The sequence below is a fragment of the Camellia sinensis genome, chromosome 7 (assembly GCF_055761805.1).
Source record: "Camellia sinensis isolate YWXY chromosome 7, ASM5576180v1, whole genome shotgun sequence".
Lineage (NCBI taxonomy): Eukaryota > Viridiplantae > Streptophyta > Magnoliopsida > Ericales > Theaceae > Camellia > Camellia sinensis.
Window position 1 is genome coordinate 64761417 of NC_138967.1, and position 144179 is coordinate 64905595.

The following is a 144179-nucleotide window of genomic DNA, read 5'->3' on the forward strand; positions in this document are numbered from 1 at the left end:
TTTCATTAACTTTGAATAAATAATTCACATATGTGACATAACAAATTTGTAAAAATATAAAATTTTAAGGTGTCCATTGATGGAGCTCGAAGCTGTTTACATCTGCCATTTTAAAAACAATAGCAGGAAGCAGGAGAAACGCTTTGTTGTCCTCTCTCTCTCTCTCTCTCTCAGTTTCTTTTTGAGGGTATCTTACTTTTCTTGGTTATGTTTGCTTTGAAGGAATTGCCCTTATTATCTGGTTTTTGGTTCCCCGGCCTCGCTTGCATGACAGGTATGTTTATCACAATGTGTCTCATGGAACTTATTTTACTCTTCGTCTGGCAGAGAAGCATTCTACTAGCTGCAACATTTCTTCTCTTTTTTGGGTTTATTGAGGACGTCTACCTGTCATCTGCACTCATGAAAGTTCTTCAGGGTGGTTGGCTTTCTCTTGTTCTCTCTTTCATCTTTATGGTCATCGTGTATGTTTGGCACTATGGTACTCGCAAAAAGTATAACTTTGATCTTCACAACAAAGTTCCATTGCATTGGCTACTTGGCCTGGGCCCCAACCTTGGTATTGTCCGGGCGCCAGGAATAGGACTTGTGTACTCAGAATTGGTGACAGGAGTGCCTGAATCTTCTCTCACTTTGTGACAAATCTCCCAACATTTCACACTATGTTAGTTTTTGTTTGTGTAAAATTTGTTCTGGTACCCCATGTCTCCTCGGAGGAACGATTCCTTGTTGGCCGTATTTTCCCAAGACCCTACCGGATGTACCGGTGCATTATGAGGTATGGGTATAAAGACATTCAACGAGATGATGGAGACTTTGAGAACTAGCTCATCCAAAGTGTAGCAGAGTTCATCCAGATGGAGGTAGTAGAACCAACATTACCAAGCTCTGACAGAGACAGTGCATCATTTGATGGGAGGATGGCTGTCATAAGCACCAGAACCATTCAATCAAGTTTATGCTTGATAGTATCTGAGCAAGAGTATTGTGGTGCATTCAACTCCATCCAAAGTAGCAAGTCTTTAACACTTCATAGTTTGCGGTCTTCTTATGATGATGAAAATCCTTAGATGAAGAGGTGCCAAGTGAGGTTTCAATTGCCACTAAACCCTGTGATGGACCCTTTGGTTAGAGAAGAGCTCTTGGACTTGATCCAGGCAAAGGAAGCAGGGGTTGCGTACATAATAGGCCATTCTTATGTTAAGGCGAGGAGATCTTCGTCATTTTTGAACAAGCTTGTTATTGACTTTGGATATTCATTTCTCCGAAAGAACTGCAGTGGCCCTGGCGCTTAACATTCCTTACATTAGCCTTATAGAAGTTGGCATGACATATTATGTTTAGTGATATCCAATCTTCGATGGGAACTATTCTCCACCAATCTTTCTCTATATTTCTGAAGTACGGGATGTAAGAGGTTTTTTCGTTGCTTGGTCTGTGCATATTGATAATTTGATGTTATGACATAGTTTTTGAGAGTTACTTGGGCTTTCAAACTGAAAACAGCTGTGGAGGAATGGGGTGGATTTCAAGTTGCATTTTTACAGTGAAATTAAACTTCAGCTTGTTTATGATTATGCTGACACAATTTAAGAGGTCATTAGGTTCTTTAAAATGTCGTTCAATGTTGCTGCATTCATAGCTCCCCCTCTCAGATAGTGGTGCTACTTGACTATGCCAAACGGAAAATGGAGGATTATGGATGCCCATTGTTGAACCCTTTTTATTTTATTTTATTTTATTTTATTTTCTTTATTTTTTTTGGTAAAAAGAAGATACCCACAGTCAACTATTGTCTTGTATGCTGCTAATTAGATGAGAAGAAACCCATAAATTTGATGAGAGACTGCAAATTAAGCAGCTTTTGATTTGGTTCATTAGGGTGAAAAGTTCCTAAATTACTGGAAATTTTGCATGAGGCCATGAGCTTGCAAGATCTGAATATGAAAGGGGTTTGATCTTAGTAGGATGGGTCAAGACGTTTATCATCAGTGCCTTAAATTGTATATATGGAATTTCAAGGATATTATTTTTGTTTTTGTTGCAACACTTGGACTCATATTGCCCATTTGGTTTACAAAAAACCAAAAAAAAAAAGAAAAAGAAAGCTGCATCAGCCCAAAATTGCATCAATCCAAACCAACTCGTGTGGTTTGAGAAGGTGAGGGGTTGAGTTTGGTAGGTTAGATTATAAGAATTGGTTGCTTGGCCTGCAGTTTAAAATTTACCAATCCTATATGCAAAAGTATGTTGTACTTAATCATTTACAATCTCTTCCTTACCCTATAACAAACATTGATTTCCCTAACATAAAAGTTAAGGTAAAACAAATATACTCTTTGTGGTTTGTTTAGAATATGAATTACTTTATATAGTTTGAAAAATTATAAATATCTCTTTGTCATAATTTTTTATTTAACAAAATTAACTAAAAAAATAAAATTTCTAATTGTTTTCTTGTATAATAATAAAATTATCTTAATTATTAATTGAAATATATTTATGATATCATTAAAACTTGTGAATTGACTTGATAATTTATTAATAAAAGGGTTATTTGTTATGAAATTAGAAATTTCAAGAGGCAAAATATAATTTCTAAAACCATAGGGCCGATTCGTATTTTAAACAAATTTTAGAAAATGTATTTAAAATTTACCCTAAAAAGTATTTTTTTTTTAATTCAAAAATTTCTTAAGCAAAAAGGAGAAAGGAAATAAAAAAACCATGAGAAACCTATTTATCTTATTTTAGGAAATGACTTGTTGAAAATTGGCTCATGATTTATTGTCATGGGTACTTTATGATTTTGTGTTTGCAAGAGAGATGTGCTTCTAGAGGCTTTGGGAAAGTTGGAATTGAAGAGCAATCATCTTGGAGTGGGTTTACTATGCTTTCAGTAAATATGCTCTTTTCCCTTGGCTACCCAATGTTATGTAATGTAGTTGGACTCTCCTGTCGATTTCAATGAATATCCTTTTTACGAAAATAAAATTTTTCATGTTAGGCAAGAAGATAATAAGTTACAAATTTTTCTCAGTAGGACATATATTTTTAGAAAGAAAAAAAATGAGGTGATTTTTGAAAGGGATGTATGAGAAATCTCTATACTAAAGGCAAACTTCGAAATTTCCTTTTTTCTTTTTGATATCTGCAGAATGATTTTTAATTTGGAGTATATGTTAAAATTTAATCTAAGCTGTTAAAAGATATTGGAAAAAGCGTCGTTTCAGATACACCATAACACTGGAAAAAGCGTTGTTAAAAGATATTACAACGTTTTTCAAAACGTTGAAGGGCTGTTGTTGTCTTATCCTTTTAACACTTTTAAACGTTGTGAATGTTGAATGTGGCGTTTTAGAAATGTCACTAAATGTTTGATAGAGGGTAACAAAATGACAATTTTGACTATAAGGTGGTGAGAAGCGAAAGCTGGGGAGGGCTTTAAAGCGGCTTGAAACTTTCTTTGCTTGGAACAGCTGCTTCACAGATTAACACATTTTCTTCTTTCGCAATTGTACTAACACTACAAGAAAATTAACCTTTGATAGCGTTGTGTTAATAGCATGCATCAAATGCATGTCATAATTAGTGTATTTTATGACATATTTTTTGTAAGCTGTTAATGCTTTGTCAATAATGACATATATTATGTAAGCCGTTGATTCTATGTTTATCACATGCAAAAATATGCTGTGAAAAATGTACACTTTTACTATTTGCAAAGTCTGTCATAAAATATTTGTACTTAAGTTGATATACACTTCATATCGTAAAATATCATAACTTTACACGGCATGCATTAAAAATCAAAACTAATTATTTCCACTTCCAAAAAAGTCATAATTTCATAAATTAATAAGTGATTTTTATTATTTATTATTTTTTTCATCAAATTATATTTTAATTATAAATTTATATAAAAAAAACCATTTATGGAACTTTGTACTTAAATATTTATAAATTTATAGTAAATATTACAAAATTTTATTTTTTTCAATAAATTAGATATTCTACTTATAAATTATATTTAAACTTCTAATTAAATAATCTTTTTTACTTAAAATTTCACCAAATAAATAGACTCGAAAATAATTTATTTACCTATATTATTATTAAAAGCGAACATCTCATCTTTCACTTAATTTATTAAAGGGTTGTTTGGAATGTTCTAAATAAGTACGCTTTTTGACTTTTATGAAATATGAGTTGAGTTTGAAATGATGTGGTAAAAATATGATATGATTTAAATAAGATAAGATGACTTAAATAGGATAGTAACTTTTTGACTTTTTGACTTTTTTAATATATGTCAAACAAGACCTAAAAATACTTTTACCAAACATAAAAAATATATTATAAATTCAAAATAAAAATTTATATTTTAATCACAGCAATGTGGGCTCACAACCCTAGTTTATTATTATTCTTGCCGTCACATTCTTTTATTCTCTCCACTTTCTCTATGTAGTCTCTCCCAATTCTCTCTTGTTCATCGTGTCTCTCTGTATCGCCATTGGAGCATCACTGCCATCACCATCTCGCACAGGTATTGTTTATTTTCCCCGAACTGTTCATCCTCTCTCTCTATCTCTCCTTTGCCCCCAATTTATTCGGGTTTATTTTCGTACGTAACTTTTCAATTGTTCAGTGGAAGAATAATCGATTGGGCAAAGTCACCGTCTCTCTGTGTCTCGCCATTGAAGCAATATTGTCTTTCTCTGTGTCTGCATCGCCATCACCATCGCCATCACCATCACCATCACCATCACCATCACCATCTCTTTCAAGTATTTCCTCTCTCTCTCTCTGTTCCTCTCCCTCTTCCTTCAATTCGCCATTGGAATGATTGTAGTACCATTTGAATTATCTAATTTTGATTCTAGATTTGTAATTTGAACCAATTCGAAAATGGACTCTATGTTGAAGGTAGCAAGCATCGATTTGGATCATATAGATTGATTTTGTTTGTCTCATATGTTGGAATTCCTTTTTTGTTCGAAAGTTTTTATGTGTTTCTATTCATTTAACTTATCTAGTTTTCATCTGTTTGTGCATTTTAAAAATAGTTTTTAGCTCCTTGGATCCAATTTGTGTATTTTGCACACCAGATGTTTGTTATTATATCAATTTGAATTAGAGTTGGAACATGTCTATTGATGACTATTGATGATTGCTTGGGTGTTTTTTTCATTTGTTTCCTAATCTTGTATCGATGATTGGGGCTGTTAGGCTTTTGTGTCTATGAGTTTTAAGTAAAAAATTCTATATATAATTCTACAAAAATTGTAACATTTTGCATGAAATATATGTGAAAAATGTTTGGAACCCCCACAAAAGAGGACCCTCATGACCCCCACAACCCCCACTGATATATTGGCTATTGATGTGTTTGAATTTTTTTTGAGAGTTGTGTCTGATAGTGACATGAATGGTTTAGATTATTTTCTCTATCATTACTGAATATCTATATCTATATCTATATATATATATATATATATTCTCTCTCTCTCTCTCTATATATATATCTATCTCTCTTTTCGTTTGAAAATGGAAAAAATTAGGTGTTTGGAAGAGTATAATGGAATTAGAATGTAAGGAATTCAATGTCAAGGATATTGTAAGGATTAATACTCCATCTGTCCCAAAATAATGGTCCCTTTTGGGGAATACAACTTTTTTTGGTAGTACAATTATTGCACTTTAAAAAAGTTAATTTTCCAAAATTACCCTTTTGATAGTACATTTTTTGGGAATATCAATGTCATAATTGTATTTTTTATATTGTTTATAAATTTAAAAGAAGGGAAAAATAGAAAATTTATATTATTTTTATACTTAATTTTTGAAGAGGGACGAATATTTTGGGATAATAAAAAATGGAATAAGGGACTAATATTTTAGGACGGAGGGAGTAATCTGTTTTAATAGTGGGAAATGGGCATAGATTGAATTGGGAATTGGTCACTAAACTTAAAATATCCAAGGCTATATACGATCTCAAATGTGAAGGATGAGTTTAAGTTTTAAGATTTAGGGTTTAAGATTTTAAGGTTTAGGGTTGGGGGTTTAGAGGTTGGGATTTAGGGTAACGGTTTGGGATTTAGGGTTTATTAGGGTTTATGTGTTAGGGTTTTGGGTTTAGGGGGTTTAGGGTTTGGGATTTAGGGTTTGGGGTTTAGGGTTTAGGGTTTATAGTTTAGGATTTAGGTTTAGGGTTTGGGGTTTTGGTGTTTAGGGATTTGGGGTTTAGGGTTTATAGTTTAGGATTTAGGTTTAGGGTTTGAGGTTTTGGTGTTTAGGGGTTTAGGGGTTTAGGGGTTTTAGGGGCTTTGGGTTTTAGGAGTTTAGGGCTTAGGGTTTGGGGTTTTTGGGTTTAGGGTTTAGGGTTAGGTGTTTTAGGGTTCAGGGCTTAAGGGGTTTTGGATTTGGTGTTTGGGTTGAGGTTTGGGGGTTGGGGGTTTAGGATTTGGGGTTTTGGGGATTAGGATTTGGGATTAAGGTTTTGGGTTTGGGGTTGGGATTTAGGGTTTGGGGGTTTAGGGTTTAGAGTTTATGATTTAGGATTTTGGGGTTTGAGTTTTGGGTTTTGGAATTTTGGGTTTCGGGTTTAAGAGCATCTCCAAGGGAAGAGGTATATTAGTCCTGTCAGCTATTTTAGCTAATATTACAGTAAAAGACTCACTCCAATGGGCTGGCTAAATGGCTTCCTATTTTCCCTTGTGCCTTCTTCGCTGGCTTCAATTGGAGACTGATTGAAGGCTCTTCAAACTCATCTCTCCCGCGAAATTCGATCTGCTTCTTCTCCAAACAGGTCTGTCCCATGAAAGATTGATCTTCTTCTTCTCTATACACGTCTTTCCCGCGAAATCGATCTGCTTCTTCTCCAAACTTGTCTCCCCCCGTGAAATTGATCTGCTCCTTCAGTGCGAAATCGATCTTCTCCTTCAGCGTTGTCTGCAACTCCCTCCATCTGACCTCTTCGTCAAGGTATGGATCATTCTATCTCTCTGTCTTCCCCTTCTATGCAAGATAAATATTGGTTACTATTTTTGTATTGAAAATGGAAGACATTTGAAAAGGACTTGGAAGTTTGAATGTAGACTACGGAGTTCTGTTTTGAATAAAATTTGGCAGTTCCTATAACCAGGAAGCTATATGTCGGTCTGTATATGAATCCAGAGACTTCATATCAATCATTCAGACGGTTGCCAATTTATGAATTTTGAAAATTACAAAAAATAAAAATAAAATAGCAATCCTTTTTTTTTTTTTTTAAACATTTAAGAGATTGCAGCAAATACTGCATAAATCACACGAGGTATTACATACTTCAGAAAAAAATTAACTAAAATTGGACTTGTTTTCAATGTTGAAGAACACAAAAAATAAATGGAAACATTTAAAACCTTCCTTAATAAGTTGAAACAACAGTATTTTACTTACTGGGTAAGAAAAACAAAGAACAATTGAAACAGTAGAGATTTGAACAACTTAGTTTTGATAGAAAAACACAAATTTAATTATCATTTCAAGGGAAAAGGTATCCTAAATACCAGCTAGTAAAATACACAACAATTTATCACTTAAATTGGATACACCAATCAAAAGGCAATCCAACTGATAATAGCAATGCATAAACCAATATAACACTATATATGTAAATTTATGGAATAAACAAGAAGCAAACCTTCCCAACACATATGGAACAAATTTCCAAGAGAGAAATGAAGCAAAGGGCTCAAACGGAGAAGCGTAACAACTTTAAAACCATTTTCTCCAATTGCCTTGTCAATCGCAAGAAATTTATTGTTTCCTTCCACCAATTTAAGAATATGATCACGGGCAAAATATCTGGCAATTAGAAAGGAAGATACAAGTTCAAGTACACCCTATTTCCTTACAATTTGTTCTTTCATACTGGCAAAACTTCCAACTTACCGTTCCACTAATAGAGACAATGATAGTGCCAATAATAGAACCAAATAGCAGACCAGCTGACATGGTTAACGAGATAACTGGTATTGCAAGGATCTAGGACAACATATTAGTCAAAGTGTCAGTAAAGTTGCAATAAAAAAAAAAAAAAAAAAAATTCGTACATGAATTATAATGGAACTCTACACATGTTGGATATTGTTTATGATCAAAGGGACTATTTATAGAAATTTAAGATAATTCTCACCTTCATATGTAGATCTGCTGAGAATTTGTGACTTGAACTAAAATGATAAATGAAATTCATTCAAATGTTTTTAGCTTGTGATATGAGAAACAAAGACACATAGCATTTACTATTTTTAACATGAACCTCCTAAAGCATGACATGATGGATGTTAGTGACAGATTAATGAAGCCTTGTAAACATATTATGCTTTGGACAGAGGGCAAGTTCTTACTTCTAAGCCAGCAATTTGATGGGTTTTGGGAAAGATCAAATTGGGTTTGTTTTCCTTTTATCTGGTTCTTTGATTTGCAGGTTATGTTTATGTGTTTTATTTGGGTTTTGAGAAAAATTTCTGTGAAATTTTGATGTGGTGTTACCCTATTTCCTGAATATAGGTGATGTTTAGTTTATGAATTTTACTTTCAATGATCAACAATCAGGATATAAAATTAGTTTATGAATTTATCACCATCACATGTAAGCTTTTTGAAGCTTGCATGCATAATATACTCAAAGATCCCAATTATTTTCCTTTAAGACTCCTACCACCCTTTTTTTTCTCTCTTGAATTTCCTATTATTCTACTTTTTCCATATGTACTATATGAGAGCACCGCAGGCCAATATTCCTACTACTTTGGTTGTTATTGCCCTTTACAATGATTTGTAACCCAAACAATTTGAGCATAACAACTCAAACTGTTTCTATTCAACAACAAAGTATATTATCTTGCCTCCAATATTGGTATTTTCGAGGTCCTCGTACCTTTGCAGTAGCAAGTGTTTGAGGAAGATTTTAGTGGTCAATGGTGAATTTTTTATTGTGACTGCTACATTGTGGAATATTATTTAGTCGTAAGATGGCATTTTCTCAAACAGTTTCGAAATTTCTATTGAAATAGGTAATTTCGTTCAATCTAATCTGTACTTAAAATGTTTTCATGGTTGGGTTGGGCTAGAGGGCCAAGTAATTTGATTCTCCTTGTTTCAATGAAATCTGCTAGATCAGGTTGATAATTGAAATGAAACCTGGATTCTAGCAATTTAGTTTGTTATGGGAAAGAAAGTTATCTATATTTCAAAATTTTAAAATCTTTTTAATAATGCAATATGAGAGGTAAAAGAAAATGAAAAAAGATACTCAAAACAAAGTTAACATTGAAAATATGAACAGATGATACTCTCAAAACAAGGTAATCCTCTTTGGGTATTTATAGGTTAATACAATGCACTGATTGTTGAGTTTGCTTCAATGAAAAAAAAGAAGATAATCTTATGTTGTACTTCTGGTGGAATTCCTCCTAGTGGCTAGGATCTACACTGAGTTGGTCTCATAGAAAATATGGAATTTATATCTCTCATTCATTTGATAAGTTAGAAATATACTTCCAAATAGTAGACCAGCTGACATGTTGATAAGAGAGTGAAAAATATCCCTTCTTTGGGTCGTTTTCTTGTAAATCTTTGTTTGATAGAATCATTGAATGGGTACTGGTGTATAAAGCAGAGGAAATGGGTGGCTCTGTTGCTGATCTGTTCCTGTGTGTTACTGATCTGTTGTTAGTTTTTGGCTGCTCTGCCGCTGGTTTTTTGTCTGCTATGTTGCTGGTTTTTGTCTGCTCTGGTGGTGGGTTTTTTATTTGCTCTGTTGCTGATCTGTTTCTGATCTGTGTGTGTCTGCTGTCCCTGTATGTTACTGATGCTGTGTGTTGGTTGTTGTTCTTAGTTTTTGTTGGTGTGTTCCTATTTGGAGTCTAGTTGGTGAAGTGTTTAATTGAAATGGATCAAACACTTCAATCAAGCATACCAATTTCCTTCCCATTTCAATTAATTCAGTTATTAGAACAAAACGAACCCATTATTTTGTACCTGAGGATGAGGATAGGAGATAGGAGATAGGAATTGAAGACATGGTTGAGCTTTGTCAAATTGTGACAAGGTTTGTGTCTATATGCCTCCTTGTTCACTTCAAACTCCAGACAAGAACACACCAACAAAATTAGTTTATGAACAACCTGAAATCCCAGCTAACCTCTGCAATCTTGTCTGTGAAAGCTTAATAATCCCCACCAAATTACTTTTATTCATGTTCACTTGAAGCTCCAAAACTAGTTTTAATTGTACCAGAATTCTTAGTTTTATAATATATAGGTTTGATAGAATGTTAGCAGAATTAGAGCTCCTGTTATATATCATTACAGAGTTGGTTGCAGACTTGGGATTCTAGCTTTAATTGTAGCAGAATTCTTCATTGGAAGCAGAATGTTAGCTCGTTATATATCATTAGAGAGTTTGTTGCAACTATCATTGAATCATTTTTTATTGAATTTATATGATCTCCATTTATTTATCCAAAATTATCATTGAATCATTTTCAACAAAATGAGGAGTGTTTTAATTTACGTGATCTCCATTTATTAATTAATTTTTCTTCCAACTAGGAATCTTAGTCATTTCTCCAACCCAATATATCTTGCCATAATTTTCTTTACCTTGTCTATAAATATTACTTAACATTATTTTTTATAATATTTTTAAAACTAATATTAAAAAATATTATTTTTAAAAATATTATCGCAAATGTCACATTGGCAACCATAGTAGCATTTGGTGCATATGTGGCATTTTATGAAAAATACAGTAATTTATATATAGCATTTTTTGTTTTAAAAATTGGTTAAGTTAGTTTGAATGACTAGTTAAAATAAAGAGTATGATCGGAATACACAATAGCTAAACTAATTAGATAAAATAAAGAGTGTCTTTTTTTTGTACTTTAGCTAGTGAAAAATAAAGTGTGTGGTCGGAGATGCTCTAAGGGTTTTGAAACCCCAAACCCCAAATCCTAAACCTTATCCCTAAACCCTAAATCTTAAAATCTAAACCTCTAACCCCAACCCCCAACTCCTAACCCTGAACCCTAAATCCTAAATCTTAAATCCCTGATCCAAAACCCTTGAGCCCTGACCCTAGACGCTAGACCCCCGACTCTAGACCTTAGACCTTAGACCCTAAACCGTAATAGACCCTAAATTCTAAACCTTATATCCTAATAGACCCTAAACTCTAGACCTTAAACCCTAGACCCCAAACCCTAAAACGCCAAACCCCAAAACCCAAATCCCAAATCCCAAACCCCAACCCCGAGCCCCAAACCCTAATAGACCCTAGACCCTAAACCTTAATAGTCCCTAGACCCTAAATTCTAATAGACCCTAGACCACAGGCCCCAATGCCCAAACCCTAATCCTAACCCTAAACCCTAAAAAGTAAACCCCCTGAAAACCCCAAACTCTAAACCCAAAACCTAAAACACAAATCCCAAAATCTAAATACCCCAAAATCCTAAATCCTTAAAACCCCTAAAACCTAAACATCAAAACCCAAACCCAAAACCAAAACCCAAACCCCTAAAACCCTAACCCCTAAATCCTGAACCCCAAATCCTAAATCCTAACTCCTAAACTCTAATCTCTAAACCTTAAACCCTAAACCCTAACCCTTAAAACCCTAAACCCTAACCTCCAACCTCCAACCCCTAACTCTAAACCCTAAACCCTAACCCTAAAAAATCCTTAACCCAAAATCCCAAACCCTAAATTCTAAACCCTAAACCCCCAAACCCTAAAAGCTAAACCCCGAACCCCCGAAACCCCAAAACCTCAAACCCTAAACCCCAAAACCCTAACCCTAAACCCTAAATTCCAAACCCAAACCCCAACACCTAACCCCAAATCCCAAACCCCAAACCCTAAACCCTACTGTACCCTAACCCCTAACCACTAAACCCCTAACCACCTACCCCCAAACCCTAACCCCTAACCCCAAATCCTAGAACCTAAATCCTAAATCCTAAACTCTAAACCCTAAACCCAAAACCCAAAAGCCCCAAAACCCCAAATTTCAAACCCTAAACCCCAAACCCTAAACTTCCAAACCCTGAACCCCGAAACCCCAAAACCCCAAATCCTAACCCCTAAACCCTAAACCGTAAACCCTAAATCCTAAACTCCAAAACCTAATCCCAGACCCCAAACCTTAAACCATAAACCCTATTCTAATCCCCTATACCCTACCTTAAATCCTAAACCATAAACGTTAACCCCCTAACCCAAAACCTTCAAACCCCAACCCCAACCCTAACCCCAACCCCCAAACCCTAACCCCCGATCCTAGACCCTTAACCCTAGACCCTAGATCCTAGACCCTAAACCCTAAACCCCCAACCCCCAACACCCCAACCTCTAACCCCCAACCCTAAACGCCAAACCCCAACACCCAAACCCCTAAACCCCTAACCCTCAAACCCCAAACCCTAAACTCCTAAAACCCTAAACTAACGCCTAAACCCCTAACACCCTAAACCCCAAACTGCTAACCCCAACCCTTAACCTATAAACCCCTAACCCCCTAACCCCAAATCGCTAAATCCTAAACCCTAAAACCTTAGGGTTTAGGGTTTGATGATGATGATGATGTGCGGACGCTCCTAAACAGGATGCCAAGTATGATAATCGCATCCAGAGCAAACACGATATTCATATCATTGGGTTGTGGAACTAGGAAGAAATTATTGGGATCAGCACCGGCTCGCAGCAATGCGGCAAAGAGGTCTCCCCAGCCATGCACTAGAACCAGAATCCAATCAAGGGGTGGTGAAGAACTGTTGCTGCTGAATGTGGCACCAAGAAGGCCGGAGATAGGAGTGAATCTAATTGATTCGCATATCATTTGAATCACGATGATTAGTGACCTCATGCAACCTGCGTAGGAGATCGTGGAGATATCCAGATCATTTACGACATTTGTGAGTGCGGTCGGGCCAAGGGCTATGTTATTCATACCTTGTCTGGAAACAGGTTTTAGGACATTGTAGCCGCTATCGTAACCCAAGAAAGTGGATCCGGGAATTAGATGTGGAGAAGTAGGAGAAGTACGCTCGAACTCCAACCATTCCTCAAGAACTTCATTTGGCAGGTGTACAAGTAGAGGTCGTCCCGTCGAATCCACAGCCTGATCCAATGATTGTTGGTTCGCAGTATGATGTTGAACCATCGAGTGGGTGGATTCTGCTGAGCGGGAAGTACGGGAAGATTATGTGAAAAAGGTCTTTCCCAATTCAACACGCAAGTCCTCAATGAAGTCTCTGTACGCTCCACTACCCCTTTCAACGTTGAACTCCCTTGTGAATTCCGTCATTAACTGAATTCAATTCTGCCATAGACATTAATAATCAATCAATAGAAAAACATAAAAATAATAACTTAATAGAGTGTTTGTAATTATCCTTTTCAACGTTGAATTCCACCATTAACTCAATTGAATTCTGCCATTGACAATAATAATAAATCAATAGCTAAAATAATAATAATTAAATAATATTAATAAATAATTTTCATTTTTCTCATTTCAGGCATTATTGTCAAATCTTGAATTGAATCGTGAATAGTTCTGTTAAAATAATGAATCGTGAATCGTATGATTCACTTTATTTAAAACTAGCGGTCGGGCACAAATAAAGTGAATTATACGATTCACGATTATTTTAGCAACACGATTCACGATTCGATTCAGGATTTGACAATAATGCCTGAGATGAAAAAATAAAAATTATTTATTAATATTATTTAATTATTATTATTTTAGCTTTTATTTATTATTATTTTAACTATTGATCTATTATTATTGTCAATGACAGAATTCAATTGAGTTAACGGTGAAATTCAACGTTGAAAATGATAATTACAAGCACTCCATTGAGTTATTATTTTTATGTTTTTCTATTGATTGATTATTAATGTCAATGGCAGAATTGAATTCAGTTAATGGCAGAATTCACAAAGGAGGTCAACGTTGAAAGGGGTAGTGGAGCGTACAGGGACTTCATTAAGGACTTGCGCGTTGAATTGGGGAGACCTTTTCACATAATATTCCCGTACTTCCCGCTCAGCAGAATCCACCTACTCGATAGTTCAACATCATACTGCAAATCAACAATCATTGGATCAGGTTGTGGATTCGACGGGACGACCTCTACTTGTAGGCCTGCAAAATGAAGTTCTTGAGGAATGGTTGGAGTTCGAGCGTACTTTTCCTACTTCTCCAAATCTAATTCCTGGATCCACTTTCTTGGGTTACGATAGCGGTTACAATGCCCTAGAACCTGTTTCCGAACAATGCATGAATAACATAGCCTTTGGCCCGACCGCACTGACAAATGTCGTAAATGATCTGGCTATCTCCACGATCTCCTACGCAGATTGCATGAGATCACTAATCATCGTGATTCAAATGATCTACGAATCGATTAGATTCACTCCTATCTCCGACCTTCTCGCTGCCACATTCAGCAGCAGCAGTTCTTCGCCACCCCTTGGTTGGATGCTAGCTCTAGTGCGTGGCTGGGGAGACCTCTTTGCCGCATTGCTGTGTGCCGGTGCTGATCGCAATAATTTCTTCCTAGTTCCGCAACCCATTGATATAAATATCGTGTTCGCTCTAGATGCGCTTGCCGTACTTGGCATCTTGCTTAGGAGCGTCCGCACTTTATAATCGTCAAACCCTAAATCCAAAACCCTAAACCCTATTGGTTTAGAGTTTAGGGGTTGGGGGGTTAGGGTTTGGGGTTTAGGGGTTTAGTTTACGGTTGTAGGGATTTAGGGTTTGAGTGTTGGGGTTTGGGTTCAGGGTTGGGAGGTTCGGGGGTTTGGGTTGGGGTTTAGGGTTGGGGCCTAGGATCTAGGGTCGGGGGTTGGGGTTTGGGGTTAAGGGTTTAGGGTTTAAGTTTTAGGGTAGGGTTTAAAGGGGTAGGGTAAGGTTTGTGGTTGGGATTTGGGGGTTTAGGGTTTATGGTGTAGGTTTTAGGAGTATAGGATTTGGGGTTTTCGGGTTTAGAGCTTAGGGTTTGGGTTTCGGGGTTTGGGTTACGGGGTTTGGGGTTAGGGTTTAGGTTGGGGGTTGGGGTTGGTGTTGAGGTAGGGCGTTTCGGGTTCAGGTTTCCGGGTCGGGGTCAGGGCTTGGGGTTTAGGGTTTGGGGTTTGGGTTTAGGGGTTAGGGGTTATGGTTAGGGGTTGAGGGTTTTGGGTTTTTAGATGGTTCAGTGTTCTTAGGGGGTTAGGGTTTAGCGTTTAGGGTTTTTACGGGGTTTAGGGTTTTTAAGGGGTTTGGGGTTTAGGGTTTATGTTTTGGGGTTTGGGATCGGGGTTTAGGGTTTATGGTTTAGGGGGTTTGGGATTGGGGTTTGGGATTTAGGGTTTGAGGCTTAGGGTTTATAGTTTAGGATTTAGGTTTAGGGTTTGGGGTTTTGCTATTTTGGTGTTTACGGGTTTGGGATTTTAGGGGTTTAGGGTTGACATGTTTATGGTTTTAAGAGTTTAGGGTTTGGGGTTTGGGGTTTAGGGTTTAGTGTTAGGTTTTTTAGCGTTCGGGGTTTGGGGTTTGGGTTGAGGTTTGGGGTTTTGGCGATTAGGGGTTTGTGATTTGGGATTAAGGTTTAGGGTTTGGGGTTTAGGGTTTATGGTTTATGGTTTATGGTTTAGGATTCGAGGTTCTGCAGTTTGGGATTTGGATTTTGGTGTTTTGGGTTTTGGGTTTAAGGGTTTTGAAACCCTAAACCCCAAACCATAACCCCTGAATTCTAACTCCAAAACCCTTAAAACCCAAAACTCTAAACCATAAACCCTAAAACCCTAACCCCTAACTCCTAACCCCTAGCCCCCCACCCCTAAACCCAAACCCTAAAACCCCGAGACAAAACCCCTGAACCCCGACCCTAGACCTTAGACCCTCAATCCTAATATAACTTAAATCCTAATAGACCCTAGACCCTAAACGCTAATAGACCCTAGACCCTAGATCCCAAGCCCCAAAACCCCAAACCCCAACCTCAAGCCCCAAACCCTAATAGACGATAGACCCTAAGCCCTAATAGTTCCTAGACCCTAAACTCTAATAGACCCTGGACACCAGACCTAAACCCTAATCACCAAACCCTGACCCCTGACCCCAACCCTAAACCCTAAATAGTGAACCCCCTAAAAACCCTATAAACCCCAAACCCTCAACCCCAACCCAAAACCGAAAACCCAAAACCCAAAACCCCAAAATCGCAAATCGTAAACCCCTAAATCCCTAAAACCCTTAAAAACCCAAATCTCAAACCCAAACCCAAATCCCTAAAACCGTAAACCCTAACCCCTAAACCCCTAACACTAATCCCTAAACTCTAAACCCTAAGCCCTAAACCTTAACCTGTAACTCCTAACGCCTAAAACCCTAACCCCTAAACCCCCAACCCCTAACCACTAACCCTAAACCCTAAAAAACTCAAAACCCTTAACCCAAAATCCAAAAACCATGAAACCCCAAATCCCCAATCCTAAACCCTAAACCCCCAAACCCTAAACCCTGAAACCCCTATACCCCAAACCCTGAACCACAAACCCCAAAATCCTAACCCTAAACTCAACACCTAACCCCAAACCCCAAATGCCAAACCCTAAATAATAAACCCTACCCTAACACCTAACCACTAAACCCCTAACCCTAAACCCTGAACCCTAACCCTTAACCCCAAATCATAAACCTTAAATTTTAAATCCTAAACTCTAAGAAACCCAAAACCCAAAAATCCAAAAACCTCGAAACCCCAAACCTGAAATCCAAAGACCCGAACCCCTAAAACCCCCAACCCCTAACCCTAAACCCTAAAAAACTCAAAACCCTCAACCCAAAACCCAAAAATCCTAAAACCCCCAAATCCCAAAACCCCAAACCCCCAATCTTAATCCCTAAACCCTAAACCCCGAAACTCTTATACCCCAAACCCCAAAACCCTAACTCCAAACCCAACACCAAACCCCAAACCCTACACAATAAACCCTACCCTAACCTCGAACCATTAAACCCCTAACTCCCAACCCCTAACTCCTAACCCTAAACCTTACACCCTAGCCTCTAACCCCAAACCATAAACCCTAAACCTCAAACCCAAAACTCAAAAATCCAAAATCCCCAAAACCCCAAACTCCAAATCCCAAGCCCTAAACCCTATACCCTAAACCCCCAAACCCTAAAAGCTAAACCCCTGAACGCTGAAACCCCAAAACGGAAAAACCTCAAACCATAACCCTCAAACCCTAAATCCAAAACCCAAAACCTCAAATTCCAAAACCTAACCCCAAACCCTAAACCACGAACCCTACCCTAACCTCCTAAATCATATCGTAAACCCTAAACCCTAACCCCCAAACCCCAAACCCCAAACCTTCAAACCTCCAAACCCCCAAACCCTAACCCAACCCCCGACCTTAGACCCTAGACTCTTAACCCTAACCTTAAACCGAACACCTAAACCCTAACACCCAAACCCTTAAACCCTTAACCCTCAAACCCCAAACTCCAAACCCTGAACTCCTAAAACCCTAAACTAAACCCCAAACCCCTAACCCCAACCCCTAACTCCTTAAGCCCCAAACCCTAAACCTTAAACCCTTAGGGTTTGGGGTTTAGGATTTGATAATAAGGATGTGCGGAAGCTTCTCAGCAAGATGCCAAGTACGGTAACTGTGTCCAGAGCGGACACGATATTCATATCATTGGGTTGCAGAAGTCAGAAGAAATTATTGAGATCAGCATCGGCTTGCAGCAATGCATCAAAGAGGTCTTCCTAGCCACGCACTAGTGCTAGCATCCAATCAGGAGGTGGCGAACAACTGCTGCTGCTGAATGTGGCAGTGAGAAGGTCGGAGATACGAGTGAATGTAATCGATTCGCAGATCATTTGAATCACGATGATCAGTGACCTCGTGCGACCGGTGTAGGAGATCGTGGAGGTAGGTAGATCATTTAGGACATTAGTGAGTGTGGTCGGGCCAAGGGCTATGCTATTCATACCTTGTCCGGAAATATATTCCAAGGCATTGTAGTTGCCATCGTAACGCAAGAATGTGGATCCAGGAATTAGATATGGAGAAGTAGGAGAAGTACGCTTGAATTCCAACCACTTCTCAGAATTCTCCAATTGATAGGCGTCCAAGTAGAGGTTGTCCCGTCGAATCCTCAGCCTGATCCAATGATTGTTGGTTTGTAGTATGATGTTGAATCATCGAGTGGTTGGATTTTGCTGAGCGAGAAGTACAGGACTATTGTGTGAAAATGTCTCTCCTAATTCAGTGTGCAAGTCCTCAAAGAAGTCCCTATACACTCCACTACTGTTTCAATGTTGAACTCCTCTGTGAATTTTGCCATTAACTGAATTCAATTATGCCATTGATATTAATAATCAATCTATAGAAAAACATAAAAATAATAACTCAATGGAGTGTTTGTAATTATCATTTTCAAGATTGAATTCCACCATTAACTCAATTGAATCCTGCCATTGACAATAATAATAAATCAATAGTTAAAATAATAATAATTAAAAGCTAAAATAATAATAATTAAATAATATTAATAATTAATTTTTATTTTTCTCATTTTAGGCATTATTGTCAAATCTTGAATCGAATTGTGAATTGTTTTGCTAAAATAATGAATCATAAATCGTATGATTCATTTTATTTGCACTTGACTGCTAGTGTTAAATAAAGTGAAACATATGATTCACTATTCATTATTTTAGCAAAATGATTCACGATTCAATTCAATATTGGAAAATAATGTCTGAGATGAGAAAAATGAAAATTATTTATTAATAGTATTTAATTATTATTATTTTAGCTTTTAATTATTATTATTATTATTTTAGCTATTGATTTATTATTATTGTCAATTACAGAATTCAATTGAGTTAATGGCAGAATTTAACATTGAAAAAGATAATTACAAACACTCGATTGAGTTATTATTTTTATGTTTTTTTTTTTTTCTATTGATTGATTATTAATGTCAATGGCGGAATTGAGTTCAGTTAATGGCGGAATTCACAAAGGAGTTCAACGTTGCAAGGGGTAGTGGAGCGTACAGGAACTTCATTGAGGACTTGTGCGTTGAATTGCGAGAGACCTTTTCACATAGTATTTTCATACTTCCCACTCAGCAGAATCCACACACTCGATGGTTTAACATCATACTGAGAACCAACAATCATTGGATCTGGTTGAGGATTCGACGGGACATCCTCTACTTGGACACCTACCAAATGGAGTTCTAGTGGAGTGGTTGGAGTTCGGACGTACTTCTCTTGCTTCTCCACATCTAATTTTCGGATCCATTTTCTTGGGTTACGAAGGCGGCTACAATGCCTTGGAACGTGTTTTCGGAAAAGGTATGAATAGCATAGCCCTTGGCCCAACCGTACTCACTAATGCCATAATGATCTGGCTACTTTCATGATCTCCTTTGCAGATCGCGCGGGGTCACTGTTCATCGTGATTCAAATGATCTACAAATCGATTAGTTTCACTCGTATCTCCGATTTTCTTACTACCACGTTTAGCAAAAGCAGTTTTTCGCCACCCCTTGATTGGATACTGACACTATTGCATAGTTGGGGAGACCTCTTTTGCGTATTCCTACGTGCTGATGCTGATCCTAATAATTTTTTACGACTTCCACAACCCAATGATATGAATATTGTGTCTGATCTGGACGTGGTTGCCGTACTTGGCATCTTGCTTAGGAGCGTCCGTGCATCATAATTATTAAACCCCAAACTCTAAACCCGAAACGCTAAACACTGTTAGGGTTTAGGGTTTAGGGGTTTAGTAGTTGGGTTTGGTGTTGGTGTTAGGGGTTTGGGATTTAGGGGTTTAGTTTAGGGTTTTAGGGGTTTGGGGTTTGGGGGTTTGAGGTTTGTGTATTGGGGTTTGGGGTTTGGGTTAACGGTTGGGGGGTTTGTGGTTGGGGTTTAAGGTTGAGGGTCAGGGGTGGGGGTTGGGGTTTAGGGGGTTGGGGGTTTAGGGGTTAGCGTTTAGGGTTTAGGGTTTAGGGTGGGGTTCAGATGGTTAGGGTAGGGTTTATGGTTTGGGGTTTCAGGGTTTGGGGGTTTAGGGTTTCATGGTTTAGGGTTTATGGTTTAGGGTTGGGGTTTTAGGAGTTTTTGGTTTGGGGATTTTGGGTTTATGGTTTAGGGTTGGGGGTTAGAAGTTAGGGTTTCAGGGTTAGGGGTTAGAGTTTGTGATTTAGGGTTTAGGGCTTAGGTTGGGGTTGGGGTTGGGGTTGGGGTTGGGGTTTCGGGATCGAGTTCCGGTTCCGGTTCAGGTTCAGGGTCGGGGTTTGGGGATTTTGGGTTTATGGTTTAGGGGTTGGGGTTAGAGGTTAGGGTTTCGGGGTTAGAGTTTATGAGTTAGGGTAAGGGTTTAGGGCTTAGGGGTTTAGGTTGGGGGGTTCGGGTTTGGGTTTGGGGTTCGAGGTCTGGGTCGGGGTTTGGGTTTTGGGTTTAGGGGTTTAGGGGTTAAGGTTAGGTGTTAAGGTTAGGGTTTGTGTGTTAGGGTTTAAGGTTCAGAACCCTCAACCCTAAACCTTAACACTCTAGGGGGTTTAAGGTTCTTAGGGTTTTTAGGGGGTTTGGCGTTTTTAGGGGGTTTGGGGTTTTGAATTTAGGGTTTAGGGTTTGGGTTTTGGTGTTCAGGGGTTTTGCGGTTTTAGGGGTTTAGGAGTTTAGCGGTTAGGGTTTTCAGGTTTAGGGTTTGGGTTTGTTTATGGTTTAGGGTAAGGTGTTTTAGGGTTTAGAGATTTTGCGTTTGGTTTTTGGGTTAAGGTTTGGGGGTTTTGGGGTTCGGGATTTGAGATTAAGGTTTTGGGTTTTGGGTTTGGGGTTTGTCGTTTGGGGTTTAGGGTTTATGGTCGATGGTTTAAGGTTTGGGTTTTGGTGTTTTGGGGGTTTAGGGTTTATGGTCGATGGCTTAGGGTTTGGGTTTTGGTGTTTTGGTGTTTTGGATTACGGGTTTTAGGGTTTTGAAACACTAAACGCCAAACCCCAAACCTCCCAAATCCTAACTCCTAAACTCTAACTCCCAAACCGTAATCCCTAACCCTTAAAACCAAAAACACTAATCTCTAACCCCAAAACCCCTAATCTCCAACCCTTATCTCCTACCCCTGAACTCTAAACCCTAAACCCAAAACCTCTGACCCAAAAGCCTTGAACCCCGACCGTAGACCCTATACCTTAGACCCTAAACCCTAATAGAGCTTAAATCTAAAACCTTAAATCCTAATAGACCCTAGACCCTAAACGTTAATAGACCCTAGACCCTAGACCCTAAATGCTAATAGAACCTAGACTAGGGCTGTCAATGGATCAGATTTAATCTGAATCCGACCCGAATACGAGTCGATAATCCGATCCGTTTACAAGAAAATTTGATCCGATAGTCCGAATCCATTTAATCCGTTTATTAAACGGATTGAATATGCAAAAATCCGACCCGATAATCCGATCCGATTATTCTCAATTTGAATGAAAAAAACGCAAGATAAAAAAAAATCAAATTATATAAAATTATAGCTCAATAAATAAATAAATGGATCGGATCGGATTATTGGATTGGATAACCGAAATCATCAGATTCAGATTCGAATATCTGTAATCGGATATGGACTAAACGGATTCGGATCGGATTCCGGTTTGTCTTAATCGGATCGGATTCGGATTTTGACAGATTCGATCCGAATTCGATCCACTTACAGGCCTAACCTAGACCATAAACCCCAGACCTCAGACACTAAACCTCAAAATCCCAAACCCCAAACCCCAAACCCCAACCTTGAGCCACAAACCCTAATAGACACTAGACCCTAAACCCTAATAGTCCCTAAACCCTAAACTCTAATAGACCCAAATAGACCCCCGACCCTAACCCCAACCCCTAGACCCCAACCCCAACCCCAACCCCAAAACCAAACCCTAAACAGTGAACCCCATGAAACCCTCTAAACCCCTTAAAACCCTCTAAATCCCAAACCCTAAACCCCAAACCCCAGACTCAAAGCCCAAAACCCCAAAACCAAAAAATCCTAAATCTTAAATCCTAAACCCCTAATACCCTAAAACCCCTAAAATCCAAAAACCTAAACCACAAACCCCAAACCCAAACCTGAAACTCGAAACCCAAACACCTAAAACCGTAGAACCCTAACCCCTAAACGCCAAACCCCAAACCCTAACTCCTAAACCCCCAACCCCCAACCCCTAATTCTAAACCCTAACACCTAACCTTAAATCCTAAACATTAAATTCTAAAAAACCCTAAATCCTCAACCCAAAACCTAAAAACCAAAAAACCCCAAACCCCAAACTTTAAATCCCCATGCCCTAAAAGCTAAACCTCGAATCCCGAAACCCTGAATCCCGAAACCCCAAAACCACTAAACCCTAAACCACAAATCCCAAACCCCAAAACCCTAACCGTTAACCTCTAAACCCTAAACCCTAAACCTCAAACCCCAACACCTAACCCCAAACCCTAAACCATAAACCCTACCCTAACCCCTAACTCTTAAACCCCTAACCCCCAACCCCTAAACCCTAACCCTAAACCCTACACCCTAACCCCAAATCCTAAACCTTAAATCCTAAATCCTAAAAAATCCTAAACACTAAACCCCAAACAAAAACCCCCAAACCCCCAAACCCTAAAATCTAAACCCCCCCTAAAATCTAAACCCCGAACCCCGAAACCCAAAATTCCAAACCCTATTCCCTAACCCCTAAACCCCAAACCCCAACACTTAAACCATAAACCCTACCTTAACCCCTAACCCTCAATCTTACACCCTAACCCTTAAACCCTAACCCCAAATTCTGAACCCTAAATCCTAAATACTAAACCCTAAAAAATCCTAAATCCAAAAACCTAAAAGCCCCAAACCCCAAACCCTAAATCTTAAACCCTCAAACCCTAAAAGTTAAACACCGAACCCCGAAACCAAAATATCCCAAACCCTAACCCCTAAATCCTAAACCCTAAACGCCAAATTCTAAAACCTAACCCCAAACTCGAAACCCCAAACCCTAAACCATAAACCCTACACCATGAACCCTACCCTAACCCCCTAGACCATACCCTAAACCCTAACCCCCTAACCCTAAACCTTCAAACCCCCAACTCCAACCCCTACCCTCGACCCTTGACCCCCGACCCTAGACCCTCAACCCTAGACAATACACCCTCAACCCTAAAGCCTAAACCCCAAACCCCAACCCCCAGTACCCAACCCCCTAACACTAAACCAAACACCTAAACCCAAACCCCAACCCTCAACACCCAACCCCCTAACCCTAAACCAAACACCCAAGGCCCAAGCCCCAACCCGCCAAGCCTAAACCAAACACCTATACGCCAAACCCCAACACCTAAACCCCTAACCCTCAAACTCCAACACCCAAACCCCAAACCTTACCCTCAAACCCCAAACCTTACACCCCAAACCCCTAAAGACCTAAACTAAACCCCTAAACCCCTAAACCCAAACCCTAAACCCCAAACCCCAAACCGCCTAGCCCCCAATTCCAAAATCTCAAATCCTAAACCAAAAGCCCCGAGGGTTTGGGGTTTAGGGTTTGATGATCATGATGCGCAGACGCTTGTAAGCAAGATGCCAAGTACGACAATCACGTCCAGAGCGAACACGATATTCATATCATTATGTTGCGAAAATCGGAAGAAATTATTGAGATCAACATCGAATCGTAGCAATGCGGCAAAGAGGTCTCCTCAGCCACGCAATAGTGCCCGGATTCAATTAGTGGGTGGCGAAGATTAGAGATACGAATAAATCTAGTTGATTCTTAGATCATTTGAATCACGATGATCAGTGGCCTTGAGTGATCTGCGAAGGAGATCGTGGAGGTAGCAATATCATTTACGGCATTAGTAAGTGTGGTCGGGCCAGTAGCTATGTTTTTCATACCTTGTTCAGAAACAGGTTCCAAGGCATTGTAGCCGCCATCGTAACCCAAGAAAGTAGATCCGGGAATTAGATGTGGAGAAATACGCCCGAACTCCAACCACTCCTCAGAATTCTCCAATTGGTAGGCATCCAAGTAGAGGTTGTCCCATCAAATCCTCAGCTTGATCCAATGAATGTTGGTTCGCAATATGATGTTAAACCGTTGAGTGGGTGGATTCTGCTGAGCGGAAAGTACGAGAATATTGTCTAAAAAGGTCTCTCCCAATTCAACGCACAAGTCCTCAATGAAGTCCCTATGTGCTCAACTACCTCTTTCAACGTTGAATTCCTCTGTGAATTCCGCCATTAACTGAATTCAATCCTGCCATTGATATTAATAATCAATCAATAGAAAAAAATAAAAATAATAACTCAATGGAGTGCTTGTAATTATCCTTTTCAAGATTGAATTCCACCATTAACTCAATTGAATTCTGTCATTGACAATAATAATAAATCAATAGTTAAAATCATAATAATTAAAAGCTAAAATAATAATAATTAAATAATATTAATAAATAATTTTTATTTTTCTTATTTTAGGCATTATTGTTAAATCTTGAATCGAATCGTGAAATAATGAATCGTGAATCGTATGATTCACGTTATTTGCGCCTGACTGCTAGTGTTAAATAAAGTGAATCATACGATTCACGATTCATTATTTTAGCAAAACAATTCATGATTTGATTGAAGATTTGACTATGATGCCTGAGATGAGAAAAATAAAAATTATTTATGAATAGTATTTATTTGTTATTATTTTAGGTTTTAATTGTTATTATTTTAGTTATTGATTTATTATCATCGTCAATGGCATAATTCAATTGAGTTAATGGCGGAATTCAACGTTGAAAAGGATAATTACGAGCACTCCATTGAGTTATTAGTTTAATGTTTTTCTATTGATTGATTATTAATGTCAATGGCAGAATTGAATTTAGTTAATTGCGGAATTCACAGAGTAGTTCAACGTTGAAAGGGGTTGTTGAGCGTATAGGGACTTCATTGAGGACTTGCGCGTTGAATAGGGAGAGTCCTTTTCACACAATATTCCCATACTTCTCGCTTAGCAGAATCCACCCACTTGATGGTTCAACATCATATTGTAAACTAACAATCCTTGGATCACGCTGAAGATTCGACGGGACAACCTCTATTTAGATGCCTACCAAATGGAGTTCTTGAGGAGTGGTTGGAGTTTGGGTGTACTTCTCCTACTTCTCCACATCTAATTCTCAGATCCATTTTCTTGGGTTATGATGGCGGCTACAATGCCCTGAAATGTGTTTCCGGACAAGGTATGAATAGCATAGCCCTTGGCCTGATCGCACTCACTAATGCCGTAAATGATCTGGCTACCTCCACGATCTCCTTCGCAGATCGCGCGAGGTCACTGTTCATCGTGATTCAAATGATTTGGGAATCGATTAGATTCACTCGTATTTCTGATCTTCTCGCTGCCACATTCAGCAACAGCAGTTTTTCGCCACACCCTGATTGGATGCTGGCACTAGTGCGTGCCTGGGGAGACCTCTTCGCTGCATTCTTGCGAGCCGATGTTGATCCTAATAATTTCTTCCGACTTTCGTAACCTAATGATATGAATATTGTGTCCGTTCTGGACGTGGCTGTCGTACTCGGCATCTTTCTCAAAACCGTTTGTGCATCATAATCATCAAACCCTATACCCCAAACCCTAAACCCTGTGGGTTTACTGTTTATGGTTGGCGGTTAGGGGGTTAGGGGTTTAGGGTTTGGGAGTTGGCGGTTAGGGGTGTAGGGGTTGGGGTTAGGTTTAGGGGGTTGAGTTTAGGGTTTTAGGGGTTTAAGGTTTAGGGGATTGGGGAGTTTGGGGTTAGGGTGTAGGGTTGAGGGTCTAGGATTTTGGGTTGAGGGTTGGGGGTTAGGTTTAGGGTTTGGAGTTTCGGGGGTTTGGGGTTAGGGTGTAAGGGTGTTAGGGGTTAGGGTTTAGAGGGGTAGGGTAGGGTAGGGTTAGGTTTGGGGTTTCGGGGTTTTGGGTTTATGGTTTAGGGTTAGGGTTTTAGGAGTTTAGGGTTTGGGGTTTTCGAGTTTAAGGTTTTGGGTTTCAAAGTTTAGGGTTGGGTTTTGGGGTTAGGGTTTCGGGGTTAGGGATTAGGAGTTAGGGTTTAGGGGTTTCGGTTTTCGGGTTCGGGGGTTTAAGGTTTAGGATTTATGGTTTAGGGTTTCGCAGTTTAGGGTTTATGGTTTAGGGTTGGGGTTTTAGGAGTTTAGGGTTTTGTGTTTTCGGGTTTAGGGTTTGGGGTTAGGGTTAGGGTTAGGGTTAGGGTTAGGGTTTTGGGGTTAAGGATTAGGGGTTAGGGTTTAAGGGTTTGGGGCTAGGGCTTGGGGTTTTGAGGTTTAGGGTTTATGGTTTAGGGTCGGGGTTTTAGGAGTTTAGGGATTAGGGGTTTCGGAGTTTGGGGTTTGGGGTTTGGAGTTAGGATTTTTAGGTTACGAATTAGGGTTTAGGGTCTAGGGTTTGGATTTTGGGTTTATGGTTTAGCGGTTTAGGTTGAGGGTTGGGGTTGGGGTTGGAGGTTTCTGGTTCGGGTTCGAGTTCTGGTTTTGGGGTTGGGGTTAGGGTTTGGGTTTTATGTTTAGTGTTTAGGGGTTAGGGGATTTAGGGTTTATGGTTAAGAGTTTTGGGTTTTGGGTGTTTGGGGGGTTTAGGTTTCTTAAAGGGTTAGGTTTAGGGTTTTTAGGGTGTTTAGGGTTTGGAATTTAGGGTTTTGAGTTTGGAGTTTGGGTTTAGGATTGGGGTTTAGGATTTATGGTTTGGGGTTTGAGGTTTTGGATTTAGGGTTTATAGTATACGGTTTACGGTTTGGGTTTTAAGGTTTTGGGTTTTGGATTTCAGGTTTAATAATTTTGAAGCCCTGAACCCCAAACTCCAAATCCCAAATCCTAATTCCCAAACACTAAACCCTAAACCCTAAACCCCTAACCCCTACCTAACTCCCAAACCCTAAATCCTAAAACCCTAACCCCTAACTCCTAACCCCCAACGCCTAACTCCTAACCCCTAAGCCTGAACCCTAATCTCTAAATCCTAAACCCTAAAGCCCCGACCCAAAATCTCTGACCCTTAACCCTAAACCCTAGGCCTTAGACCCCCAACCATAGACCCTAGACCTTAGATCCTAAACCCTAATAGACCTCAAATACTAAACCTTAAATCCTAACAGACCCTACACCCTCGACCCTAGACCCTAAACCCTAATAGACCCTAGATCCTAAACCTTAAGCCCCAAACTCCAAACCCCAAACCCTAATAGACCCTAGACCCTAAACCCTAACAGTTCCTAGACCCTAAGCTCTACTAGACCCTAGACCCTAATAGACCCTAGACCCCAGACCTCGGACCCCAACCCCCAAACCCCAACACCAACACCAACACCAACCCCAACCCCTATCCCAAACCCCAAACCCTAAACAGTGAACCCCCTAAAAACCCTCTAAACCCCAAATTCTAAACCTCAAACCCAAAACCCAAAGCCTAATACCCCAAAACCCTAATCCCTAAAGCCCCTAAAACCCCAAAACCTAAACCTCAAACTCCAAACCCCACCGACCCTAGACTTTAGACCCTCAACACTAAACCCTAAACCCCAAACCCTTATCCCCAACCCTAACTCCTAACCCTAACCCTTAACCCCTAACCCCCAAACCCTAAACCCCTATGAATTTGATGACGATGATGCGCGGATGCTCCTGAGCAAGATGCCAAGTACGACAATCGCGTCCAGAGCGGACACGATATTCATATCATTGGGTTGCAGAAGTCAGAAGAAATTATTGGGATCAGCATCGGCTCGCAGCAATGCGGCAAAAAGGTCTCCCCACCCACGCACTAGTGCCAGCATCCAATCACGGGGTGGTGAAGAACTGTTTTTGCTGAATGTGGCAGCGAGAAGGTCGGAGATACGAGTGAATGTAATTGATTTGCTGATCATCTGAATCATGATGATCAGTGATCTCATGCGATCTGCGCAGGAGATCGTAGAGGTAGCCATATCATTTATGGCATTAGTGAGTGCAATAAGGCCAAGGGCTTTGTTATTCATACTTTGTTCGGAAACACGTTCTAGGGCATTGTAGCCGCCATCGTCACCCAAGAAAGTGGATCTAGGAATTAGATGTGGAGAAGTAGGAGAAGTACGCCCGAACTCCAACCACTCCTCAGAATTCTCCAATTGGTAGGTGTCCAAGTAGAGGTTGTCCCGTCAAATCTTCAGCCTGATCCAATAATTGTTAGTTCACAGTATGATATAGAACCATCGAGTGGGTGGATTCTGCTGAGCGGGAAGTACGAGAATATTGTGTGAAAAGGTCTCTCCAAATTCAACACGCAAGTCGTCAATGAAGTCCCTGTACGCTTCACTACCCCTTTCAATGTTGAACTCTTTTGTGAATTCTGCCATTTACTAAATTCAATTATGCCATTGACAATAATGATCAATCAATAGAAAAACATTAAAATAATAACTCAATGAAGTGGTTGTAATTATCCTTTTCAACGTTGAATTCCGCCATTAACTCAATTGAATTCTGCCATTGACAACAATAATAAATCAATAGCTAAAATAATAATAATAATAATTAAATACTATTAACAAATAATTTTTATTTTTCTCATCTCAGGCATTATTGTCAAATCTTGAATCGAATCGTGAATCGTTTTGCTAAAATAATGAATCGTGAATTGTACGATTCACTTTATTTGCGCCCGACCGCTAGTGTTAAATAAAGTGAATCATACGATTCACGATTCATTATTTTAGCAAAATGATTCGCGATTCACAATTCGATTCAAGAGTTGACAATAATGCCTAAGATGAGAAAAATAAAAATTATTTATAATAGTATTTAATTATTATTATTATTTTAGCTATTGATTTATTATTATTGTCGATGACAGAATTTAATTGAGTTAATGGTAGAATTCAACGTTGAAAAGTATAATTACAAGCACTCCATTGAGTTATAATTTTTATGTTTTTTTGTTAATGGCCAAATTCACAAAGGAGTTCAACGTTGAAAGGGATAGTGGAGCGTACATGGACTTCATTGAGAACTTGTGTGTTGAATTGGGAGAGACTTTTCACGCAATATTCCCGTACTTTCCGCTCAGCAGAATCTACCTACTCGATGGTTCAAGATTATACTGCGAACCAACAATCATTGGATCAGGGGATTCGAGGAGACAACCTCTACTTGGACGGTTACCAACTGGTGTTTTAAAAGAGTAGTTGGAGTTCAGACATACTTTTCCACATCAAATTCTTGGATCTGGAACGTGTTTTCGGACAAGGTATGAATAACACAGCCCTTGGCTCGACCGCACTCAGTAATGCCGTAAATGATCTAGCAATGTCCATGATCTCCTTCGCAGATCGCGCGAGGTCACTCATCATCGTGATTCAACTGATCTGTGAATCGATTAGATTCACTTGTATCTCCGATCTTCTTGTTGCCACATTCAGCAGCAGCAGTTCTTTGCCACTTCTTGATTGGATGCTGGCACTAGTGCGTGGCTAGGGAGACCTCTCTGCCGCATTCATGCGAGCCGATGCTGATCCCATTAATTTTTTTTCGACTTCCGCAACCCAATGATATGAATATTGTGTCCGCTCTAGAATTTGTTGTCGTACTTCACATCTTGTTTAGGAGCGTTCGCGCATCGTAATTATCAAACCCTAAACCCCAAGCCCTAATGGTTTAAAGTTTAGGGTCTAGGGGTTGGTGTTGGGGTTAGGGGTTTGGGGTTTAGGGATTTAGTTTAGGGTTTTAGGGGTTTAGGGTTTAGGTGTTGAGGTTGTCTTGGGTTGGGGTTTGGGGGTTTGGGGTTGGGGTTAGGGTGTAGGATAGGGTTTGGGGTTAGGGCTCGCGGTTCGGGATTTGGGGGTTTAGGGTTTAGGGTTTTTAGGTTTTGGGTTTAAGGGTTGGGGTTTTAGGAGTTTGGGGTTTGGGGTTTAGGGTTTAGGGTTTACGGTTTGGGATTTGGGGTTAGGGGCTAGGGGTTAGGGTTAGGGTTAGGGTTAGGGTTAGGGTTTTAGGTTTAGTGATTAGGGGTTAGGTTTTGGGTTTTAGGGTTTATGGGTTGGGGGTTTAGGTTGGGGTTGGGGTTGGGGTTGGGGATTTCGGGTTCGGGTTCGGGTTCGGGTTTCGGGGACGAGGTTTGGGGTTTGGGTTTTGAGTTTAGGGGTTTAGGGTTAGGGTTAGGGGTTGAGGGTTTTGGGGTTTATGTTTTTAGGGGGTTTAGGGTTCTTAGGGGGTTAGGGTTTAATGTTTAGGGTTTTTGGTGGTTTGGGGTTTAAAATTTAGGGTTTAGGGTTTGGGGTTTGGGTTCCTAAACCATAACTGCTAAAATGCTGACCTCTATACTCTAAACCCTAAAACCCTAACCCCTAACCCCTAAAGCCCTAACCCCAACTCCCAACTCGTAATTGTTAACCCTTAAGCCTAAATCCTAAACCGTAAACACTAAACCCCCGACCCAAAACCCTAGACCCTAGACCCTGGACCTTTGACACTAAACCCTAACAACCCTTAAATCCTCAACCATAAATCCTAATAGACCCTAGACCCGAGACCCTAAACCCTAAGAGTCCCTAGACCCTAAACTCTTGACCCCAGACCCCAAACCCAAAAACTGCAAACCCCAAACCCCGAATCCCAAACCGTAATAGACCGTAGACCCTAAACCCTAATCGTTCCTAGATCCTATACTCTAAGAGACTCTAGACCCTAATAGACCCTAGACCCCAGACCCCAAACCCTAACCCTAACGTCAAACCCTAAACATTGAACCCCCTAAAAATCCTCTAAAGCCCATACCCCAGACCCCAACCCCCAACCCTGACCCCAAACCCCAAACCCTAAACAGTGAACCGCTTAAATGCCCTTTAAACCTCCTAAAAACCCCGAACCTAAAACCCAAAGCCCAATGTCCAAAACTCTAAAACCCTAACCCTTAAAACCCTAAAACCTCAAAACCTAAACCTCAAAACCCAAACCAAAACCTGAAACTCGAAACCCAAACTCCTAAAATCCTATACCCCTAACCCCTAACCCCTAAGCACCAAACCCCATACCTTAAATCCTAAACCCTAAATCTTAAAAAATCCTAAACCCTAAACCCAAAAACCCAAATCTCAAATCCTAAACCCCTAAACCCTAAAAGCTAAGCCTTGAACCCCAAAATCTCGAAACGCCAAACCTCAACACCTAAAGCCCTAAACCCTAAACCCTACCCTAACCCCAAACCCCTAACCCCTAAAATCGAACCCTAAACCCTAATCCCAAATCCTAAACCCTAAATCCTAAAAAATCCTAAACCCTAAACCTTAAACCTAAAACCCGAAACCGAAAAACCCCAAAACCCCAAAACACAAACCCTAAATCCCAAACACCATATCATAAACCCTAAACGGCCAAACCCAAAAAGCTAAACCCTGAACTCCGAAACCTCGAAACCCAAAAACCCCAAACCCTAAACCCTAAACCTCAAATTCCAAAACCTAACCCCAAGCTCCAAACCCCAAACCCTAAACCATAAACCCTATCCTAACCACCTAAACCCTAAACCGTAAACCCTAAGCCCCTAACCCCCTAACCCTAAACATTCAAACATCCAATCCCAACCCCCAAACCCCAAAACCCTAAACCCCAACCCCCGATCTGAGACCCTAAACCCTAGACCCTAGACCCTTAACCTTAAACTCTAAACCCCCAACCCCAACCCCAACCCCCACCCCTAACGCCAAACCCTAAATCAAACACCGAAATCCCAAACCCAACACCCAAACCCCTAAACCCCTAACCGTCAAACCTATAATCCTAAACCCCTAAACTAAACCCCTAAACCCCTAAAACCATAAACTAAACCCTTAAACCCCTAACCCTAACCCCTAAACCCCTAACCCCCAAACCCTAAACCCTACATCCTTAGGGTTTAGGGTTTGAAGATGATGATGATGCGTGGACGCTCTTGAGCAAGATGCCAAGTACCACAACCGCGTGCAGAGCGAACATGATATTCATAACATTGGGTTGCGGAAGTTCGAAGAAATTATTAGGATCAACATCGGCTCGCAATAATGCGGCAAAAAGGTCTCCCCAGCCATGCACTAGTGCCAGCATCCAATCAGGGGGTGACGAAGAATTGCTGCTGCTGAATGTGGCTGCGAGAAGGTTGGAGATACGGGTGAATGTAATCGATCCGCGGATCATTGGAATCACGATGATCAGTGACTTCATGTGATCTAAGTAGGAGATCGTGGAGGTAGTCAGATCATTTACGGCATTAGTGAGTGCGGTCGGGCCAGGCGCTATGTTATTCATACCTTGTCCGGAAACATGTTCCAAGGCATTGTAGTCGCTATCGTAACCTAAGAAAGTGGATCCGGGAATTAGATGTGGACAAGTAGGAGAAGTATGCTCGAACTCTAACCACTCCTCAGAATTCTCCAATTGGTAGGCGTCCAAGTGGAGGTTATCCCGTCAAATCCTTAGCTTGATCCAATGATTGTTGGTTCGCAGTATGATGTTGAACCATCGAGTCGGTGGATTCTGCTGAGCGGGAAGTATAGGAATATTGTATGGAAAGGTCTCCCAACTCAATGTGCAGGTCTTCAATGAAGTCCCTGTAAGCTTCACTACTCCTTTAAATGTTGAACTCCTTTGTGAATTTTGCCATTAACTAAATTCAATTATGCCATTGACATTAATAATCAATCAATAGAAAAATATAAAAATAATAACTCAATTTAGTGCCTGTAATTATCCTTTTTAACTTTGAATTCCACCATTAACTCAATTGAATTCTGCCATTGACAACAACAACAATAATAATAATAATAATAATAATAATAATAATAATAATAATAATAATAATAAAATGCTGGTAATAAATAATTTTTATTTTTCTCATCTCATGCATTATTGTCAAATAATAAATAAAGTGAATCATACGATTTACAATTCAATATTTTAGTAGTGAATCATACGATTCACTATTCAATATTTTAGCAAAACAATTCACGATTCGATCCAGATTTGACAATAATTCCTGTGATAAGAAAAATGAATATTATTTATTACTAGTATTTAATTATTATTATTTTAGCTTTTAATTATTATTATTTTAGCCATTGATTTATTATTATTGTCAATAACAGAATTCAACTGAGTTAATGGTGGAATTCAACGTTGAAAAGGATAATTACAAGCACTCCATTGAGTTATTATTTTTATGTTTTTTTATTGATTGATTATTAATATCAATGACAGAATTGAATTCAATTAATGGCGAAATTCACAAAGGAGTTCAACATTTAAAGGAGTAGTGAAGCTTACAGGGACTTCATTGAGGACTTGCGCGTTGAAATGGGAGAGGCCTTTTCAGACGATATTCCCATACTTCCCGCTCAGTAGAATCCACCCAGTCGATGATTCAACGTCATACTACGAACCAACAATCATTGGATCATGCTGAGGATTCGATGGGACAACCTCTACTTGGATGCCTATCAAATGGAGTTTTTGAGGAGTGGTTGGAGTTCGGGCATACTTCTCCTACTTCTCCCCATCTAATTCTTGAATTCACTTTTGTTGGGTTACGATGGCGGCTACAATGCCCTGGAACGTATTTCCAGACAAGGTATGAATAACATAGCCCTGTGCTCGACCGCACTCACTAATGCCGTAAATGATCTGGCTACCTCCACGATCTCCTTCACAGATCACGTGAGGTCATTGATCATCGTGATTGAAATGATATGCGAATTGATTAGATTCACTCGTATCTCCGACCTTCTTACTGCCATATTCAGCAACAGCAGTTCTTCGCCACTCCCTGATTGGATGCTGGCACTAGTGCGTGGCTGGGGAGACCTCTTTGCTGGATTCCTGCGAGCCGATGTTGATCCGAATAATTTTTTCCGACTTCTACAACCCAGTGATATGAATATTGTGTCCGCTCTGGACGTGGCTGCCATACTTGGCATCTTGCTTAGGAGCGTCCGTGCATCATAATCATCAGTCCCCAAGCCCTAAATCCTAAGGGTTTAGAGTTTACGATTTGGGGGTTTTGGGTTTGGGGGTTTAGGGTTGAGGGGTTGGGGTTTGGGGTTTTGGATTTAGGGTTTTAGGGGTTTAGGGTTTGGGTGATAGGGTTTGGTGTTTGGGTTTAGGGCTGGGGGGTTGGGCGGTTTGGGTTGGGGTTGGGGTTGGTGTTTAGGGTTAAGGGTCGGAGGTCGGGGGTTTAGGGTTTGGGTTTAGGGTTTAGTATAGGGTTGAGAGTGTTAGGGTAGGGTTTGTGGTTTTGGCGTTCAGGGTTCGGGGGTTTAGGGTTTGGGGGTTTAGGGTTTAGGGTTGCGGTTTTAAGAGTTTAGGGTTGAGGGTTTTGGGGTTTAGGGTTTGCGGTTTTGGAGTTTAGGGTTTGGGGTTAGGGGTTAGGGGTTGGGTTTTTAGGAGTTTAGGGTTTGGGGTTTGGGGTTTTTGGGTTTGGGGTTTACGGTTTTGGAATTTAGAGTTTAGGGTTTGGGGTTTTGGGTTAAGGTTTCGGGGTTTAGGGTTTTGGGTTTGGGTTGGGGTTGGGGGTTTTGGGTTCAGTTTTCGAGGTTGGGGTTAGGGTCGGGGTTTTGGGTTTCGAGTTTGGGTTTTGGGTTTCGAGTTTAGGTATTAGGGGTAAGGGTTAGAGGTTGAGTGTTAGGGTTAGGGGTTGAGGATTTTGATCTTTTTGGGGGTTTTGGGTTCTTAGGAGGTTAGGGTTTAGGGTTTATGATTTTTAGGGTGTTTAGGGTTTTTAGGGGGTTTAGGGTTTGGGGTTAGTGGTAGGGGTTTGGGGTGTTTAGGGTTTCGATTTTTAGGGGGTTGGGAGTTTAGGGCTTTAGGTGTTTTATGGGGCTTAGGGGGTTTAGGGTTTAGTGTTTTTTTAGGATTTTTTAGGGTTTAGGGTTGTGGGTGGTTTAGGGTTTAGGGTTTTTTATGGTTTGGGTTTTGGAGGTTGGGGTTTGGGTTGGGGTTGAGGTTTGGGGTTAGGGTTTTGCTTTTAGGGTTTGGGGTTAGGGGTTAGGTGTTTAAGATTTGGGGTTTAGGGTTTAGGGTTTGGAATTTTTTGTTTCGGGTTTGGAGTTTAGGGTTTTGGGTTCGGGGTTTGGTGTTTGGGGTTATTGGTTTGGGGTTTGGGTTTTAGGGTTTCGGGTTTGGGGTTTGGGTTTTGGATTTTTGATTTTTGGATTTTTGGTTTTTAGAGTTTTTACGGAATTAGGGTTTAGGGTTTAAGGTTTTGAGTTTTTACGGGGTTTAGTGTTTTTATGAGTTTTTGGGTTTAGGATTTAGGGTTTGGAGTTTAATGGTTAAGGGCTGGGGGTTTGGGGTTTGGGGGGTTTAGAGTTTAGGGTTTTAGGAGGTTTGTGGTTTAGGATTTTAGGATTTTTAGGGGGTTTAGTGTTTAAGGTTTAGGGTTTTTTAGGGTTTATGGTGGTTTAAGGTTTAGGGTTTGTTTAGAGTTTAGGGTTGAGGGTTTGGCTTATGGCGGTTTTGGGTTTTGCGGTTTGCGGTTTGGGGTTTTGGTGCTGTGGTTAGGATTGGGGTTACGGTTTTGGGTTAGGGTTTAGGGTTAGGGGTTAGAGGTTTAGGGTTTGAGGTTTGGGGTTGGGGTTCGGGGTTTCAGGTTTTGGGTTTTGAGTTTAGGGTTTAGGTTTTCGGGTTTTGGGTTTAGGGATTCTGGTTTGGGGTTTGGGGTTTGGGGTTTAGGGTTTAAGGTTTAGGGGTTAGGGTTTGGGGTTTAGGGGCTATGATTTATGGTTTGGGGGGATAGGGTTTAGGATTTTGGGTTTAGGGTTTTGGGTTTCGAGTTAAGGCTTTAGGGGTTTGGTGTTTGGGGGTTTGGGGTTAGGGAAAAGGGCTGTGGGTTTAGGGTTTAGCCTTTTTCTTAGGGTTTTGGGTTTACGATTTTGGGTTTGGTGTTTAGGATTTAGGGTTTAGGATTTGTGGTTTGGGTTTAGGTATTAGGGTTTAGGGTTTAGAGTTTTTCTTAGGTTTTAGGGTTTATGGTGATTAGGGTTTAGGATTTAAGGTTTTGAATTTTTAGGATTTAGAGTTTTAGGTTTTAGGATTTGGGGTTTTTGGGTTTAGGGTTTTAGGGTTTAGTTTAGGGTGGATGACCGGAGTATGGGTCATGGTAACGAAATCAAATGATTGTCATTGTTGTAATTTGGAGGTTTTGGGGGTTTAAGGTTTATTTGTGCCCGACCGCTTGTGTTAAATAAAGTGAATCATAAGATTCATTATTCATTATTTTAGCAAAACCGTTCTCGATTTGATTCAAGATTTGACAATAATCTCTGAGATCAGAAAAAATGAAAATTGTTTATTAATGGTATTTAATTATTATTATTATTATTATTATAGCTTTTAATTATTATTATTTTTGCAATTGATTTATTATTATTGTCAATGGAAGAATTCAATTAAGTTAATGGTGGAATTCAATGTTGAAAAGGATAATTACAAGCACTCCATTGAGTTATTATTTTTATGTTTTTCTATTGATTGATTATTAATGTCAATGGCAGAATTAAATTCAGTTAATGGCGGAATTCTCAACGGAATTCAACGTTGAAAATGGTAATGGAGCGTCTACGGACTTCATTGAGGACTTGCGCGTTGAATTGGGAGAGACATTTTTACACAATATTCTCGTACTTCCCGCTCAACAGAATCCATCCACTTGATGGTTCAATATCATACTGCGAACCAACAATCGTTGGATCATGCTGAAGATTTGACGGGACAACCTCTACTTGGATGCCTGCCAAATGGAGTTTTTGAGTGGTTGGAGCTTGGCGTATTTCTCCTATTTCTCCACATCTAATTCCTAGATCCACTTTCTTAGGTTATGATTACGGCTACAATACCCTGGAACATGTTTCTGGACAAGGTATGAATAATAAGGCCCTTGGCCCGACCGCACTCACAAATGTCGTAAATGATCTGGCTACCTCCATAATCTCCTTTGCAAATTGCGCGAGGTCACTAATCATCGTGATTCAAATGATCTGCGAATCGATTAGATTCCGTCATATCTCCGGCGTTCTCGCTGCCGCATTCAGCATCTGTAGTTCTTCACAACCCCTGATTGGATGCTGGCACTCGTGCGTGACTGGGGAAACCACTTTGCCGCATTCTTGTGAGCCGATGCTGAATAGGGTTTAAGATTTTTTTAGGGTTTGAGATTTGGGTGTTTGGGGTTTGGGTTTTGGGCTTCGGGTTAGGGTTTAGGATTTAGGGTTAGCGTTTAGGGTTTAGGGGTTAGAGGTTTAGGTTTTTGCGATTTGGGGTTTGGGCTTTAGGATTTGGGGTTTGGGGTTTTGGTTTTTGGGTTTTCGGTTCGGGGTGGCGGTGTTTTGGTTTTCGGGTTTGGGGTTTGGAATTTTGGGTTTGGGGTTTGGGGTTTGGGGTTTGGGGTTTGGTGTTGAGGGTTTTGGCTATAAGGTTTAGGAGTTAGGAGTTTAGGGCTTAGGGGTTACGATTTACAGTTTAGAGGATAGAGTTTATGGTTAGGGTTTAGGGTCTGGGGTTTGCGATTTCGGGTTTCGAGGTTTGGGGTTTGGGATTAGGGCTCAGGGTTTAGGATTTAGGGTTTAGGGTTCTGTTTAGGGTTTTGAGTTTAGGGTTCTTCTTAGGGTTTAGAGTTCTTTTTAGGATTTAGAGTTTAGAGTTTATGCTTTATGGTGTTTAGGGTTTAGGGTTTTTAGGGTTTAAAATTTGGGGTTTAGAGTTTTAGGTTTTAGGGTTTTGGATGGTTGACCGGAGTATGGGTCATGGTAATAAAATCAAATGAGTGTCATTATTGTAATTGGTTTAACTTAGTTTTAAAACTTGATTTGTAATTTCGGGGGCGAAATTCTTTAATGGTGGAGGTTATAGCGTTTATGGTTTAGACCCCACCCTTTTGTATCATGGACTCGGGTTTCATAGTTTCTGAATGCTGTTCATGTCTTACCCATTTGCTACTTCCTTGAGTTTGGTTTGTGGTTTGTCGTGTTGTGTTTGAAACCGGTTGATTGCTTGGTTTTCAAACTTTAGTTGTCAAGATTTTTGGTCTTTTGCTCGAGCGGCGCTTCTTGCACTTGAGTAGGATTTGCAAACCCTCAGTACTTTTGCTGGCCTGCAAAACTACTGGGAGGATGTATTCTACGCTCGAGCCGCATTTCCTACACTCGAGTGGGTTTGCTCTCGGGCGATGTTCTTCTGTCTACAAAACTACTAGATGTGTATATTCTGCGCTTGAGCGGTGATGCCCTTTTTCTTTGTGTCTTGATGCTCGAGCGTCACTTTTGCTCTCGGGTGGAACAACTTATTGTGTCTGACGCTCGAGTATCACTTCTTATGCGCAAGCGAATTGTGCGTATATCAGTTCGTAAAGTGGTCATTTTGCATCACTTTTTCACTTTTCTCTTTCTCTATTTTTCAAGAACCTTAGATTTAGAGTCTCTCTCTCTAAAACTCACTTTCTCTTTACATTTTCACCTAGATCTAGCGATCTCTCTGCCCGTGTGCCTTTGTTAAAGAGGTAGTGCGTCTCAATATCTTTATTTTGGTTCGAATAGAGTTGGGTTTGAGCATCTTCGAAGTTTCACCCTTGCTTGGCTCGTCTTCTTTTTTTGATGTAGGGATTTTCTACACTTTTATATGATTTTTTTAACTTAATTAGGGGTTGGTGTGTGAAAATGGTGGAATTTGGGGGTATTATGAACAAACTTAGGGTTAAGGTATTAAATCAAAGGATGGTTTCCTAAGTGAATGAGTTATAAATGGTCATGGGATTGAATATGAGGTTATAATGCAACAAAATAGTTGATTTTGACATTTGGGTTGATATTTGGGAAAGATGAGAGTTTGCCTTAAAATGTCTCAAATATTAATTTTGAATAAATAAATGAAATTGGTATTGTAAATGTAAAATTGGATGGACCTTGATATAAATGATGAAGTTGGACATGTGTTACCTCACACCTTTGGGATTTTGAATAAATTAGCCGTCTTGAGATTGAATACCTGTTTAAAAATATCGGTATTGGGCTATCGATGGAGGATAGCTATGATTGTTGTAAAAATTGCATGAGAATTAGGTGAACTGAAACTAATCTCTTGTTGGTTGTCATTGAATATGACTATGCTTTAAATACATTGTATATGTATGATTGCTTGGGAGGAGAAAGAGGATATATTCTATGTTTGGGAGGAGATAGGGGATGGACTCCAGTGAAATTAAGTTGGCATGTGTGTCTAGGGTGAAAGTCCTGAAATCGCGCGTATAGTTGGGTGCCGATCCCGCGGATGAAATTTTCGTAGAATGGCAAATTGAAGTGTTTGTGTGATAATTTTGTTGAATTGGAAACCACTGAGTTGTAGCCTCAAATGGGTTGTCTGGAAGATAATGAAATTGGCTCATGAATTGAGACGAAATGAATTAACTTGAAATGACGAGAAGGAAAAAGGAATGAGATGTGGAATTTGGTACTTTATGATTATATAGAATATGAATGTTTCATCACAGGCATTGTAAATGTATATTGTACTTGTATCTTTGGTAAAATTCATGTATTGTGTTAGATTGTTTATAGTGGGCTTTGGCTTATCTTGTTTGGGGAAAACTTTTTTTAGGTGCCGGCGATTTGCCTCTGCGAAGGCAGTAGCTCAGAGGGAGTTTGGAGCAAGGGCTTCACTTTTGTTGTATTTATTTTATATAGCCACGAGCTCTAAGTGTTTAGAGTTAGGCCTTTTTTTTTTTTTGTAGCCAAGCAATGACTTGGAAAGATATAATGTTTTAGGGCATTTGAATAACTGTTCAACTCTCATCTTTTATTTACTTGAAACACATGTTGTAGATTCAGGATAGAATATTTATGAATGTATATCGAATGTGTCATCGTTTGTATAACAAACTGTGATGAATGATAGTATGTAATTCAACTATATTTCTGCTTATGAGATGGGTTTGCGTATTTATTTTTAGGCCGTTACAATTTGGTATCAGAGCGTATCGGGTTTAAATATCTTGGGTACGTGGGAAGTGGTTAGTCCTACAATGGGTTTATCTCGCTTGACAGAGATGTTTGTATGCTTGTAATGTTATGTGATAACATATTTATGTGATTATATGAGTATGAGATTTAATTTCTAGGTTGTTAATCGTGTCCACAGTTTTTCAGGAGTCTTATTGGAAAGACACTTGATCACTATCGTTTCTAATTTAAACTATGGCAACGCCGCGGGACGGTCATTATCTGAGAATGAAATTTATATGTATTTGTGTGACTATGTGCTTATGTGGAGTGAATTATTGTTGTCCACCGCATTAGGACGCGAGTGAATTAGCTTCGGCATATTTGTAAATGTATTAATATCTTTTGTTACCTTCATTAGGATGCCAGGACGTTGTAGTGGTGGTAGGCGTGGTAGGTCTAAATAGCAGGAGATGCCGATACCGGATGATATTCTGGTGCAGGAGGAAGGAGTTGGTCAGGCCAATATGGCTGAACTAGTGGGTCAACAGGCCATGGACGTCTTAGCCCGCGAAATGGCAGGAGCATTGCGGGAATCAATGGACATTCTCAGGGCTAAGAATCAAGTTCAGGACCAAGTAGCTGATGTAGAGCCATCTTTTTGAAACCAAAGTTTTTCCGGTTAAATCCGGATGAGTTTGTGGGAGATTCCAAGGAGCCACTGAAGGCAGATGAGTGGCTACGTTTGAGATGCTCAGCATCAAAGACGGATGTTTGAGAGTGACCTGAGGATCCTTCCAGCTAAAGGGAGACGCGGGTTGATGGTGGAAGCATGCGCGAGGACACATTGGAGGGACTTGGGAGGCTTTTGTCGATACCTTCCAAGAAAAGTTTTTGCCTTCCATTGTTAGGAAGAAGTTGAGGGATCAGTTTTCCAAGCTGGAGCAGCTGAATACATCGGTGGCTGAGTTTAAGGCAACCTTCACTAGCCTCTCTAGGTTTGCACAAGAGTTAGTGGTGACTGAGGATCGCCATTGTTTGGAGTTTGAGAAGTGATTGAGGATTGGGCTCATGTTCAAGGTGGCTACGTCTATGATTATAGATTATTGCTGCCTTGTGGAGGCGACGACTCATCTAGTGACTGTGACGTAGGAAGAGGAGGAGAGGATGAGGGGCTCTAGGAGGAATCAAAAGGCTTAGGAGGACGGAAAAAGGCAGAGGGGTTCTAACCCATAGCAGTCCTAGGGAGTTCAGTTTAGATCAACCTTTCCAATACCAGGTTCGGGTTTTGAGAGGGGTAGTTAGGAAAACTTTACTTGTTTTAAATGTGGTCAGTTGGGCCACAAGTCTCTAGCTTGCCTGCAGAGAGGAGGAGGGCAACGAGCTGCATCGTCCTCGGCTCATTCTCAGAGCCATAGCCAGGGGAGGGGTCAGCCACTCACTTGTTATCAGTGTAGGCAGGTGGGGCACATGAAGAGGTTTTGCCCATAGTTGGGTGGCACACTTGATGCGTTGGGTTCGAGACAGATTGGGAGTGGTTTGAGACAAACACAGAGCCACCAGCAGTACAATCAGCACAGGCCTCGAGGGCCAATCAGGGAGCCTCTTCGGCTCAATCAGTGCATCAGGCCTATGCTTTGAGAGGTGAATAGGTGGACTAGACGCCTATAGGGCGTGTGTATGCAGTTATCGAGCCGGATCTTATACCAGCGCCTTCGGTAGTGAGAGGTACCTTCTTATTTTGTATATTGGTTGCAAGTGTATTGATTGATACAGGTGCATCCCATTTATTTATCTCATCTGTATTTGCATCGATTTTGGAGTTAGAGTTTTCTCGGTTAGCATCTCCTATCTGTGTATAGTGATCTATTAGTGGTGAGATGATTTTGAAACAAAGGTGTCGGGGTTGTGACATAGACGTTGCAGGTCATCGACTTTCATTTGCATTTGTTTTAATTGACATGTCTAGCTTTGATGTTATTTTGGGTATGGACTGGTTGTCTTCATATCGGGCTATCATTGATTGCTACTGTCAGTGGGTTACTGTATGTGCCTTGAGCGGGGATCGTTTTTATTTCTTGGGGGACCGGGTGGATAGAGTCTTATCATCGGTATGTGATCCGCGTGGATGGAGTGAACTTAGTTGTTTTCTTTCCAACTTTTTGGGCAGTGAGTGTGATGAAGTCTGGGTTGAGTTACCCAGTGTAGTTTGTGAATACTTGGATGCTTTTCCAGAGGATCTTACCAGTTTACCACCTCACCGAGAGATCGAGTTTTCTATTGATTTAGTGCCTGGTACGGCACCGATTTCTTTGGCACCGTATAGATTTGCACTTGTCGAGTTGAGTGAGTTGAAGATTCAGCGCCAAAAATTGTTAGATAAGGGCTTCATATGCCCTAGTACCCACCGTGGGGAGCACTGACTCTTTTTGCAAAAAAAAAAAAAGATGGTACGTTGCGACTTTGTATAGATTACCGGAAGTTGAACTGGGTAACTGTTAAGAACAATTACCCGATGCCTCGTATAGATGATCTGTTTGATCAATTGAAGGGGTCTTCTTGTTTTTCTAAGATAGACTTGAGATTAGGTTATCACCAGTTGAAAGTAATGGAGGAGGACATCCTGAAAATGGCATTTTGTATGCGTTATGGCCATTACGAGTTCCTAGTAATGCCCTTTGGGTTGACTAATGCACCAGCTGTGTTTATAGATTTGATGAACTAGATCTTCCGTGAGTTCCTAGACCGTTTTGTAGTCGTCTTTGTGGACGACATTTTGATTTACTCACCCTTCAAGGAGGAGCATGAGAACACTTACGAGTAGTACTTGAGTTGCTTCGAGCCCACAAGTTGTATGCTAAATTTGGGAAGTGTGAATTCTGGCTGAGAGATGTTAAGTTCTTAGGCCATGTAGTATCTGGGGATGGGGTGACTATAGATTCATCCAAGATAGATGCAGTGCAAGATTGGGAACAACTTAAGAATGCTTTCGAGATCCGTAGTTTTTTGGAGTTGACCGGGTATTATCGTTGATTTGTGAAAGATATCTTTACGCCAGCCTCACCATTGACCAGATTGATGAGGAAAAGGGTCAAGTTCGTGTGGAACAAGACTTGTGAGAAGTCGTTCCAAGAGCTTAAGGTTAGACTCACTACTACTCTAGTTTTGATTTATCTAGAGAGTAGTTTGGGTTATTCGGTGTATTGCGATGCCTCACGGGAAGGCTTGGGTTGTGTTTTGATGTAAGAGGGGAAGGCACTAGTCTATGAATCGTGGCAGTTGAAAACACATGAGATAAACTACCCTACTCATGACCTAGAGTTAGCGGCGGTGACCTTTGCTTTAAAGATTTGGAAGCATTATCTATGTGGAGAGAAGTTTGAGGTGTTTTCTGATCACAAAAGTCTGAAATATCTCTTTACACAGAAAGACTTAAATCCAAGGCAACAAAGGTGGATGGAGTTCATAGAAGATTATGATTTCGAGTTACATTATCATCTGAGGAGGCCAATGTTGTGACTGATGCCTTGAGTTGGCAATCCATTAGCAGTGTAGCTTGTATTGCTATCCAAGAATGAGAGATGTTGGGTGCTATTAGGGAGTTTCACTTGTAGCTTGACGAGTCTGTGGACTCTGTAGCCTTGTATTTGGTAGTTGCTCAACCTACACTTGTGAATCGAGTGATAAAAACACAGAGGGGTGACTTTGAGGTAGAATCCCTCTGGGAGAAGATCTCTAGTGGGAAGGTGGAAAAGGGTTTGAATGTGTATCATGATCTGAGTGTGAGATACATGGACCGTTTGTTCGTACCAGAGTCTTGTTGAGAGGAAGTACTTCGAGAGTTTCACTATTCACGCCTTGCGGTGCATCTTGGAGGCACAAAGATGTATCACGATTTTAGTTGCCAGTTTTGGTGGAGAGGTATGAAGAAGGATGTAGTCGTGGTTGTATCGTGGTGCCTTACTTGTCAATAAGTGAAGGCCGCGCTTTAGAGGCCAGCGGGTTTGTTGCAACCCTTGCCTATAGCTTATTGGAAGTGGGAGCATGTCACGATGGATTTCGTTATGGGCCTTCCGTGAACTCAATGGGGTAGTGATGTCATCTGGGTGGTAGTTATTCCTATGCATGTGCGTGACTCGGTAGATCATCTTGTCGACCTTTATATTAGGGACATAGTGAGGTTGCACGGGGTCCCTGTAACGATTGTCTCGGATAGAGATCCACGTTTCACGGCTTGGTTGTGGCAGAGCCTATAGAGTGTCTTGGGCATGAGACTGGTTTTTAGCACTGCGTATCATCCTCAGATTGACGGGCAGTCAGAGCGCACCATTTCGATTTTAGAGGATATGCTCGGGGGTTGTGTCATTGATTTTAAGGTTTTGTGGGAGAGACATTTGCCCTTAGTGGAGTTTGCCTATAACAATAGCTTCTAGTCGAGTATTGGCATGACACCGTTCGAGGCCTTGTATGGCCGACCGTATAAATCTCTTGTGTGTTGGCCTGAGGTGGGTGATGCACCAATGTTGGGCTCAGAGTTAGTTCGAGAAACGACGGAAAAGGTTGCCCTTATCCATAAGAGGTTGGCTACAGTGTAGAGTTGCCAGAAAAGTTACGCCAATCGTAGAAAGTGACCCTTGTCTTTTGAGGTGGGAGATCATGTCTTTTTGAAGATATCACCAGAGAGGGGTTTGATGAGGTTTCAAAAGAGCAGAAAGTTATCCCCTCGATTCATTGGGCCTTTTGAGATCCTTGAACGGATTGGAGTGGTAGCTTATCGTTTGGCCTTGCCACCACAACTTTTCGGGGCTTGTAGAAATCCCATTTTTGACTGCCTTTACGACTTTGGCACCATCACTTGCACACCTAATGATGAATGTATATTCTTTTCAAGTGCTTGAAAGTCTTCAGCAGAATGCTACAACTTTGAGCCTCAAAACCCTGCAAACCTTGTGTCTTGTTTTTGCACCAAAACCCCATCCATTCAAACCTGAAAAACTTGGGACCTTCAGGCCCATTTTTGTGGGCTGCCGGCCACTCTTGTGCCTTGCTGGTGAAGTGTGTGGCCTGCCGGGCAGAATTGGTGGCCTGCCAGCCACAAGTGTGTTTTGTAGATATTTTATGATAGCTGTGCCAATTGTTTGCATAGATACTTGCATCTGCTCCCACATGTATGGATGGATGTTTCTGAGGGAGTGACCTATTTTTCTATAAATAGAGGACCTTCTCTTCCATTTTTGAGGGTTAGAAAAATTAGAGCAAAATTAATTCTCTCTTTCTTTTGAAATTTCTTGAGATTTTGCTTATACATTCTTAACCAAACCTTGCCATCTTTGAGTTAAGGTACTTTTGAGCCTACTTTGAGCTCTTGAGAGTGTGTATGTGTTGAATTATTGCTTAAAAGTGTTCTTCTCTTCAAGAGGTATTAGGCTTAGCTTGTTTTATTGCTTTATTTGCTTTGTTTCTTACTGTTTTTCTACTGTCTTTTGGCTGTATAAACACTTTTTTTTTTTTGAGCTAAAACTTATGGTGAAAGGCCTTAAAAGGGTGGAGGGGTGATTCACCTTTCTTCCACCTTGCTGCTCTAGCCTTCACCCTTGTGTTTCCCATCTTTACACTATCTTTTTTTGAGTTTTTAAACACTGATTTTCAGTGTTATTTCAGTGGCTAAAAACATGTTTTGAAGTCCAAAATTGGAGGGGTTAGCCTCCCCTCCTTGTGTCTTGCTTGTTAGTTTAACATGCCCCATGTTTTAGCTTATTGTTCTAGCTATTGTTAGCTTAATTTCAACATGTTTTAGGATTATTTTTAGACTGTTTCAGGACTATTTTTAGGGGTTCATTGCATTTGAGCCTTGTATTGCGTGCTTGTAGTGTAAGTGTCCTCATAGGTTTGGTGGTTTAAGCCTTAGCTACCAACCTATTTGAGTTGATAGCATTTGTTTATAGCTTTCCATACTTGTTTTCACCCCTAATCATTTCTGCGACCTTCCTGCTTTCTTGGGTTTTGCTTGCTTTGAAAATTGGTTCAAACTAGTTGCTTGTTTAAAGCATGAGATTGAGGTCTTATGCTTAATGGTTTAATCCTTTTGGGAGTTCATTACCAACGGTATGACACTTCTCTCATACCTAAAAAAGCACGTGGTTTGATGCTTCTTTCCATTAGAGGACTTAAAGCTTACATTTGGACTTAAGGAATTAAAGAATGGAAAGGTAATTAAAATGAAGTAATAAAACTTGGACTAAAATGATGCAAGATAATAACTTAGTTTGGGTTCAATCGGACGTTAATTGAACTCTTGAGTCTTACATCGTTTCATACTTGTTGGTGATGTAAACGATTCAAGAGTCATTGTCAACCACTTCCCTTGATCAATTCATGATAGGGAGGGGGTTTGAGAGTTTTATTTGTTGCATTTATTGAACTTGCACCATTTGGTTCATGGGCCATCATGCAATGAAATTGCATCAATTGATGGTTTGTGTATCAAGTTTACTACTCCTTTAAGCTGTTTGATGATAAGAAGGGGTAAGTTTTGTAAACAACCCTTGAGAATATCCTATGCTTACTCTATTTGCTCTCTGTTGCAGCAGGGAAAACTAGCCATCAGGCCACTTTTTCTAGCTTGCCGGCCACCTTTACAAAACCAAGCAGTGTACTTTTTTAGCAAAACAGAGTTAGTTTTGAGGTGAAAAATAGTGCAAATGTTCTACTGTGTAACAGAGGGTATCTGACAGCAGAACAATGACTTTTTCGGGTGGGAATTCGTGTATGCATGAGCACTCCTCGTTTCCCGAGGTGGAGTAAGTAGAATAGCTAGCTTAGTACTTCTTTAATGTTTATTAGTTAATTTGTAATAATTAGCTTGTTTTAATTTGTAATTCATTAGTTAGTTCAATTAGTTAGTTTTAAATTGTTGTAATAATTAATTAGCTAGTTTAGTTGATTATTTCATTCAGTTTGTAATTAGTAGTAATTAGCTTAGCTACTTAGTTTATTCGGCCCCTCCTGCTTGAGGGCGCAAATGTTGTAATAACGTGTATGTCTTCCAACCCTACGTCTTTCTCTCTTTTATTTACCTGCTTATGATAGTTAGTTTAGAAGCATCATGTTTCGTTTAGCATTTCTCATGTTTGTATCCATTTGTATTGCATACATCGAGCCTCGGTTCATCATTCTAACTTGTATTGTTAGTTCAATACTTATTTGAATACGTGCTTAGACTGCATGATATCAAATTGATTTATATGCCATGTTAGCAACTGAGCCTAGTAATTGCATATCGCATGCGTTGCATTAGCCATATTGCATTCATTAGGATCATACATTTTTGCTAAATTCTTTTGTTTATTTTGGCTTGGAATATTAGGTGAGCTTTTACTCGTTTTAGTATATCGCATGAGTATGATTATTGCCATATCTAGTATGTTCACCATGAGGCTAATTGTTTAAATGATATAACTATTTGAATGGTTGTGGATAAAGGCTTGCTGCTTGAATTGGGATAGTTTGATTAGTGTCTATTTTAGCCTACTTTTTCGAGTGGCAAATTCACAAAACAATTTCAAATAAAACATGAAATCAAATGTTCCAAATCTTGCAAAATTAGTCTATACTTGTATGAGTCACATAGTAATATAGCTAATAAATCGGAATAAGAACATATAATGTAAATAAAAATCACATTATGAATAGTAGAGGCCGATCTTTGATCGGGCGAGGGGGGTGCTCAATTTATGGCCTTCCCCTCTCGTACCTATGTTCCCGAGCCAAGACAACTTTGGTGATGACAGATTAATGGCCTTTGGCATGAGTCTTGGGTTTTCTAAATTTTCCAAAAATATTTAGGTGGTGACTCTAAAATCTGGCAAAACAGTCCATTTTTGGCATTTTCCTAAAAGAATTGTTGGATTTGGACTTTTTTGTGTTTTTATTATTTCACATTGCATTTGTAAAATTAGATTTAGAACCACAGGTAGAGTCCGAAATATAGAGCTAGTTGTCCTCCGAAAGGAGAGCGAAAAGTCAAGCTATAGGGTTCATGACGTGTTTCATATTAGATTAGTATGCTTCGGAAATATGAGCCGGATCTATCCCATGTGTTGGATTGAATTGACTTAGAGGTAGATGAGGATGCCTCATATGAGGAGAGACTGGTGAGAGTCTTAGATAGATGAGACCAAATCTTGCGAGGCAAGACTCCCTCGGTTAAGGTTTTCTGGAAACATCATGGGGTTGAGGAAGCGACTTGGGAACGTGAGTTGGAAGTCTGCGAGAAGTATCCGGACTTATTTGCTGATGTTTGAACATGTATTGTATTGTGGTTATGATTAATAAAATATGAGAACATTGTATATGTTTTGGAAAGGTGGAAACATTCTATATGTTGTTTACATTTTGGAAATATGAGTTAATTACAAACATTGCATATGTCTCAAGAAAGTATGAATTGTATATTCAATGTTAAGAATTAGTTTATCTTGCTGATGAGACTGGATGACCGGAGAATGGGTCATGGTAATGAAATTCAATGATTGTCATTGTTGTAATTGGTTTGACTTAGTTTTAAAACTTGATTTGTAATTTCGGGGACAAAATTTTTTAAGGAGAGAAGGTTATAGCGTTTCTGGTTTAGACCCGACCCTTTTGTAACTTGGACTTAGGTTTCATAGTTTTTGAATGTTGTTCATGTCTTACCTCCCTTATACTTCCTTTAGTTTGGTTTGTGGTTTGTCATGCTGCGTTTGAAACAGGTTGATTGTTTGGTTTTCAAACTTTAGTTGCCCAGATTTTTGGGCCTCCACTCGAGCGGTACTTCTTGCCCTCAAGCGGGATTTGCAAACTCTTAGTACTTTTGCAAGCCTGCAAAAATATTGGGAGGATGTATTTTACGCTCGAGCGGGTATGCGCTTAAGTGGCCAATCTTGCAGTCAAATGATGGTCTTCTGTTTGCAAAACTACTAGATGTGCGTATTTTACGCTCGAGTGGAACTTCTTGCACTCGAGCGATACTGCCTTTTTGTTTTTATGTCTTGACACTCGAGCGGAACAACTTATTATGTCTAATGCTCGAGCGTCACTTCTTGCACTCGAGCGGACTGTGCATATATTAGTTTGTAAAGAGGTTATTTTACATCACTTTTTCACTTTTCTCTCTCTGTCTCTCCTCTTTTCAAGAACCTTAGATCTAGAGTCTCTCTCTCTAAAACTCACATTCTCACTACATTTTCACCTAGATCGAGCGATCTCTCTACCCGTGTGCCTTTGTTAAAAAGGTAGTGCATGTCAAGATCTTTCTTTTGATCCGAATAGAGTTAGGTTTTAGCATCTTTGGGGTTTCACCCTTGCTTGGCTCGTCTTTTCTTTTTGAGGTATGGATTTTCTAAACTTTCATATGATTTTTTTAACTTAATTATGGGTTGGTGTGTGAAAATGGTGGAATTTGGGGGTATTATGAATAAAGTTAGGGTTTGGGTGTTAAATTAAAAGAGGGATTCCCAAGTGAATGAGTTGTAAATGATCATGGGGTTAAATATCAGGTTATAATGCGACAAAATAGTTGATTTTGACATTTGGGTTGATATTTGGGAAAGATGGGAGTTTGCCTTAAAATGTATCAAATATTAATTTTGAATAAATAAATGAAATTGGTATTGTAAACGTAAAATTGGATGCGCGTTGATATGAATGGTGGAGTTGGATATGTGTTACCTCACACCTTTCGGAATTTGAATAAATTATCTGTCTTGAGATTGAATATCTATTTAGAAATATCTGTATTGGGCTATCGGTGGAGGATAGCTATGATTCTTGTAGAAATTGCATGAGAATTAGGTGAACTAAAACTAATCTCTTGTTGGTTGTTATTGAATATGACTATGCTTTAAATGCATTGTATATGTATGATTGTTTGGGAGAAATAGGATGTATTCAATGTTTGGAAGGAGATAGGGGATGGACTTCATTGAAATTAAGTTGGCTTGTGTGTCTAGGGTGATAGTTCCAAAATCGCACGTATACATGGGTGTCGATCCCGCGGATGAAACTTCTTTAAAATGGCAAATTGAAGTGTTTGTGTGATAATTGCGTTGAATTGGGAACCACTGCATTGTAGCCTTAGATGGGTTGTCTAAAAGATAATGAAATTGGCTTATGAATTGAGACGAAATGAATTAACTTGAAATGACGAGAAGGAAAAAGGATTGAGATGTGGAATTTGATACTTTATGATTATATAGAATATGAATGTTTCATCATTGTAAATGTATATTTTACTTATATCTTCGTTAAAATTCATGTATTGTGTTAGATTGTTTATACTGGGTTTTGGCTCACGCTATTTGGGGAAAACCATTTTTAGGTGCCGACAATATGCGTTTGCGAAAGCAGTAGCTCGGAGGGAGTTTGGAGCAAGGCCTTCACTTTTGTTGTATTTATTTTGTATAGCCTCGGGCTTTAAGTGTTTAGAGCTAGGCTCTGTCTTTTGTTGTAACCAAGCAATGACTTGGAAAAATGTAAGCCTTTAGGGCATTTAAATATCAGTTCAACTCTCATATTTTATTTACTTGAAACATATGCTGTAGATTCATTATAGAATATTTATGAATGTATATAGCATGTATCATCTTTTGTATAACAAACTCTGATCAATGAAAGTATGTAATTCAACTATATTTCCGCTTATGAGATGAGCTTGTGTATTTATTTTCGGGGCATTAGATGATTGTTATTGCAATTTATCGAAGCATGTAATGGACATTTTGTTTATTTATTTTGGATGACGTGAAATGAACGTCACTTGCCCAAACAATCATGCATATAGTTTTGAAAAACAATAAAATTTATCCATCATTTTTATATTATCTTATAATATGTGATTGTTATTGTTGAGATTTATCAAATGGTGAAACAAACCTTTGTTAGTTTTGTTTTTTTGATGGGGTGAAATGGACGTTATTTACATAAACAATCATGTATACAACTCTGAAAAGTAATAAAAACATAGTAATCATTTATACATCATCTTGTGAAGTCATTTAGTATTATTTCATGTAAAAAAAGTCAATTGAGTATTAAAAAGAATAGCAATTTAATAATTCCCTTGGTTGTAATAAAAAAATAAACAAAAATTTTCTAACTTTCTTCAAAGAAACTCAAGGAATATTAATTATGATTTAACAATGCTTTATACACATAATTTATACATAGAAAAGTACTTAAAAAATATGTTATTTAGATTCTTTTATGATGTAATGTAATAATGTGAATTTCAGCATATAAAACATATCTAGAAATCTTAAAAATGGCTAAGAAAATCGCAAGTAATATCATGATTTGTTTGTTACCTCTAACATCTTAGTAACATTGCTTGCTCCGAAGATTTTATGGACACAGGCAAATCTCTCTGGATTACTAGCGGGGAAATACGGTGCCAAAATGCAATCTTGAGAACATCTTCTCCTTAAAGATTTGCGAACTGCATAGCTAGTCAAATTAGACATTGTTCGGATTTGCTAGAATCTATGAAAGATTTTCTCCGAATTCTCTAGAATCAAATTTATATGCTAAATAATTTTGTTAGGATTGTTATGATTTTGAATAAGAGAGTGACCTTTATGTGAGATTTGCATAGAATTGAAAGAGTGCTAATTTTGGAAGGTGATAACAGCTAGGTTTTTCAAAAAATTGGTTGAGCAAAAGGAATGAATTTAGAAGAATGGAAGCATAAGAATATTTCTTGGTTTAAATAATTTAGGTTGAAACTCTTCTTTTTCTTTTATTTTTTATTTTTGGAAAAGTCTTCTCAATTTTTTTTTTATTATAAAAAAACTGCAAAACCTATGGTGTTATCATTTATAAAATGTCCAACTCCAAGAGTCCACCTAGGCTCCCAACATTTTAGGGCCGATCCTAAGACCTATATGAAATTAAACCAATTGTGTAACACCCTGCCAATTAACGTAAGAAATATCCCACAACCATAACAATATGATGCCAAAAAGAGCCATCTTTCCCACTGAACTAACATTCCCCAATTTACAATGTTCAAGATTACATTTCCCCAAAGTTAATCCTAGTTCAAGAAGCTAGATGGCATTACAACAACAATTGCCTCACAGGCATACATAGTGTATCAAGAACAAAATAGGTCACTAACACAAAACAATTTAAGTGCCAATATAAAGTATGTCTTTGTCTTTCATTCTCAAAATCAACTATTTGTCCCATGTTTTACTGAGGCGGAACTTCATCATTCCCTGAAAAATAAAATAGGGTTGAGCAAATTGCCCAGTGGGAATACATTTCACCAAGTATTAATCATTCGAATGAATTTATGGCATCCTTGAGACAACATAATCAGAAGTTATGAACACGTGTAATCTTCACTATTTATGTGATTACATAACGATAAAACATGGACAATTATATTTCACACCTTCACAACACAACATTTAAACAATCACATTAATAGAAAACAAACCATGAGTCCCATGTAATCAACACAATTTGCTTTAGTTTCATAAACCATCTCCACATTTGCCGACTATTATATGGCGGGAAGTGGGCTCCTCAAGAAAACCATCTGTTTTTTCACTTTTGCCAACTTCAATACAGCAGGATTGTGTGGACACCCAAAAACATCTTTCCCACATTTGTCCACCGATAAGCCTAGACAGGGCATTTGGGCACCTTTTAACCTCCCCACACGGGTACCAACACAACACCACATTTTTCAAAACCGACTCTTACCTGAACTCATGCACAATTGACAATTCTATCACATTTTAATTCCATCAATAAGCATCCATCATCACAATAGATGAAACAACACATAATATTCAAAGAAAAATAACATTCAAGCCACAATTCCTTTACCATATCAACATCCACATCTTTTATCTCTTTATTATTCATAATATTCCATGAATTAAAGAAAATCCCATTCAAATTAGTGTTTTCTACTCAATTTGAGAAGTTTGGGTTTTACCAACTTTGGGGGTTTTTCACCTTCATCATAAATATGAGTTTTAATAACATTTATGTACCTATTTTGTAAAACGGATTTAAGAAATTTCAAGCAATATCAAGTGAAATGGTTATTCATGTAAATATGATTTTAATCCAACAAGATCTTCAAATTAACTCATAAGTCACAACAACACCATGAAATTCTTCCAAAATAAAGAAATACTAGGGTAAAAGTATCCCTATCTCGAAAATAAAGGAAAGAAGTCAAGCTCCTACGAGAATCTTACACAAACCCACAATCCAATCAGTAGTAGATGATCTTCTTCAAGTGCTCTCTCCTCCTAACAAGAGATTTTAATTGGGTTTCAAGTGTATGAGAGGTGTTTTATGGTAGAAACTTAGGGTGTTGTAAAGAGAGAGAGAGAAGAAGGAAGATAAAAAAGAAGAGGTGAGAGAATGATCTAGAATTGTCATATTTAAAAAGTTGATATTGCGAAGCTCACTCGAGCGTGACTTCTTATGCTCGAGCGACCAGACACAACTTAAAGGGCTCGCTCGAGCGACAACTCCCTTGCTTGAGCAGAAAAAGAAAGGCCCTAGAAGTTATGCAGTGCTACAGTAAAATTACTGGAAGTTAGCATTCTGCGCTTGAGTGAAACTTTCCTCGCTTGAGCGAGCACACCAGCAAATCCGTGCGATACTGGGAGCAACAATTCCACGCTCGAGCGACACTTCCCTCGCTCGAGCGACCGTCAAAACAAAATGTCACAAATAGCCTCATGGAAGGCAGACAAGGCAGCCTTTTTGGGCCCAAATTTTGTCTAAAACTGTGGTTCCAAATAATTTTAGATTTTATGTTCAGTTTGGTTCACTAAAATAAAATAAAAAAATGATAATATTTCATAGTATTCATTATCACATTTGGCTCATTCAAAAAATGATAAAATATATAGAATTGTGTGGCATGTTACTTATTATTCTTGGTACCCATAAAATTATTAGTGTTCATGTTGTAATTTGTTTTAAGTGAAAAATGTCATTTATCACGATCTTGATAGACATAAGTATTTTAACTGTTGAACTATGGAATCTTCTTTTTGAAACAGATTATCTTTACAAAAAGTGTATGCCAATCTAGTTTCTGTGATATATATATATATATATATATATATATATATCTTATTTTGGAGTTGAACCCTGTTTTCAAACTGTATTTACTATCCTTGTTGCTACTCACTGAGCTATCAGCAGACTTAGTTGTTTATCATTTCCATGTGTTAGATGGACTTAGAGTGGACACATGGCGTAGTAAGGACTCAATTGCATGGACCTTTAGGACATTCTTTTTTTTTTTTTTTTTTTTTATTTTAGATTGTTATGTCAAGTTTGTGCATATTTCTTTTTATTTTTATTGAGGTTTATTTAGGATTATTTTGATATGTGGGCTGTTTATATTCCGTAAGTTTGGATGGTATTGATTACGGTTGGTTTTGCTGTTTATACTTGTGGCATGTCACTGGATTGAGTTTGGTTATTTATGATCGGACTATTGTATAGTTGTTCAATGTGATTATGGATTTGTGTTTAGGCTTATGTGTGCCTTGGGCTAAGGCCCTGTAGGCCACGTTTGGTCATACTTGGGTTTAGGGTGTGACAAAGTTATTCAATGTGTTTATGGATTCTTGTCTAGGCTTACGTGTGCCTTGAGCTAAGGCCCTGTGGGCCACTACCGGTCATACTCGAGTTTAGGGTGTGGCAATTATGGTATCAGAGGTATAGTTTATTGAGTTACATATCTTGCATTTCATCATTTAGACGAGGTCTGAGTCCCCAAATTCCTTAGTAGTGTGTGGTTTGGTTAGTTTTGTTTAAACTTATGTTGAATCTTTTTTGATTTCATTTTGAAGGTTAAGAGTTAGCATCTAGATATCTACACAGATTGTCTTTTCCTTGTGAGACTTTAGATGTTTGTATTACCGTGTCTACTCCATTAGGAGAAACAATAGTATTGGGAGATGTTTGTTGATCTTGTGAGGTAAATTTGGATGGTCGGATTTTTCTAGTGGATTTAATTTCCTTATAGATAAAGGATTTTGACGTGATTTTGGATATGGATTTGTTGACGAAGCATCACGCCTTTGTTGATTGATTTAGAAATAGGGTAGCTTTTGCTAGGTCAGGACAACATGAGTTTTTCTTTCAAGAAGATAGGAAGGGGTCTTCTATCTATTTTATTTCTTCTCTTTAGGCTAACCGAATGTTGAGAAAAAGGTGTCATGGTTATTTAGCTTGTGTGGTGAGTATCGAACAGCTAGAGCAAAAGTTAGAGGAGTTTCCTGTAATGAGGAAATTTGTTGATATTTTTCTAGAGGATCTAGCTGGTCTTTTTCCGTATTGTGAGGTAGATTTTTCCATTGACTTGGTCTCCAATACAACACATATCTCTAAAGCTCCCTATAGAATGTAACCATTGGAGTTGAAGGAGTTACAAACTCAGTTACAGGAGTTGTTAGACAAAGGTTTCATTAGGCGTAGTGTCTTACCTTGTGAAGCACCTGTGTTGTTTGTGAAGAAGAAGGATTGGTCGATGAGGTTGTGTATTGACTATAAGGAACTGAACAAAGTTATAGTGAAGAATTGGTACCCTTTACAACACATTGGTGACCTATTTGGCCAGTTGTAGGGAGCTCAAGTATTCTCTAAGATTGACTTGAGGTCAGACTATCACTAGTTGAAGGTAAGGGATGAGGATGTTCCTACGATTGCATTTAGAACCCATTATGGGCATTACGAGTTCTTGGTGATGCCTTTTGGTCTCACAAATGCACCTGCCGCATTCATGGATTTGATGAACATAGTATTTAAACCCTAGTTGGATAAATTTGTGGTAGTATTTATTATTGACATCCTAATTTATTTGAAGAGTAAGGAGGAGCATGAGCAGCATGTGACGGTAGTACTGCTGGCGCTTAGGAAGAAGAGACTGTATGCAAATTTTAAGAAGTGTGAATTTTGGTTGAGCAGTGTATCCTTTTTGGGTCATGTAGTGGGTAAAGATAGGGTATCTGTAGATAGCACGAAAGTGGCAGCAATTGTTGATTGGCCACGAACTACTTCTGTGATAGAGGTACGCAGCTTTCTAGGGCTTACTGGTTATTATAGACGGTTTGTAGAAGGATTCTCCCATATTGCTCTGCCACTTACCAATCTCACCAAGAAAGGGGTAAAGTTTGAGTGGAATGATGATTGTGAGTGTAGCTTCCAAGAGTTTAAACAGAGATTGACATCAGTTCTAATCCTTGCTTTACCGGCAGATGAGGGTGGTTTTGTGATTTATAGTGATGCTTCACGACAGGGTTTAGGATGTGTGCTCATGCAGGATGGGAAGGTGGTTCCTTATGCATCACAACAGTTGAAAGTACATGAGAGAAATTATCCTATGCATGACTTGGAGTTAGCAGCAGTGATTTTCGCTCTTAAGATCTGGCAACATTATTTGTATGGAGAGTCATGTGAGATTTACACTGATCATAAGAGTTTGAAGTATATTTTCATACAGAAGGAACTAAATTTGAGGCAAAGAAGATGGCTTGAGTCACTAAAAGATTACGACGTGAATATTTGTATCATCTGGGGAAAGCAAATATAGTGGCAGATGCCTTAAGTATGAAGGTCGCAGTTGGAGATGTAGCTGTGTTGTCTATTGAGAGTTGTTTGGTGGAAGACATGAGACGTTTGAGGCTTAAGGTTGTTATGCCTGGTGAGAGGACTTATTGTAGTCAATTGACAGTTTAGCCAACCTTGGGAAAACGAATTCATTTAGCTCAGGAGATTGACCCCCAATGTAAGTGTATTAAAGAAGAGACGGCAGAGGGTAGGCATGTAGACTTTGTGGGTAGTGATGATGGGTTGCTTAGATTTCGTAGCCGAATTTGTGTTCTTACTGGTGGTGATTTGATAAAGGAGATTATGACGGAGGTGCATAGTTCTAGTTACAGCATTCATCCTGGAAGCACTAAGATGTATCGAGATCTTCGTGAACATTTTTGGTGGAATGGTATGAAGGATGATATTCCAAAATTTGTGGCTCAGTGTTTTTTTGTCAACAGGTTAAAGTAGAACATTAGAAACCCATGGGAAAACTACAACCCTTACCTATACCAGAGTAGAAGTGGGATCATATTACCATGGACTTCGTGTGCGGATTACCTTATACTAGTAGTAATCACGATGTAGTTTGGGTAGTTGTTGATAGATTAACCAAGTCAGCACATTTTATTGTAGTATGGCTGAACTATTCTCTAGCTCAATTTGCACAGTTGTATGTGAAGGAAATTATTAGATTGCATGGTGCACCTGTGTCAATAGTGTCAGATCGGGACCCTCGTTTTGTGTCTAAGTTTTCAAGTGCATTACAGTCAGCTATGGGTACTCGGTTAAATTTTAGTTCAGATTATCACCCTTAGATAGATGGCCAATCAGAGAGGACTATTCAAACCCTTGAAAAATATGTTGCGGGTTTGTTTGCCGTTCATGGAGTTTGCGTATAATAATAGTTATCATTCTAGTTTGGGAGTAGCTCCTTATGAGGCTTTGTATGGAAGGAAATGTAGGTCTCCTTTGTATTGGTATGAGGTTGGTGAGAGACAAATGTTCGGACTTGATTTGGTGGAGGATGCTACACATAAAATTATTACCATCGGAGAGAGATTATTGACTGCTCAAAGTAGACAAAAAAGTAGTGCTGATCATCATAGGAGAGATTTAGAGTTTCATGTGGGGGATATGGCATTCTTGAAAGTATCACCATGGAAAAGAGTCGTCAAGTTTGGAAGGAAAGGAAAGTTGAGTCCTAGATACATTGGACCATTTGAGGTATTGGAGAAGATTGGTGAGGTTGCATACCGTGTTACTCTACCCCCTATGTTGGCAAGAGTGTATAATGTGTTTCACGTGTCTATGTTGAGAAAATATGTGCACTGTCCGTCACATGTGATAGATTATGAGCCGCTTCGAATTAGAGAGGATTTTTTGAATGAGGAGATGGCTGTTCAGATTTTGGATTCGAAAGAGAAAATGTTGCATACAAAGGCCATTAAATTGGTTAAGGTACTGTGGCGTAATCATTTAGCTGAAGAGGCAACTTGGGAGTGCGAGGACGAGATGCGCGAGAAGTACCCACATCTATTTTCATGATTTATTCAGGTTAGTTTCGTGGATGAAACTTTTCTTTTAGGGGGAGGGGGGTGGGGAGAATGTGAGAACCTGAACATACAAATCAAGTAAATAATTAAATAATAATAATTTCACAATCTCAAATATTTTGATAGTGAATCTTAAAGTGCAAATTAAATATTTAGAGGGTCTTTTAATTAGTTTTAAAACCTGAAATAAATTTATGGTGGAAGTCTTTAATTTAGAGTTAAGATTTATTGTTAAGAAATAGTAATAATAATAATAGGCAACAAATTATTAAGTATATTTTGATCTAATAGTTATATTTAATTTAATTGGTGAAAAGATTAAAAAAAAAGAATAAAATATAATAAAGAAACGTGGGAGTAGATGTTTGTGAGGAAGCTTAGGGTTTTATGTCCACTCTATCAGATCATAGGTCTCCATAACTGAGAGAGATTGAAAGAGAAGGAAAAAAAAAAAAAGTTGCAATCAAAGAAGAACTTTTGGGTATGTAGTAGGGTTCTAGCTTTTTTCTTTATTTTATTTTTGTTCTTTATCCTTATTCTATTCTATGATTTAGTTCATTGATGGAGAGGTTGTAGGTGTACGTATTTTATTTATATATATATACTGTTAAGAAATCTGAGGAGTTAAATTCACGTATAAAGAATGGGTGTAATTCTTAGTCCAAAAATTCTGCACAGAATCACAAACTTTAAAAATCAAGAAACCATATCAAATGAATGAATTTTGAATTGAAATTTTTACAGTAGATTAATTACATATTTAATTGTATACCAGAATTTTCTTATACGTTTTGGGAGTCAAAATCTATATTAACTGGTGCGTTCAAATCTGTCTAGAAAATGGGTTTAAAACAGTTACTTCGGAAGTATTGTTCTCTTTGGGTATAAATCCAAAAATTATCAAATCAGCATCATTAAAACCGGTTACGAGTCTAGTTTCTTAAATTTTTGGCCTTGCGTTGATTGTTTGTGTATACTAAGAGAACCATTAATTTCTTTAAAGTGCTGTCGAAAACAATCTGTTTGGGCATAATTAATTGTAAATAATTATTTTGTTAAGAAAATCAAGTGAAACCAATTGGGTTTGAAACTTAGGATATATAAGTTGATATCTGGAGGGTTTTGGAATTTTTTGAACAGCGTGGAGTGGGTTTTTAATTTTCAAAGTTAGCGAATAGATTGTGAAAACTTGTTTAAAACTCTGTGTTATCTTAAAGTTACTTTAATTAAGTTTCGGTCTGAACCCATGTCTTGTGTAATTTTAGACCTTGAAGAACATTAGCTTAGGTAATATTTAAGAGTAACAGTGAGTTGGGTTGAGCCGTGTTAGTGCGTTTTAGTTTGGGATTACCTAGTTCTTATTCTTTAGTATTTTTAAATTAGTACTGACGTGTAGTTTTCATACTTGATTCAGGGCACTAGTTCAACTTTTATACTCTATTCGAGGATTACATTGTTCCGTTTTCAGGTGAGTAGTTGCATGCTACGTATTTTTATAAATGTTCCCCTACCCTGAATTGTTGGAAAACTGAATTGTTGTTTCAGGACTAAACTGTTTTGATAAATTATTATAGTATCAATGGAATTAAATTATTTCAGAAACATGTGTAAACCTGGCATACTGTAGGCTATTTGTTATGGTCTCATGTTTATAAGCCATTCTTATGTTAAGGCGAGGAGATCTTCGTCATTTTTGAACAAGCTTGTTATTGACTTTGGATATTCATTTCTCTAAAAGAACTGCAGTGGCCCTGGCGCTTAACATTCCTCACATTAGCCTTATAGAAGTTGGCATGACATATTATGTTTAGTGATATCCAATCTTCAATGGGAACTATTCTCCACCAATGTTCCTCTATATTTCTGAAGTAGGAGATGTAAGAGGTTTTTTCGTTGCTTGGTCTGTGCATATTGATAATCTGATGTTATGACATAGTTTTTGAGAGTTACTTGGGCTTTCAAACTAAAAATAGCTGCGGAGGAATGGGGTGGATTTCAAGTTGCAGTTTTGCAGTGAAATTGAACTTCAACTTGTCTATAATTATGCTGATACAATTTAAGAGGTCATTAGGTTCTTTTAAATATCGTTCAATGTTGCTGCATTCATAGCTCTCCCTCTCAGATAGTGGTGCTACTTGACCATGCCAAATGGAAATGGAGGATTATGGATACCCATTGTTGAAACCTTTTTTATTTTATTTTATTTTCTTTAGTTTTTTTGGTAAAAAGAAGATATCCATAGTCAACTATTGTCTTGTATGCTGCTAATTAGATGAGAAGAAACCCATAAATTTGATGAGAGACTACGAATTAAGTAGCTTTTGATTTGGTCCGTTAGGGTGAAAAGTTCCCAAATTATTGGAAATTTTGCAAGTGGCCATGAGCTTGCAAGATCTGAATATGAAAGGGGTTTGATCTTAGTAGGATGGGTCAAGACGTTTATCATCAGTGCCTTAAATTGTATATATGAAATTTCAAGGATATTATTTTTGTTTTTGTTGCAACGCTTCGACTCATATTGCCCATTTGGTTTACAAAAAACCAAAAAAAAAAAAAAAAAAAACTACATCAGCCGAAAATTGCACCAATTCACACCAACTCGTGTGGTTTGAGAAGGTGAGGGGTTGAGTTTGGTAGGTTAGATTATAAGAATTGGTTGCTTGGCCCGCAGTTTAAAATTTGTCAATCCTATATGCAAAAGTATGTTCTACTTAATCACTTATAATCTCTTCCTAACCCTATAACAAACATTGATTTCCCTAACATAAAAGTTATGGTAAAACAAATATACTCTTTGTGGTTTGTTTAAAATATGAATTACTTTATATAGTTTGAAAAATTACAAATATCTCTTCGTCATAATTTTTTATTTAACAAAATTAACTGAAAAAATAAAATTTCTAATTGTTTTCTTGTATAATAATAAAATTATCTTAATTATTAATCGAAATATATTTATGATATCATTAAAAATTGTTAACTGACTTGATAATTTATTAATAAAAGGGTTATTTGTTATGAAATTAGAAATTTCAAGGGGAAAATATAATTTTTAAAGCCATAGGGCCGATTCGTATTTTAAACAAATTTTAGAAAATGCATTTAAAATTTACTCTAAAAAGTATTGTTTTTTAATTCCAAAATTTCTTAAGCAAAAAGGAGAAGGAAACGGCATCATCTCCGTCGTCGCTTACCCTTCTTCCATACCAGTATAGCCTCTGTGTGTGTGTGTGTGTGTATGTGCGCGCGTGCATATCTGTACACTTATGTGTGTATGTGTGTATAGTCTATGCATATCCTATGTGGGTTTGGTACTAAACTGATTGAATAGATTCATTGCTGGGTTTAGTACTAATTTCACATTTAAATTTTTAGATGGGTTTGATTATTGCGGGGCGGTTTGATGAACGAGAAAAACCATAATTAAGCAATTTGGGAAATGAATGAGAAAAACTGTTCTGAGGGACATTCATTAAAAAAAAAGAAAAAAACACATGATATGAGTCACATTGTGCATGCTTTATATAATAGCATTGATAAATTTGCATAGTGTGTGCTTGATCAAATTGCATACTATATGTTTATTAGAGATGTTTGATAATCAGTAATATCAAAGATCCCATTTTTCCCTCTTACATTCCATTTGTGTTCCAATTTTCTACCAATTTTGGGATTCAAACCTTTTCCTTTTTGCAGCGCTTTTCTAATTAATTTCGAGTTCTCTTGGACACCAACACTTTCTCAACTCAAACCTAGGATGTGGTTTCTATCTTATAAGCATGATTCGCTGGTTAATATTTTGTTGTAATTTGTGCAGAGTGAAGTTCATTGGCCAGAAACACAGAATTTGTGCAGAGTGAGGTTCAAATCCCAGTTTTGGCTAGGAGGATACATTTTGAATTCTTACTTCTCATGTGGAGACACACACACGTGCATGCAATACACTTGATGTGAAATTGCATAATTGAATGTGAAATGATTATTTATTTCACTGCTATGCTTCAGTTTCAGTTTCACAAATAATTTATGATACCTATGTTATGTTGCAGTTTAACTCATAAATATTTATGCTTTGGTTTCTTTGTTTTTCCACAAGATATGGTTGTTCTTCCTTACAAGGATAGCCTATTATTATTTAGTAGGTATTTACAACAGTTGGTCATGGAGTCACTTGGGAAGAAGTCTGACTTGGATGGTAATCGGGTATGTCCAACCATCTTTGCCAACTCGTCTTGTTTGAACATGGAACAAATTTGATGTCCAAAAATATCATTATCTATTTAATTGGCATTAGTATTGTTTACCATTGAAGCATTTTGAATTTGTGACACCTCTGGCAACTACAAAAAAAGATGTGATGTGAGACTAAGGCTACTTATTTTAGATGGCCATATATTTTTGTCACACTATAGAGTGTCAACTTGGTAGTGGTTCAGGAGGAAACAGCTAAATGGAGTAGGAATTTTCTAAGGAAATATTCCTTTTATCTTTCTTGCTAGAGAGTACAATGATGGAGCCGTACCCCATAATTGTTTTGTCTCTTAATTGTTCTAAACTTTTAATCTCTTCATTAGAGCTAAAAATTCTAACTAAAAATGGATGCTATTTTCATTGCAGGTGCAAGGAAAAGATCGCGTACTTGTAAAGTGTGTGGCCGAGTAGTTGGAATTGGAAGGATCATACGTTCCTCGTACTTATATAGAACAAATACAGTTGGAGAAACTTGTAGATGAGGTTATGGTATGGAAACTTTCCAGAGCTTCTAATGTCTTTTTCCAAGCACCCTTTTCCTGATCTAATCATTTTGCAGGCATTACCAGATGACTTGTAGACAAAACTCAGCATGGATGATGATCTGATGGTAGCAAGTCCCAAAGAAGCACTTTCTCGAGCTGCAGAGAGGTTTGCCATGAGAAATAAGAATCTCAGGAGGTGTAATTTTCTAACCCATATTTATCATTGTAGTTTTGGCTCACATTTGACAATTATGTTTGTCATACATTCTTGGTGTGGTTTTAGAGACATTTCTTCATTCGTTTGAGATTTAGTCATTGATGTGGTTGAACTATTGTTGTTTGTGGCACCAACTTATTTCAGCTGCTTGGAGATGATAGTATGTTGTCTATTCCCGCTCCCCTCCTTTCGGAGCTATCTATGGAATTGAATTATATGTTGAAATCTTTCTTCTTGCCAGTTGTTTTCCTTTTGATTCTCATTGTTATTATATTCAGACAAAGATTAAATAAGTAAAATTGTATTTTCATTTCTATATTTTGTTGCTTTTGAAAGTTTTTTTTTTTAATTTTTTTTGTAAGAACTTTGACTGATAAATGGGAGATTAAGCAGAAATTTACATTCTGATCCCAGAGTGTGCAGAAATTCCCTGTTACATTCTTATTGATAATTGTCAAGATAATGTTTGGCATTCTCTCTCATGAGAACATTATTGAGGAGGGTACAGCTTCCCAAGAGTTTTTGAACATAAATGAGTGTGGTCATTCATGTGTAGATTAGTTTTTAAGCTAGTAATATTTATTAATTTTTATTATCAACTCAAATGCAAAGGATGTGATGTGAGTCTGGGATCAGAATGCAAAGGATATGCTCTCTATTGTAGCTAAGAAATTAAGCAGAAATTAATGGCATACTCTATGTTCTTGGTGGATATGATGGAAGAAATTGCTTGAGGTTTTTCAGTTTAATGGGCTTCTTCACATTTAAATTGACATGCAAGGTTTTGCTCTTTGTTTCTACATTTGTGCCACTGTGTTGCAGGTATCAAGCATACAATTACGAGATGACCTTTTGTCAATGTTAGTTTCTGGGCATGAGACCACTGGTTCAGTGTTGACTTGGACAGCATATCTTCCGAGCAGGGAATAACATATAGTACCTTTTATCTTAATGAGTGGTTTTATTTATTTGAACCATTATACTGAAAATCTTGTAGATTTTTCAATACACGGCCAAGCAAAGCTACCCAACAGAAAATCTTGTAGATTTTTCATTTTTTCTGCACTTCATTAATAGGAAAATTAGTTAATGACTGTAGATTTCACTTTCGTTTTTTAAAGATGTGCAGCATCTTTAAATTTTTCACCATATATATATATATTTATGTGTGTGAATATGTGATAATAGAAGTTCTCTAAATAGTTGATTCCATTTCTACTTTTGAGTATATAAGTAGATTTGAGTTTAAAGGCCATACATCTTTATCATGCATATTTAAGTCCACATTAAATTTTGCAGAGTTGCAAGGTTGAACTATAAGCAAGCCCTGTTTCTACCTTCTATGAATTTCTTCCCTTTTTTGTCTTCCCTATTCAATTCTATGGCACAACATATTTTATCATCTTGTCCAACAATTTACTATTGGCTCCACAGTTGGATTTGACTAAAATATAGAAAGTGAAAGATAAGCTATACAACATAAAGTAACTTCAAAGTGAAAGAATGCTCCTAGCAGAGTTCATCACAAACCTTAAAGCATATTAGCTACAATAAATTCTCCAGAAAATTCTACTGTCTCATACACATTTTGTTATTAATTTTTTAAAGTCCTTGATGATTTGGAACCAATGACTACTATAGTTTGTTGGCATTGGAACAAATTGAGTCACATCTTCACTTTATACTTGTTTGTTTCAATGAGCATGTGTTCTTCTATTATTATGGTTGCTATTATGTGTTCTGATATCTCAATAGGACTTCCACAAGACGACTCAATTGGCGGCATAGATGTCAGTGCATCTCCTCCAAGAATTCTACTTATGAAGAGGAAAAGGAAGAGGACATTGCTAGAGCAATCTTGATATGGAGAGCAATCAAGTTACCAATTTACTCTGTTGCCTTGGTTCCTCTCACTGTGAGTTGTTTTTTTACTCTTTGATCTTTTGAGAATTCTTCGAAGTCATCAATTAAAATTTTGATTGACTAGTTTTGTTTTTCTTTTTTAAATTCAGTATTTTCTGTTATTGGGTTATTAACTAGACGTTATTGTGTTATTGGCTTCCTCGATTCTTATAATCACTTGTCTAAATTTAAGGTGTGATACTAAGACGCCTTGATGGTTTATGGAATTCAGTTTAATATGACTCGAAAATGCGCAAGACAATTGTAAACATCTTCATAGTAGAACTATCTTTTACTCCTTTGTTTTCTGTGTAAAATGGGCAGCAACAACGTTTATGATTTTGATACTGGAGCAGATAAGACTAAGAAAGAGTTAGTTGTAAATATAGTTGGCAAGTAAGGCTCCCAGCAAGTTTTCATTCTTCTATGTTTGGCGTAGCATAGGGTTTAGTTTTATGGCATTACTGTCCCTCACTGAAAAGTGTAGTAGCCCAGTAAAAGGGCATGCCATCTAAATGGTAGCAAAATAAAGAGGTGGGACTTGAATTGCCTAATCTGAGTCCAAAGTGTCATGCGGACAAGAGGACTGCCAAAATAATAAAAATAACTAAATATGGGTTGTTGTACAAGAGACAACATGTTGTTTAATAATCCCTTCTTTTTTTGATATTTTATTGATACCATCATTATTATTATTATTAAAGTCAGCCCTTCTAAGTTTTAAATTGGTGTTGGTTGCTTCAGCCATTGTTCTCTTTCAATTAGCCAGCATATTTGTGATTTTTTAGGTCTTGTTTGTTCCTATGTTTACTTCGATTTGTAGTAGCACTTTCATTTCAAAATGCATCTGCCACTTCCAATATAAAAGTAGAATAGTGTTTTGCTGACTTATTTTTCATTTCTACTCATATTGTGTCCTCTATCGAAATAAATTAGTATGAAATCTAAGTTGACTTCGATCATAGGAATACAGAGCATGGATTCTGTGAGTGATGATGTTGCAACTTAAAATTAGACCAAAATTTTTGTGTTATATATGATTAATGATTAGATTTCTGAATGCAGCTTGTGAGGCACTTTCTGGAGGAGACATGTGTAAACCCTACTTTCATTATTAACCATCCAGAGATTATGAGTCCATTGGCAAAGTGGCATAGGTCAAAACCAGGCTTGACTGAACGTTTTGAATTATTTGTTAATAAGCGTGAAGTATGTCATACCAGCTAAGGATTTCTATTTAGTTCTTTATTATTGTTATTTTTTTAAAATAGTGATTTTCTAAGGATTATGTATATATATATATTTACTTATATTTATATTTTTTCCTTGCATGCCATCTATGTTCTGTACGTAGGTTTGCAATGCATACACGGAGTTGAATGATCGTGTGGTACAACGCCAACGGTTTGCTGACCAACTCAAGGTATTATGATCATTAGGAATTGAATCATTATGGCATGTAAAGTCATGTTGTGTGGGGTGCCTTGACTGAAGATTTTTGTATGATTAAATTTCAGGACCGACAATCAGGTGATGATGAAGCAATGGCTTTGGATGAAACATTTTGCACGGCTCTCGAGTATGGTTTTCCCCCAACTAGTGGTTGGGGACTGGGTATTGACCGACTAACAATGATGATGACAGATTCGCAGAACATCAAGGTTTGTGTTTTACCTTTGTGTGGTTTGTGTGAAATGTTCATGTGTTATCAGTTTGTAGTTTTGGATTTCCTTGCTGGTGATTTTTCATTTGTTTAATTTATTGGTAGTGTTGGTTTGGTGGGGTTGGGGTTGGGTGTGTTTGGCTGGACGTGGGAAGTTTCACATTCTACAATAGAAAGTTTTTTCAACTGAGCTGTTTTACTTAAGTGTCAATTTTTGGTTTGGGGATAGGAAGTTCTACTCTTTCCGGCCATGAAACCTCAGGATGAACCTTCTGCTAAAGAACACATCCAAACAGCTTCTGGCTTGGGTCCAGTATAGGTTTTCAATCTGCCAATATACATGCAAATCTGCCTATAGAAGGTTTACTTCTATTTTGGTTATGCATTTAAATATGCCTACAGAAGGTTTATTTCTGTTTTGGTTAAATTGTTTCTAATTTCATTTTTTTTCATTTCATTTACTTTTGTTTTGGCGGTGAGAAACAAACATAGGATTGAAAACATTAAAATTGTGCATGTTTTTGTCAAATCTGGATTGAGGGCTGCTGTTGGCTTTTTGTCAGAATACTATGGAAGTCATTTCCAAATTTTGGTTATAAACCTACATATTGACAACCATTGTTCAGGGGGCTCTCATTGTGGTCTGTTTCTGGCCAGACCATCTCATTTGTCTCTCCCTAAGAAAGTACTGCTGTTATTGTGTAAGGGTTGTCCTCGTACTATGTTTACTATACAATCCAATTATTTTGAGTACACTTCTAATTCTTCGCAAATCAGTTATTTGTGCATAGATTTGAGATGATGTGTTGTTTCACTGATGATGGTGGTTAGTAAATTTCTTTATAAAGTGGTCACTGAATTGAGTTATGCTAGGTTTTAGTGTGAAATGCTAATCACAACACTTTGCTACTGTTACCGGCTTTTCCTGTAGCCATGGAAAGATGAAAATCTATTAATACATGTATAAAAAATGATCAGAAACAAGGAGGATTCAAAATGTTAAAGAGGTTTGTAAATTGAAAAAAGAAAAAAAATTAGCATAATTTTTTTTTATATTAGTACTATATGAATGGGAGTTATTATTTTATATTAATACTATTTTAGTTTTATTATAGGTATTTTAAAAAAAATTAGCACAATTTTTTTTAAAAAAAGGGCTATCATGGCGTTTCTAAAAACGTCGCTAAATAGTTGGTAAAAAGAGATGCGGCGGTGTTTTAAAAACGTCGCTAAATAGCATGGTGACGTTATGTTACAATTAGTAGAACTTTTAGCGGCATTTTTATAAAACGCAACCTATAGTAATATAGCGACGTTTCTAAAGCGCCATAGAGTTATAGCGACGGCCGCATCTTCGACGTTTGGTGCTAAACGTCACAAAAAGATTTGACGGCATTTTTAAGACTTATAGCGGCGTTTTTTAAACACCTCTAAAACCCTAATTTCCAGCAGTGTTCCTTGGCTAACTTGAGCGATTCCTCGCTCGCATTTGCCCTCTCCTTGGCATTGGATCTAAGCTGGTCAGCAGTCCGAGCCCTCTCTTTCTCAGCTTCGGCTCGAGCGCTTTCCATTGTGACTCTCATCTTCTCGAACTCAGCCCTGCTCCTCTCACCTTCAGCTTCTGACTTCAAACGGCCAATTCTTTCAATGGCATCATGCTGGCGGTGACCTAGTTCGGTTATCCTTCCAACCGTTTACAAAACAAGGAGTTGGGATCATCACATACCAAGAAATATCGTATGCAAACCAAACCAAACAAGGAGTAAAAAAGATCAAGTCACATCCCAGAAGGGCCGACTGGGCAACTAACGCTATAGCTACTAAATCCGGCTCTGCTCGAAAGATAGCCTTATCAGCCAGCAATGAGACTGAGGCGGCCAAGCTCAACGCTATAGCTGGATCCTTCAAGGCAGATGCGTTAGAGGAGATCGGCGTGTTTTTTATCTTTGGTTGAACAACGAAAGGAACAACCACATCTGACTCCTCTAAGCAAGGCTGTTTTCAGTGGGGCTCTCCTCTAAGCCAGTCTCTCCCTCAGTAGTACGTTTTTTGCCCCGCTCTTCTGGAATCAGTCGTTCTTCTAGAATCTGTTGTTCGGCTTCCTTATCCGTCTCGGCCACAACAACTTGAGCCGTTTCTTCTACAATAACGGGTTGTGAAGATTCAATTGGGGTAGGTCCAGAACGGGTGGCCTCGGCTTTCCATCGGGTGGCCATGCGTTCGGCATTTCTCTTTCACGCCATCTGCGTGAGATTTTCCCCAGCCATATCCTCAGAAAAAACGCTGGGTAGGTCTCCCAAATTTGTAAAAATATCTCCGAAGGAAAACTCCGCCCGACCCGAAGTGGACTGTGATTCAGGCTGGTTAAGACTGGCTACCTCAAACGTTGAGTTTAGAGCCTCGTCGACCTCTTTGGCCTCCGCAGCGAACTCTCTCGTTGGTTCGGCAATTACCTCAACCACCGGCTCTACGTCTTGCTCCGAATCAGAAGCTTTGAAACCAATTTGCCTAAGGGTCTTAAAGCTGGGGAAGATAAGAGCCGTAAGGTGTTGTTCATCGGATGGGATCGGTATGTCATCCGCGGGCGAGAACGTAGTATAAGTAGGCTCGTACCGTAGGAGTATATGGGCAACTCTCCTTTGCTTTTGTACGTTTGGACGGCCAAAATACTTGAGTGCAGTCTTAATTTCCGCAAGGACTGTGTCGTCAGCCAAGGTCAGAATCTTCTTCAACTTATTGCCTGCAAAAACAAAGGATTAGACTTGGAGAAAATGCCAAATAAAAGAAAGATCAATAAACACAAGGAGTTACACGGCAACCTGGTTCATCCTTCCGCCTGGGAATAAGGTCTAGGCGATCTTCGCCTTCGTCGAATTCCCAATTGCCTCGGACATTGACCATTACATCGTCAACTCGTTTGCCAGAGCTGGAAAGCATGGTTACCAAGTGATGGTCGGTGTCCTTGGCCCTGAGAAAGTAGCGTCCGAGCCGACCGGAGGATTTGGCTAAAGCATAGTAGTGCCAAATCGTCAAAATGCCAAGGTTGATCCTAAGGCGCCGGTTCAACTCTACGATTCCCATTATGATTCGAAAAAAATTCAAATTAGGTTGGGAAGGAATCAGACCCCAATGGCGGAGGACGGCCCTAAGAAATGGGTGTAGGGGAAAGCGAACTCCGCCCTCCGCAATGGATAGGAGAGGAAATACGATTATATTTTGGTCATCCCTCTCCATATCAAGAGTATTGTCCGTCACTAGAGATAGATGGACATCATCAGGGATAGAAAAATATCGTCGGAACCCGGAAATGAGGTCTTTCAAATGCTTAGCCATTCTAGTAAGGACTCAAGGGTATTCTAAATCAAAAATAAATGCGAAAAATTGGATTACAAAGAGAAGAGAAGAAAACTTATGAAAGGCAAAGGAGACAATGAGAGATGGAAGAAGTTGCAGAAGACGCGAGATAGAGGAGAGATACCGGCTGGCAATCCAGGAGGCTCAAATATTCAAAAAAGCATGCATTCAAAGAGACTGGAGTTTCAAATCATAATAAATGCAAAAGATGTACGAATGAGGCGGGAACATATAACGATGATCGAGAGGCGTGTGCGTTCTGACATTCACATTGGGATAGGTGAAGCCGCCTAACTTATGTTTCTCTTAACTTTTCAAATTCGAAACCAAACACACCAATTAACTGTCGTCAATAGGGAGTTTGGAGGGCAATTGTGGGAGCAGAATAAATAGCAGAATCAGAAGCATACGCTCTAGAAGATAGACATTACTCGGCTCTAACCTGCATGAGCAGGAGGCCGAATACAATAAATAGGCCGAGTAACTATTGAACTATGGGGCCGAATAAATAAGCGGATAGTGAGCGAAAAGGGGACCAGGCCCTGAGGCCCTGGAAACGAGTATAAATAAAGGAACAACAGTCGAAGAAAGGTATGTGAGAACTAGTATGCTTAACTTAAAATACAAGTAACCCAGAGAGAGTAGAGACTGACTTGTCCATCGGAGTACTAATTTCGGCACCCCCGACCGGAGTGTTCATTTCTTTTCAGGTGTCTATTTGAGGATCACGAGCGTCTCCCAGGATCAGGAGAGTATTTCCAAACCACTTGTCCATCGGAGTTCTGATGTTTGAACATGTATTGTATTGTGGTTATGATTAATAAAATATGAGAACATTGTATATGTTTTGGAAAGGTGGAAACATTGTATATGTTGTTTACATTTTGGAAATATGAGTTTATTACAAACATTGCATATGTCTCGAGAAAGTATGAATTGTATATTCAATGTTAAGAATTAGTTTATCTGGATGATGAGACTGGATGACCGGAGAATGGGTCTGGATGACCGGAGAATGGGTCATGGTAATGAAATTCAATGATTGTCATTGTTGTAATTGGTTTGACTTAGTTTTAAAACTTGATTTGTAATTTCAGGGACGAAATTTTTTAAGGGGAGGAGATTATAACGTTTCTGGTTTAGACCCGACCCTTTTGTATCCTGGACTCGGGTTTCATAGTTTTTGAATGTTGTTCATGTCTTACCTCCCTTATACTTCCTTTAGTTTGGTTTGTGGTTTGTCATGTTGCGTTTGAAACAGGTTGAATGTTTGGTTTTCAAACTTTAGTTGCCCAGATTTTTGGGCCTCCACTCGAGCGGTACTTCTTGCGCTCAAGTGGGATTTGCAAACTCTCAATACTTTTACAGGCCTACAAAAATATTGGGAGGATGTATTCTACGCTCCAGCGGGTATGCGCTTAAGTGGCCAATCTTGCACTCGAACGATGGTCTTCTGTTTGCAAAACTACTGGATGTGTGTATTCTACGCTCGAGTGGCACTTCTTGCGCTCGAGTGATACTGCCTTTTTGTTTTTGTGTCTTAACACTCGAGCAGAAAAACTTATTATGTCTGATGCTCGAGTGTCACTCCTTGCGTTGGAGCAGACTATGCGTATATTAGTTCGTAAAGAGGTTATTTTACATCACTTTTTCACTTTTCTCCCTCTGCCTCTCCTCTTTTCAAGAACTTTAGATCTAGAGTCTCTCTCTCTAAAACTCACATTCTCACTACATTTTCACCTAGATCTAGCGATCTCTCTACCCATGTGCCTTTGTTAAAAAGTTAGTACGTCTCAAGATCTCCATTTTTATCCGAATAGAGTTAGGTTTTAGCATCTTTGAGGTTTCACCCTTACTTGGCTCATCTTTTGTTTTTGAGGTATGGATTTTTTATACTTTCATATGATTTTTTTAACTTAGTTATGGGTTGGTGTGTGAAAATGGTGGAATTTGGGGGTATTATGAAGAAACTTAGGGTTTGGGTATTAAATTAAAAGAGGGATTCCTAAGTGAATGAGTTATAAATGATCATGGGGTTGAATATGAGGTTATAATGCGACAAAATAGTTGATTTTGACCTTTGGGTTGATATTTGGGAAAGATGGAAGTTTGCCTTAAAATGTCTCAAATATTAATTTTGAATAAATAAATGAAATTGGTATTGTAAACGTAAAATTGGATGGGCGTTGATATAAATGGTGGAGTTGGATATGTGTTACCTCACACCTTTTGGAATTTGAATAAATTATTTGCCTTGAGATTGAATAACTGTTTAGAAATATCTGTATTGGGCTATCGGTGGAGGATAGCTATGATTGTTGTAGAAATTGCATGAGAATTAGGTGAACTGAAACTAATCTCTTGCTGGTTGTCATTGAATATGACTATGCTTTAAATACATTGTATATGTATGATTGTTTGGGAGGAGAAAGGGGATGTACTCAATAGTTGGGAGAAGATAGGGGATGGACTTCATTGAAATTAAGTTGGCCTATGTGTCTAGGGTGATAGTTCCGAAATCGCACGTATACATGGGTGTTGATCCCGCCGACAAAACTTCTGTAAAATGGAAAATTGAAGTGTTTTTGTAATAATTGTGATGAATTGGGAACCACTGAGTTGTTGCCTTAGATGGGTTGTCTAAAAGATAATGAAATTGGCTTATGAATTGAGACGAAATGAATTAACTTGAAATGACGAGAAGGAAAAAGGATTGAGATGTGGAATTTGATACTTTATGATTATATAGAATATGAATGTTTCATCACAGGCATTGTAAATGTATATTGTACTTATATCTTCGTTAAAATTCATGTATTATGTTAGATTGTTTATACTGGGCTTTGGCTCACGCTATTTGGGGAAAACCATTTTTAGGTGCCGGCAATATGCCTCTGCGAAAGCAGTAGCTCGGAGGGAGTTTGGAGCAAGGGCTTCACTTTTGTTGTATTTATTTTGTATAGCCTCGAGCTTTAAGTGTTTAGAGCTAGGCTCTGTCTTTTGTTGTAACCAAGCAATGACTTTGAAAGATTTAAGCCTTTAGGGCATTTAAATATCTGTTCAACTCTCATATTTTATTTACTTAAAACATATGCTGTAGATGCAGGATAGAATATTTATGAATGTATATAGCATGTGTCATCTTTTGTATAACAAACTCTGATGAATGAAAGTATGTAATTCAACTATATTTCTGCTTATGAGATGGGTTTGTGTATTTATTTTCCGGGCGTTACATGATTGTTATTGGAATTTATCAAAAGATGTAATGGACATATTGTTTATTTATTTTGGATGACGTGAAATGAACATCACTTACCCAAACAATCATGCATATAGTTCTGAAAAATAGTAAAATTTATCCATCATTTTTATATTATCTTATAATATGTGATTGTTATTGTTGAGAATTATCAAATGGTGAAATAGACCTTTGTTATTTTTGTTTTGTTTTGTTTTGTTTTTTTTTTTGGATGGGGTGAAATGGACGTTATTTACACATACAATCATGTATACAACTCTAAAAAATAATTAAAACATAGTAATCATTTATACATTATCTTGTGAAGTCATTTAGTATTATTTCATGTAAAAAAAGTCAATTAAGTATTAAAAAGAATAGCAATTTAATAATTCCCTTGGTTGTAATAAAAAAATAAAAAATAAAAAAAAATTCTAACTTCAAAGAAACTCAAGGAATATTAATTATGATTTAACAATGCTTTATACACATAATTTATACATAGAAAAGTATTTTAAAAATATATTATTTAGATTCTTTTATGATGTAATGTAATAATATGAATTTCAACATATAAAACATATCTAGAAATCTTAAAAATGGCTAAGAAAATCGCAAGTAATATCGTGATTTGTTTGTTACCTCTAACATCTTAGTAACATTGCTTGCTCCGAAGATCTTATGGACATAGGCAAATCTCTATGGATTACTAGCGGGGAAATACGGTGCCAAAATGCAATCTTGAGAACATCTTCTCCTTAGAGATTTGCAAGTTGCACAGCTAGTCAAATTAGACATTGCTCGGATTCGCTAGAATCTATGAAAGATTTTCTCCGAATTCTCTAGAATCAAATTTATATGCTAAATAATTTTGTTAGGATTGTTATTATTTTGAATAAGAGAGTGATCTTTATATGAGATTTGCATAGAATTGAAAGAGTGCTAATTTTGGAAGGTGATAACAAATAGATTTTTCAAAAAATTGGTTGAGCAAAAGGAATGAATTTAGAAGAATGGAAGCATAAGAATGTTTCCATGTTTAAATAATTTAGGCCGATACTCTTCTTTTTCTTTTATTTTTTATTTTTAGAAAAGTCTTTTCAATTTTTTTTTATTATATAAAAAGTGCAAAACCTATGGTGTTATCATTTATAAAAAGTCCAATTCCAAGAGTCCACCTAGGCTCCCAACATTTTAGGGCCGATCCTAAGACCTATATGAAATTAAACCAATAGTGTAACACCCTGCCAATTAACGTAAGAAATATCCCACAACCATAACAATATGATGCCAAAAAGAGCAATATTTCCCACTGAACTAACATTCCCCAATTTACAATGTTGAAGATTACATTTCCCCAAAGTTAATCCTAGTTCAGGAAGCTAGATGGCATTACAACAACAACTGCCTCACAGGCATACATAGTGTATCAAGAACAAAATAGGTAACTAACACAAAACAATTTAAGTCCCAATATAAAGTATGTCTTTGTCTTCCATTCTCAAAATCCACTATGTGTCCCATGTTTTACTAAGGCGAAACTTCATCATTCCCTGAAAAATAAAATAGGGTTAAGCAAATTGCCCAGTGGGAATACATTTCACCAAGTATTTAATGATTCGAATGAATTTATGGCATCCTTGAGACAAAACATAATCAAAAGTTATGAACACGTGTAATCTTCACTATTTATGTGATTACATAACAATTAAACATGGACAATTATATTTCACACCTTCATAACACAGCATTTAAACAATCACATTAATAGAAAACAAACCACGAGTCCCATGTAATCAACACAATTTGCTTTAGTTTCATAAACCATCCCCACATTTGCCGACTATTATATGGCGGGAAGTGGGCTACTCAAGAAAACTATCCGTTTTTTTACTTTTGCCGACTTCAATACGGCAGGACTGTGTGGACACTCAAAAATATTTTTTTTCACATTTGTCCATCGATAAGCCTAGACAGGGCATTTGGGCACCTTTTAACCTCCCCACGCGGGTACCAACACAACACCACATTTTCCAAAACCGACTCTTACCCGAACTCATGCACAATTGACAATTCTATCCCATTTTAATTCCATCAACAAGCATCCATCATCACAATAGATGAAACACCACATAATATTCAAAGAAAAATAACATTCAAGCCACAATTCCTTTACCATATCAACATCCACATCTTTTATCTCTTTATTATTCATAATATTCCATGAATTAAAGAAAATCCCATTCAAATTAGTGTTTTCTACTCAATTTGAGAAGTTAGGGTTTTACCAACTTTGGGGGTTTTTCACATTCATCGCAGATATGAGTTTTAATAACATTTATGTACCTATTTTGTAAAAAGGATTTAAGAAATTTCAAGCAACATCAAGTGAAATGGTGATTCATGTAAATATGTTTTTAATCCGACAAGATCTTCAAATTAACTCATATGTCACAACAACACCATGAAATTCTTCCAAAATAAAGAAATACTAAGGTAAAAGTATCCTTATCTCGAAAATAAAGGAAAGAAGTCAAGCTCCTACAAGAATCTTACGCAACCCACAATCCAATCGGTAGTAGATGATCTTCTTCAAGTGCTCTCTCCTCCTAGCAAGAGATTTTAATTGGGTTTCAAGTGTATGAAAGGTGTTTTACGGTAGAAACTTAGGGTCTTGTAAAGAGAGGAAGAGAAGAAGGAAGATAGAAAAGAAGAGGTGAGAGAATGATCTAGAATCGTCATATTTAAAAAAATGATATTGCAAAGCTCGCTCGAGCGTGACTTCTTATGCTCGAGCGACCAGACATAACTTGAAGGGCTCGCTCGAGCGACAACTCCCTTGCTCGAGCAGAAAAAGAAAGGCCTTAGAAGTTATGCAGTGCTACAGTAAAATTACTGGAAGTTAGCATTCTACACTCGAGTGAAACTTTCCTCGCTTGACCGAGCACGCCTGCAAATCCGTGAGCTATTGGGAGCAACAATTCCACGTTCGAGCGACACTTCCCTCGCTCGAGTGACCCTCAAAACAAAATGTCACAAATAGCTTGAAGGAAGGCAGACAAGGCAGCCCTTTTGGGCCCAAATTTTGTCTAAAACTGTGGTTCCAAATAATTCTAGATTTTATGTTCGGTTTGGTTCATTAAAATAAAATAAAAAAATGATAACATTTCACAGTATTCATTATCACATTTGGCTCATTCAAAAAATGATAAAATATATATATATATATATATATATATATATATATATATTACATATGAAGTCATCATTTATTATTGTGAATGAATAATCATTTTATAAAAAATTTAAGCCCAATATTATTCAATTTTATTCTAATGAATCAAATATTAAATTATAGTATTAGTTGTTTAAGAAAAAATTATCAAAAAATTTGAAAAAACAATTGAAGTGGAAGTAATGAATAGTTGTTTGGTAATGTATGAATTATTTGTAGAAATATTATTGACTATACCAATTACAATTGTTGTTGGTGAACTAATTTTTTTCAAGCTGAAGTTGATAATATTTTTAAATTCAATTAGCTACGTTAGAAGAAAAAAAGAATAGTTTGTGTACGGGGAATAAATAATTCTCCTCGTATAATCCTGTTGACTGAGTCCACGCTCCTCCGTACGACGTCGCTTTGTCACCTGAAAATACAAACGTGAGCTAGCCGGCGGGTGTGTGCCGGAAACCTCTCCGATGCCTAAGTCAGAAAACTTGACAAATAGACAAAGCTCAATGTATTCAGGAAGTAAAATTGTATGTTGTGTTATGTTACCTCCTCCAAGGTGATGCTTGTGAGCTTTTATAGGTTTCGAGTGGCACAATCCTAGTAGGACTTTTATTTCTCCATGCAGAGTCCCCCTAGGATTCATACTCCTAAAGGATAATGCTTATCCTTTTACACCCCCCTCCCCCACTGCTTAAACCAAGTGGGATGGTTTTCACCATGGCTGAACTACCATTTGACCGAAGTAAACTGGCTAAGCCGAGCCACAAGGTAGGCCGAACTATCCTTAGTTCGGCCCTTCCTTTTACTCCTCATCTCGGTTCTCCCATGCATGAACCATGATATGTTGGGACCGAGCTACCGAGTAGCAAGGTCTTGACCGATCTATCCAGAATACGCCATGACCGGACTAATTCGGAGACCGGACTAACTCCAAGTTGTCCAAACCGAAGTAGCTTTACCTTTCCTGAGCCGAAGTAACTTCATCTCTTTTGACCGAAGTAATTTATCTCTCTCGGGCCGGAGTAACTTCTCGGCCCTTTTTTACCCAGTCCGTCATACTTTGGGCCATAAAGTCCATGTCATAGCTCGGCCCAATTTTTACCAAAAATTACCCTCTCAATTGCCCCTTAATTCCATCTGCACAGCATGATTGGGATTACCAGTCTACCAGCCGAGCTGAAGTTTTTTAAGCCTTTCCAGCCGAGCTAAAAACCCTTTAGCCTATCCAGCCGAGCTAATTTTACTCCGGGCTTTGTTTTGTCCGGTCAAAACGTCCCTTCAATCACGGCTGTAACGCTTCCCTTTCCAATGACACGTAACGGGCTCTGATAGGCTGGGGGCAGCTGTCACGCCGCCCTCGTACTACGAAATTTTTGAACAGTCCCGCCCTTTTTGCCTTTCGTCTTTTACACAAAACAACCCTTCCATTTTTTAATCACTTACTCTACTATTCTTCATCTTCTCTCTCTGTGTCTCTATTTCTTCAATCCTGAGTTCGTGCTCTTCATTGCTGCAACTACTCCATCTCCGGTTCCCTCTTCTTTAATCTGGTAAGTAAACCCCCTTTTCTTCCTCTGTTTTGATTTCGTATCTCACTTTCTATGTTTTTGCGAAACATATTTGTACATTTTTGTTTTTGCTTCTGTACTTTCATGAGAAAATCAGTAGAACTCATGCATGTATGAATTATTCTGTAGAAAACTAGACTTGATCCAAAATTATGTAACAACCGAACTAGGATACTGTTTGTCCTATATAGGTAGATCACTTTAGACAACAACCGAATTAGAACTTGTAGAGATAACAGCAGCTTCAAAGAAATAACCAAATTTCGATCCAACTTAGCCGAAACAAGATCACCGAACGAAGTTTGAACACATTAAACTAGGAACCTCGGTCTTCAACCGAGCTAAGCCTTTGGGGCTAAGCCAGCTTTCTTAGTTTCTAAACCAAACTCAGAAAGCTGCCCCTAGAGGCTCAACCGAAGTAACAAAACTCATAGTTCAACCGATTTAGGCCTTTGGGGCTAAGCCAGCTTTCTTAGTTTTTAGACCGAACTCAGAAAGCTGCCCCTAGATGATGAACCAGTCTAATAAGCAACCTGCTCAAACCGAGCTACCAAACCTTTCGACGAACCGAGGTAGAACCAGTTCACAAGGCCAAAGTAGGGCTCTTATACCTTGCTTTTAATTTGTAGCACGGTCCAATGATCAGTGCTTAATCCCTGTTTTCTACTTTGCAGACTTAGGTTGCCCAGGCACTCCTGCGTGCGCTCAACCGAGCTACTGAGCACAATTTTTGCACCGACATAGCTTATTCGTAAATTATACAACAAATGGGTAAGTATAGGTATCTAGTAGAGACCCCTGGTGGTATGGCCGAATTCCGAAGGGATTATGGCATTCCAGACGATGTACACCTTACCCTAGCCAAGCAGGATATCATACCATGGGGTGAAGCAGGCTTTGTACCTTTTACCCTGCTTTCAATTATAGAGACCGGACTAAGGTTCCCAGTCCAGCCTTTAATTTGTGAGTTTCTTAGGCAAACCAGACTATGCCCAACCCAGCTATCCACCAATACATACCGAATAATAATGGGTATAGCCGAACTAAACCGCCAAGCAGGCCTGAACCTCGGTCTAGCCGAAATCTTCCACCAGTACTCCATAGGTTCCAAAGACGATGGCTGGGTTTATTACCTTAGGATACGTCGTCGTAGAGAAAAGATAATAAAAGATACGCCGGATAAGGATGTAAATGACGACGACTTTTTCTGGGTATCGGGAAATTTTGAAGATCAGCAAGCCCAAATCCCAGGCCGAAGTATCAATTGGAAAAAAGGAGAACCTGGTATAGTTACTTCGGTTTTATGCATGTTCTTTTACTTTGGTTTCAGATGTCATAACCGGTCTAACAGTTGTATCCTCTTTGCAGACTCAGCTCATCTCGCTTCCCTGTATAGTTACCCAAATCTGAACACACTCCGAGCCGCATTACGGTTTAAAGAAAGGAGTTGGGCTAAGCTTCTAAACTTTGAGCCGACCTACAGATATAGCGGTCGCCGAAAAGCCAGAGTGACCGATTTCCTTCTTGAAGACGCACCAGAACCGGACCCAACCTTGCCCGAAATAAGACTTGTCCCACTAACCGCTGAAGAAGAGATGGCAAAGAAAAGCAGAGTCAGGGCCCTTCTGACTGCAACAACCAGGGCCGAAGTACCACTATCAGTTCAAACCCAAGAAGCGGTGGTGGCCCTTCCTACACAACAACCGTCCTCATCCCGCCGAACCAAGCGAGCCCGGACTGCTGAAACCGAACAAAACTTGGTTGATGAAGACGAAGCTGCTGTTCCACCGAGCCTGCCACCGAGCCCCCAATCCGAGCCTACCAACCCAACTACCACCATCTGGGCACCGAAGCTAACCTTCAACGACCGAGATATCAGAGATTCTGATTCGGTTGTTGCTGACAAGGATCATCAATTGGCCTTCAACCTGGCCAAGAGTGTGTGCCTCCCCAAAGATATGGAGCACCACCAAAAGCAATTAAACACCGAATTGAAGTCCATCTGGTCTTCATCAAAGTCCATGATTTTGGTAAGTAGTTCTGTCCGTTTTTCTGTCTAATTTTTCCAACTTTTACTTCGGCTCAAGGGAAATCTTCGTTTTGTCAGGCCTTACAGAAAAACAACATTACTTACAAGAAAGTCCTTGAGCTCAGAAAAACAACAAGGCAAGCAGTGGCGGAAGCCGAAGCGAAGGTGGCCGAGCTAGAAGAAGCCAGAAAACAAATGGCCGAGCTACAAGGTGAGATCGGCAGACTGACCGGACTGGTTAGTTTGGCCGAGGCCGAAAAGCAGAAGGCTACCATTGCTCTGAAGGACAAGTATCTGCGCGAGCTGGTAAAGCTTGAAAGGAAGAAAGATGCCGAAATATCCCAGGCGAAGGAGAGCTCAAAAGAGGCCGAAAAGAAAGGTTTTAAGAAGGAAGACAATATATACGTCAAACAGTGTGAGGCTGCCAAGGATCTGTTTTTTAAGTGCGGCTGGAGGGGAGCCGTTGAGAAGCTCGGTCACGATCCACAGACCGAGGTTTTCAACCCTCCAGCCTACTTTATACCGAACTCCCTCATGGAATATGCAAATGCCATGCAACAGTAGTTTCTTGAGGGCTCAGACTCTGATGAAGACTCTACCCCTGAGGATACTCTGGTTGTGCATGTAGATCAGGCAGTTCGGTCGGAGCCCATGGTGGAAGATCTAACTATTGATCAACCAGGTGAAACCGTGGTTCCGACCGAAACCACACTTGCGACTGAAAACGACCTTCCGCCTGAAGCCGGTCTTCGTTCTAATGCTAATGCAGCTTTTGATGCCGAAATTGAAGAACTTTTTTCTTGATTTTGCACTTTTTCTCTTTTTTGATACTTTTTGTCTTTGTAACCGGGCTATGCCCCTCTGTACTTGCTTTTCAATGAATGAAAATTTTGATTGAACTTTTATTCCGGTTTTGATTTGTATGCTTGCACTTGTAATGTCTTCTATTGTTCCTCCAACTGCCATTCCGGTTTTAAATGATTAAACTAACTATGCTTACCAGCCAACCACTCCTTAGCCGACATTATTACTTCGGCTGAAGAGTACTCAGAGTTGGTTTAATTCAGCCAACCACTCTTTGGCCGACATAAGTCACTTCGGCTGAAGAGTACAAAGAGTTGGTTTAATCCAGCCAACCACTCTTCAGCCATACCCATACTTCGGCTGAAGAGTACAAAGAGTTGGTTTAATCCAGCCAACCATTCTTCAGCCATACCCATACTTCGGCTGAAGAGTACAAAGAGTTGGTTTAATCCAGCTAACCACTCTTCAGCCATACCCATACTTCGGCTGAAGAGTACAAAGAGTTGGTTTAATCCAGCCAACCACTCTTCAGCCATACCCATACTTCGGCTGAAGAGTACAAAGAGTTGGTTTAATCCAGCCAACCACTCTTCAGCCATACCCATACTTCGGCTGAAGAGTACAAAGAGTTGGTTTAATCCAGCCAGCCACTCTTCAGCCATACCCATACTTCGGCTGAAGAGTACAAAGAGTTTGTTTAATCCAGCCACCCATTCTTCAGCCATCCCCATACTTCGGTTGAAGAGTACTAAGGGTTGGTTTAATCCAGCCAACCACTCTTCAGCCATCCCCATACTTCGGCTGAAGAGTACTAAGGGTTGGTTTATTCCAGCCAACCTCTAAGTTAGTTTTTTCCAGCTAACTTAGAACATTGTTTGGTTATTCCGACCAAATGTCCTGCAGCCTGGATCCGTATCCTGGGCTTAGGAAGGGTGTTGGTTTATTCCAGCCAACCTCTAAGTTAGTTTTTTCCAGCTAACTTAGAACAAAAGGCTTGTAATATTCCTATCTTTACTAAAACTAACTTTTACAAAGAACAACTCATGCTGAAAAAGAATTGGTTGTTTTATTGAGAAAAAGGAAGAAATTACATGTTTGAAAGAAAAAAACTAAAAATAAAACAACTTGAGATTGGCCGTGTTCCATGGCCTAGGGATTGCTTTGCCGTCCTTGTCTTCTAGGTGGTATGCCCCTTTGCCTGCTAACCCAACCACTTTGTAAGGACCTTCCCAGTTTGGCCCCAACTTGCCATCTCCTGGTACCAAGGTGTTTCCCATTACTTTGCGCAGTACCCAATCGCCGATCTTGAATTGTCTTGGATGCACCTTTTTGTTGTATTTTCTAATTAACTCTTGTTGGTATGAAGTAATGTGAACCAGTGCCCTTTCTCTTCTTTCTTCCGCAAGGTCGAGTTCTAATGTTATAGCTTCTTCATTTAAGTTTGGATCAAAATTTTCGCTTCGAATTGTGGGGGGGGGGGGCAACTTCTAGTGGGATTACTGCTTCTATTCCATAGGCTAAGGAGAATGGTGTTTCTCCTGTTGATCGTCGAGGTGTGGTGCGGTAAGCCCATAAAACATGAGGAAGTTCGTCCGCCCACTTGCCTTTTGCCTTCTCTAGTATTTTTTTAAGTCCATCCAAGACGACTTTATTTGATGCTTCTGCTTGGCCATTTGCTTGAGGATATGCCGGTGTAGAATTGTAGAACTCTATCTTGTATTCTTCACAAAAGCTTCTGAAGATACTGCCGTCGAACTAAGTGCCATTGTCTGAGATTAGGGCTTTTGGTATGCCAAACCGAGTGATGATATTCTGCCAAACGAACTTCTTCACATCTTTTTCTTTGATTGATGCCAATGCTTCTGCTTCCACCCACTTTGTGAAGTAGTCTGTTGCTGCGATAAAGAACTTCCTGTTGCCGGGTGCTGTTGGAAGCGGTCCTACTATGTCCAAGCCCCACATTGCGAAAGGCCATGGGCTGGTCAATGGTAGGAGTTCTCTTGCTGGTTGGTGAATTTGGTGTGCGAATTTTTGGCATTTTTCACACTTCTTGACATATTTCTCTGAGCCTGCCTGCATGTATGGCCACCAGTAACCTTGTGAAATGGCCCTGTAAGCTAGCGATCTTCCACCTTGATGGCTTCCGCACGCCCCTTCATGTATCTCGTACAAGAAAGCTTCTACTTTGCTGGGATGTACGCATTTTAGGTAGGGTCCTGAGAATGACTTCTTGTATAATGCTAAGGATGGTGAGAGCCAGAATCGTTGTGATTTCGCTCTTATTCTGTTGGCTTCTTTTTTCTCTTCTGGTAGGATGCCGTCTTTTAAGAACAGGATGATGGGATCCATCCAAGAGGGGCCTAGTTCTATGCAACATACTTCTTCTGCTTCGGAGTCTTCTATGCTTGGTCTGGGTAGGTAGTCGATCAGTAGTGGATGGGGTATGGAGGTATCTGCCATGGAGGCGAAACCTGTTAGTTCGTCTGCTCTGCTGTTTTCCTCCCTACCGATTTGCTCTATCCTTACTACTTCAAATTTCTTGATCTCTGTTCTGACCAACTCTTGGTACTTGGCCATCCTATCATCCTTCGCTTCATAGTCGCCAGAAATTTGATTTACCACCAGTTGTGAGTCGCTGTAAACCATTAGTTCGGTGGCCTTCATGTAGCATGCTGATTTGAGTCCTGCGAGGAGCGCTTCATACTCCACTTCATTGTTTGATGCTGGGAAGCCAAGGTTGATTGCTTGCTCTACAACCAGGCCGTCTGGGGAGATGAGGACTATGCCAAGCCCTGCACCATGCCGGTTGGATGCTCCATCCACAAAGAGCTTCCACATCTCTCCAACGAACAACTTCCAGCACGTGGAGGGGTCAGATGATGTCGTGGGGTCAAGGATGGTGTTTTCTTCAAGGTCCATGTTTGCTGTCTGCCCTTCGTCATCTGATTGTACTGTTGGTGAACCTTTGTTTGTTTCTTCCTTGTTGTCCTTAGTCTGGTCTGCCTCGGAGTTTGACTGAGTACCTACTACTAGGGGTTGCGCTATTCCGGCGTCAACTTCCGTCCCTAGTTCGGTTGTGTCAGTTAGGTTGACCGGGCAGATATGATGACTTCCAGGAGTAAACTCTGCGACGAAGTCCGCCAAAGATTGGGCCTTTATTGCGGTTCTGGGTTGGAACTTGATATCGAATTGTCCCAACTCTACTGCCCATTTCAAAACTCGTCCAGAAAAGTTCGCCCTCTCAAACAAAGCTTTTAGTGGGAAAGCTGTGAGGACGACTATGGTGTGGGCGTGAAAGTAGTGTGCCAATTTCCTGGAGGCCATCATTAAGGCTAATGCCAGTTTTTCCAGTGGTAAATACCTTGTTTCGGCTCCCAGCAGTGTCTTGCTGACATAATAGATGGGCAAGTGTTGGATTCCTTCTGCACAAACCAACACTGCGCTCACTGCGTGCTGAGAGACCGCCAAGTATAAGAAGAGTTCTTCACCAGGTACTAGAGTAACAAGTAGTGGTGGGGAAGACATATACTCCTTCAAGCTTTCCAGAGCTCGGTCGCATTCTTCATCCCACTCAAACTTGGTTTTTAAGGCATGAAAAAATGGTCGTAGTTTATCTGACGACCCTGCTTATGAACCGGTTGAGTGCAGCTGCCATGCCGGTGAGATGCTACACTTCTTTTACAGAGTTTGGTCTCTCCAGATCTTGGATTGCCTTGATTTGAGAGGGGTCTGCCTCTATACCTCGGTTGGTCACGATGAAGCCCAGGAATTTGCTAGATCCTACTCCGAATGCACACTTGGATGCATTGAGGCGCAACTTGTGTTTCTTCAGGATTTCAAACATTTCGCCTAGGTCCTTAAGATGGTCATTCTCGTTCTTGCTTTTGACCACAATGTCGTCGATGTAAGCTTCCATTGTTCTGCCTAACAAAGGTTCAAACATCTTGGTGACCATCCGTTGGAATGTTGCCCCTGCGTTCTTTAGGCCAAGGGCATGACCTTGTAACAGTATAATCCTCTTGGAGTTGTAAAAGATGTGACCTCCTGGTCTGGTTCATGCATGGCGATTTGGTGATAGCCTCTGTATGCATCCAGAAAGCTAAGTCGGTTGTGTCCCGTCGTTAGGTCCACTAGTTGATCTATCCGCGGTAGAGGAAAGCTGTCTTTTGGGCACGCCTTGTTGACTGTTTTGTAGTCAACGCAGACTCGCCATTTGCCATTTTTCTTTGGCACTACGACTGTGTTGGAGATCCATCTTGGGTAGTGCACTTCTCTAATTGCTCCTACCTCCAGTAGGTTGCCTACTTCTTCCGCCACTATTTCGGCGTGGTGGAGTGCTGATCTGTGTGTGCGCTAAATGACCGGTCTGGCGGATGGGTGGACATTGAGTTGGTGACTGATGAAGTTTGGATTAATGCCTGGCATGTCGTAGGGCATCCAGGCAAACACTTCGATGTTAGAGGTCAAGAATTCCAAGACCTCTAATCTCTCAGTGCTGGACAACGATGAGCCAAGCAAGAAGAACTTATCCGAGTTCTTCTCATCTATTTTTACCTCCACCAAGTCCTCCACCGCTTTTTGATCAGCCTCTTTGCCGACGTCCGCGAATAGTTCATTGCTTTCAGGTTCCTCCACCGAATGAACGTATCCTTTGGCAGTGCGGCTGCTATTTACCGTGGCGAAACACTGTTTTGACATGATCTGATCTCCATATACTTCCTCAATTGTACCGGTGTCGTTGGGGAACCGCATTACCTGGTGGTAGGATGACGCCACCGAACGCATGGCGTGCAGCCACGTTCTGCCCAAGATGATGTTGTAAGTGGAGGGGACCTTCAATACCCAGAACTCCACTTGTTTTGTTACGCTTCCTGCTCTGACTGGAAGAATTATCTTGCCGACGGGCCATTCTGGCATGGAGTTGAATCCAATTAAGGGAGATACGGCAGGCGCCAAGTCTCTGTCTTGTAGCTTCAGTTGTTTGAATGTTTCGTAGTACATGATCTCACATGAACTACCCTGGTCAATCAGAATCCGCTTGACGTCAAAATCCTTGACTCGGAGAGTGACGACCTGAGCATCATTGTGGGGATAGTATATTCGATCCAGGTCCTTATCCGAAAAAGACATGACGTTTGTTGCCTCTGTCTTTCCCTTCTTAATGGCAGGTTGGGCACTTAACACCTCTCTAAAGTGCTCTGCCTTCTTGATTGACCCCCTAAGCTCGTATACACGCTCAGGTTCAAAGACTCCATGTATTACATTGATAACGCCTTGAGGCGGGGCGTCAATTGGCATTCTGTTGGAGTTATTGTGATCTTGGGGGGCTGGTTGCGTTCCTCCTTCGATGTACTTATCCAAGTGGCCTGCTGCCACCAATTCCTCCAAGTGTTGTCTCAATGGTGTGCAATTTTCAGTGCGGTGCCCTTTTTCTTTGTGGAAGGTGCACCGTGATCTCTCATCATAGTCCTTCTAAGTTTCTCCTAGCTTGGCTGGCCACTTGACGAAAGGCTCATCTCTTATCTCACTTAGAATCCGATATATCGGTTTCTTGAACACCGTGGTTATGGAAGTGCGGATTCTCAACCATCTCTTATCGAGGTCTTCTCCGTTATCTCGTCTGCCACGTCCGTTTCTGTTACTTCGGTCTACCGTGTTGACCTTGGCTGAGGTTTTCTTTTCTGGTATTGCGGTCGCACCAGATTTTGATTTGGCTCGTGCGCCATCCTCTTCTACCCTGATGTGCTGGTGCACTCTTTCCATCAGGGCTTCCATGGTGAGGGGTGGCGTCATGGTGATCGAGTCCCTCAGTCTGTTCTCAACTGGAAGGCCTCTTTTATACTGTGCAATGGCGAGATTGGTAGGGCAGTCCCCAATCTGATTGAACGTCTCCCAATAGCGACTGTTGTAGGATCTTAGGGTCTCTTTATCACCCATGACGATGGAGAGTAGCTGGTCGATCTCCACCGGGGTTTTAGTGTTTGTTCGGAACCTTGTCATGAAGGCTTCTGCCAATTGTGCCCAAGAGGCTATGCTGCCTTCTGGTAGTTTCTCGAACCAAGTCAAGCCTAGGTCGCCAAGACTTGGTGGGAAGAGTATGCACATCAAGGCCTCGTTTCGCCTGTATACAGCCATGACTTGGCGAAAGTGGCTCAAGTGTGAGTAGAGATCCGTCTTCCCTTCATATGTAGTGAATTTCGGCTGAAGGAAACCTGATGGTAGGGGCGCGTTTTCGATCGCTGGAACAAACGGTGAAGTCTATAGCCTTGCTAATGCCTTGTCCGTCGGTTCATAGGCAGGGCGCGGTATTGACATTCCAACCTCGACGCTTCCATGCGTCCGAGGAGCCAACCGCTGTAAGGCCGAAACTTTGTGTGGATCCCTTGCCCTGGCATCCTCCTTGTATCGTGCTTTCTCTTCGAGCACGGTTCGTAAGTCGGATGATCAGGGTAATTCCGTCTGTCTAGATCTGGTTTGGTGCGAATGCGAGGGCCAATATGTGCTTCCTTCAGTGTATGACCTTTCAGATCTCGTCCTCTCAGACCTGGAGTGATGAGTTCTGGAAGACCAGGATTGAGTGTCGCCTATCCTGAGGCTTCTGCTTTCTCCTTGCGAGGGTGTAGTATTCCTACTACGATTTTCTAAGTGGCGAGGGGGCGTCTTGTTTTTGCGCCCCTCTCCTGTCGCTACTTCTTTTTTCTTCATCTGGCGTTTCAAGGCCTCCATGTCCGCCGCCATCTTCTTTATTAATTCATCTTGCTCTTTCACGCGATCTTCCAGAATTTGGGGGTCAATCCTCCGTCTTTGCCTGTCGGGACTTTGAGAATGGGATTGATGGGGGCTGTGAGTCCGTCTCCCCCTAGCATTCCTCCTGGAGGTATGTCTTTGGGGCTCCAAGTCCGCCATGGGAGGGACAGAAGGTAATCCTTCACGCCTTGCGGCCCCTTCTAGAGTTAGTCCGTCGACAGCGGACTGCGGCAATTCTTCAATGTGTGCCATTGAATGTAAAGGGGAGAAGCTTTAGTCAAGAGGTTTTGTTCTGTCTGTTTTTCCCACAGACGGCGCCAATTGTACGGGGAAGAAATAATTCTCCTCGTATAATCCTGTTGACTGAGTCCACGCTCCTCCGTACGACGTCGCTTTGTCACCTGAAAATACAAACGTGAGCTAGCCGGCGGGTGTGTGCCGGAAACCTCTCCGATGCCTAAGTCAGAAAACTTGACAAATAGACAAAGCTCAATGTATTCAGGAAGCAAAATTGTATGTTGTGTTATGTTACCTCCTCCAAGGTGATGCTTGTGAGCTTTTATAGGTTTCGAGTGGCACAATCCTAGTAGGACTTTTATTTCTCCATGCAGAGTCCCCCTAGGATTCATACTCCTAAAGGATAATGCTTATCCTTTTACACCCCCCCACTGCTTAAACCAAGTGGGATGGTTTTCACCATGGCTGAACTACCATTTGACCGAAGTAAACTGGCTAAGCCGAGCCACAAGGTAGGCCGAACTATCCTTAGTTCGGCCCTTCCTTTTACTCCTCATCTCGGTTCTCCCATGCATGAACCATGATATGTTGGGACCGAGCTACCGAGTAGCAAGGTCTTGACCGATCTATCCAGAATACGCCATGACCGGACTAATTCGGAGACTGGACTAACTCCAAGTTGTCCAAACCGAAGTAGCTTTACCTTTCCTGAGCTGAAGTAACTTCATCTCTTTTGACCGAAGTAATTTATCTCTCTCGGGCCGGAGTAACTTCTTGGCCCTTTTTTACCCAGTACGTCATACTTTGGGCCATAAAGTCCATGTCATAGCTCGGTCCAATTTTTACCAAAAATTACCCTCTCAGTTTGAATAAATAAATAATGTTACGCATTGAAGATGTTTAAAATCTATTTTAATAATTATGTTTTACAACTCCCAATAACTATAATTTATGTTAACTATAAAAATCATGTGAAATTGCTCAAAAAAAAATTGAGAGAAAAAAAAAATTATAATTGATCCACTCACTAGTACAATATTTTGAATATAATTTATCATCTAATATTTTAAGTGATCACGTAAAACCCTAGTAATTTTATTATTTATATATATGAAAATAAATTTTGTGTAAAGTACAAGAAAAGAAATAAGAAGAAGAAAATACCACTTTACCAAATATATATATATATACATATATTTTAAATACATATGAAGGCCTCATGTTTTGAGTTCGCCCATATAGGCAACATGATAAATCTACCTCCATGGGTTGGTTTGTCGTTTGAGAACTAATATTTTAGCTCAAAAATTATTATAAATTGTCACATCATTCTTTTTATTTTTCTGCACATCTTTTTGAAAAAAGTTAAAATGTTATTAAAATAGCTTGTTGCCAAACGAGGATGCTTATTCAGTAGCTACTGCCTGGTCACTGATGCTGTCCTTTGCTGATGGAAATTGATTTTTTTACCAATTTCCACCCAAAATTTTATATAATTTAAAATTGAGTCCCGAATTTTTATTTTATTTTTTTGGAAAATTATCAATACACTTGTCTCTTGTAATTCTAGAAATTATATACCTTTTAAATTTCAAATCGCATAACAAATTATCACTTTTATTAATAAATCATTAGGTCAATTAACAATTTTTAATGATGAAAAAAAATAAATTTTAATTAAAAATTATGATAATTTTATTGTTGAATAAAAGAGTAGTTAGGAATTTCATTTTTTTTTACGAGTATTTGTAATTTTGAAAATAGTAAGGAGTAATTCGTATTTTAATTAAATTTCATGAAATATATTTGTAATTTATATTTTTTTTATGTTACAAATATGATAAATATTCCACTAAGGTTGCAAATTATAATTTGCTTGTGCTATATGGTAAAGTAACTAAAGGCTAATTTTGGATTAGGATGCTTGGTGAAAATAAAAGAAGTTAATCTCTCATTGCTTGTTTAGATGATGAGATACAGTTTCAAAAATAAATAAATAAATAATAAAAAAAATCATTTAAACCTTAAGAAATTTTGTTTATCACAAGTGGAGAAATTTGTTGATAAATTAAAATTACTTTTTTCAATTACAAAAAATTATAATACTTTAATTATTCTTCTAAATACAAAATAAATAAAATAAAATGACACATATGTCCTTTTTATTTATTACTCATTAAAACACGATTGTGAGAAATTACAAATTTTTTGCCCTCACTTAGTTGAGAAACTACAAAAACAAAAATTCCCTTCTCATCCCACTATCCAAACAGAACCTAAAATTGAGGTTGGTGGTGAAAATCTGCCACTGTAATAATACCTAAATTATTCCTTTAAACATAAAATAAATAAAATAAAATGACACACGTATTTTTTCTTTCATTTATTATTTATCTAAACAAAATGATAAGAAATTATAATCTTTTTATTTTCTCACTAAACTATCATAATTTCTTTCTGACCTCGCTATCCAAACAGAACCTAAAATTGAGGTTGGAGGTGAGAGTACAACTGCTGATGACGATCCAAGTGAAGCTGTCTTCTTGTTGATTATTATGAATTGCATTCATCATCATCCATGGAGGTTGGTGTTGTTGATATTGGTTTTGTTGGTTTACATGTTGGTGGTGATTATTCTATTGTTGTTGAGCAATACAAAGGGCTGTTTGGCATTGAATCTTTTCTATTTCATATTGAATCTGAATTATTTGTTGCTGCAATTCAAAGATTGTTTTTGTGCATCCATAAATTGGGTCTTGAATTCTTGAACTTGCTTCCATTGCCATGCAATCTGCAGCTTCTGCTCGGGATTGAATTGGAAGTTGCAGTTATCAAAAATCAAAAAGTGAAAATAAATTATATATATATATACAGTTGAATGAATCATAGTCACTGTAATGTCCCAAAATATATACAATTGATAAACCCGATTTAACTCAAAATGATCTACTTCTCAATTATTCCATCATTAACATGAGAGAGAGAATGATAAATATTACATTCATTAATGTAAGGACCAAAACCCCTTTCTTTTCTATTCATGAATTTATAGTACGAATCATAAAAGAAATCGCAAGCATTCATACATTCACTATTTCTAACCCCCCGTTTGGGAAGTGGGTTGGCTTTTTGATTTTTTGATTTTTTTGGCTATTTTAGCCTGGGCAAAAAAGATAAGTTTGGTTTGGGAATGGCTTTTTGGCTTTTTTATTTTTTTGGCTTTTTTTGTGAGAGAAGAATGTAATGATTATGGGTTGGATGTGATATTTTATTTTTTGTGGCTAAAATAGCCTATTTTGTCTTTTGTGGCTAAAATAGCCAAAAAAATCCCGTTTAGCTCTTGGCAAACAGACCCTAAAATAAAAATCTATGGCATGTGATGATTGAAATTTAAAGCAAGCTAAGTACAAAATAATGCCTTATTGGCTACAAGTTCCACGGCCTTGCCTGGTTACACAAAAATGGTGTTTACGCCTATAGCTCGACTTTTCGTGCTCCTTTTGGATACGACTAGCCCTACAATTCGGACTTTCGTGGTTCTGAATTTGATCTCATAAGTGCAATGTGAAATACATAAACACCAAAGAGTCCAAATCTGACAAATCTTTTAGAAAATCGATTTAGTGCACTTTAGTTGGAGTTACTTAGTTTTTATTCTTTAGCATTTTTAAATTGGTAGTGACGTGTAGTTTTATATACTTGGTTCAGTGCACTAGTTGGACTTTTATATTCTATTTGAGGATTACATTGTTTCGTTTTCAGGTGAGTAGTTGCATGCTACATATTTTTATAAATGTTTCCCTACCCTGAATTGTTAGAAAATTGAATTATTGTTTCAAGACAAAACTATTTTGATAAATTATTATAGTATTAATGGAATTAAATTATTTCAGAAACATGTGTAAACCTGGTATACTGTAAACTATTTGTTATGGTCTCATGTTTATAATGGTGAACTACCATGTTTTATGAAACTGAATTGTATTGATTATCGGGACTATCTATATGTTTAGTCTAGGGAAATTATTTCACTGTGTGTGGTGACTCTGGCCAGTAGGGAAAAGATCCGGGTTGGGCCGTGATGACTCTAGTACTCAACGACTGTAAGGGATAGACCTGGGTTGGGTTAGGCGACCTTCAATTGGATCGTCTTTGTAACGCCCCAAAATAATTCAACATCAACTACCCGCATTTCATTTACAATTACAATCTCATCAATTTCCAAATTTCAACTTTTTAATCACAAGGGGTGGTAAATACAACACTGGTAATTCCTAGGTTAGTGTCTGCAAGTAGACTCTATGAGTACTACCAAACTGTCATTTTTACCGGTATTAACCGGAAGGCTCGACACCTATCCGCGCGATTTTCTGGTCTTTCACCATGGACACTCAGGCCAACTTATCAAATTCATCTACACCCCCTAACCAGACTTACCACCGTATTTGCCCCATACAAAGTTTCATAGTTCTCATTACAGTGTAATCCTTCTCAAAATAAACATGATGAGAATGTGCAATAATAATAATAAATCAAATGGGAACATGATGCAATACAAAATATCTCAATGCATTTTTCCGTTTCAAAACATTTCTACAACAAAATCAATTTACTACCTTATTCATTTCTTCTTGTCAACATTATTCCACAATGGTCATGCTATAAATTTATCGGAACAACAATCTCTCAACATGCCCAGTTCACAACAAGTTAACCCCTTCAAGGTCACAAGTGATGTCTTTCGAACATCACTCCAATGTTCACAATTTTCACCATTCAAGATGCAAAATCATTTGCTATTTCATAACAATGCGTCTTCAAGTGTTTAACAATGAGGTTGAAGTAGTATTTCATTTCTCATACATCAAGTAAATTGTCATTTTTGCTAAATATAAGATGAAAGTTCACTCCCTTATAACAAAACAACAAAATGCCCCCAAACCTATTTTCATCTTTCAAACTCCCAAAAATTTCTAGGGTTTTTATGTCAAAAAAAACAAACATCTCCCCCTCTTTTGGAAGGATTTTTCTCTTAAGACAACACCCCCTCCTATTATGTTAGTTGAAGAAAATTTTCAAGAGTTAATTTAGGAAAAGAGAGAGAGACCAATCCCACCATCATAACCCTAGCATTTATGAGGTACAACCATCCTTCAGTATTATTAATGAAAACCTTAAATCAACCAAATCTAACATAAATATATATATATATATATATAACTCAAGGAGATTTCCCTACCTCAAAGTTTGATGGAGAAGTGGAGTAGAAACCCTAGAATTCAAGGATGAGAGAGAGCTTGGATCTTCACCACAACAAGTGGAGTTCTTGCTCTAGATCTTCTAGATTGAGAGAGATGTTGATGATCTAACCCAAAGATTACAAGAATCAAAGTATTTTGGTGTTTGAGGAGGTTTTCTAGAGAGAATGAAGAGAAAATACGATTTTTAGAGTGAGAGAAGGGTTAGAAAATGAGATAATTTCGGCTAAAATGAGAACAAAAAACAGGGTTTTCGGACTGATCCCGCCCAGCACGGCACTAATCCCCGCACGTGCGGCTGGTCCCACACTCCCATCTCCGCACCTGCAATTTAAGCAGAGAGCAAGCCAAACAATCCCCTGAATTCCGCACGTGCGACTTCACTCCCCACACATGCGGCTAGCCACCCTGTCTAGAAAAATTTCTAGTTTAACTCCCGGCCACTCCGGACTTGGCATGACACTCTCCGAACTGGTGAAAATCGACAACCAAATAAAACAAGATCAAAGACTCCATTTAGAGAACTATTTCCGATCATTTTAAATCCAACGAAGTAAAAGGAGAACGGGACGACGAGGGAAAGAAAAGCGAAGAAAAGAGAAGGAAGGACTTGGTCGTCACAAAGAGAAAAAGCCTGGGTTGCCACCCCGAGGATGACTCTTGGTTCGATATTGGATCCAACGGGCTTATTGCCTTGAGAACTGTGTGGCATGTTACTTATTATTCTTGGTACCCAAAAAATTATTGGTGTTCATGTTGTAATTTGTTTTAAGTGAAAAATGTCATTTATCATGTTCTTGATAGACATGAGTATTTTAACTGTTGAACTGTGGAATCTTCTTTTTGAAACAGGTTATGTTTATAAAAAGTGTATGTCAATCTAGTTTCTGTGATATATATATCTTATTTTGGAATGGAACCATGTTTTGAAACTGTATTTACTATCCTTGTTGCTACTCACTGAGCTATCAGCTGACTTAGTTGTTTATCATTTCCAGGTGTTAGATGGACTTAGAGTGGACTCATGGCGTAACAAGGACTCAATTGTATGGACCTTTGGGACATTGGTTTTTTTTTTTTTTTGGTTTTAGATTATTATGTCAAATTTGTGCATATTTTTATTTTTATTTTTATTGAGGTTTATTTAGGATTATTTTGATATGTGAGTTGTTTATATTCCGTAAGTTTGGATGGTATTGATTACGGTTAGTTTTTCCGTTTTTACTTGTGATATGTCACTGGATTGAGTTTGGTTATTTATTATCGGACTATTGTATAGTTGTTCAATGTGATTATGGATTCGTGTTTAGGCTTACGTGTGCCTTGAGCTAAGGTCCTGTGGGCCACGGCCGGTCATACTCGATTTTAGGGTGTGACAATTGTGGTATCAGAGGTATAGTTTATTGAGTTACATATCTTGCATTTCATCATTTAGACGAGGTCCGAGTCCCCAAATTCCTTAGTAGTGTGTGGTTTAGTTAGTTTTGTTTAAACTTATGTTGAATCTTTTTTGATTTGATTTTGAAGGTTAAGAGTTAGCATCTAGATATCTACACAGATTGTCTATTCCTTGTGAGACTTTGGATGTTTGTATTACCGTGTCTACTCCATTAGGAGAAACAGTAGTATTGGGAGATGTTTGTAGATCTTGTGAGGTAAATTTGGATGGTAGGATTTTTCTAGTGGATTTGATTTTCTTATAGATAAAGGATTTTGATGTGATTTTGGGTATGGATTTGTTGACGAAGCATCACGTCTTTGCTAATTGTTTTAGAAATAGGGTAGTTTTTGCTAGGTTAAGACAACATGAGTTTTTCTTTCAAGAAGATAAGAAAAGGGTCTTCTATCTGTTTTATTTCTTCTTTTTAGGCTAATTGAATGTTGAGAAAATGTGTCATGGTTATTTAGCTTGTGTGGTGAGTATCGAACAGCTAGAGCAAAAGTTAGAGGAGTTTCCTGTAATGAGGAAATTTGTTGATGTTTTTTCTAGAGGATCAGCTGGTCTTTCTCCATATCGTGAGGTAGAATTTTCCATTGACTTGGTCTCCAATACAACACCTATCTCTAAAGCGCCCTATAGAATGTAACCATTGGAGTTAAAGGAGTTACAAACTCAGTTACAAAAGTTGTTAAACAAAGGTTTCATTAGGCGTAGTGTTCTTACCTTGTGAAGCACCTGTGTTGTTTGTGAAGAAGAAGGATTGGTCGATGAGGTTGTGTATTGACTATAAGGAACTGAACAAAGTTATAGTGAAGAATCGGTACCCTTTACAACACATTGATGACTTATTTGACCAGTTGTAGGGAGCTCAAGTATTCTCTAAGATTGACTTGAGGTCAGGCTATCACTAGTTAAAGGTAAGGGATGAGGATGTTCCTATGACTGCTTTTAGAACCCATTATGGGTATTACGAGTTCTTGGTGATGCCTTTTGGTTTCACAAATGCACCAGTCGCATTCATGGATTTGATGAACAGAGTATTTAAACCCTAGTTGGATAAATTTGTGGTAGTGTTTATTGATGACATCCTAATTTATTTGAAGAGTAATGAAGAGCATGAGCAGCATTTGATGGTAGTACTGCAGACGCTTAGGGAGAAAAGACTGTATGCAAAATTTAAGAAGTGTGAATTTTGGTTGAGCAGTATATCCTTTTTGGGTCATGTTGTGAGTAAAGATAGGGTATCTGTAGATAGCACGAAAGTGGCAGCAATTGTTGATTGGCCACGAACTACTTCTATGATAGAGGTACGTAGCTTTCTAGGGCTTTGTGATAACCCTGCCTTGTACTATGTTAATTAATCATGCTTATGTTTGTAATTATGTGCTTAATTTGAATTTAGGTGTTAATTGCATGATCATATTTGGTTTTGGTTTTGGCTTTGTATTTGTTCACCGTAGAAAAATCTGTTTGATTTTTTGCTTTGCAATTTAAATTGAAGGCCTTATCGACCACAGAAACCGAAATTGCTTACGCCATTGTGGTTAGCATAATTTTTAGAGCCTACGGTGAAATTTAATTGAACATTGATTCGGATCAGATTAAATAGATTAAATTGATGATATAGTGCTCAATTAAATTAGTATTAATGAAATGTGATTAAAGGAGCTTATATAAAGGGGCAATATACACTCTTATTTTGGGGGCTTGAGCTAAAATCTGATTTTGCTCTCTAGAGAGAGAGAGAACCAAACTTAGAGAGAGAAAGGGAGCTCAAATTGAAGATTGAACTAAAGGCTTGAGAATTGGAGGTTAAACTCAAAGAATTAGCTATAATTTGGGTGTTTGAAGCTCCTAGGTGAGTGGATTCATAAGTTTGAGTTTGTAATTTTGTAGATTCAAGGTTTGATTGTGATCAAGAATATATCTTGAATTGAATTTGTTGAATTTGGAGCTTGTATGAACATGCATGTGCATAATTGCTATAATTTTGTATATTCAAGCATGGATTATGTTGTATAAGAAGGATTGAGCACCAAATCTCTCATGCATACATAATTGTCATGAGTTTCATGATTATGATTGTCATTTGTAATATTTGGAATGAAATTGAGGTCAAAATTTACATGCATGTTTGATTAATAGAGATATGGAACTTATATGAGGCTTGAATGCATGAGCTTTGATTATACAAAAGAAATGTTGATTAATTTTGAGAATTGGACCATGATTTTGAATAATTGGCATCATATTGCTTACATCCATATGCTATATAATGTGTTTCCATGTTTTTGACCCAAAATCATGAGTTTAAGGCCTTTGAATATCAAGTTTGAAGTTTAAACAGCTTGCTGGAAAACCTAGAATTTGGCATGTCCGCTCGAGCGGGGAAAGTGCCGTTCGAGCGTGAAATGCGAGCTCCCAGAACTTTTGTAGACATTGATGTCTGCTCGAACGGGGACATTCACGCTCGAGCGGAGAGCCACGTAGTGTTGACCTTCAGCTCGAGCGTCCGAAGTCACGCTCGAGCGTATATTTGAGGCAACCAGTACTTTTGCAGACCAAAGGGGTCCGCTCGAGCGGGAAGCCCTGTTTCTGAAAGTTTGAAAATATGTTTTGCATCTCATTTTTCCGTTCTCTTTCATTTCTAAGCACTCTTAGGCATACATTAAGCATTGTGAATGAGTTAAAATGATAAGAAAGAAGCCTAAGAGGAATGTATGAATTAAGAACGGATTGAATCGTTTGTGACCCATATGTGTTATGTAATGTGTAGGGTCGAGCTTAAGGGCAAATCCACCGGCAGAACACTGTGAGTAATATCTTAGTAAAGATATTTTCAAGTATGTTACTTTCCAAATGCTACTTCTGTATAAGTTTCATGGATTTGTTGATTTGAAATATGAATGAGTATTCTATATGCCTAATTTTGTATGAGGTCGTTTCATACGTTTGATATATCTGAATTGGGCCTATGGCCGTTTGCCATTTGCCGTTTATATGTTTGATATATCTGAATTCGGTCTAAGGCCGTTGGACATGAATGATTGGGCCAAAGGCCGTTGGACATGAATAATTGGGCCAAAGGCCGTTGGACATGAATAATTGGGCCAAAGGCCGTCGGAGATGAATGATTGGGCCAAAGGCTGTCGGAGATGAATGATTGGGCCAAAGGCCGTCGGATATGAATGATTGGGCCAAAGGCCGTTGGACATAAATGATTGGGCCAAAGGCCATCGGATATGAATGATTAGGCCAAAGGCCGTTGGACATGAATGATTGGGCCAAAGGCCGTCAGATATGGATGATTGGGCCAAAGGCCGTTTGAATATGATGATGATGATGATGATGGGCCAAAGGCCGTTTGAATACCGTGATGGGCCAAAGGCCGTTTGAATGGAAAGGGATCATGATCATTAATATGAAATACGCATAGATATGACTATAAAGAGAATGGGCCGGAGGTCGTTTGATACGCCTAACATGTTTGAATTGGGCCCGAGGCCGTTTGATATGTTTGAATTGGACCAAAGGTCATTTTGAATAAAGAGTTGGTTGGACCAAAGGTCATTTTGTATAGATGGACCCAAGGTCATTTGTTTTATATAAGAATTGGACCCGAGGTCGTTTGCATATGGATATGATGTGTTGGACCCAAGGTTGTTTTGCCTTGTTGAGATTCGTAAATCTGGTGTGAATGAGAATAGTGGTTCAAATGCGTACATTATAAGTATGACTCATTTATGAGCGAATCTCATTCATTAACCTCTTTATTTTGATATTATTCACTGGGCGTTAGCTCACTCTTATTTATATGTATGTAGGTGAGCAAAGGGATGTTAAACCCCTGCCTTAGTGGAATTCAAGAAAGGAACCCGAGTTTTGTGAAGTCAGCCTAGGTGCCTCGCGCAAGAGGCTTTGTTCATGATCTTTTGTATTTCTTTTGCTACTTCTATTGGTCATGATAGACCGTTTATGTGTATAAGCTTTTGGTCTAGCTTACTAGTGTTTGAATGATCCTGGGTTTACAAGATGTTAACTACTGATATGTGGTGTGAGTTATTATTAAGTATATGTGAAACGTTTTGATATGCCATGTAAGCATAGTTTATTGGACAAAATTTTTAAGTTTGCTTCTGCATCTGGCCCTATATTATTAATTATTAATTGATATCAGGTTTGAGGCTGTAGGTAATCCCATGATTACTGGCCGGTTATGACCTTAATCCATATGGGCGGGTTCGGGTCATGACAGGCTTACTGGTTATTACAGACGGTTTGTAGAAGGATTCTCCCGTATTGCTCTGCCACTTACCAATCTCACCAGGAAAGGAGTAAAGTTTGAGTGGAATGATGATTGTGAGCGTAGCTTCCAAGAGTTTAAATAGAGATTGACATCAGTTCTAATCCTTGCTTTACCAGCTGATAGGGGTGGTTTTGTAATTTATAGTGATGCTTCACGATAGGGTTTAGGATGTATGCTCATGCAGCATGGGCAAGTGGTTGCTTATGCATCACGACAGCTGAAAGTACATGAGAGAAATTATCCTATGTATGACTTGGAGTTAGCAGCAGTGATTTTCGCTCTTAAGATCTGGCAACATTATTTGTATGGAGAGTCATGTGAGATTTACACTGATCATAAGAGTTTAAAGTATATTTTCACACAGAATGAACTAAATTTGAGGCAAAGAAGATGGCTTGAGTCACTAAAAGATTACGATGTAAATATTTTGTATCATCCGAGGAAGGCAAATATAGTGGCAGATGCCTTAAGTATGAAGGTCGCAGTTGAAGATGTAGTTGTTTTGTCTATTGAGAGTTGTTTGGTGGAAGACATGAGACGTTTGAGGCTTGAGGTTGTTACGCCTGGTGATAGAACTTATTGTAGTCAATTAACAGTTCATCCAACCTTGGGAAAACGAATTCGTTTAGCTCAGGAGATTGACCCCCAATGTAAGTGTATTAAAGAAGAGACGGTAGAGGGTAAGCATGTAGACTTTGTGGTTAGTGATGATGGGTTGCTTAGATTCCGTAGCCGAATTTGTGTTCTTGCTGGTGGTGATTTGATAAAGGAGATTATGACGGAGGTGCATAGTTCTAGTTACAGCATTCATCCTGGAAGCACTAAGATGTATCGAGATCTTCATGAACATTTTTGGTGGAATGGTATGAAGGATGATATTGCAGAATTTGTGGCTCAGTGTTTTTTTGTCAACAGGTTAAAGTAGAACATCAGAAACCTGCGGGAAAACTACAACCCTTACCTATACCAAAGTAGATGTGGGATCATATTACCATGGACTTCGTGTGGGGATTACCTCGTACTAGTAGTAATCACAATATAGTTTGGGTAGTTGTTGATAGATTAACCAAGTCAGCACATTTTATTGCAGTACGAGTGAACTATTCTCTAGCTCGATTTGCACAGTTGTATGTGAAGGAAATTATTAGATTGCATGGTGCACCTGTGTCAATAGTATCAGATCGGGACCCTCGTTTTGTGTCTAAGTTTTCAGGTGCATTACAGTCAGTTATGGGTACTCGGTTAAATTTTAGTTCAGCTTATCATCCTTAGATAGGCGGGCAATTGGAAAGGACTATTCAAACCCTTGAAAAATATGTTGCGGGTTTGTGCTTTGGAGTAGAGAGGTAATCAGGATGATTATTTGCCGCTCATGGAGTTTGCGTATGATAATAGTTATCATTCTACTTTGGGAGTAGCCCCTTATGAGGATTTGTATAGAAGGAAATGTAGGTCTCCTTTGTGTTGGTATGAGGTTGGTAAGAGGCAAATGTTGGGACCTGATTTGGTGGAGAATGCTACACATAAAATTATCACCATCAGAGAGAGATTATTGACTACTCAAAGTAGACAAAAAAGGTATGCTGATCATTGTAGGAGAGATTTAGAGTTTCATGTGGGGGATATGGCATTCTTGAAAGTATCACCATGGAAAGGAGTCATCAAGTTTGGAAAGAAATGAAAGTTGAGTCCTAGATACATTGGACCATTTGAGGTATTGGAGAAGGTTGGTGAGGTTGCGTACCGTGCTGTTCTACCTCCTAGGTTGGCAAGAGTGCATAATGTGTTTCATGTGTCTATGTTGAGAAAATATGTGCGTAGTCCGTCGCATGTGATAGATTATGAGCCGCTTCAAATTAGAGAGGATTTTTCGAATGAGGAGATGCCTGTTCAGATTTTGGATTTGAAAGAGAAAATGTTGCATATGAAGGCCATTAAATTGGTTAAGGTACTGTGGCGTAATCATCTAGTTGAAGAGGCAACTTGGGAGTGCGAGGGCGAGATGCGCGAGAAGTACCCACATCTATTTTCATGATTTACTCAGGTTAGTTTCGAGGATGAAACTTTTCTTTTAGGGGGAGGGAGGGGAGAATGTGAGAACACGAATATACAAATCAAGTAAATAATTAAATAATAATAATTTCACAATCTCAAATATTTTGATGGTAAATCTTAAAGTGCAAATTAAATATTTGGAGGGTCTTTTAATTAATTTTAAAACCTGAAATAAATTTATGGTGGAAGTCTTTAATTTAAAGTTTAGATTTATTGTTAAGAAATAGTAATAATAATAATAATAGGCAACAAATTATTAAGTATATTTTGATCTAATAGTTATATTTAATTTAATTGGTGAAAAGATTAAAAAAAAAAGAATAAAATATAATAAAGAAACGTGGGAGTAGATGTTTGTGAGGAAGCTTAGGGTTTTATGTCCACTCTATCAGATCATAGGTCTCCATAACTAAGAGGGATTGAAAGAGAAGAAAGAAAAAAAAAGTTGCAATCAAAGAAGAACTTTTGGGTGTGTAGTAGGGTTCTAGCTTTTTTCTTTTTTTTTGTTTTTGTTCTTTATCCTTATTCTATTCTATGATTTAGTTCATTGATGGAGAGGTTGTAGGTGTACGTATTTTATGTATATATATACTATTAAGAAATCTGAGGAGTTAAATTCATGTATAAAGAATGGGTGTAATTCTAAATCCAAAAATTCTGTACAGAATCACAAATTTTAAAAATCAAGAAAGCATATCAAATGGATGAATTTTGAACTGAAATTTTTACAGTAGATTAATTACATATTTAATTGTATACCAGAATTTTCTTATAATTTTTGGGAGTCAAATCTATATTAACTGGTGCGTTCAAATCTGTCTCGAAAACTGGTTTAAAATAGTTACTTTGGAAATATTGTTCTCTTTGGGTATAAATCCAAAAATTATCAAATTAGCATCATTAAAACTGGTTACGAGTCTAGTTTCTTATATTTTTTGCCTTGCATTGATTGCTTGTGTATACTAAGAGAACCATTAATTTCTTTAAAGTGCTGCAGAAAACAATCTGTTTGGGCATAATTAATTGTAAATAATTATTTTGTTACGAAAATCAAGTGAAACCAATTGGGTTTGAAACTTAGGATATATTCGTTGATATCTGGAGGGTTTTAGAATTTTTTGAACAGCGTGGAGTGGGTTTTTAATTTTCAAAATTAGCGAATAGATTGGGAAAACTTGTTTAAAACTCTGTTTTATCTTAAAGTTACTTTAATTAAGTTTCGATCTGAACCCATATCTTGTGTAATTTTAGACCTTGAAGAGCATTAGCTTAGGTAATATTTAAGAGTAACGGTGAGTTGGGTTGAGTCGTGTTAGTGCGTTTTAGTTTGGGATTACGTAGTTTTTATTCTTTAGTATTTTTAAATTAGTAGTGACATGTAGTTTTCATACTTGGTTCAGGGCACTAGTTGGACTTTTATACTCTATTCGAGGATTACATTGTTCCGTTTTCAGGTGAGTAGTTGCATGCTACATATTTTTATAAATGTTCCCCTACCCTGAATTGTTGGAAAATTGAATTGTTGTTTCAGGACTAAACTGTTTTGATAAATTATTATAGTATCAATGGAATTAAATTATCTCAGAAACATGTGTAAACCTGGCATACTGTAGACTATTTGTTATGGTCTCATGTTTATAATGGTGAACTACCATGTTTTATGAAACTGAATTGTATTGATTATCGGGACCATCTGTATATTTAGTCCAAGGAAATTATTCCACTATGTGTGGTGACTCTGGCCATTAGGGAAAAGATTTGGGTTAGGCTGTGATGACTCTAGTGCTTAACGATTGTAAGGAAAAGACCTAGGTTGGGCTAGGTGACCTTGAATTAGATCGTCTTAGAGAAAAGGCCAGGGTTGCCACCCTGAGGATGACTCTTGGTTTGATATTGGATCCAACGGGCTTATTGCCTTTAGAACTATGTGGCATGTTACTTATTATTCTTGGTACCCAGAAAAGTATTGGCGTTCATGTTGTAATCTGTTTTAAGTGAAAAATGTCATTTATCATGTTATTAAGAGACATGAGTATTTTAACTGTTGAGCTATGGAACCTTCTTTTTGAAACAGATTATCTTTATCAAAAGTGTTTCCCTCGTCATATTCCAAAACGGCCTCGGGCCCAACATAATACAAAACGGCCTCGAGCCCAACATAGTACAAAACGGCCTTAGGCCCAAACGTGTCTTGTCGTATCACTGTATCTTATCATGGAGTAGATTGAACATCGACATGTCTACACCTCTCCTTGGGCCCAATACATGTTTGTATGGACCTAAGAGGCGACTCGTACGGACCCTAGAGGTGACTCCCATTGTAGCACTTAGTTCCGTACAACACTTTGTTCCATATCCAAAACTCATGAGTCTTAAAGACTGAACAGTTCATATCATGTCACAGTATAATGAAACAGCCTTAGGCCCATCATATCTTGTTTTAGGTCTTGTAACCCATTTGTTCATGTAAAACATAATTCCAGGTTGTCACAACAGTTATGTATCCCAATAAATATAAATGAACCTATCTGCACAACGCTATACTCACCAGCAAAAATACATAATATATAAGTTATCCACTTTTCTGTAGTCTTGTTTTATGTTCGGTTCGTACATTCTCAATCAGTTCTAAGCATTTTAGAAGGATCACATGCACACATTAACAGTTCCAGAGGGTCAAACAGAGGAAAAGAAGCTGACAGGATTTCTCCTCATTAGCCGCACGTGCGGAAGTCCCCACCGCACGTGTGGAAAGTGTGCCGCACATGCGGCCCGCTCGTGCCTTTTTTGCACCCAAATCAAGCAAAATTCATTTCAAAACATAACATATAAACATAATAAACATGAAACCTATACTCAAATGGATCATAACTCATTTTAATTTGACATCTATATAGACATCCCATTTTTGACCGACCTTAAGACTCAGATGTCACCAACTGAGCGGTCGGTGATGTTGCATATTGTGCTCGTTCTGAGGTTACAAAGTCTCGACTGAGAGCCTTGCCTCCGGGCTTCGGAACCTTTTCGTGCCTTGCCTCGGTTTGCGAACCAGGTTCTATTTTCTCTGTTTTCTCTTCCTGAAGGGAGGGAGAGGTCTCGTAGACCATCTCTCAGTGGCCGTAAGCTACGTTTCGTGGTCGTAGGCCATTTTTCCCGTTTGGAGACCAGTTTTCAGTTTTCGGAGACGTCGGCCGTGTGCCTCGGTTCGAGAAAGCTTAACTACCTCCGTTTGCTTTGATTCTTGGCACACACCTTGTTTCCTTTCCTTAGAGGGACACTGTGGCCCGAGAGACCACCTTCGTGGTCGCACGCCACTTTCGATGCTTAATAGTCAGTTTTCGGGGCCCCCGGCTGCGCGTTTTGGCCCCGAACCTTCGTTTCGCATCGGTGTGGGTTCATTTTTGGCATGGACCCTAGTTTCTTTGTTAGGAAGGTGGTAGTAGGGTGGGAGACCACTTTTTCTTATTGGAGACCACCTTTCCCCGATCGGCCGATTTTTCTTGACAGGTAAGTGGTCTCCCTCACTTTTGAGCCACAATTTCTGGTCTCCCATACCACCATTGAGTTGCATTCACCTGGGAGACCACCAATATGGGTAGGCCGACCACCTTTTCAGCTTGACCCTTTTGAACCTGGTCGGCCGACCACCTGAACTGGTCAGCCAACCATCTGTTTTTTTGTCTCTCTGAGTGTGTTCCAGCTGTGCCAACTGGAAGACATTTTGTGCATCTTCCATACACGTGTATGGAGGATGTTTGACCTAGCCTTGAAGCTTCTTGGAGAAGCCTTAGCCTCTCCTCTCCATAAAGGAAGCCCTCCCTCTCCATTACAAGGGTTCTGAAATTGCTGGAGCAAAAACCATACACTCTCCCTTAGTATCTCTCCCATTTGGCCTTCAAAACTCCATTGTTATTGCACCATCACACACCACCTCCGATCCTAACACCTCCACTATCACTCTAAGCACCTTGGAGCTGTTTCTCAGAGGTTGATGGTTTGCTACATTGGTCCAGAAGCTGCTGGTTCTCTTCTCTACAAGGGTAACACTTCTTTCCCTCTTTTTGTCTTTATTTTGCTTCATCTCTTAGCTTAGTTTACAAGCATATTTAGGCTTTGTCATAAACTGAAAAAAGTCTTTTTTTTAGCTTCTAAACATGTTTGTTAGGAACTTTTTTCTGTTGAGGGTCATCTACCCCCTTACATGCTTCATTTCTCTTTGTTTTGAGCGATGCATTAGGGCCTTTGTGTTGAGCTTTGTTGGCCCTTTTGACCACTGAAATCCAACGGATTTTCAGTGGTTAATATGTGTTTTTGAACATCAAAATCAGAGAGGAGTGACCCTCTCGCCCCTTGTCTTGTTTACTAGCTTTCTTGGCCTTACAAAGGAGCCCATATTTTCACACTTCTTGAGCATGTTTCAGGCCATTATTTGTGAGTTTTATGACCTTCATGAACTCTGTCCAAAGTTTTTTTTTGCCATGTTAGGTGTCTATCTTGCATGTGTAGAGTAATCCTCTTCATGGCCTTTCAAAGGAGCCTTCATTTGCATGCTTCCTAGCCTCATTTCAGGCCCTTTTTAGTGAGTTTTAGGGCCCTCATAACCTCTGTCCAGAGGTGATTTTTCCATTTTGTATGTCCATTATACATGTGTAGAATAACCCTCTTATTGGCCTTTCAAAGGGACATATCATTCTTGCATCCATTGACTGAGTTTCAGTGGGTATTTGGTCATATTTTGGCATGGCATACTTCTGTTTTTGGTTGGTTTGGTGACCTCTCATGTGCTTCATATAGTTGTAGTGCAAATCATGGTTCACTAGCTTGTTTTGCATGATGTTTTGGCCGCCTTTCCTAGCATATTTTGTCCATGCCTTAAATTGATTTTGTGCATGTTTTGGACTGCCTTAGCTCTATTTTTGGGTCTCATGGTCGAATGATATTTGTTTTGCATGCCTATAGTTCAATATCCGTGCTTAACTTTGAGTTTTGAGGTCCATCGCATGCATATACTGAGGTGTTTTCATGTTTTGGGGCCATTGCACATCATATTTCAGGGCTTATATGCATGCCATATTCCCATGATTTCCACTCTTTAAGTGCATTAGAGAGTCGGGCTTGTATGCCTCATTTACCGACCATTTCATGGGCTTCATTTGAATACATTCCGAGCCATCATTTTAGACCAATTTCCCATTGTCTTGGACCTGCCTAGGTCTGTTTGGGGTTGGTTTTTCCATTTCTGCATTGCTTTGTGTACCTCTAGTGTAGTGCACTTCACTAGTTTCGGTATTCGTCCATTTAGCATGCATCGTGTGAAGTGTTTGCATGATTCGGGACCATTGTGTATCATATTTCAGAGCTGGATCATGTGCCATTCTATGCCATATTTCATCCTTTGCCATGCTTTGTTAGAGTTGCATGTTGTGCCTTAGGATCGGTCCTTTGCATCCGTGCATGTTTGCATGTATTTCGGTTGTCTCATTTTCATCATATGGCCACTGATTTGGGTGTGGCTGAGGTCCACTCATATTGGTTTAAGTCCATCTTGCATTGTATATGCCATTTAGTTCACGTTGTTGCATGATTTGATCATTGCATTGTGTATGCCTTGTTCGTTTCATTTTGATTGTTAGTCTTCATATGCATTGCGTATGCCATATAGAATCATCTTGCATTGAGTATGACATCGATTATTTCATAGCATTGTGTACGCTAGTAGCATGTTTGCATGTCATCCCTTGCATGTTTGCGTCATTCAGTGGCATTGCATCTAGGTTGCATACTAGAGTTGCATTCATGCATGTCATGCATATTGCATTGTGTTTGGAGTAGGGTTTAGTCCAAACACGGGAAACGAGGGACGTTTCGCACTCCAAGTGACGAATCATGCCTCGATTCTCGGTCGCCGACACTCTTGACTATCCATGATAGAGTCGTTGGCTTTAGTTGCTTAAATGTGCATTCATGTCCCATTGAGTCGTGCAATTCAACTCCTCGGCCATTATGCATCGAGATGCGTGATTGATGGCATGAAGATCGAGGACTACACTCTCTAGAGCTTGTGCAATGATAGGGAGAGTGGTCATGCACACATTTTTTGAAAATACATTGCCTTTTCTCTTCCTTGCCCTTGTTGCAGAAAAACCAGAAACCAGAGGTAGAAACTGGTCGGCCGACCAGATTTTCTGGCAGGCCGACCACCCTTTTTGGTCTCCACCACAAAGGGTGGTCGGCAGGTGGTCTCCTATGCTAACAACTGGTCGGTGGCCTTCCCAAGGTGGAGTTTCAGCCTTCTGGAGCTTTGTGCAAGTTTCTGAGATCAATTGCAAACAAGGGTTAGGTGAGGCATCGCGATGGAATTTACCGACAAGGCAACTCTAGCATGCATACACCTTTCATCATTCGGAAAAGAGCTGAGGCGGTCCATTTAGCTTGTATGCTAATTTATTTGCTTTTCTAGTTAATTTGTTGATTAATTAGGGTTTTGTAATATTTAATTAGCTAGAGCAGTTAATTATTTATTCAGACTGTATTATTTATTTGGACCCTCCGAGCGAGGGCACAATTGTAATAAGTGTGCGTGTGTGTGATGTATGTCTTCCAACCCCACGTCTTTCTCCCTTTTATTTACCAGCTTATGATGGTTAGATTAGGGCATGTTTCAATTAGCAGACTTATGCTTGCATGTTTGCATCATTCATCTGTATTACATGCACCGGGCTCGGCGCATCATACTAACTGCATTGTATTTCAATTCCGAGTTGAATACGTGTATCAGTTGTTGCATTTATATGCCATTTTAGAATAGCCGAGCCAATTTTAGTTGCATTTTTGCATGTGTTGCATTAGCCATCTCAACATGAACTAGGATCATGCATTGATTACTAACTAGTTTTTGTTTTGGCTTGGAGTACTCGGTAAGTATTTATGCTTTAGCACCCTTGCATGTGTGTAAGTGACTGCCATGATAGCATGCTTACCATGAGGCTATGTGCTTATGTGATATACCTGCCTGAATACCTGTGGGTGAAGGTTGGGTTGCTTGAGTTGGGATAATTTGTCGAAACCCGTGTTTTAGCCTACTTGCGAGTAGCAAACTTTAATCCATTTTCAAAACAAACATGAGATGTGTTGTTCCAATTCAGGTGATCCAGTCTATACTTGTATTCTGTGCGCATCACGTAGTAAATCTAGGCTAATAACTGGAATAAGAATGCATAATGTTTTCAAAACTCGATATCATAGTTAGTAGAGGCCGATCTTTCATCGGGCGAGCGGGGGTGCTCACGAAGTGACCTTTCCCAATCGTACCCAAGCTCCCGAGCCGAGGCAACTTTGGTGATGACGGACACGTGGCCTTCAGCACGAGTCAGGGTTTCCTAAATTCTCCCAAAATAAAATATTTAGGTGGCGACTTTGTCTCTGGCAAAGTAGTCCATGTTTGACACTTCTTTCTAAAAATCTGTTTTCCAAAATGATTTGCCAGATTTGGACTCTTTGATGATTTATCGGTCTTGCATTGCACTCTGCGAGATTAGATACAGGACCGTGACTTTTGAGTCCGAACTATAATGAGGCCAATGAACAAAACGGGCTTTCCTTCCCTTGACGTTCGGGGACGTCTACAATCTACACTTCTAATTTCCATAGTTCCTTCATCTTCTTTATCTTCATATCCACAAACATATACATACATATATGTATGAGTTGAAAACATGCCAAAAACCAAAGATAAAGGGTAGTGACCCACACTTTAACTCAAAACAACTCAAAACACAAAAATCAACCCTTAAATTAGCCAAATCCAAAGACTACATCTTCAATTTCATGAAATTGGTTAAGTTAAGATCATAAACCAAAACCCTAACTCCCATACATATAGAAAACTTCATTTTAAAGTTTGATTCTAACCAATTCAAGAAAGATTCACTACAAGAAAACCTGGCTAATAACACTGAGGTTTTTGCGACGGGGTGACTACCGTCGTAAAAAAGGGTTTTTTGCGACGGGAAATAGTTGTCGTCGCCAAAAAAAGAATTTTTTGCGACGGTATATATTTGCCGTCGCCAAAAGATGACTTTGTGACGGCGTGTATCTACCGTTGAGAAACATGGACTTTTGCGACGGGGCGTATTTTGTCGCTAAAGATTGTAAAAAGAAATTTGCAAAAACATTGGCGACGCACGGTATACCGTCACAACAAACGTCTTATTAGCGACGGTTAAATGTTACTGTCGCAAATGGTGGACCATCTGCGACGGCAGAAGCCCATCGCAAAAAAACTCTGGTAAAACGACGTCGTTTCATTTCTTAATTACACTCATTTGCGACGGTTAAAATATACCGTCGCAAATAAATAAAATTTGGTATCCCGCTGTTCTATCCCATTTCGCGGTCAAATTCCTAAATTCCTCATATCTCCAAAATCCCTAAAATTGAAATCCCTCAAATCGAAATTGGTTCCTAAATTGCTCAAACTGAAACTTGAATTCGAGGACCCTAAAATCATTCCGCCTCAATCATTCCTAAATTGCTCAAACCGAAATCCCTAAAATCTCCAAAATCCCAATCCCTAACTGTTAGTAGAACCAAAATCCCCGAAATCCTCAAATCAAAATCATTCAAAATCAAAAATCTCAAATTTGTTCCATCTCCTGTGACCGACGAGGGTGACCGACGAGGGTGAACGACGGCCTTCGCCGGAGTGACGAGCAGCAGCGACTGTTAACAACGACCTACGACCGACTTTGAGCGACTGTGAATTTCTTAAAGGTTAGTGCATTCCTTCTCATTCCATCTCCTGTGAATTTCTTAAACATGAAAAAGAGAGTGTAGGTATCATTGTATGATTTAAGAACAATTTTGTTCTTAAATTGTGATTGACGTGTTCATGCTTGTAATTCGAAATATGCTTTCTGAACACATCAGGTTGTATAGTCAAACCCGTCCTCCATTTTAAAAAAAAGAAGAAGAATTGGCTGCGAACATATCAGGTTGGTCTCTTTCTGATAGTTTCTCTGTAGATGCAATTCATATTATTGTGTTGCTGCTGTTTGAGTTATCATACTTGCATTATAACAGTTTTGTGCTTTAATGGAGTTGTCATTCAAATTGTCTAATTTTAGCATCATTATTTTTAGTGTCAAATTAGTATAAATTTTGACATTTCTATAAACAGTTAGATGTATTTTATAAAAATTGAAGAGGGGTTACAAATATGAGGTGATGGTTGTGCTGGAAAAATGATATAAATAGTGGAGCAAAATTATCAATTTTTAACATTTTTGTACTGTAAAATATTAATATTAATTAATAGTTCTCATCATCAATTGATAGAGGGGAGTGTCTGCCAAAGTTTGGTATTTCATCAAAATTTGTGTAGAGAGAGACAGAGAGAGTGGAACAGTATTTTGGTTTTGCTTGAAGAGATTCTCATCTTAATCTGACTTTTTCCCACATGAAAAAAGAAAAAGAAAAAAAATAAATAAAAGGTGTTGGTTGCCTGTGAGAGTTAGGCTTGGAATGACATTGATTGGGTTGGGGGGGATGCCTTTGATTGAACAGACCATATGGGAAAAATGATGAAAGTGAAAGTGAAAGTGAAAGGCCACACACATTGACACAGGCTGGTATCTTTGTAATTTTTTTCAATCATGGTTAGTTAGATTTATTATACATCCCTCTTTTTGAAGTCCCTATATATATATATATATATATATATATATAGTTTTAAAGGTCAAAGTTTAGCACAATTATGTCTAAAAGATGTGCCAAACTCTCATAATAAAAATTAGTTTGGTGAATTGATTATTATTATTGGTCCATATCTTCCTTTTAATATTTCCAAATTGAATTAATAACTAGTAGTTTATTTTTAATTAAGTGGTATGCTTTTGGCCTTTAGTTTGCTTCCTCTGTTGTAAATGGTATCACATCATATATATATTTGAATAAAAATTATGCCAGGGAATAGGGGAGGCGTGCCATGTGTCCTATGCATTTTTTGCTCTGTTAGACACCTAGACAGAAATGGACAGAGTATCAACATAGATATAGTTTATAAAGTGCAGGGTTTTAGTTGAGAAAAATTAAAAATTAAAAGTTTAATTTGTGACTAGACAAAGCCATGGGTTATTTGTGTAATTTCCCCATCAAATATTTATTTTGTGTTTTGTTTTGTTCTTGGATTTGTAAAAGGAAAGAAAAAGAACATGGAGAAGATACGAAAATTAAAATGAAGTGAGCGATCTAAACATATCTGAAGACGAAGTGCCAGTCATATTTGTTTCCATCATATTTGTTATATATTAATCTTTGTCTGGCCAGTAAAGGTGCCATGAGAATGATGCACTTCTTTAGTAGTGTTTAGGAGATTGCTAAATCCACAACCGTTATGGCTGCATCCAGATTCCACAGCCTCCTTTCTCATGTCGGGTCCACCTATGTGAGAGGGAACAATGTGGGTAAAGCCTAAAAGTTATGATTTTAGCAGTGGCATTGTTTGTATTTTATCTGTTTGCATCTTGTCTTATCATGACCAGATCAAAGTCTGGATATAGTTTTAGCTCAATCAACTTATTGCAATAATGCGGTGATAAATTAATATGTGATTGTAGACGTCCCCGAACGCCCCGGGAGGAACGAGCTCCCGTTCTGTTCATTTGGGGTCACTACAGCTCAGGACTCTCAAAGTTGTCACGGTTCTAAGTCTGAACCAAAGAGTCCAAATCCGGCAAATCGTTTCGAGAAAACAGATTTTGAAAGAAGTGCCAAACATGGACTGCTTGCCAGATACAGAGTCGCCACCTAAATGTTTTTTTAATGGGAAATTTAGGAAACCCTGACTCGGTGCCAAAGGCCACGTGTCCGTCATCACCAGTGTTGCCTCAGCTCGGGAACTTGGGTACGATTGGGGAAGGTCACTTCGTGAGCACCCCCGCTCGCCCGATCAAAGATCGGCCTCTACTAACCATGATATCTATTTTTGAAAACTTTGTGTGTCCTTATTCCGGTTATTAGCCTAGGTTACTATGTGATGCACACAGCATATAAGTATAGACTGGGTCGCCTGAATTGGAACAAAACATTTCATGCTTGTTTATTTGAAAGATGATTTACTACTCGCAAGTAGGCTTAAAATGCAGATTTTGCCACCCGCAGGTGGGCTTAGAAAAGATGGTTTTGCCACTATCTAGTGGGCTTAAAACAAACCGTTGATGATTTATTCCAATCCAAGTAACCCCACCTTCACCCACAGGCATTCAGGCAGTTATATCAAATAAGCATTTAGCCTCATGGTAAGCATGCTATTTATGGCAGTCACTCACACGCATGCAAGGATGCTAAAGCATAAAAACTCACCGAGTACTCCAAGCCAAAAACAGAAACTACATTAGAAATCATGCATGATCCTAAGTATACAGAAATGCCTAATGCAACACATGCAAAAATGCAACTATAGCAGGCTCGGCTATTCTAAACATGGCATATGGAATGCTACAACTAACATGTATTCAATTTGGAATTGAAAGTACAATGCAGTTAGTATGATGTGCCGAGCCCGGTGCATGCAAAACAGATGAATGATGCAAACATGTTGTCATACTGTATGCTAATTGAAACATGCCCTAATCTAACCATCATAAGCAGGTAAATAAAAGGGAAGAAAGACGTGGGGTTGGAAGACATATAACACACACGCACACTTATTACAGTTATGCCCTCGCACAGAGGGTCCGAATAAATAATACAGTCCCAAATGAAAGAACAGTACAGTCCAAATATTACAGTCCAAATAATGTACAAATTCCTAATTAATTTACAAATTAACTAAGAAAGCTGTAAACTGGCATGCAAGCCAGGGACTGCCTTGACTCTGATGAATGATGCATGCCCGGGTTGCCTTTGTGCGGAAATCCATGACGATGCCCCAATTAGCCTCTATTTGCACCTGTTCTTGAAATGCGTGCCAAGCTCTGAAAAGTTGCCAATTCCTCATTTTGCTACAACAGAGAGCAGGAAAGGGGCATGTCAATGTATTTTCACAGATATATGCATGCCTCGATCCTCGTGCCACCAATCACGCATATCGATGCATGATGGCCGAGGGGTCGAATTGTGCAATTCAATGTAGAATGAATGCATATATAAACACAACAAGAACCTAACTCCATCATGGATGATCCGGAGTGTCGGTGACTAGGGAATTGAGACACGTTCCGTCACTCGGAGTACGAAACGCACCTCATCTCCCATGCCCGGGGTAACTCCTATCCCGAACACGATGCAATACGCATGACATGCATGAAATGCAACTAAGATACAATCCTAACATACACAATGTTATGGAATGGCATACACGCTGCACGAGGTAATACACAACCGAGAATGCACAATGCTATGGATGAAATGGCATACTCAATGCAATAATGGGCTTACACCAACATGAGAGAGCCTCAGCCACACTCACATAGGCGGCCATCAGATGAAAACAAGACAACTCGAAATGCGTGCACGCGTGCACGCAAACCGAGGACTGACCCTCAGGCACCGAAATGCCACTCTAATGAGACATGGCAAAGACATGGAATATGGCATACGATAATGCAAAAACCAGAGGTAAAATGAGATGCAAAACAGCCCCCAAACCCGGTAAAATGAAACCCGATGCATGGAACGAGCCCCGAAACATGGATTTTGGCGCATGAAATGGCCTATAGCTATGCAATGCATGCACAATTTGAACATGAGATGAAAAGACAGAAGCAAGGCAGCCCCTAGATAAGAATTTTTACAGTTCAAAGCATGGCCAAACAGCAAACACAAATAGGGCAAAAATAGCATGCAAAAATGGCCCTAAATGCGAGATAATGAAACAACTCACAGCTTCTGACCTCAAAAAGATTAAGGCCCTTCAACAAAGTTGAAGAGGGGCCCAAAATATAATCTTTTACAGTTTATGGCAAACCACAAAAACCAGCACAGGTATGACTAAACTCTCATGCAAGAAAAGGGCCAAAAGATGGCCAAAGAAGCAAGTAGTGATTGCTGGCCTTAAACACAAAGTGGCCCTTCAACAATGTTGAAGAGGGGCCAAAAATAATGCATTTTACAGTTGATGGCCGGACCCAAAACAGTATGCAAATATGTCCAAAATGCTATGCAAAAATGAGGCCCAAAAGAGAGATATAACATGAAGTGTATAAAAGATGCCTCAAACCATGAAATGCCCTTAATGAAACATGAAGAATGGGCCAAAATAAGACTATTTTAAGTTCTGTAAAAAGACCAAAAACAGAAGCACAATGGGCTGCCAAAGCATGCAAAAATGGGGCCCAAAAGAGAGATATAACATGAAGTGTATAAAATATGCCTCAAACCATGAAAGGACCTTAATGAAACATGAAGAATGGGCCAAAATAAGACTATTTTCAGTTCCGTAAAAAGACCAAAAACAGAAGCACAATGGGATGCCAAAGCATGCAAAAATGGGGACCAAAGAGGGGTATAATGACAAGTGGCACATGGAGGTCCCAAACAGTGATGAGCCCTTTTCCAATGTTGAAGAGGGGCTCAAAATAAGCTCACTTACAGTTTACATCATACTCCAAAACAGACCACACATAGGCCAAAAATATTATGCAAGATAATGGCATTCAAGAGGGTATTGAAGCAAGTGCAATATGGAGGGCTCAAACAGTGCTGAACCCTTAATGAAATAAGAAAATGAGCTCAAAAAAATGACCTTTTCAGTTTTGGTCGGAGCTCAAAACAGTAAGAAAAGAGGCTAGAAAAAAGTTGCAAAATTGAGCTCAAAAGAGGGGAAATGATGCTTACCCTTGAAGACTACCCCTTGGATGCTTCTTGGCTTGAGAAGTGATGTCTCCTAGCTGCTGGAAAGCTCACCAAGCTACTGGAAATGGAGTAGTGGTGATGGTGCTTGGTGGTGATGAAGAAATGAGGTGTAGGACTTAGGAATTTTTGAGGAAATGAGAGAGATAGAGGGAGCTATGATGCAAGAGCTCTTAGAGGAATTTTTTGTAACCCTTATCCCAGACCTGGCCAGCCAAGTATATGGACCAAAGAGGGGGGAAAAGGAGGGAAAGAAATGGGGGGGAAACAAGCCAAGTTTCCCCCCAAAAGTTGTCTCCCCGGATAGAGATTTTTGGAGGGAAAAAAGTGTATAGCTGTAATGTACATGTTGCAAGGATCATGGCCGGCCACCTCCCATGGCCGGCCGGCCAAGGGTCAATAGGGCCAAGTTGAATTAATGGCCGGCCACCACATAATGCTGTCCTCCCAGGTGCCCTCAACACAACCATGTGGTTCAAAATTGTCAACTGTAAAACAGGAGAGAGAATAGGCCAATTTTAGGAAGGGTTCAAAAGGGTCAGGTGGAATTACTGGCCGGCCACCAACTTTTAGGGTCCTCCCATGTGTGTACATCACAAATATGTGGTTAAAAGTTCAAGAAAATGGCCCAAAGGTGTTCAACATTGGCTCGGAAGTGAGAAAAACGGGCGTCGGAGGGCGCCGGAGGATATATAACTGGTTGCTGAAACAATTGCTGGCCTCCCACCCTTCTACGGCCTTCCTGGTGATGAAACAGAGGTACCTGCCAAAAATGAACGAAAACCGATGCAAAACGAATGTTCGGGGGCCAAAACGCGCAGTTCGGGGCCCCGAAAACTGCCTGTTAAGCACCGAAAGTGGCACTCGACCTCGAAGTGGGTCTCTCAGACCTCAGTGTCCCTCAAAAGGGAGTAAATAAGATGCATGCCAAAAACCAGAGTGATAGAAGATGGTCAAGCGGTCTCGAACTGAGGCACACGGCCTGACGGCTCCGAAAATCGGGAACCGGGCTCCGAAATGGGCAAAATGGCCTACAGCCACAAAATGTAGCCCACGGCCACTGAGAGATGGTCTATGGGACCCCTCCCTCCCCTTAGAAAAGAAACAGAGAAAACCGAGCCTGGTTCACAAACCGAGGCAAGGCACAGAAGAGGGTTCGGAAGTCCGGAGGCAGGGCTCGCAGCCGCGACTCTGAGACTTCTAAACGAGCATAATATGTAGTATCACCGAGCGCTCAACTAGTGACGTCTGAGTCTTAAGGTCGGTCAAAAATGGGGTGTCTACAGTGATATTATGTCTTGTAATTATATTTTTACCCTTTCATCTCATTATGACTCTTTCATTTGTTGTAATTATATTTTTTTCTAGGGCATATTTGTTTTGTATGTGAGATGTATATCTCCCAGTAAGTTTGCCGGAAGCAAATTAATAGTGGGAAACACATATAAGGGAAGTACAGATGATGGATAAGAGTTGGATTGATTTGCCAAATAGGATGTCGAGGGAATACATTAATGGGATTGATCAATTCCTTGTGTTTGCCTACACCAATAGGGTTGAAGGTTCGATGATTAGTTGTCCGTGTAGAAAATGTGAGAATCGATACCATCTTGTGCGAGAGGGTCTATGGAAGCATCTGATTTTGAATGGTTTTTTTAAAAAGTACAAACATTGGATTAATCATGGGGAATCTTACGTATCTCTGCATGCTAATCGAGGGAATGAAACATTGGCTAATTTAGACATTGGCGACGATATGGTTGGAATGATACAAGGGGCTGTGGGAAATCTACATACCGGTACAAGTGTTGACGGTAATGAAGCACAGAGCACTGATCCCCATGCATCTGAACCCCAGCTCGGTCCAAATGTAGAGACTGCAAACTATTTCAAACTTCTTCAAGATGCACAAAGTGAATTGTATCCGGGTTGTCAGAAATTCACATCTTTGTCATTCATTGTTCGGCTTCTACACTTGAAGGTGCTTAATCAGTGGACAGACAAGTCTGTTGACATGTTGCTTGAGTTATTGAATGAGGCGTTTCCGTTGGGTGTGAAACTCCCAGACTCATATTATAAAGCTCAAAAGGTCACAACAGATTTGGGCTTCAAATATGAGACATGGGAAGCATGTCCCAACAGTTGCATGTTGTTTCGAAACGAGGACGCCAATCTTGATAAATGTGTCATATGCAGCAGTTCAAGATAGAAATCAAATGGTGATGGTGGTTCAAATGGTCCTCACAACAGTGGCAAACAAATAGCTGCAAAATAAATGAGGTATTTTCCTTTAAAGCCAAGGTTGCAGAGGCTGTTTATGTCATCCAAGACGGCTAAGTTAATGAGATGGCATGCAGAGGAACGAACTAATGATGGTGTCTTTAGGCATCCCTGCAGACTCCCTTGCATGGAAAGATTTTGATCGTCGGAATATTGACTTTAGTAATGATTGCCGAAGTGTAAGGCTTGGCTTAGCATCTGATGGTTTTAACCCATTCAGGACGATGAGCATAGTTCATAGCACTTGGCCTGTTGTACTCATTCCATACAACTTGCCGCCATGGATGTGCATGAAACAACCATTTCTAATTTTATCTGTGCTTAGTGACGGCCCGAAAGGACCTGGTGACAAGATTGATGTGTATATGCAACCATTGATTGAGGAGTTGAAAGAACTATGGAATGACGGTGTCTCCACATTTGATGCATCAACGAATCAAATGTTTCAAATGCATGCAGTTTTATTGTGGACAATTAGTGATTTTCCTGCATATGCAAACTTGTCAGGATGGAGTACTAAAGGCGAATATGCATGTCCTTGTTGCAATAGAGAAACTACATCGTGTTGGTTGAAGCATAGTAGGAAACAATCATACTTGGGTCATCGCAGATTTTTACCTAATGGCCATAAATTCCGAAAGGATAAAGTATCATTTGATGGTACTCGGGAAGTCAGATTCAAACCAAAATTGTTGTCTGGAACTGAGATGCTACTACAATTAGAATCTGAGGGTATTTTAACCCAATACAAGAGGGATGACCTTAAGGAGAGGCATAGGAGACAAGTAGAGAAGGAGAAAGTTGGACATCGCACCCATAGCTGGAAGAAAAAGAGTATCTTCTATGAACTGCCATATTCGGAGCACAATCTAATTAGACACAACCTGGATGTGATGCATATAGAGAAGAATGTTTGTGATAATGTGTTGTGGACAATATTAGGGGTTGCAGGAAAATCGAAGGATGGTGTTAATGCTTGGCGTGATTTACAAGAAATGAATATTAGAAAACCCCTACATTTGCAATTAAGAGGGTCGAATAAAACTTATTTACCACCGGCACAATTCACGATGACCAAGGATGAGAAAGATTTGCTCTTGAAAGTATTGAAGGAAGTTAGACTTCCCGACGGGTATTCATCCAATATATCGCGTCGTGTGCGCTTACATGATAAAAGTATTGGGGGTCTTAAGAGCCACGATAGTCATATTCTGATGCAACAACTAATTCCATTGGCCATTCGAAGATCATTACCGAAGAATGTAATTGAACCTTTGATTGAATTGAGCAATTTCTTTAGACAATTGTGTTCCAAAGTCAATCGTGCGACAGATTTGCAATATATTCAAGATCGTATCGCCGTAACACTTTGTCATCTAGAGAAAATATTTCCTCCTACTTTTTTTGATATAATGGAGCACTTGCCTATACATCTAGTTGACGAGGCATTATTGGGTGGAGCGATTCAGTTTCGATGGATATATCCAATTGAGAGGTATCTTCTTACTTTGAAGCAATATGTGCGTAATAGAGCTCGTCCAGAAGGTTCAATTGCTAAAGGATATCTTATGGAAGAATGCATGAATTTTTGTGCACAATATCTCAATGATGTGGAAACTAAATCTAATCGACCCACGAGGAACTACAGTGGTGATGATAATCTGGGTCGTGCTGTTGGTGAAATCACAAGCTTTTATCTTGATAACATTTCTTGGGTACAAACTCATCGGTATGTCTTATTCAATACAGCCGCGGTTCAACCATTCATAAAGTAAGTTATGTCACTCATTCAATATTTTATTATGTTTCATTGAATTTTGAACCAAATTTTGTTTTTTGATAAAATTTCAATTTACACAGCAAACACCTTGAAGAACTTAAGGTCAAAATGCCTCGTGTTGACGATCATCAGCTACGGCGTGAACATTTTGAAACTTTTCACATTTGGTTCAAGGAACATGTATGTATTTAAATGTACAGATTCTATTTACCTAAGTCGAACTATATTTTAAATTTTATAATTTTTATTATTTAAAATAGGCTCAAACTTTGCGAAGGACTAGTGATGTCACATTTTCTGAAGAGATTACTGTATTGGCAAATGGTCCTCATAACCTGGCAAGGAGGTTCAACAGGTATATAATGAATGGGTTTCGGTATCGAGTAAAGGCCATGGATGACCGTCGAGCCACACAAAATTGTGGTGTAGCTTTGAAGGCAGATACTATAAGTTATGCTAGTCGGAAAGACAAGAATCCTCGTGTGGGGTTTGTGTACTATTATGGACAATTGACAGATATTGTTGAGATTCGATATTCCAATAAGAGGAAGCATGTGTTGTTTAAGTGTGATTGGATTGACAACATTCACGAGAAGATACAAGATGTCTTCAATTTCACGTTAGTCAACTTCAATCATTTGTTGTATCGAGATGATAGAATTACTAATGAACATTTCATCTTGGCATCCCAAGCAGAGCAAGTTTGGTATGTTGCAGACCCGTTACAACCAGACTGGCAAGTGGCGGTGAAGATGTCTCAAAGAGGTTTATTTGATATGAGTTCGACTGATCCACAAATTGAGCCATATATGAGCCAACAATTGGAAGAAAATATAATGCTTCGTGATGAAGAAGTTGGTTGGGTGAGGGAAGCCGCAGAAGGGGAAACAGTTGATGTTCAAATAGGTTGATATTTAATCAACATCAGTAATTCACTTAAGGCCAAGGTTGTAGTTAATCATCAGTTTCTTAATTTACTTTGTCTTTGTAATTGTATTAGTTCAATTAATGTCATATTATAGTTGATGACAAACCATTATCTATGTTTCTAATTAATGTTATATTGCTTACAGATTATTATGGGAAGGAAGAGGAAATCTGATCATCCCGGGCGTATGATGTCCGACGTGGTACGTAAGAGGACATCAGCGGCACCACCATCAGAGGAGGCATCACATCGACCACCATCAGAAGGACCATTAGTGCCACCATTAGAGGAGGCATCACAGCGAGCACCATTAGTGCCACCGCATCGACCACCATTAGTGGCACCACAGCAGCTGTCATCTACTCAGCCACCAAACGGGGTGTTGATGGCCCAAAATCACCAAACGGGGTCGGATTGATACGAAACTTGGCACACACGACCGCCTAGGCATGAGAGACTTGTGGGAGAAGACAGGACTCCAATCGGGTTCCCGGATTAGGAGTTAGAGACAGATTTCACTCTGGGCAAACTAGTTCCTTAAGAAACTTGAATTCGAAGTGTTAACATTCCAAAATCACTAAACAGGGTCGGATTGGCACGACACTTGGCACACACGACCGCCTAGCCACGAGAGACTTGTGGGAGAAGACGGGACTCCAATCGGGTTCCCGGTTTGGGAGTTAGAGCCATATTTCGGTTTAGGCAAACTAGTTCTTTAAGAAACTTAAATTCGAGGTGTTGACACCCCAAAATCACCAAATGGGGTCGGATTGGCACGAAACTTGGCACACACGACCACCTAGGCACGAGAGACTTGTGGGAGAAGACGGGACTCCAATCGGTTTCCCGGTTTGGGAGTTTGAGCCATATTTCGGTTTAGGCAAACTAGTTTCTTAAGAAACTTAAATTCGAGGTGTTGACACCCCAAAATCACCAAATGGGGTCGGATTGGCACGAAACTTGGCACACACGACTGCCTAGGCACGAGAGACTTGTGGGAGAAGACGGGACTCCAATCGGTTTCCCGGTTTGGGAGTTAGAGCCATATTTCGGTTTAGGCAAACTAGTTCCTTAAAAAACTTGAATTCGAGGTGTTGACGGCCCAAAATCACCAAACGGGGTCGGATTGATACGAAACTTGGCACACACGACCGCCTAGGCACGAGAGACTTGTGGGTGAAGACGGGACTCCAATTGGGTTCCTGGATTAGGAATTAGAGACAGATTTCACTCTAGGCAAACTAGTTCCTTAAGAAACATGAATTCGAAGTGTTAGCGTTCCAAAATCACCAAACGGGGTCGGATTGGCACGGAACTTGGCACACACGACTGCCTAGGCACGAGAGACTTGTGGGAGAAGATGAGACTCTAATCGGTTTTCCGGTTTGGGAGTTAGAGCCTTATTTCGGTCTAGGCAAACTAGTTCCTTAAGAAACTTGAATTCGAGGTGTTGACGCTCCAAAATCACCGAAAGGGGTCGGTTTAGCACGAAACTTGGCACACATGATCGCCTAGGCACGACAGACTTGTGGGAGAAGACGAGACTCGAATCGGGTTTCCGGTTTGGGAGTTAGGGTCAGATTTCTATCTAGCCAAAATTATTTACTTAACTATCTTTGTAATTATATAGTAATTAATTTTTTATGTTTTTTTGTAATTAAAATATTAATACATAATTATATTGTCATTAATTATTTTTATTTTTTATTTTCAGATATTTCCTGAGTAGCAGTTTGCTTCTTGTGGAATGCAGCCGTGTGAAGATTGCGACGAACTTTTGTTTATGAAGAAACTTTTATTTTTGATTTACGTTATTTAGATTTGTGAACAACATTATGTATGTATTATGCAAAATTATGTGGTTGGATAATTTTGATGATGTGTTGTTATGAATGGAAGAGTACTTTAATTATGGATGAAATTTTATTTATATATAGGAATTTTTATATTATTATATAGTTATCGATTTTTTTTAGCTATTTTTATTTAATACAGGTAATTTGCATATTTTTAATAATTTTATTGCTGCATTTTTTGTTAGAACCAGGTTTTTGCGACGGTAGCGTAGCCGTCGCCAATGATATTGGCAATATGAACAAAAGGCCTTTAGCGACGGTACTTTCACCGTCGCAAATAATATTTTTAGAGACGGCACACTTTTCTGCCGCAAATAACAGTATTAACGACGGTATTAAACCCGTCGCAAATAACCATTTTTAGCGATGGTATTTTTACCGTCTCAAATAAACCCTTTTGCGACAGTATTTTCCTGTCGCAAATAACCATATTAGCGACAGAATTTTAGTGTCGTCTCAAAATCTTCAAATTTTTACACATTAATTGCGATAGTTTTTTGCCGTCGCTAAAAGGCATTTTTGCCGTCGCCAATATTTTTGCGACAACGTTTACCGTCGCTAAAGACCTTTAGCTACCCCTTTTTTTGCGACCCCCCTAGTACCGTCGCTAAAAGCTATTTATCGTCGCAAAAAAGCTTTTGAGACGGCTTCTTTGGTATTGGCGACAATATTTTACCGTCGCAAAAAAGTGAATTTTTTGTAGTGATTTAGGGTATTTAAGACTTACTTTGGGCTATTTTCTTGATTTTCCTTTTCAATTTCTTAAATCCACAAGCTTTAAGGTGAGCTCTCTCATTCTCTCTCTTTTCTCTTATTCTCTCTCTTTTTCAGGAGATGGTTTTGGTGTTTGGTTGAGTCCATACCACTTATAAGGCTTAAGGCTCAATATATATATATATATATATATATATATATATGTATATAACAAGTCTATGTATCTATATGGCCAACCAACCTAACTTAGCGAATCAGACGAAATTTCATTTTCAATTAAGCCTCACAGATGACTTTAAAAATTATACTGATCACAATTATGTATTCCGTTCTGGTTTCTGAAGCCTCTAAGACCTTCAATTTGCAATACAAAGCTTATAACCACCCAAACATACCTTAACGAATCAGACAAATCAAATTTCCAATTAACTTTCCCAAATGGCTCTAAAAATTCCCATTAGCATATCCATGTATTCAATTTCGGTTTCTGAACCCATGAAGGTCGGCAATTTCAGTTTTAAAGTCGTAACTCAACAGATAATTCCTTAATTCAACAGATATCATCAAATTAAAGCACATTAACTCATAATTAAATAAAGATAATTTTCTGATACGCATATTGGGGTCGTTACACCACTAGTTTCAATTTCAACCCATCATGACAAACTACAGAATTGCTTAGGCTCAATAGTTGTGTTTCAGAGTCACGTCACTACAACAAAAAGAATTTTTGGCGACGTTTTTTAGCAACCAAATTGAATTTAGTTGCCAATTGTATGTTTTTGGCGACAATATACGTGTTGGTCACCAAAAAATACACCATTAGCAACAAATATCTCAATTCGTCGCCAAAAATGGTTGGCGCCAATTTAATTTTTTGCGCGGGAGCGCTAAAAAAGTTTTGGCGACGAAATTAATATATGGCGACGAAAATGTTTGTCGCCAATTTGGACTTTTTGGCAACGGAATTAAAATAGTCACTGAAAGGTGAATGATATTTATGGCAACAAAATAATTTTCGTCGCCAATGAATTTATTGTCAAAACGACGTCGTTTTAAATCTGTTTTTTTATTTGTTTTTTAATTGACCGAATAAACAAGCTTGACCTAACATGAGTCTTCTTCGTCTTCTCATTCCACAACCTGAAGCGGCACAACAGAAGACAAAGAGGTATGTCTTCTCTCCATCTTGTTCGTCTCTCTTTCCCTCTCCCTCTCCCTCTCACTCTCTCACATTGTCTCATCTTCCACTCTTTCTTCTTTATCATCAATTTCATTCTCTTGTTCGGTATTGCAGAACACAACACAATCAATGGGACTGATTTTTCCCTCACACTCTCACACTCTTTCATCTTCCTCTTTTTCTTCTTTGTCATCAATCTAATTTTTCGAACTGATATTGTGATTTTTCGGACTGATATTGTGATTTTCGGACTGATATTGCAATTTTTGGACTGATATATTCTAATTTTTGGACTGATTTTGGAACTTATTTTTAGGACTGGTATATTCAGAATTTCGGACTGACTTTGTAACTGATTTTGTGTTTTTGGGGGATTGATATTATAATTTTGGGTATGGACGTGAATATATTTGGGGAAAATGCCGATCCGAGTGAAGGAAGAAGAGAGAATCGAAAGGATCATTCGTAACCTTTTGAAGCTTCCAGAGAATCGGAGATGTATCAATTGTAGCAGTCTGGTGTGTGACTTTGCCTCTCTTGTTTTTTTCAATTTGTTTTATGGTTGTTTATTATTTGAATCTAGAAATGTGGAGTTCAATGTGAATAGCTGAGATTCTTGTGATAAGATGATTCGATAGTTTTATAGAATACATAATTCATCAATTTTATGTATTCAATAGGTAAAAATGGTTGCTTCTTGTCTGAATTGATGTATTATATGAGTGAAAACTGAATCCAAGTTCTCTACTTACATATCACTCTAGATTTCTTAATGCTGAATTTGGATCGAGACTACGGAAAACAGACAGGATAGGAGATTCCTTAAAAGTGTTGTTTATATTTATAGCTTTTTTTGCTTTCTTTTGACTTAATTTACTTCATCAAGGAGAATTGTGGGAAGAAATAGGTGAAAAAAGTTATCATTCTAGACACATTTGCGCTGTGTTTGGTTAGGAGATTTAGGAAGAGGTTTGAAAAGACAAAGGAAAAATGTGTGTGAAACTATATGAAATGTAGGCATATTTTTATTTACATTTCATCTACATTTTTCCTTTTCCTTTCCAAATCCCCCAACCAAACACCACGTTAGAGTTTGAAATATAAGAAATGGATTTTTTTTCATATGGTGTTTGCCACTGGGAGGTTTGACTTAAGTTTTGATGTTGTGATGATATACGATCCAGCTAAGGATTCTTTCAAGATAAGATTTTAGTGGGGCATTAGTGCTTGGCACATACAAAAGTCAACGCTAGACCTCATTCTCTGTTTCTATACTTGAATTCTCAACTCACCTTTCTGTGCCATTTGCATATGAACAGCTACAGCTATAATTCTACAAGTTTTGCTAACATTGCACACAACACTTAAATGAATTTTCTGTAGCATCGCTGGCTGTCCATTTTCTTTTTCAGGGAAAGTATTTGTGGAGCTGTCCTAGTTTATTTATTTATTTAACAGGAGTAAGGAGTACTTGTGGTACATCATTCATGGATTTGAAGTGAAATTATTACAATTATGGAAATTTTTTTTTTTTGCTCCTCCGTGGTTCAACAAATGAAATTATAGTTCCATATTGAAGGCTGTTCATAATTCTGAAAGTCCTTTGTTTGGTTCAATACTATGGCTGACATGTGTTCTTTAATCAGGGGCCACAATATGTGTGCACTACTTTCTGGACCATTGTTTGCACCAACTATAGTGGAGTGCAGTAAGTTTTGATCTGTGCCCTTACATTTATTCCTTTCCTACACTTTTCTCAGTTATATTAAGCTGTGTGTGATGCATGTTGAAATTTTGCATGATATCAATGGAAGTCCTGATAAATTGGGTTGTATTTAATTTCATATTACACTGTCAGATTTTAGTTTAGTATATTTTTCCTGGCTTGATTGATTATTCTCTTGATTAATTGTAGTCGGGAATTCTCCCACCGAGTAAAATCTGTGTAAATGGCTAAATTTAATACAGAATAAGTTAATGCTCTTCAAGCTGGGGGGAAATGAGGTGTGTGACCCATTTAAAATAGAGCTGCTTTTTTTTTTGCCGCTCTTTTGTATTCCTCTCTTCTACTGTAAATCAAACCTTTTTGCTTATGATTGGTCAATATGTTTTCCATTTTCATAGCAAGCAAGGGAAATTTACTTCAAAGAGTGGGATCCACAGCGTCATTCATTTCCAGATTGCAGGTGCTTGTGTATTTTAATTGGTGTTCAGTTAGGATACTCCATAAAGATGACAACTTATTCAATTTTTTTTGCAATCCAGTAACCAAAATAGACTTCGAGATTTTATTAAACATGTCTATGTGGATAGAAAATTTACTGGTGGGAGGAGCATGGACAAGCTTGCAATGGTGAAAACAGTAAGTGTCTTACTCATCATCATTTATGCACAACTGTGGTATTTTTTCCCCTTGGAAAGCTTTTCTGACCTCATATTGTTCTGGTCGATATAGAGAAATCCAATTCATGCTGTTCTGTCTCATTCATTTCAATTTCCATTTTCTACTTGGTTTTCTCATAGATAAACTCATCTCCTAAATAAAAAAATATTTCTTTTGTATGCTACAGGAGGAAGACTCCTGTCATTGGCATTCAGGTGAGAGACCTAGTTCTGGACAAAGGAGTGATGACAGAAGTTCAAAATATTATATTGATGATAGAAGAAGTCCAGGGTACAAACTAGACAATGTCAGATCTAGCACTCATAGGAACCGTCCCGTTAACTTTGAGATAGTCGATGACAGGTTTCGAGATGATGGGAATGGAAGTGGCAAGCGATCTGAAATGCATAGGCCTTCTAATGCAGAGTCCAGGGCACGGGGCAAGTCACCAGTTTATCCCAAAAGCAGGAACGTCACCAGTCCCCCAGTAGTGCGCCCAGTCAGGGATATTTTGGGTGATAATGTTCCAAATTTGCAGGTAGGCAAATCTCCTGAAGCAAATGACAGGATAGATAATGAGAGCTCTACTCATGGCAGGGTGACATTAATTACTTAATTACGTAGTGATAGTATTTTGTGTTTACGTGTTATGTGTGTGTTTCCATTATTGTATTTTAGTGTAATTTGCTCAAGATGTCCTCCTTCCAGTAAGATATTACTTTCCATGTGATTCTCTGGTAGTTTGAGAGAGCATTACCACTGGCAATTTTGTGCAGAATCATGCAAGTTGCATAGAATTTACGAGGTGAAAGTATGAATATTCTTATTGGATGGAATCCTATATTCACCATGGCTTATCAATTTGCAACTTTCTTTATGTCATTCTGGTGTAGCAATTTTTATGAAAACTTAATAGTGGTGGCATCCCCTTTATGTTGTTCTCTTTGAGATTCTTGGTTCTGCTGAAGCTGGCCATATCAGATCTTATTCTTTATTGGGCTGATTCTTGTTTCTTGAGACTATTTCATCATTGAAAGCTATGAAATGGTCCAAAACAATTGTCCTGGGCAGGTTGTTGCACTTAGTCTCTGTACAGACTATACTTTCTTACAGATATATAATTCTTCTCTGTATTCTATTAAACCACATAAAGTTGCAAGTACCCAAACTCCTTAGTATTCCTCCATTGACCTAATGCAGAATTGAAAAAATTACAATGGACTGATTTCTGTTGTTTCATGTAAAAGGCGATGAACATCAATAATTTTTAGTTTACACTAATTTTTTTTGTTCTGTCTCCATTCACTGATACCATTTCTCATGCAAATAGGAAACCCAAGTTTTTCGCAATATCTCAACAATGGTATTTTCTTTGCAAAACTAGATGAAATTACATTTTTGTAGTGTTTAAAAGTAAATATTGTTGCTCTCAAATGCAGCAATATTTACTATCGTGACAACTCGTGTGGCAATTGGTATAAATAAGCCGACAGGATCATCGCATTCCCCAAGAGGGTAACAAATGTCTATTTGCTAAGTTCATTTTTGGCTTTTTGGTACTTTTTTGGCAGAAGAATTTTGCTAATAATGTATTTGGTAGCCTAGCTTATTCTGTAATCCTTTGAAGTTAAAAGCATGTTGCATTCTAATCTTTAAATCTTTCTCAGTGTAGAAAACAAAATCTTTGAATGATCCAGGCTCTGTTGATAGGAAATCACAGGAACATAAAAGAGTGAACTCAGGTGAAAATAGTCAAGTTCATTTGCTTGTGTAGGACTCAAGCCTTTGACCTCCTAGTGAGTTGCAGGGATTCCGGTCAACTGTGTTAGCGCCAATTGATCAAAATCTGGATGTGTTGAAGTGAAGATGAGATGTAAAATAATTTAAAAGTTTCAAACCCGTTTCCTGAGATGTAATAGGTAGTGTGTTTCTTCTTATAGACATGGACTTCATCACTTACACCAAATGCTCAAGATTCATCAAGTGCTGCTGCTAGAGACTCATCTCAACCCAGCTCTAAAGTAGTCCAAGATACCACGTCCAGATTTGGGTCACAAACTCTTCTGGTGGAAATGAAGTCTTGTGGGAGGCAGGAACTTCCATCGGTAATTGCAATTTTTCCTAAATGTTCTGCAATTTTGTGGATTTTTGTGTTTTGGCTAAAATTTTGTAAATAATATGAATTAAATTCTACAGGACCTTTTCACTGCAAACCATTCATCATTTCCAGCACCAGTTCCAAGTTGGCAAGTCCATCCACCTTATGGAATGGGATATGGCATGCAGTACCATCCTACAGCCATGGTATATAAACCTGCCAAAATATCTATGTGAAAGAAGTTGAATATCAACTCCAACTATCTTATAATAGTTTCTAACTTACATTTTTCATTTAGTCCATGCTAGCTTTTTCCAATTCAGCAAAATCAAGGAATCCATTTGATCTCAATGATGACAACACTCAAGCTCAAGGTCCAATGGTATGCATATTCAGACTGTTTCTGTTGTAATTTTGTTCCCATATCCAAAAAAGTAACAATAAAAAAGAAAAGAAAAATAAATACAAAGACATTGGAGCATCGAAAGGATCAAGGAGGTGAATATATTTGGGGAAAAGGCCCGTTCGGGGGCCAAAATTGCAAAATGACCACTGAAACCACCGAAACTTGGCACGGATAGCTTGTTCAAGCCTAAATAGAGTTGTATAAGCAAACAGCACCCGATTGGACTTCCCGTTACAAAATTAAAATCAAAATTGTGAAGTTCATATCAAGGCTTTTTTTTTTCAATCTAATATTGTTTTTTCTTTTTTCATGTGACAGATTGGCAATGGTGGAAAATAGTTTGGGCTGTATCAGAAGATTTGATTTTGTGTTTTTGGAAATATTTTGACATAGGATTTTGGTAAATGATTTATGGATTAAATGTTTAGCATCAAAATATTTGGTGTTGTGTTTTTGCAAATATTTTGACATAGGATTTTAGTAAATGACTTGTTGGTTAGATGTTTAACATCAAAATATTTGGTTGTAATTTTGAAAATATTTTGACATAGGATCTGGTAATGTGTTTATGGGTTTGATGTTAGTAGTTTGTAAGTACTTTGGTATGCATGTTTTAGATTGTCAGAGAATTGTAATTATGTTTATTGGGATTTTTCATAGCTATTAATTTTGAATTAGTATGAATGTCTTGCACATGTGTATTATTATTTACATTACATTTGTGTATATATTGTGCACAGGAAAACAGGTGTTTTGGATTATTTTGAACAGGAAAATTATTAAAATCAAAATTTGTGTACTAAATTTTTAGTGACAGGTGGTATTTTGGTCGCTGTTAATATATTTGGCGACAACATATTGTTTTTGTCGCTAAAAGTTAGTGGTTATTCTAAGAACTTTTAGCAACCAAAACTTACTCGTCACTAAAAACGTGATTTTTAGCGACCAAATTAATTTTGTCGTTAAATAGTACTTTTGGCTACGCATTTATTTGTCGCTAAAAATACATAGCCTATCCAAATTTTAACCTTTTAGCAACAAATTGTAATTTTATAGCGACAAAATATATGATTTTTGGCGACCAATTTTGCTTGTCGCTAAATGTCTACCTACGGTGACAATTTCTGATTTCGTCGCCAATACTTTTAGTGACAGGCCTTTGGCGACAAGTTGTATATTTGTCGCCGATTCTTTTGGCGACAAAATTTTGGTCGCCAAATGTGTTTTTTGTTGTAGTGCGTTTTTAAGTTCCTTTCATACCAATTAGTGTATATAAGTGTGTTTGGATTGTTTTGCTTCATTTTTCTGTCATTAAGTCATTCTTTGATTCTGGTCAGTATGGAATCAGTGTCCAATTCAGAGTTCAAAATTCATTCATTCTCAAATTCAATCAAACAAATTGTTTTCAAACTCAAAGTGATATGCTAGTCACGTAATTGATGTGCAAAAACGAAACTGATTTTATGGAAGTCATAGGATGACATCCCCGATTACAGAGACAACAGAAAAGCAAAAAAAAGAGTTGAAGCTGTACTTGCCCACTCCAAAAACAAAACAAACCCAAAAAAAAAAAAAAAAAACCCAAAAACACAAAAAACACAAAAAAAAAAAAAAAAAAAAACAACAACAACAACAACAACATCAACAACAATAACAACAACAACAACAACAACAACAAAAACAAAAAATAAAAGAGAGTAGCATTTTCTTAATTTTTCAACAGTAGCTCGGCGGCGAAGATTACAACAGACTTCATTTGCACACAGCTTCGCTACCTAACTTTATCATCAGCTGCCTCACTTCATCTTTACTCCTTCGAAGCTCTTGAAGACTCTGCCTCGGCCTTGGTAGAGCTCCCGAAGGAGATTATTCCTCGCCGGCCATCAAATTAGTTATGCAAAGAAACTTCGAATCGAGCCACGGAGGTGGCCTGTCGTTTCAGCTCTTTGTTCTACTTTTTCAGCACACTAATTTCTACTCGAGTGTCTTTGTACATACGTTGGAAGGGGGAGAGTTGGAGGATGGAGAGTTATGCATTTAACTAATGTACCTCACACGTTCTGTTCTGCAGACGATGGGACAAGTTGGAGACCGCAGTTACGGTCTCCACACATGACCTCAGCGTACATGAGTTTGCTTCGATGTCAGACTGTGCCACCATGATTTGTTCAACTGACATCGTTAGAAAACTAAAAACAGGAAAATAAGGTGGAGCTCGTGGTTAAGGTTCAAGAGAGTCAGAATCGGTCATCTCTATCGTGGACTCGTTCAGGTCTGGAAAAAGAGTGAGAGAACCGTGTGAAGAAGCCATAGCAGAGGAGAGTAATGCAAAAGAAAGAGGTTGCAGAGTGGTGGCAAAGAAAGTTTGCAGGCTTTTGCTCTACCTCTCTCTCGTATGCCTCAATTTAAGAAGAGAGCGAAGAAGAAGAAGAAGAAGAAGACAAAGAGGATAAACATTGGGATAAGCCATTGAAGAATCGGGGAAGTTTGTCGGTCAGGCGCCGCGATTGTTGAAATTGCGCGCCAGACACGACCCTCGAAGAAGATGAAGGAAGAGAGAGTGAGACAAAAACAGAGAGAGAGGCGAAAAAGTTGTATATGTATATATATTGTATGTTTATCTATTATACATATATATATTTGTGTGAATATGTTGTCACAAGAGTGGCTTGGTTCAGTGGTTCAGTTCAGTGGTTCAGGGTTGAGAGCCTGAGCTTGAGGTCAGAGGTTCGAGCCTCTTATAGCAACGAGTGTTTCTTTTGTTTTGTTTTGGCTTTATGTATATATATCTCTTGTATACCTATATATATATATATATTTGTTTGGAACTTTTGTCACAAGAGTGGCTTGGTTTAGTGGTTTTGCTCAGTGGTTGAGGACTTGTAATCAAAGGGTCGAACCCCGTATCCCATGTCCATGCATTTTGTCTTTTTCTTTTCTCTTTTTGCGTGTTTTGCATACGTATGCTGACATCAACAAACGAAATATGCCTTCTCAGTACGACATCTTCCTACTGACGGCCGCAAACGGAATATTCCCCACCTGTGTATTTTTGTCTGTATATGCATATATGGGTACCGTATGTACATATCTGTATGTATTTTGTCTGTATATGAATATGTATATAGGTATGTACATATTTGTGTGTATTTTGTTTATATACACGATCACACTTGTATCATACATCTATCGTGCGATCATACTCGCATCGTGCATCTATCGCACGATCACATCAGCATCGTGCATCTATCGCACGATCACATCTGCATCGTGCATCTATCGCACGATCATATCCGCATCGTGCATCTATCGCATGATCAAATACCACATCGTATATCTGTCGCACGATCATATCCACATCGTGCATCTATCGCACAATCATATCCCCATCATGTATCTATCGCACGATCATATCCGCATCAAGTATCTATCGCACGATCATATCATTCCGTGCATCTATCACACAATAATCTCACTTCGAGCATCCACCGCACAATTTCAATTCAATCGCGCTATTTTGCGTATCACACAATCTTGTGCAGTTCAATTCAATCGCGCTATCTTGCGCATCACACTATCTTGTGCACTCCCGTGGTCTAGGAGACCTTAAATCCTCTAGAGGTGTAATTCCTTTGGTGTTTGTCGTGCCCGAATGACTTCAAGCGGTCTGGTATAGCCACCTACCTGTGTTTGCAATAAGTTCGTAGGAGACCAACTGCGACGGTGGAAACTAGAGTTCGAATTGCGATGCTTAGAACGCAAAAGGTTCAGAATTTTCGAGACTAAAGTCTAGTTCAAATACCCAGGGGTGTATCCCCGGTTTGAAATCTGTATGACAGCCCCATAGGTTGAGGTAGCGTGTATGCACCTCAATTCTAGATACTGAACTAACCTAGTCTGTCACCCCGTTAGAGAATAGGGAAAGTTGTCAATATGATCAGGAAGAAAAACAACATCTGTGGCTTCTACATGTAGAGGTTACCCCTTGTCATTCTACCATACCTTCTTCCACTAGCGTGAGACGCTTTTGGACTTCGAATCAACCTTTGCTCCTTTCACATGAAACGTGTTAGGATTAGATGTTTACTTGGTTAAAACCTTCCCTCTCTCCGTATGAGATACGGTTAGGTACGCCTGTAGATTAAGGCCGAAATGTACATCATTGAGGCCGTTAATTAGAATCTCTTAACTTCACTTGCTGGTCAAACCGTATATTTTTATGTGTGTTGAGTGTCAATCAGGTTATACATCGTCGGAGCACAAAATGAGCAAAAAGACAGAATTTGGCAGAGTTGACTTTTCCCGCACGTGCATTGACTTTCCCGCACGTGCGTTGACTTTTTCTGGGAAAGTCAAACCGACGTTTTAAACCTGTTTGGACGAGATTGGAAGCATAAAAAGAGAAGAAAAAGGCTGGATTAGGGTTCTGAAAGTTTTTGGACCTAAAGAGGGAGGCTAGGGTTTGCAAAAGAGGAAGAAAGAAAAATCTTCAAGGATGTCTCCCATGGTGATTCCTTCTCCTTCTACTTCCTTCCACTCCTCCATGAGTGGCTAGTCTTCTTTTCTAGGGTTTTGATGAAACCCTAGCCATGTAATTATGTAGTTTTCTCTTTTGATTTTATATTATGTAAGGTTTGAACCATTGTATGGTGTTTTAGAAATTCTTTATATATGATCTTCATTATCTTTTCAAATATTTAACTTTCTGTGATTGTTGAATATTATCCATACATGAGTTTTCTATTCCTTCACATTCAAGGTATGGGACGAACCATGCTACGAGGAACGAGTCGTATCACTACCCTAGTTTAGAGTGAACGATTCGTATTACTTGAGATGGTTCGTGCTCGTACATTGAATGTGATGATCTTCTTGTTAAATGCTTTGAGCTTGTAGTTGTGAAGCATTAATTCGTTCAAACCATAGCATAATTAATTTCAATTGGAAACCCTAATTATGTGGTTAGTGGTGAATTCTCAACCCTAGGATTTTTCCCCAATTTAGTAAATCCAATTTCATTTATTATTGATAATTTAATTCCTTAGTTTAATTTATTTGTTATTAAATTAGGTTATGATCATTCAATCTTTTTATCAAAATTAATTTAGGAATTTAACAATTAAATTAGTTTAATTTCACAATAGTCCCTGTGGATCGATACCTGGACTTGCCATTATTCTGATAGAATTTGGTATAGTTTAGTATTTAATTTTGGTGTGTTCAATGACCCACCAAATTTTGGCGCCGTTGCCGGGGACTTCTGGCGAAATTAGTTAATTTAAAGTTACATTCTTATTTTAATTTTTAGTTTAGGATTTTATGCTTTTGGTGTTGCTAAGTGTGCAGAGTGTTTGAAATTGGAGCTATCATTGAAGTGTAAGCGGAGCGCAGCCGAGCTTAAATAAAAAAAAAAAACCGCAGCACTAAAGTGAGTAAACAGAAGCAAACACTCACAAGCAAAGCACCAAAGTGCTAAAACAGAAGTCAAAGCTCAAACAGAGGTTGGGGACAACGTCTACACGTCAACCTTCCGTAAGACGAGTAAAGCGTTTTCGTTAAACCGCTGTGAGTATTTCTTCCTTTGGTATTTTGCTTTCATACTTAGTGCACAGAGTCGGAACTTGTTGTGTGTTTGGGTAGTGTATGCACGGGCGTCGTTCTTGTCGCCCTGAATTGTGGAGTTTGGACCTTGAACTAGAAAGGACTCTTAGGAGACTTAGGACCTCTGCTCGTATTCCTAGGCTTGAATATTCATACATTGAGCCATTAGAGATGACAGATCCTAATATCCCGAATGAGCCTAACCGGACACTTAAGGATTATTTTACACCCACTGCATATACATCACCATCATGCATCCAATTGCCCAACACCACTGCTGCTCATTATGAGATTAAGTCCAGCACCATACAAATGCTCCCACCATTTCATGGACTAACTCATGATGACCCTTATAAACATTTGAATGAATTTCTGGAAAGTTGCTCGACAGTAAGAATCCAGAATTTCACAAATGAGGCCTTAATGTTGCGATTGTTTCCATTCTCGTTAAAGGATAAAGCCAAACACTGGCTAAATTCTTTACCTGCTAATTCAATCACAACTTGGGACCAATTACAGCAACGGTTCTTGGAGAAGTATTTTCCCATAGGTAAAACCAACCAACTTAGGCGAGCCATCACAAACTTTGCTCAAATGGATGGCGAGCAATTCCATGAGACTTGGGAAAGACTTCGAGACCTTCTCCAACAGTGTCCCCACCACCAAGTGCCTAATTGGCAACTTGTTCAAACATTTTATTATGGCTTAACTGAGCCACACCGCCAAATGGTGGATTCGTCCTGTGGTGGGACATTTATGTCTAAAAATGATGCTGAGGCATGGCAATTGTTTGAGAACCTAAGTGATAATTCCCTTCACCATGCCTCCGCAGCCCGGCAAGTCCGGCAACCCATGGTTGGAGCCCCGAAAAGAGGGGGCATTTATGAGGTCGGGCAAAACCTAGAGTTAGCCCAACAAGTAGAGGCATTGTCCCGCAAGATGGACCAATTATTAGCTACGGGACATGCTCCTACCCAACATGATCAGCCTCAATTTCACGAGGCATGTGTTATTTGTGCGAGCCCTGCTCATGACTTGAGTGAGTGCCCTTCGGCATCACAATTTCCGGAGTTAGTCCAAGAGCATGTGAATGCGGCTCAAGGATTCTCCAACCCGGGTAATAACCCATACTCCAACACATATAATCCGGGATGGAGAAATCACCCTAATTTCTCATGGAGGCCCCCTTCACAAGGCACTTCTTACAATCCGCCACCACCAAGGCAGAACTTCAATAATTTTGCCAACCAATCATCTTACCGACCACCGCAACCGTATAGACCCCCACAACCATACCGTCAACCACAACCCCCGCCTGTCCCTCAGGGCAACTCTACCTTTGAGACTCAGGTGTTGGAAGTTCTTTCAGAACTTAAGGGGTTAGCACCGATAGTTCACTCCCACACTTACTCTATTGCCAAGATAGAGACCCAATTGGGTCAAATGGCTAACAACATGAATCGGAGAGAGGAGGGAAAATTACCAAGTCAAACTGTGGCTAACCCTAAGGGACAATACGGGGCAGAGAGTTCGGGTGGGAATGGTAAGCAACATGAGCAAGTGCAGGCGGTGGTTGCTCTAAGAAGTGGTAGGGAGTTAGAGCCTCAATCTGTTGCGTCTGATGTAACTAGAGTTAGGAAGGGTGACCACGGTGGTTCACCAAGTGAGAGCAAGGGTGAGGGGGAAACACTTAAGAGGGATGAGTTAGTCCCTAGCACTACATATGTACCTAAGGCATCCTTTCCCCAGTGCCTTGATACACCGTCCCCTTTTAATAAGAAGGCGGCATCTATGGAGGCAATGATGGAGGTTTTTAAACAGGTAAAAATCAACCTTCCCCTGTTGGAGGCGATTAAGCAAGTACCATCATATGCCAAATTTCTGAAGGACCTTTGTACGCAAAAGCGTAAATCTAGGACACATGTGTCCCAAAAGGTCCTACTCACGGAGCAAGTAAGCTCCATCTTGTTGAATGACACACCTCCTAAGCTTAAGGACCCAGGCGCCCCAACCATTGCATGCATTATAGGGGACCACTTCATTGATAGGGCATTATTGGATTTAGGGGCTAGTGTTAATTTGTTGCCGTACTCTGTGTACGAGGAATTTGGGCTTGGCGAGTTGAAGCCTACGACTATTACTCTTCAGTTGGCTGACCGGTCCCTCAAAGTGCCATGGGGCATGATTGAGGATGTGCTAGTTAAGGTTGATAGGTTCTACTTCCTTGTTGACTTTTTGGTATTAGATATGGAACCGGTAGCCAGTTCTAGGAAACAAATCCCGGTGATTTTGGGTCGACCTTTCTTGGCTACGGCCAATGCATGCATTAATTGTCGGACCGGGGTTATGGAAGTTTCATTTGGTAACATGCAAGTGAAACTTAATGTTTTCCAAGCATCACAACAACCTCATGAGAGAGAGGAGTGCTTATTAGTGGATGTTGTGGATGAGATTGTTGAGGAGGCTTTGCCTTCCATTCTTGTAGAGGACCCTTTGGAGGCTTGTCTAGCTCATTTTGGGTTTGAAAATTTTGATATAGATGGGTCAGTTGAGGAGGTGAATGTCTTGCTTAATTCTTTTTCTACACCGGATTTTCCTCCATGGAAAGCCCGGTTTGAGTCACTTCCTCCTCTGTCGAGAGAGCCTGCCACACCTTCTTTGGTCACACCACCTACACGTGAGTTGAAGCCACTTCCGGCCACACTCAAGTATGCATTTTTAGGGCCCCAAGATACTTTACCGGTCATCATTGCATCTGACTTGACTGCAGCGCAGGAGAGTCAGTTAATGAGTGTTCTAGTGGCACATCGGAGTGCTATAGGGTGGTCAGTGGCTGATCTGAAAGGGATAGATCCCTCCGTGTGCATGCATTATATACACCTAGAAGAGGACACCAAACCTTCTCGCGAGATGCAACGGAGACTGAATCCTAACATGAAAGAGGTGGTGAAGAAGGAGGTTTTGAAATTGTTGGATGCGGGTATTATATACCCCATTTCAGATAGCAAGTGGGTAAGTCCCACACAAGTAGTGCCCAAGAAATCGGGCATCACTGTTGTTGAGAATGAAGGAGGAGAGTTAGTCCCCACACGGACCACTACTGGGTGGCGAGTGTGCATTGATTATAGGAGACTAAATTCCTCGACTAGGAAGGATCATTTTCCCTTACCTTTCATTGACCAAATCCTAGAGCGGTTAGCGGGGCAGGGTTTCTATTGTTTTCTTGATGGCTATTCGGGGTATAATCAAGTCCCGGTGTACCCCGCTGACCAGGAAAAGACCACATTTACATGCCCTTTTGGCACTTTTGCCTACAGGCGCATGCCCTTTGGGCTGTGTAATGCACCGGCGACTTTTCAACGGTGTATGATGGCTATTTTCTCCGACATGGTGGAGAAATTCTTAGAGGTTTTTATGGATGATTTTTCGGTGTTTGGACCGTCTTTTGAGGAATGCCTTAGGAACTTAACTAGAGTGTTAGAACGATGTACTGAGGCAAACCTAATCTTGAGTTGGGAAAAGAGCCATTTTATGGTTCGTGAGGGTATAGTGTTGGGACACATTGTGTCCCCTCGAGGTATAGAAGTTGACAAGGCTAAGGTCGACATCATTGCAGGCCTTCCTCCACCCAATTCCGTGTGTCAAATTAGGTCTTTCCTAGGGCATGCAGGTTTTTACCGTAGGTTCATCAAAGACTTTAGTAAGATATCACGTCCTTTGTGCAGTTTACTAGTTAAGGATGCGCCTTTTGTCTTTGATGAAGCATGCTTAAAGGCATTCGAAACACTAAGAATGGCTTTGACCACCGCCCCAATCATGAAATCACCAGATTGGTCTCTTCCTTTTGAAATCATGTGTGATGCTTCTGATTATGCTGTCGGGGCTGTGTTGGGCCAAAGGGTCAATAAGGCACCATTTGCTATATATTATGCTAGTCGCACTCTCTCGGATGCTCAATTGAACTACACTACTACCGAGAAAGAGTTGCTAGCTGTGGTCTTTGCCTTAGACAAATTCCGATCTTATCTCCTAGGTTCCAAGGTCATAGTCTTCACTGATCATGCCGCTTTGCGGTATTTACTATCTAAGAAAGAGACCAAACCTAGGTTGATTAGATGGATTTTGTTGCTTCAGGAATTTGATTTAGAGATCCGTGATAAGAAAGGATCTGAGAATGTGGTGGCGGATCATCTCTCTCGAATCCTCGTTGAGTATAATAGCGACCCTCTTATTTTGCAGGATTCGTTTCCGGACGAACAACTTTTTGAGCTGTCACAAGCGAGCCCCCCATGGTTTGCACATATTGTGAATTACTTGGCCATTGGGCAAACTCCGCAGAATTGGTCTAAGCAAGACAAAGACCGATTCTTTTCACAGGTCAGGTATTACTTTTGGGAGGATCCGGAGTTGTTTAAATATTGCTCCGACCAAGTGATCCGACGGTGTGTGCCGGAGAGTGAGGTGCATAGCATTCTTACATTTTGTCATTCTTCTACATGTGGCGGTCATTTTAGTGGGCATAAAACGGCCGCCAAGATTTTACAAAGCGGGTTTTACTGGCCCACAATTTTTAAAGATGCCCATCAATTTTGTAAAACTTGTTTGCACTGTCAGCAAATGGGTTCGATGTCTCGGCGTGACATGATGCCAATGTCCCCTATTCTTGTGGTAGAAATATTTGATGTTTGGGGAATTGATTTTATGGGCCCTTTCCCGTCGTCGTTCGGGTTTGAGTACATTCTCTTGGCAGTAGATTATGTGTCGAAGTGGGTGGAGGCGATAGCTACCCTAACAAACGATCATAGAGTGGTAATCAAATTTTTGCATGAAAATATCTTTAGTCGTTTTGGGTTTCCTAGAGCCATAATAAGTGATCAGGGTACACATTTTTGTAACCGGTTCTTTGAGTCGGTAGTTAAGAAATACTCTATCACTCATAAAGTTGGCACTCCATACCACCCTCAAACTAGTGGCCAAGTAGAAGTCTCGAATAGGGAGGTAAAGCACATAATTGAGAAAACGGTGAGACCGTATAGGAAAGATTGGTCACAACGGTTAATTGATGCATTATGGGCTTACCGCACTGCTTATAAGACACCCATTGGGATGTCACCATATAGAGCAGTGTTTGGCAAAGCTTGTCATCTCCCGGTTGAACTTGAGTATCGAGCATTGTGGGCCATAAAGAAGTTTAACTTCGATATGGCCGCGGCTGGGCTCAATCGGAAATTGCAACTCAATGAGCTGGAGGAAATCCGGAATGATGCATATGAGAGTTCGAGAGTTTTTAAAGCTCGGACTAAGGAATTCCATGACAAGCACATTAATAGAAAATCTTTTGAACCCGACCAAAAAGTGTGGCTTTTTAATTCTAAATTGAGACTCTTTCCGGGTAAGCTAAGATCAAGATGGGATGGCCCTTTTGAGGTTGTTGAGGCATTTAGTCACGGCGCCGTTGAGGTGCGGGATCCAAGAACTGGCCACACTTTCAAAGTGAATGGCCAAAGATTGAAACCATATATAGAGGGGATTGGGAATGGGGATATGATTGAGTCCATTGCCTTGATGGACCCATTTTACTATGATTGATAAATTGATTCCTTGTTCTGTTTTCTTTCCCTTCTATGCTATTTTGTTTTTCTGTGTTCTCGTTATGCTTTACTTGTGTCTAGGAGACTTTAAATCCTCTAAAGGTGTAATTCCTTTGGTGTTTGCTGTGCCCGAACGGCATCTGACGGTCTGGTATAGCCACCTAACTGTGTTTGTAGTGAGTTCCTAGGAGACCAACTGAGACGGTGGAAACTAGAGTTCGAATGGCAAAGCCTAGAACACAAAGGTTTGGGATTTCCGAGACTAAAGTCTGGTTTAAATACCCAGGGGTGTGGAGATTGCTTCAAAACTACCTCGGCTTGAACTCTGTATGGCAGCCCCATAGATTGAGGTAGCTTTATGCGCCTCGATTCTGGATACCAAATCAACCTAGTCTGTCACCCTGTTGGAGAATAGGGAAAGTTACAAATACAGTTAGGGAGAAAAGTAGTACCCGTGATTTTCGCGTGAAGATCATACCTTTAGTGGGCATTCCGTGTTCTTTTATGCTATATTTATTCCGGATGTCAACTAAAAGTAGAAATGTTTATTTTCGGTGTTTAAAACCATACTTCCATGTTTATTTTCTATGTTTATACTTGATCATTTAAAATATATATATATATATATATATATATATTTCCTCTATGTTTATACTTGATCATAAAAAATAAATAAATAAATAAATAAATAAATAAAATAAATAAAAATAAATCGCCGCACGTGCGGCCTGGGCCCCGCACGTGCGGGAAAATTGGGCAAAGCACTCTGCTAAATATACAGGTGCGGGAGGTGTGCGTTGACCAAGCCGCACGTGCGGCTTGACTCCCGCACGTGCGGGACGCCGATTTGCATATAAAAAAAAAAAAAAAAAAAAACGGACTTGAAATCGCCGCACGTGCGGCTTGGGCCCCGCACGTGCGGGAAACTTTGCAAAAACTCAGCTTACACTCTGCTTTAAAAGCAGGTGCGGGACGGACGTGCGTTGACCAGCCGCACGTGCGGCTTGACTCCCGCACGTGCGAGAAGAAGAAATTAAAAAAATGAAAAAAATAAAAAATAAAAAATGTTTTGTTTTCTTATTATTTTTATTCTCATTTACTAATTTATTTTATTTTATTTTATTTTACTTTAATTTTTCGTTTCAAAAATAAAAAAAAAATTAAAAAAAAAATTAAAATAAAATAAAATAAAAAAAAGTTTTGTTCTCTTATTATTATTATTTATTTATTTATTTTATTTTGTTATTTTCATTTACTAATTTTATTTAATTTTAATTTTCGTACTAAAAAAAAAAAAAAAACCCATCTTATCTACTCTCTCTCTTCCAATCACTCTCACACTCTCAGATCTCTCTCTCTCTCTCTCTCTCTCTCTCTCTCTTATCCCCACAAACTCATCTTCTTCTTCTTCTTCCTTTTTCTTCTTCTTCTTCTTCTTCTTCTTCTTCCCTTTTCTTCTTCTTTCTTCTTCCTCACCACCATCATCTCACCATCGGCACCACTTCCCTCTCCGTCCAGCGAAACTCCGGCGACCACCATTTTTTCCGGCGAACTTCCATTCTTTTTCTCTCTTTCTCCACTTTTTCAAGGTAATTTTTTTCTTTTTTTCTTCTTTTCTTTCTTTTTCAAAGATTTGTGAAAGTAGAAATTATTTTGTTTGATTTATTTATTTATTTATTTTATCTGGATCTAGTGTAAAAAAAACAAAAAAAACAAAAAAAAACAAAAAACAAAAAACAAAAAAAAACAAAAAAAAAACAAACGAAAACCAGACTCGAGCTCGGCTAAGGAGAAGGATGAGGCCGCACGTGCGGCCTTGACTCCCGCACGTGCGGGGTGAAAAAAAAAAAAAAAAAAAAAAAAAATTCATAAATATTGGTACTAACACTAATCCTAATTTAGTTTTTTTTTTATTATTATACTTGTTTTATTTAACTGCTTCATAGTGATTCTGGGTTAATTTACTTAGTTAGTGAACTTTAGTTTTAGTTTTATTTTATGTTATTTTATTTTATTTTATTTTTTTTGTTATATACTTGTGTAGTTAATAATTTTCTTTTAATCTTATTCTATGATGTCATTGTTCATATAAGTACTAAGTAGTTTAATTTATATTTTATTTTGTTTTGTTTTCTGCAATTTTTTTTTACTTTTCTTCTCTTCCAAAAAAAAATATAAATAAATAGATAAATATAAAAAAAAAAAAAGTAAAAAAAATAAATAAATAAATAAATAAATAAACATGTTTAGTTTTGGTTGTTTGATTCTATAATTTAGTCTATTTTGTAGTTTAGTTATTTTATGGTCTAGTTTTGTTTAGTTTATTTTATAGTTTAGTAATTTAATTTCATAACATGTTACTTCATTTATTTAATTAATTAATTTCGTTTTTACAAAAAAAAAAAAAAATGGTGGGAATTGCATGTGGTACATTAATGGGCAACTTTGTTCTTTCATAATTTAGTTGGTTCTCATGCTGGTTTTATGGGTATCTGTATTTCTTGTTGGTGTGTACAGGATATGAGTCGCCGTGTCACTGCTCGGGCCTCCAAAAAGGCCAGGGGTGCCTCCTCTTCGGCGCCACCACCACCACCATCACCACCATCCTCGCCACCACCACCAGGAGACTTGCCTCGGCCGGAGTGGGCTTCACGGCCTCTTCATAAGCTCACATAGTTCAACCTGCCATTTTTTCAGCAGGACGAGGACACTACTTGGGCGGTTGAGCAGCTCCGACTCCGGCAACAGTTGGGCATTTGTGCTGTGACAGCGCCCACTTATCCTCGTCTGGTGCGCCTATTCTACCAGAACCTGCATGAGACACCCACTGCGGTTGGCCTGCTCTCTGACATTGATGGTCATGTTGTTCACATCACCTCGGCCATGATTGCCAAAGTGTTAGAGTTTTTCGCCAAACCGGAAGATCAGCCTTTCCCGGAAGTTGAGGATCGCCAACCCGTCCCTCGCCTCATCCAGCAATACTTCCCGGGAGCCCACGGTGACCCCAGTTTCACATGCTTGCGGCGAAGCAAGCTACCTAGCCGCTTGCTTCTCCTTGATTCCGTGGTCATAAGAATGTCCTTCCACTTGGGCATCGAGCTGAGCGTCGTTTGGAGTTTGTGCGGGTTTTACACGGGTATCAGCTCGGCTATCAGGTCCCGCTTGAGGATTTCATTTTGCTGCATTTGCAGAAATTTCTACGGGAGGCAGTTCGACCTACTCCTCTGCAGAACCTAACTTGGCCCCTACCATTCGCCAATTTGTTGACACTGGTGTTTGAGCTGACCCACCTCCCCATTGCTGAGGATGAGGAGATTGATCGAGGGTATCCGACATTCGGCCGGCGGGAATGGCAGCACAGCTTATCTCGCATCCCGCAGCCGGTGGGTGCCCCGGTTGAGGAGGCCCAGGACCCCGTCCATGACCACCCGGCTCATCCTGTTCCCCCTGTGCCTCCCCAAGGGGACCCACTTTACATGACTCGCGAGGAGTACTTACAGCTTCAGCACTCTGTCGATCAGGTCCATCATACTCTTCGTGATCACCACCAGAGTCTCATGGAGTTGCGCACGGATTTCCAGGCTTTTCGCGACTATTCTCAAGCGCGTTTCGACCAGCTCCACGCCGACAACCTCGCCATCCAGCAACAGGGTCAGGATAATGCCTTCGAGACGCGCGCTTTGATGCAAGCCTTGTTTGCCCAACATTTCCCACCACCACCACCACCACCGGCTTCTCCCTAGTACCAGCCTGTCTATTGCTTTATCTCTTTTATTTTTATTTTTATTTTCCTTTTTCTTCAAAACAAAAAAGAAAAAAAAAACAAAAACAAAAAAACAACAAGCGAGTGAAGTGTGTATATGTTACTCTCTGCCTACCTGGATGTGCACCTACAATTCTGGTAATTTTCTCTCATTTCTTTTTACTTTTCCATTGAGGACAATGTCATATTCAAGTTGGGGGATGAGGGTTATATTTTATTTTGTGTATTCCTATTTGGCTCATAATTCATGCTTATACCTGTTTCACTTGACTGCATTACTTCACCTGATGTGACTTTTTGCTAGTAGGGTGATGATATTTGCATATGTTATTTGGAGATCATAGTAGACTTGTATGAAAAGGATTTATTGGGTAGATACTTGCATGCCATGTTTGCACGAGGAGAGTTGTCTGTGTTTGTGATTTTAGTACACTTGTCATGAGTATGCCTTAATTCACATGAGCACACTATCATAGCAGTAATCTTTTTATTATAATCCCTGGTGTACATCATTGATAATAGTTAGAGTTACAGAAAAGAATAAATGAGGAGCCAAGATTCTAAAAAAAAAAAAAAAAAAAAAAACCTTGACTAGTTTGGGTCCGTAGCCTTTTTAACTCGAGTTATTAAGCCCGTAGGGGTGTCTCTACACCTAGTGCCCTAAAACCGTCTGGTT

At 39.1% G+C, this 144179-nt stretch overlaps 3 protein-coding genes and 3 long non-coding RNA genes across 11 annotated transcripts; all 6 read left to right on the forward strand.

The window, feature by feature from the left end:
- Positions 1 to 4408: 4408 nt before the first annotated feature.
- On the forward strand, positions 4409 to 50771 carry LOC145795130 (uncharacterized). Of its 3 annotated transcripts, none has more exons than XR_014335416.1 (4): positions 4412 to 4549; positions 4652 to 4790; positions 46691 to 46903; positions 50461 to 50771. It is a non-coding gene; the product is annotated as an uncharacterized LOC145795130 (long non-coding RNA). The 3 variants fall into 3 exon arrangements; XR_014335417.1 differs by having other exon boundaries at positions 46691 to 46898; XR_014335415.1 differs by lacking the exons at positions 46691 to 46903; positions 50461 to 50771 and having other exon boundaries at positions 4409 to 4549; positions 4652 to 4976.
- A 12311-nt stretch (positions 50772 to 63082) lies between these two features.
- Positions 63083 to 67564, forward strand: LOC114279853 (lysine--tRNA ligase). Its single transcript, XM_082878051.1, has 6 exons — positions 63083 to 63205; positions 64049 to 65141; positions 66194 to 66337; positions 66483 to 66551; positions 66646 to 66789; positions 67021 to 67564. The coding sequence occupies exons 3-6, from the start codon at positions 66260 to 66262 to the stop codon at positions 67108 to 67110; spliced, it is 381 nt and encodes a 126-aa protein (XP_082734177.1). The 5' UTR covers positions 63083 to 63205; positions 64049 to 65141; positions 66194 to 66259; the 3' UTR covers positions 67111 to 67564.
- Positions 67565 to 90462: 22898 nt separating this feature from the next.
- On the forward strand, positions 90463 to 122006 carry LOC145795133 (uncharacterized). Its single transcript, XR_014335422.1, has 3 exons — positions 90463 to 90590; positions 102467 to 102520; positions 121623 to 122006. It is a non-coding gene; the product is annotated as an uncharacterized LOC145795133 (long non-coding RNA).
- Positions 104267 to 120645, forward strand: LOC145795131 (uncharacterized). Its single transcript, XR_014335418.1, has 3 exons — positions 104267 to 109841; positions 109998 to 110062; positions 120054 to 120645. It is a non-coding gene; the product is annotated as an uncharacterized LOC145795131 (long non-coding RNA).
- Positions 122007 to 124039: 2033 nt separating the features above from the next.
- Positions 124040 to 129243, forward strand: LOC114308105 (uncharacterized). 4 transcript variants are annotated; one of them, XM_082878055.1, is made up of 10 exons: positions 124047 to 124179; positions 125308 to 125369; positions 125577 to 125665; positions 125786 to 125847; positions 125927 to 126023; positions 126232 to 126335; positions 126408 to 128149; positions 128241 to 128348; positions 128441 to 128524; positions 128867 to 129243. In XM_082878055.1, exons 3-7 carry the CDS (start codon positions 125639 to 125641, stop codon positions 126658 to 126660), a joined length of 543 nt encoding a protein of 180 aa, XP_082734181.1. In that variant the 5' UTR covers positions 124047 to 124179; positions 125308 to 125369; positions 125577 to 125638; the 3' UTR covers positions 126661 to 128149; positions 128241 to 128348; positions 128441 to 128524; positions 128867 to 129243. The 4 variants fall into 4 exon arrangements, with proteins under 4 accessions (XP_082734182.1, XP_082734180.1, XP_082734181.1 ...); XM_082878056.1 differs by lacking the exon at positions 125308 to 125369 and having other exon boundaries at positions 124040 to 124179; XM_082878053.1 differs by lacking the exons at positions 128241 to 128348; positions 128441 to 128524; positions 128867 to 129243 and having other exon boundaries at positions 126232 to 126870.
- Positions 129244 to 135940: 6697 nt separating this feature from the next.
- On the forward strand, positions 135941 to 143483 carry LOC145795856 (uncharacterized). Its single transcript, XM_082880784.1, has 8 exons — positions 135941 to 136245; positions 136420 to 136928; positions 137376 to 137634; positions 138205 to 138259; positions 138644 to 139280; positions 142258 to 142394; positions 142438 to 142806; positions 142932 to 143483. Exons 1-8 carry the CDS (start codon positions 135941 to 135943, stop codon positions 143481 to 143483), a joined length of 2823 nt encoding a protein of 940 aa, XP_082736910.1.
- The last annotated feature ends 696 nt before the right edge of the window (positions 143484 to 144179 follow it).

Bases quoted from the DNA above. Each gene is read 5' to 3' on its own strand.
- LOC145795856 (XM_082880784.1), top strand. From the start codon at position 135,941: ATGGAGGCAATGATGGAGGTTTTTAAACAGGTAAAAATCAACCTTCCC. The intron at 137,635-138,204 runs ATGTACTGAGGC...CATAGTCTTCAC, and splicing joins TTAACTAGAGTGTTAGAACG to TGATCATGCCGCTTTGCGGT. The intron at 142,395-142,437 runs GCCTCTTCATAA...CCATTTTTTCAG, and splicing joins CGGCCGGAGTGGGCTTCACG to CAGGACGAGGACACTACTTG.
- LOC114279853 (XM_082878051.1), top strand. From the start codon at position 66,260: ATGAGTCCATTGGCAAAGTGGCATAGGTCAAAACCAGGCTTGACTGAA. The intron at 66,338-66,482 runs GTATGTCATACC...TTCTGTACGTAG, and splicing joins TATTTGTTAATAAGCGTGAA to GTTTGCAATGCATACACGGA. The intron at 66,790-67,020 runs GTTTGTGTTTTA...GTTTGGGGATAG, and splicing joins CAGATTCGCAGAACATCAAG to GAAGTTCTACTCTTTCCGGC.
- LOC114308105 (XM_082878054.1), top strand. From the start codon at position 125,639: ATGCTCTTCAAGCTGGGGGGAAATGAG. The intron at 125,666-125,785 runs GTGTGTGACCCA...CCATTTTCATAG, and splicing joins TCAAGCTGGGGGGAAATGAG to CAAGCAAGGGAAATTTACTT. The intron at 125,848-125,926 runs GTGCTTGTGTAT...TTTGCAATCCAG, and splicing joins CATTCATTTCCAGATTGCAG to TAACCAAAATAGACTTCGAG.